Below are 144179 nucleotides of genomic sequence, written 5' to 3' on the forward strand. Positions count from 1 at the left end.
TGTTAAAATATATTTGTAGTAAATTGCTAATATTTACTTGTGGGTTTAGTATTTTAGTATTAAATCTGTTTTATTGACAGAACACAATCAGTGAAATATGAGCAGAACTCCTAAAACCCACCGGGCTGGCTAGCTGCAATTTGGGTATACCAGCAGGGCAACGAACAAAGCGAAACTTCTTAGAGATTAAACACAGCAAGCCGCCAACAACCCATCTAGGCCGGCCGCGTCCACAAAGGAAGAAATAGTAACAGTAAGGCGGTGCCAAGGACAAGCAGGCAGATCAGTTGAGAAGCAATGAGTCCATGGTATCGGGAATGCGACCTGCTGAAGTCCGTAGGCTCTAATAAGTGTTCCATATTTGAACAATAAACATAACCTGGAAATAGAAAACAGTAAAAATAAAAAATATGTAAACCCAGCCTACCCCCACCTCCTCTGTTCCTGAGCACAAAAGAAAATCAAGACATGCGTGTCATTCCGTGAGCCCTAGGTGCTACAGAGAGTCATCATCTCCGGCGGAGGGAAAAATCCGACAATTCAAACACTTATGGGGTGATTGCAGTGGCATCTGGAACTAAGTTCAGGATACAGAGGTATTGCGGGCAGGTAAATTCTCGGAATTCAGTGGAGAAAATAGGCCCAAGTTTTGGCATAATCTTTACCCTTCCCTCCCGCCACCATGGAATGTCTCTCCATCGCTAGAAGATTCCATAATTGGTGTAGCTAGTTTGAGTGATCGGGTACTTTGTCTGATTTCCACCTTGTCAGTATTAGCCTATGAGCAGCGTTCAGTGCAAGTGCCATCTGTTGAGCGCAAAGGAAAAGTTATCGCATTGGGGAGGCCTAAGAGTGTGTAAGCAGGAAGCTGGTGTATGGAAGTGTTGAAGGCCAGGTCTATGTCATCTAGGATCTGTTTCCAGTAGCGGGTTAGTTTGGGGCAATGGCAAAGTAAGTGAAGAAGAGTCCCGGGAATACGGCACCCCTCCACAGAGGCCATTACATTGGGATTGCCATTTGGCTAGCTTTTCGAGGTGTAGTACCATAGGTAGCAATTTTAAAAGCTGTCTCAGTGTGGCTCACGGAGTACGTAGTGTAGCGTGACCGGTAGAAATTGTCTTCCCACTCCTTATCTGACAATGCACGCCCTAGCTCAGTTTCCCAGTGTTTCTGACTGGCAGTGCAGGACCAAGAGAGGGCTAAGGTAAGGAGGGAGTAGATTTTGGAGATACGGCTTTTATCATCTTTTTTTGGTAAGTATCCATTTCTCAAATGGCTTAATTGGCCGGAAAGCTAGGTGACGCGTCCCAGGTTCCGAAATCCAATGTATCATCTGGGAGTGTAAATAATATCAGTGGCGGGTAATTTTTAGCCCGATTGTAGGTTCTTAAAGGGGATATGGCCCTGAAGGTCAAATAAGTGCCCCAATTGTTTACATCCCGTCTCCACCCACCTCCCTACAGCCTTGGCGGACATTCCCGGCGGGAAGGCGGGATTTGAGAAAAGCAGGGTCAGGGGAGAAGGGAATGAGGTCAGGTTGGCTCTCTGAGAGACTCTGTCCCAAGCTAGCATTGTAGATTGTGTGACTGGTGAGGAGTAGAGTCCCCAAGCGCGGCCCGACCTTAGCAACCAGGCATGATGTGGTGGCCCGTGACCGTCTGATCCATGAATACCCAATATTTTTCTGTCATGGGACAGTTCCATTCCACTAAATACCCTAAGAGTGAAGCATGGAAATATCAAGTGATATTAGGGAAGGCTAGTCCCCCATACTTTTTGGGTTGTTGGAATTGGGTTTTGTGTAATCGTGGTGGGATTAGGACCCAAATGAAGGCCTCGATTGCCGCCTGTATTTGTCGTAGGATGTGTGGCAGGGGTTCCAGTGGCAGAGTTTGGAACAAGTATATGGCGCCTGGTAGGGCAATCATTTTAATCGTGGATAATCTCCCAAACCACGTCAGGTGTAGGCGATGACAGTGGTAGATGTCCGTGCCGATTCGGGATAGCGCAGAGTAGTTCACCTCTGCTGTTTTCGCTAGACTCTTGTGGAGAGTCAAGCCAAGGTACGTGAGCCCTCCAGATACTCAGGCACAGGGAAACTGAAGAGCCTGAAGAGCCTCTTCCATGTGTTGGCTAGTGGAAAGATTGAGTACTTTGGATTTCTGTGTGTTTTAAAGCCAGAAAACTGATTGAATGTCTGAAGATTCTGCATGATGGCCGGTAGAGAGGACAAGGGGTGTGCAATTGAAAAGATAATGTTGTCTGTGCATAAGCTAATGAGGTGATGGTCTAAACCAAAGGGGATGCCCTCTGCTTGGGGGTTAGCTCGAAGTCGCTGAGCCAAGGGCTCCATATATAGAGCAAAATGTAGGGGGGAAAGGGGGCACCCCTGTCGCGTTCCACGTCCCACTCCAAATTGCTAAGAGAGTAAGCCGTTTGACTCGAACAGCCACCTGGGGGGCACTGTAGATGCTCGCGATCCAGCATCGGAATCAGGGTCCCATTCCAGAGCGTTCTAGAGTGACAAACAGATACGGCCAGTGTACATGGTAGAAAGCCTTTTCGGCATCGATTGCCAGGAGAAAGGCCTCCTCTTTGGACCGCTGTACCTTATCGATTATATGGCAAAGGCGTTTAGTATTGTCTCCACATTGCCGTCCTGGAATGAAACCAGACTGATCTGGATCGACTAGGCCCGGCATGTGGGGGTTCAACCTATGTGCTAAAATACTGGAAAACAGCTTTGCTTCTATGTTCAACAAGGAGATCGGCCGGTGGGAATTACAAAGTTCAGGGTCCTTACCCAGCTTGAGGATAACCGATATAGATGCCTGTAGCATAGAGGGGGTGAGGGATCCCGAGTACGGGAACGAGTTAAACAGGCGGGTGAGTAGAGGAGCGAGTTCAGCACAGTAGGTTTTGTAAAAAAAGGCACTGAAGCCATCCGGCCTCGGGGCCTTTTGGAGCTTCAGCCGGGTGACTGCAGAGATAACTTCCTCAATGCGAATAGGCGCATCCAGGACGGCAGCATCGCTCTCGGGCAGAGATGTCACTGCAGCATCTCCCAGGTATTCGGTAGGATCGGGCAGCAGGGAGGGATCAGCCACATAGGGGGAGTGGTAAAAGGAACGGAAGGATGAAACTATTTGGGCGTCACCAGTTAGGAGTCGACCAGACCCATCACGCAGCGATTTAACCGAGTGAGCTTCTTGCTGGCTCTACGAACAATGCACTAACATCCGGCCCCCTTTATTGGAGCCAATGACATATTTATGTTTCAGGTGGATCACAGCATGTTCAGCCTGGTCGAGGTCCAAACGGCAGAGCTGAAGGCGCTCCTTTTCTAGCTGTCGCTATATGCGGGGAGCACCCGTGCATTTATGTATGGTCTCTGATTCTTTAAGGGTGGCCTCAAGTTCCGTGTGTTTCTCCCGTCTGGTCTTATTCTCATAGGCGGCTTTAGCAATTAAGGTACCTCGCACTACTAGCTTAAGTGCCTCCCATACCTAAGAGAGTGGTGGGTCAGCCCTGTCATTAGTTGCATCAGTAATGCATCGCCTGACGTCGGTAACCACATCTGGGGACCTGAGCAGGGAATCTCGCAGGCGACAGCGCGGTTTGAAAGCAGGACGCGCAGTGGGGAAGCGCAAAGCTAGGGTAATGTGTGCGTGGTCAGAGAGGGCCCGAGCTTCAATGGTAGACTCTATAACCAGGGCCCAAGCAGCTGGAGTAACTAGGAAGTGGTCGAGATGAGCATAAGTTTTGTGAGCGGCCGAGTAATATAAAAAGTCTAACTCGTTAGGGTGTAGAAAGCGCCAAGCATCTCTAATCCCCACCTCTCACAAACCACTCCCTTACCTTCACTGACAGGGCGCCGGCGCCGCCAGTGCATGAGCCAGAACGATCCTGTTCGCCGTTCATCACGAGAATAAGGTCGCCCACTTACTACTACCGCTGGGTCTGGAGAAGGCAACACCTCAGCACAGGTCTCCAACAAAAACTTCTCTGGTCGATCATTAGGGGAATAGATGGAAGCAATAGTGCAGGAGGAGGAACCGACGTGGAGTCGCAGCGCTAAAAGGCATCCCTTGATTTCTGTGACCGGCCCTACCACCAAGCCCCTACAGTGTTTGTCCAAAAGAATAACCCTTTTTACTGTTGTTAGAGGACCAGAACTGGTGATGGAAGTGACTGTGGTACATTCGTGGGTGTCCAACTGCAATAAGTGGGTTTCTTGAATGAGACAAATGTTCTCCCCGGAATGTTCTAGTAAGGACAAGACCGCCCTCCGCTTTATTGGGTTGTTGAGACTCCGGACATTGAGACTGACTATTTTAAGATCCAGAAGGGAAGGAAGGGGCCAGCAGAGCTATGTGGGACCCTAATGAAGAGTCTTTGAGCTCAATACCTGGAAGCCTACGACCTGCAGGGAAGAGTCTAGGGAATCTGAAGGGATGGACCACTCTAGGCTCCTCCGGCTCCTCAAAACATCCACCATTCCCTTGGTGTAAGTGGAGGCAACTCACGAGGTGCACAGGCGATCTTGAGACTGCGTAAGTTGTCAGAGAACCACGTCTCGCTCTTTCGCCATCTCTTCCGGGCCTGTTTTGGTGGAGGTCGATGGTTTGCCAACTGTCTGCCCCCAGGAAAGTTTACTCCTGACATGCTTGAAGGGACTGTATTTTGGCGCCTGATTCGGCTCAGCAGCAAATGCCAGGAGGTCCGTACCTTCCGTGAGGGAACGTATGTGCTGTAACTTCCCTTGGTGCTTGAAGATGAGGCGAAAGGGATGACCCCAAGAGTACGGAATCCCTTTTTCCCAGAGATGGGATATGACGAAGCGATAATCCCTCCACTTAGCAAGAGTCACAGCGGCCGGGTCTCGAAAGGGAGCTGGTGTGTGCCCCCGGAACTGGATCGGCTGGACAGTCGAAAGCTGAAAGTCATGCACACAGACTAGCATATCGGGCAGGGGGGCTATCCCGCCTCTGGGGAGGCCCACACGGTGGACGCGGTCCATCTGGATTTTTTGCGGACAATCTTCCCCTAGTATTTGCTGGAAGAGGGACATGACAGTCCCGCAAGTCCTTGCCCTCCAGGGCACCGCACGGATGCGGATGTTATTCCTCCTGGACCGGTTTTCAAGATCCTCTGTGTGGGCCTGACGGTCTAGATTTTGTTCCCACAGTCGAAGAACCTTCTGTTGTAGTTGGTGAAGATCATCCTCCCTCGCCAGCTCATGCTCCTCCAGTGCAGCTACCCTCTCTCCCATCTCATCAACATCCTGTCGTCCCTCTTTGAGAACAGATGCAAGCTCCCCTTTCAGCTCCAAGACGTCTTCCTTAATGAACAGTTCCATCATGAAGGTCTTTGTGACCAGGCTATCAGCCTCTTAAACGGGGTCAGTGTGTCCTTGGTCTTTATATGTTCTTTGGGAAGTCTCGGAGCCCCCCGGTTGCTTGAGCAAAAGTTCCTTAAGGAACTCTTTACTTCGCGCTCGAGGTGTGCCCATCTTTGCATACCGATTAGTAGAAGGTGGATGAAGAGCAGGACGCAAGCTAGACGCTTCACTGCCGCCCCCGCTACAGAGGCAGGCCCGCGATCAGGGTTCGGCCTTGAGTTAAAAGAGTGCTGAGAGTGTGGAGGCCATCAAGTCTTGTAATCCCAGGAGAAAGCCGCAGAGCTACCAACGGCAGCTCCTGACGTCAGAGCACCCTCTGCTGAGGGACGAAGCGCCTGATCATGCGGTGCCCAGAGTGATATTAGGGCCCAGCAGAGGTATCCAATGGGCCTATCTCTTCTATCCGGTCAGTGACCCAAGTGTCACCCAGCGAGGAGCACTGGCTAGGGCAGAGGGCACCTTGGTCGCAAAGCAACGTAGAGTGGGTGGGATGGGGAGCGCTGTTTCTTATGAAGCCTTCTTGCCGCGATCTTATGTCTCAGGCTATATGTGTAAGTGTTGCACAGGTGCACCAGTAGTCCCTACACCCAATGCCCCAGGGCAGAGTGACTCAACAGGGAGCGGAAATCCATCAGCCAACGGGCAAGGAGTGATGTTAGAGCCTACCAGCAGCGTTCCAAGGACCCCCCCCATTTATCCAATCAGGGTTTTGAGTGCCACCTAGTGGGGGAACAGACCAGAGCGAAGAGCCCCCCGATCCCACAGCTGCAAAGATTGGGCAGGAGGGAGGCTCTGACCCCCCTAGGGGCTCTCTTTCAGTATTCCGAGGCCTCTGGGAGTAATGCTGGAATGTTGCGTGTGTGAGTGAGGAGGCCCCTCACCTTGCACCTCAGCTCCATGAGACTCAAACGTGAGTAGTCAGCCAATGGCTGCCGGGTGAGGAATCCATCACAATCAGATGTCCTGGGTTCACTGTGGGTCTGGTGAGCCTCTCAGTGAGCTCTACCCTCCCCGGTAGTCAAGTAGGGCCCCCTGACCAGGCTGTGGGCCTCACAGTCTATAGCGGGCAGAAAGCAAAATGGCGGCTCCTGTTTCTCCCCGGACCGGGCCACGGATTCTGCGATTGCAGGATAGAGAACGCACCTGCAGGGCGTTACGGACTGTCACAGTGATCTGCTAGTTTCTTAGGCCCTCAGGAGGTTGTTGCCAGCACCATGCAGGCCAATGCTAGAAGGGCGAGTGGATGCCGATTGCCCGTCCAGCTGTGTCCCGGGAAGACCCACTGCTTCTGGATGCAGGAATCTCCCGGGTCGTGGGGCTTTCAACCTGTGTTGTGGTAGGCGGCCATGGAGTGGTGGGTGCTCAGGTCCATTGTGCGCGTGAGGCAGAGCGTACTTGTGGAGACCTTCCGCCAGGCATGGCCGTCCGCTGGGTGTCTCCCCAGGCAGGAGTCAGTAGCTGCAAAGTAGATGGGGCCAGCCGATGCAAACTCTGGCGACAAGATGGTGGCCGCCCGATAGGTCGTTTCCCGGGCCTGGCCCGCCGCCTCAGGTGGTGGACAACTCCCGGTTCACAGGACCTCCAGATAGTGGTACAGGAGGCAGTCAATGCCCACCAGGCGTTCTGTTGCTCTCAGGGGCTGTGTTGCTTCACCGGTGCCGGGGATCTCGCCAGAGCTGGACTCGCGGCTTCTGCCTCGGCCGCAGGACCTTTAGGGTGCTTCGCCGAGGGATCAGGCAGGTGGGCTCAGGTGATCCAAATACTGCTTCACTGAGGCACCAGGATAAGCAGTAGTCGATGTCGCGAGAGTTCTATGTCGGGGAATGGGGAAAATACAAAGCGGATGATATGGCAGGGCTGGAGGAGAAGAGTCTGGCTTCCTACTGTGCCGCCATCTTGGCCACGCCCCCTGGGTGTAATATTTTGCTATATTTGACTGCTGGATTTGCTAAAATGTGACAGGTATCAAAGAACATGTGTATGTTTAACAGTTAACTAAATGTGGAAATTTACCCATTTTAACTACATTTACTTGCAAACCAATAAATATGGATGAATACTAATAGGAAGGCCCAAAAATAAATCAGGATAAATACAGGCGAAAATGCTTTAAAAAAAATACCATAAAACCAGGAGCCCTAATTATAACAGACTTGAAAACAGGAAAAGGGCTTTGTCATGATGCGCGGCGACCAGGAGTCAACTTTGTAAACAGCACACATCACTGGATGTGTTATCCAATCACCTGCCTCAATCCAAGTATGCAGGTACAGAGTTGCTAAAATGGATACAATGTCTCTCTCACATTGTGTTGATGGTTTAAAAGTTGTATTGCGCTTAAATATGAAACCAAAACAATCTTTTCGTATGCACTGGTTTCTGATTCTTTTGGATCATGTACAAGCTTTATAAACCCTCCTAATAAAATAAACAATTTATTTTTTAGAAAAGATCAGGAAGGAAAGAATTTTTGACACATTCACATCATTGCAAGACACCAAGGGTAGTACTAGACCATTTATTCACATTGGAAGAAACTAAGGGGTTCTATCACTCAGGGGCTCACATTTTATGAGACTGAAAGGTGGGGTACACATTGCTGACATTTCTGATCCCTCTCCATGGCTTCTAAATATAAATCATCTGTTTGATTCTCCTCATTAACCCCCTCCCTCCCCTCCAAGGGTGGCCAGAGAATGTATCCTTTTGGAACAAGGCTCGAGGAGAGAGAAGACCAGCTTTGTCTTTCCCTATTCAGGCAAGCAGATTTATTCATTTGTTTTTTTTCTATTAAGCCGACATAGTCTGAAAGGGCATTGGAGAGCTTTAGAAAGACGATTAACTCTATACACTGTATAGTATAAGATAGTTTCCCGTGTTCAACCATCTAGGATTGCAGTTGGTACTTTCAGTAAATATTTATTTATTACAGATCAGTATGTTAAAAAAAAAAATACATGGAGCAAAAGGAGAAAGAATACAATTGTTGCCTACATGTGATATAGTAGATTGTAATCACTGCTCTAAGCAGAGGCCTTTTATTTGCAGGTTTTTCAGCAAACTGTCCTGCAATGTCTGTACAAATGGTGGCACCTCCTGTCCCACATGAAACCATAAACCGGATACACACATACTTTGGGGCTGCAAATACCTAAAGCCAGTAGCATCTGACTTCTATCTGACCCCAAAACTCCACTGGACTCCCCTGGGTAGTATTGTTTAATGAAAGAAACAAAATGCCAACGATAAACAGCATGAACATAACATCCTAGATAACAAACTCCACAAATGTGCCCAAAACTGTGGATACGAGGCCTAGAAGGCCTTGCAGAGCAAATCTCATAACTGAGTAAATAGGCAGCACCAGGTCTTATCACGAGGTAGCCAGAATAGCCCTTAAACATACAGCAGACTGGGTGTAGGTAAAGAAATGTAGCTGTTGCTTTCTGTCCATTTGCTGCTATCTGGAGATTGCATATTGTCTCCTTTGTAAGATGTCCTGGAACCTTTTCTTGACTAATCCTTCGGCCCCTTTAATGACTGCCACTGTTTTTGTTCCTTTGCTTCACATTGTGCTCAGTTACTTCATCCCCCTATAGCTGTTGTTGTGTAGTTCCTATAAACCTGAACGTGCGGGATTGGTGTCCTGACTAATTCCAGACACCCCCACCGGGTATGTTAACCTGTATACCAGCTAGCTCATAGTGCCACTATAAAACCTTCTTACCAAAGAGAGAATAGTTTTTAGCAACTATTGAACATAACAACTCTGTCCCATCAGGGATTGTGGAAACAGTGCAGTACTTTTCACTGTTAGTCGTGCTCACTTTTGTTTCAGAGTACTACACAGAATAAACGGTGGGGACCTTTTTCAAAAAGCATTTATTGAACCAGCGTCATTCTGCTGTACAATAGGTGTGCTGAAACAACCATAAGACAAACAGATCTAAATGATTATAAGCACCAATAGAGTAAAAGGATGGTAGATTCCTACCATAGTGCTAGAACAATGAATATAGACCAGAATATAAAATACATGACAGTAATAAATGCCTACTCCTACAATTCAACACTATCTTGATGTACCTATGTGTACCTAACATGTATGTAGGTATAGAGCCAAGAATCCCCCTAGGATAAAGCCAACCCCAATACCTGAAATGAGAGACTGTGGGACCCTGTCTTGGTCTGAAGATGGACATACTGCGAGGGATGTTACACCACTGCGATCTGGAGTGTCTGCCTCCAGGAACCTCAACGTCTTGCGTCAGTGTGTCAGTATGAAAGTCCTTCTTCGCCTCCACATGCCTCAGGAAAGATATGGTGTTTATATGCCCAAAGTGGTATCCTCAGGGGATCTACCTTGCTGTGTCATGTCGGACTAGGATGACGGAAGGAATAACCCTTTATACATAGTTATTATGCAGGAGATGGTAGTCTTGCTGAGATTCCAAGAATCCTCATGCATAATGGATGAGGCTAGTTTTTCCGGAAAAAACACGTCCTGTAAGCAGTACCGTAACTAGGTATAATGTCACTACCAAGAACCGTTATGTAGTGTAATGGCAGGGGAGATATAGGTAAAAGCTTCGGTTATTACCTGAGCCTATATTGGGGTATCTGTATGAAACATAACACTGTGAGCAAGTGTGGGTTTTTTAAACAATGCCTTGTCTCAGTAAGTGGTAAGTGCATGCATATGGTTTTACCTCTATGTGGAACTTCTGATGTTATATTGCCCGTGTTCTTCTAATAAATGCCTTGTCATTTTCTTGACATTCATGCGGTTACTTCATTAAGAACACTGTTGCATTTTGTTCATTCATACAGATTTTCCCAGAAGAGACTTTCTGATGTTGTTTTAAATCTCCCTTGCTAATAAATGCCTTGTCAATTCAGTGTAGTCTTAAGTAGGGACGTTTCATATTGTGTTGGCTCTCCATTTCTTATGAATGCACTCTCACGTTAAATACATTTATATAGTTTCTCTTCAGTGTGATAGTGAAAGTCATATTACATTTTGTTTTGTAGCAAATCCCTTGTTGCATTCTGTGCATTAACATGGTTACTCCCTAGTGTAAATTTGTTGATGCTGTATTAGCTTATTCTTCCTATTTAAGACTCTAATACATTCTGTATGTACATAGCATTTCTCTCCATGTGGATTTTCTAATGTCATTTTAGATCGCCATTTGTCATGAATGTTTTGTGAAAGTCAATGTATTGATATGGATTCTCGACTGTGTGATCTTTCCGATGTTAAATAAAATTTAGCTTTCTAAAAAATCCCATGTCACATTCTGTACATTGATATGGTTTCTCTCTAGTGTGGACTTTCGGATGTTGTTTTTTTCTCCCAAATAGTTTTTCTGATGTCGCTTCAGATCTCCATTTATTAACAATGCTTTGTCTCACTCTGTACATTGATATTGTTTCTCCCCAATGTCGCCTTTATGTTGTTTTAACACTCCATTTGTACTTAATGCTTTGCCACACTCTGCACATTGATATGGTTTCTCCCCAGTATGGATTTTCTGATGTTGATTTAGCTGCCACTTTCTTATGAATGCTTTGTCACACTCTGTACATTAAAATGATTTCTCCCTAGTGTGGATTTCTGATGTCATTTTAGCTCTTGATTTCTTATAAATGCTTTGTTGCATTCTGTACATTTATACGGTTTCTCCCCAGCATGGATTTTCTGATGTTGCTTCTGTTCTCCATTGGTTAAAAATGCTTTGCCACACTCTGTACATTGATATGGTTTTCCCCCAATATGGATTTTTTTTATGTCGTTTTAGCTCTCCATTTCTTATGAATGCTTTGTCACTCTCTGTACATTGATATGGTTTCTCCCCAGTATGGATTTTCTGATGTTGTTTTAGCTCCCACTTTATTATGAATGCTTCGTCACACTATGTACATTGATATGGTTTCTCCCCAGTGTGGATTTTCTGATGTTGTGTAAGCTCACGATTAGTTATGAATGCTTTGCCACACTGTGCACATTGATATGGTTTCTCCCCAGTGTGGATTTTCTGATGTTGTTTTAGCTGCCACTTTATTTTGAATGCTGTGTCACACTATGTACATTGATATGGTTTCTCCCCAGTGTGGATTTTCTGATGTTGTTTTAGCTGCCACTTTATCATGAATGCTTTGTCACACAATGTACATTGATATGGTTTCTCCCCAGTGTGGATTGTCTGATGTTTTAGCTCTCCATTTGTTATGAATGCTTTGTCACACTCTGTACATTGATATGGTTTCTCCCTAGTGTGAATTTTCTGATGTCGTTTTAGCACTCCATTAGTTATAAATGCCTTGCCACACTGTGCACATTGATGATTTCTCCCCAGTGTGGATTTTCTGATGTCGTTTTAGCTCTTGATTTCTTATAAATGCTTTGTTGCATTCTGTACTTTCATATGGTTTCTCCCCAGTGTGGATTTTCTGATGTCGTTTTAGCTTTCCATTTTTTATGAATGCTTTGTCACACTCTGTACATTGATATGATTTCTCCCTAGTGTGGATTTCTGATGTCGTTTTAGCTTTTGATTTCTTATAAATGCTTTGTTGCATTCTGTACATTCATACGGTTTCTCCCAAGTGTGGATTTTCTGATGTTGATTTAGCTGCCTCTTTCTTATGAATGCTTTGTCACACTCTGTACATTAAAATGATTTCTCCCCAGTATGAATTTTCTGATGTTGTTTTAGCTCCCACTTTATTATGAATGCTTCGTCACACTATGTACATTGATATGGTTTCTCCCCAGTGTGGATTCTCTGATGTTGTGTTAGCTCACGATTAGTTATGAATGCTTTGCCACACTGTGCACATTGATATGGTTTCTCCCCAGTGTGGATTTTCAGATGTTGTTTTAGCTGCCACTTTATTATGAATGCTGTGTCACACTATGTACATTGATATGGTTTCTCCTCAGTGTGGATTTTCTGATGTTGTTTTAGCTGCCACTTTATTATGAATGCTTTGTCACACAATGTACATTGATATGGTTTCTCCCCAGTGTGGATTGTCTGATGTTTTAGCTCTCCATTTGTTATGAATGCTTTGTCACACTCTGTACATTGATATGGTTTCTCCCTAGTGTGGATTTTCTGATGTAGTTTTAGCTCTCCATTAGTTATAAATGCCTTGCCACACTGTGCACATTGATGATTTCTCCCCAGTGTGGATTTTCTGATGTCGTTTTAGCTCTTGATTTCTTATAAATGCTTTGTTGCATTCTGTACATTCATACGGTTTCTCCCCAGTGTGGATTTTCTGATGTTGATTTAGCTGCCACTTTCTTATAAATGCTTTGTCACACTCTGTACATTCATACGGTTTCTCCCCAGTGTGGATTTTCTGATGTCGTTTTAGCTTTCCAATTTTTATGAATGCTTTGTCACACTCTGTACATTGATATGGATTCTCCCCAGTATGGATTTTCTGATGTTGTGTTAGCTCAGGATTAGTTATGAATGCTTTGCCACACTGTGCACATTGATATGGTTTCTCCCCAGTGTGGATTTTCTGATGTCGTTTTAGCTCTAGATTTCTTATAAATGCTTTGTTGCATTCTGTACATTCATACGGTTTCTCCCGAGTGTGGATTTTCTGATGTTGATTTAGCTGCCACTTTCTTATAAATGCTTTGTCACACTCTGTACATTGATATGGTTTCTCCCCAGCATGGATTTTCTGATGTTGCTTCTGTTCTCCATTGGTTATAAATGCTTTGCCACACTCTGTACATTGATATGGTTTCTCCTCAGTATGGATTTTTTTATGTCGTTTTAGCTCTCCATTTCTTATGAATGCTTTGCCACATTGTGAACATTGATATGGTTTCTCCCCAGTATGGATTTTTGTATGTCGTTTTAGCTCTCCGTTTGTTGTGAATGCTTTGTCACACTCTGTACATTGATATGGTTTCTCCCCAGTATGGATTTTCTGATGTTGTGTTAGCTCAGGATTAGTTATGAATGCTTTGCCACACTGTGCACATTGATATTGTTTCTCCCCAGTATGGATTTTTGTATGTCGTTTTAGCTTTTCATTTGTTATGAATGCTTTGCCACACTGTGCACATTGATATTGTTTCTCCCCAGTATGGATTTTTGTATGTCGTTTTAGCTTTTCATTTGTTATGAATGCTTTGTCACACTCTGTACATTGATATGGTTTCTCCCCAGCATGGATTTTCTGATGTTGTCTTAGCTCAGGATTAGTTATGAATGCTTTGCCACACTGTGCACATGGATATGGTTTCTCCCCAGTGTGGATTTTCTGATGTCGTTTTAGCTCTAGATTTCTTATAAATGCTTTGTTGCATTCTGTACATTCATACGGTTTCTCCCGAGTGTGGATTTTATGATGTTGATTTAGCTGCCACTTTCTTATAAATGCTTTGTCACACTCTGTACATTGATATGGTTTCTCCCCAGCATGGATTTTCTGATGTTGCTTCAGTTCTCCATTGGTTATAAATGCTTTGCCACACTCTGTACATTGATATGGTTTCTCCTCAGTATGGATTTTTTTATGTCGTTTTAGCTCTCCATTTCTTATGAACGCTTTGCCACACTGTGAACATTGATATGCTTTCTCCCCAGTATGGATTATTGTATGTCGTTTTAGCTCTCCATTTCTTATGAACGCTTTGCCACACTGTGAACATTGATATGCTTTCTCCCCAGTATGGATTTTTGTATGTCGTTTTAGCCCTACATTTGTTATGAATGCTTTGTCACACTCTGTACATTGATATGGTTTCTCCCCAGTATGGATTTTCTGATGTTGTGTTAGCTCAGGATTAGTTATGAATGCTTTGCCACACTGTGCACATTGATATGGTTTCTCCCCAGTATGGATTTTTGTATGTCGTTTTAGCTCGCCATTTGTTATGAATGCTTTGTCACACTCTGTACATTGATATGGTTTCTCCCCAGTATGGATTTTCTGATGTTGTGTTAGCTCAGGATTAGTTATGAATGCTTTGCCACACTGTGCACATTGATATGGTTTCTCCCCAGTATGGATTTTCTGATGTCGTTTTAGCTCTAGATTTCTTATAAATGCTTTGTTGCATTCTGTACATTCATACGGTTTCTCCCGCGTGTGAATTTTCAGATGTTGATTTAGCTGCCACTTTCTTATAAATGCTTTGTCACACTCTGTACATTGATATGGTTTCTCCCCAGCATGGATTTTCTGATGTTGCTTCTGTTCTCCATTGGTTATAAATGCTTTGCCACACTCTGTACATTGATATGGTTTCTCCCCAGTATGTATTTTTTTATGCCGTTTTAGCTCTTCATTTCTTATAAATGCCTGTCCACACTGTGCACATTGATATGGTTTCTCTCCAGTGTGGATTTTCTGATGTCGTTTTAGCTCTCGATTTCTTATAAATGCTTTGTTGCATTCTGTACATTCATAAGGTTTCTCCGCAGTGTGGATTTTCTGATGTTGTGTTAGCTCTCCATTAGTTATAAATGCTTTGCCACACTGTGCACATTGATATGGTTTCTCCCCTCTGTGGATTTTCTGATGTAGTTTTAGCTCTCCATTTGTTCTAAATGTTTTTCCACACTCTGTACATTGATAAGATTTCTCCCCAGTGTGGATTTTCTGATGTAGTTTTAGCTTTCCATTAGTTATAAATGCCTTGCCACACTGTGCACATCGATATGGTTTCTCCCCAGTGTGTATTTTCTGATGTCGTTTTAGCTCTCCATTTCTTATAAATGCTTTGTTGCATTCTGTACATTCATACGGTTTCTCCCCAGTGTGGATTTTCTGATGTTGTGTTAGCCCTCCATTAGTTATAAATGCTTTGCCACATTGTGCACATTGAAATGGTTTCTCCCCTGTGTGGATTTTCTGATGTAGTTTTAGCTCTCCATTTGTTCTATATGTTTTGCCACATTGTGTTGTCATCTTCTACATATTCACACGGTTTCTCTTATTTGTTTTCTTTCCTATACTTGTTTAGTTCTTCCTTCGTAATGAGCATCTCATTCGACTTGCTTCAGTTTGTTCAGTGTGTTATATCTTTTATGTATATCAGCTGATACCTAAGTGCCAAGTGCAGACCTCACTGGACAGTACGGGTTTTCAGCTGTAGAAAAAGACTTTGGCACGGCATTAGCCTTTATGGGAAGTGATCTTGAGCCATACTGTTTTTCCATCACTTCCTGAACAAGTAACGTTTACTGCCTTCACCTTTTTCGATCATTAATGCATTTGTTTCACCTATAAGAAAAAGATTTAAAAATATACACTAGTCATCAAATGTACCACCAAAACAATCCTTGATTATCAAGTTTAATATCAAACAATATATGTAATGTAATGTAATGTAACGCATACTTGTAGAGCGCAGACTGTCACCCAGAGGGTATCCTGGCGCTACTAAAACGGTTCAAAGCCGCAGGGTCCTCTGGAAATTTTTAAGACCACACAGGATTTAATCCCCAACACTTAATCACTACACAGTATGAACTCCTTGGGTCTATTACAAAAATCAGAGAGTGTGGTGAACCACTGCTAGATAGTTTGTGAACAAAAACATAAATAATACAGAACCAATGACTATGTGCCACAGAACTAACTGTGTGCACTTCCCTTTTCAGGACGAAATCCCTCCCTCACCAGAGGTGACATACTTCATCATATGGAATTCTCCTCCCAGAGGAAAAACCTAGTTCCTCTGGGGGCTACAACCCCTCTCTGAGAGGGAGGAGCTCAGGGATGTTTTGAATAGCTGGTAGGATACTCTAAATCCACACGTTTTGTATTCTGTCCGAATTTAAAATTTATAAGCTTATTTAAAAACAGCGGCCTCCCTGTCACCGGGTCCTGGTCCAGCTTTTCGATGTCAAAGCTGTACCAGGACCCGGTGACAGGGAGGCCGCTGCTTTTAAATAAGCTTATAAAACTGAAATTCGGACAGAATACAAAATGACATAAGGAAGCAAGCATCAAGACGCTTTCACCTTTTATGAGTACAATAGTCACATGACTCCTCCTTTAACTGACTCCATGATGGGACTACATTCAGCTTTTTATTAAAAGCGAATTTGTACGGGATTTCATTACCCACACGGTGGTCACCCCTGGTACAGCGAATTATCCAGTTAATGTAAAAACTTGGATCCAGGTGGACAATTTTTTTAAAAAATCCACTTGCCAGAGAATAAGCTGCTAAAAGAATAAGAAGCTGTATCGTAAAGGTATATCTTATTACCTAGAATTCCTCAAACCTTGAGTGATTTTAAAAAAAAACGTCCTGAAGAGGGTGTACCTATCCACACAAGACACCGAAACGGCGCGTCGACTTTTAGTTTTTATTGTATTTTGTTGTATGATTATGAAATGTTGGAATTATGTACTGTGAATTTTTTTTTTAAATAAACTGATGATTTTAACTACTTATGTATAATTGTTTGTAATGCTGCATAGTTTTATTTTACACAGAGTTCCTAAAACTGACGTTTAGCTATTATTTAGTGAAGAAATATAGTTGTAACTAGACCGCATGGTTATTCTTTGGGTCGGATACCGCCTTGCTTAATCAGTTCAGGCCGGCTGTATGACCACGTAAGGGATATCCTCAAGCTCAGGGACTTTTTGCTTTTAAACACACAGCTAGGACACATAGCCACAGCGTGGCGATTGTGCTGGAACAAGAGAGAAAGACATCGGAACAGCCAGGTAACCTTACAGGGGTGGTTTCACTGTTTCTAAAACCGAGCAACGCATGGATTGCAGAAGAGGGGAGGAATACATGGGAATGAACACTACATGTCCCACGATTCGCGATTCATCTTGATCATGGAAGAGGAACCTCTTCGTGGGTTAAAGGAGCAATAAGTAAGACATCGAGGCGGTGCAGATTATTCTTGCTAGGATGTTCCTTGATGTGCTGCCAAAATTAGTTGAGTATCGTTTCCCAGTACTGTAAGGGTGCTTGCACCACCTTCAATTTGTTTTTGTGTTAGCAGCTCTGAGAATGAGGGGAACCTCGTGCAGTGCTCTTGTTACCTGACTGGGTGTTTGGAGAGATGTTCTTTTTACCGGTGTGGTGACTACCTGTTGGACTTGGCCCTTTTGGCAGGTTCACCCCTGAACTTTTTGCCTTTTAATATGACCTGATACTAGTAGTTTGTGGCCTCTGTGCCCTTTAGCACTGTGGCCAAGTGTAAAGTGCATGGGGGAGGCCAGAGATAGGCACACACGGTGCCCATTTGGTGAGCGGGCTCCCAGTTGCGGGACGCTCAGACAGCGGGGTATCTATTGGGTTTAGAGCTCGCGTGGCCCTAGTGATGGGCAGGAATATTTCCGGAGCCAGTGCGCTCCATGGGGGCAGATTTATTTTCAGAGCCAGGTAGCTCCACCACCCGCAGAATTTGTTTTAGAGCCCAGATGGCTCCAACCAAGGGGACACATAATTGTTTACAGGGCCAGAGGGGCCTGTGTCCTTTCCCCAGTGCTTGGGGACATGCTTCTTTCCAGAGCCAGATGGCTCCAACGTTGAGCAGTTATTTCAAGGGCCAGTGAGAGACCATGCCTCATTTGATTATTTACAGCTGCGCATCACTTAGTGCCAGCTGCTCCGTTTAGGCCCTCATGTGAGATTCACAGCTGCCAAGCAAGTAGTGGGCAGCTGCTGCATTTACCTTCGCTGCCTAGACAGCAGCCCTGACTTTGAGGACATAGGGATTTGAACCCCCTGTTTGAGATGGCCAGTTGGCCAGGTGTATGGTTACATTTATAGGGTGCCAGGCCCTAATGTCATTCATGTGCTAATGTGATGAGTTGCTAGCAAATGTAATGCATTTAGTATGTTTTAGGCGCCCTGTTTGATACCTTTAAATATGGTTTATGATTATGACGTTGTTTTGTATATCATGGTTAATGCTAGTGAGATTATGTTTCACTCTGTGATTTACACCCCTAATGTAAGTTATACTTAGGAGGTTAGGGTCTAATGCATTTAGACTTCTGTGATACTGTGCATAATGTAGTTTATGTCACAGACTGATGCTAAGTACAGTGATCACCAGTGTTTACTGGTTGTACGTTTATGATCTAGTTTTCTTTAACTAAGTTCACTTTGTGATGGTTTTGACAGTGGTCCATGTGGCCCTGTTAGGTGTACATAACCCCTAATAAATATTGCCCAGAGCCAGTTGGCACAGTGTACATTATGTGTTTACTATTCCAATGTGTTTTGAGAATACAAAGGCTATCTTTGATATAACTGTGTGTGGAGTTCCTTTTGTGGTGTGCCTGCAATGTTGTTGCTGTTGTGTGCGTGCGCAAATGCTTTACACATGGCCTCCGGCATAAGCCTGACTGCTTGTGCCAAGCTACGAAGGGGTTGAGCAGGGGTTATCTTTGGTGTGTAACTTCCAAGCCCTCACTAGAGTGGTGGTCTCTGCCTGGCTTTGGCGCAAGCCTTAGCCAACCAGAGATCCTATTTCTAACACTACCACTACCTAGTTGGGCGCTTTGTAGACCGTGCGATACAATGCGTAATTATTAATCTGAAGGTCATTTTGGATCAGGCGCTATTGAGCAGCTACCAGCTATGTTGTTCTATTAATGTTCTGGCTTCACAGGAGAGAATAGGATTTCCTCATTTCCAACAGAGTTTTCAGAGATATTGGAGACATTGGTCAGTACCGTGATTCCAGTGCATATAATTAACTACGAGACAGTCATTTGAGTGCTTATTGTCAGACCACAAATACTTGGTGATTAAGGACTAAAAGGGGTATGACGGAATCCCCATCATCTAATTATGTTTACAAACACGGCTCTAATGTTTAAGCAGTGTCCTATGTAATTATAACTGATTATGAACTAAAGCAAGGATATATTTTAACTCCCTTACTTTTTCCTTTTATATATGTGATTCACCTAATCAATTTAGTTTAACAATTTCCCAACAAATTGGAAAATGTTAAGTGTCATTCTTTTTTGTATCCCGATGACTTAATCTTATTCGATCTCACTCCAAAGAAATCTAAGTGTTTTATATAAATATACTTTGAAACATTACGCTAAGATGAATGTTCAGAAAAGTAACATCAGATTATTGGACGTAAGTAAGTAAACAAATAAGTATTGCTGTAAATCGGGGAATAATATAATGAATAAGGATAAATATCCCTGTTTCAGTAGAATTTTCTCCCAAAATCTAGATTCAAAATTCCATACTACATATTTAAGCTTGAAGGCTTTAGGCCGCAGGGACGCGACTCATTCATTATATAAAGATATTGGGAAAATGTACTTTAAGCACCTTATGATGATACATGTTGTTGGGAATCCGCATTATCTCATTCCTCTGCAATCTGTCAACTCCTATGGTGGTCTTGGTTTCAAAGTGTGGGTAATAGATACAGGAAGTCAATGAGTGCCATACATATTGTAAGCATTGCCAATGCTTGTTTGCCAGATATATTGTTTTAGCATCGCCAATGCTTGTTTTGGCTACTGAGGTGTTGTCACTACTGCTTGTTTGTTGAAAGGTAACCTCCTGCACATTTCCTGCTGGCTCCTTCCTCCTGTTGCTAGGCAACCCCCACCTGTGAGTGTGGCAGACTGTTGTCCACTGCTGCCCAACGGCCCCTCTGACAAGCTAGTGGTACTTGGCTTTGTTTTGGTTCCTTCCTTGTCAAACAGCTGACTCCAAGCAATGCTCTCAAGGGAATCCCTCAGCTTCCTTCATGCAGAGTCTGGTGCTGATCAGCTCCTTTTCCTGGAAACGCCCACAGGGAGTTCCTCTGCTTCACTCCTTGCAGCCTCCTGCAGCAGCCAGAACAGATTGCAGTATAAGGCCTCTCTGGTCAACAGCTAAGTGTGCTCACATAGACTTGTTGTGTGTTTGAACTTTGTGCTCATGGAGTCAGTGGAGCCAATTCCATTGTGGTTTGGAAGGTCTCCTAACAGCATTTGCTCCGTCAGATTCGGATTGGGAATGTGTCTTTCCGACCGAATCGGAAAGGTTCTCTACCGACCGAGTACGATGCATGTTAGGCGTAAGGAAGATCCCAATCCGAACCGGATGCCATTCGGAATGACCAAGCCGTACGGAGCAGAATCATACGTCTGTACGGGCAGCGTTTCCGACCGACCGATTAAGATGCTGGATTTGGACAGCCTTTCTGAATTGTGCTGTCTGACAAATCAGCAGTCGGAATCAGACTTTGGGGGCCTGTAGCGGGCCCCCCTGCACTCTGAGCCTTCCAAATCGGGTCTGTGGGGGTACCCATGGGTCCCCCCTTACCAGCCATGTATAGTGTGGCAGGCACCAGGGGGTGTCCGCCACAGGGTGCCCGATGTTGGCCCAGCCACCCCTTTATTCAATGGGAGCCTAAGCATTTGGTCGGAACATAAGCTCCCATTGAAGTCAATGTGAGTACAACCAAATTGTATCTGGAAGGATCCAAATGCATTGTACTCGGTCGGTTGGACTCTCCTGATTCGAGTCGGTCAGAAACCAATTCCAAACCGCATCGGAACTAGTAGATTTTGACCAGTGCTCAGCAAGACAAGTTGTGTGCTTTGAAGTGCGCACTAACGCTTCAGTAATCACAAATGTAAACAGAGCAAAGCAGTCTGTTTGGCAATAGCAGAGACCTTTGGACCTTTCTCTTTTTGGGACAATCTCTTCCCTACTGTGTTGTGAACGCACATCTAGCATACTCATTTGTTGCTTTTTTTGTTATTGTTGTTTGGGGTGTACGCCTCCTGTTAAGGGCTGAGGGCCTTTCCTGTTACTTTCTGTTATGGTTATATTATTATTTTACAGTGTGTAATGACTTGTAATGAGAAACTACTACTTTGAAAGCACAAGGATAGTGTGAGAGCCCCTAGAGGCAGTGATTGTGTGTACTAATTACCCTGCAAGACTTAACTCAGTGAAGAGAGTGCACATATGAAAGACTGTTTGCGTGACAGGTGATTATTATATGAATGTATGTAGCATGTTGGTCACTGTGTAAGCGCTTATGCGTCACTGATGCCTGTTCTCTTCCCCCATGTAGCATTGTCTCTCCCCCCATGTAGGAGTGAGAACATGGCCATAATGAGGGACTAACAAACCTCATAATCAATCAGATGGAATCATTTATGAAAGAAAATGACACAAGCCAATTAAAAACATGAGCGGAGAGTGGGCCGAGCTTCCACTCCATACTCCATTACTGCATGCCTCGAAAAGTAAGTAGCGCATGCGCGATGCCGCTATAGGCTCAACCTAAAAAAGGCTTGATGATGGAACCAAAACTAGTGGACCAGTGAAAGCATCATTCCACTAATGCGTGAATGAGTGCTTGTGCATGCACAAACGGAATTACACAGGCACCATTTCTGAAATGTACTGATCCAAGACAATAGACACATTGTATTGTAATTGCATTTATATTGCGCTTACTACCCCTGACGAATGGTCAAAGTCTTTTACGGCAAGTAGCACCCTACTCTGGTCCCTTGTAGGATTAGTGTTGAATTAATATAGTGAAAAATGAAAGTAATTAAAGTGGTGGATAGGTTAGTCAGTTATTTGGATTTTGAAGGATAGTGGAGGGGGATAGAAGAGGATAAAAGGTTTGTATTTAAATAGCGCTTGTTACCCCTGATGGGGTGTTGAAGCGCACATGGCTCTACAAGTAATTTTTTGTGCAAAAGTGACAATAATAAAAAGGACAGTGCATGCTGGGGGAAAGTACAGGAGGAGTGGGTAGAGTCGGAGGGTTCAGGGGAAAGGAGAATCAGGCCAAAAAAAGTGCAAAAGCGAGGAGCATGGGGTTTAGGAATCATATAAGGAGCGAGCAACAGAGCATGAGTTGGGGGAAGAAGTATATGAGAGACACCAGCACACAAGTGAAAGAGCAACAAGGAGTAAACTGGCCTACCCATTTATAGGGAAGACGAAGGAGAGATCTAAACACAAGATCGACAAGGAAAGCCATCAAATAAGTGAGTGAGACAATAAAGGCAGCCAAAGGAAAACAATGGGCAGGTGTAGAACCATGTTTGTTCTTGTTAAGCCCATATAATCAAGTCACACTAAATTAACATACACAATGCACTTACTTACTGAACATAGTGAGCCCAATGTATTAATTGCACATAATGCATTGTTCTTTGGTGGTGAAGGGACAGGGTAGGAGATATCCAGGGGGTTAACATCACAATGTATAACTAAAAAAACAGGATTCAAATTTCAGCTTTCCAACCTGGTCAATTTTTGGGACCCTATGAAAATATGTAAACAATATACATACCTAGACGCAGCTATTGTGCATTAATGTATTACATGATAACTTTTAATGGATGTCTTGCAACAATCACTACAAATATATTGTTTTACACAGTATCTTGAATTCTGGTACATTTTTACAAGCTTGTAATAATGGGAACGAACCTCCTTACTTGTGTCTAATATATTTTTAAACACAAATGAACACTGCAAGCAGAACATCTTTGAAAGTATTAGTAACAATTGTACTACAAGACTGGTGTTGATGAAGAATGGTAATGAAATTGTCAGATGAAAGATTACTACTTCAAGACTGTAAGAAAGAAGAAAAGAAGATAATCTAATGCCACAGTCAGAATATAACACCCCGCTCTTTAGAATCCTCAGTCAGTGTACAGTTTCACACTCTGGGTGCTTTACTGTCCCTTAGGATAAACCTATTAGCGCCGGAGGAAGCTGAGGAGGCGCTGTTGAGCTGTTGTCAACCGAGAGCGGGTGTCGTAGAGGGAGCCAGAGCCACAAGCCGGGAGCCGTAACCGGCGTGCTGTGGCATCAAAGCATTCCGAAGCATCCCAAAAGGCTCCGAGACACGTTGTAGTGTAGTTCCTATTTTCCCTATAGGCTCTGCTCATTGGAATAACATAAACAGCAGTTTAGACGTAGGACTGAGGTCTTCTAGGTCTCTACTGACTATGTTAGACTTAATTTAGGTTTGCGCCAGCTAGCTCAGAGGTCACTGGAAACTTTCTTGAATGAATAGGAAGGGATCGGCTTCCCTGGCTCAGACAAGAAGGGATTCAGCTTCCAACAACCGCATAAACATGACAACTTTGCTCCCTCAGAATAAGAGTAAATCTCTAGAGTTGTGTGAAAACAATAGACAGCTATTTCACTCAGTCAGATGTGCGTTCTTAGTTTCATCGGAGTGCAGAGAAGAGAGAGAGACGGGCGTTTTCAATAAAAGGTATTATTTATTGAGCCGTCTTCCTTCTCATGCAAGAGAAATGAATTGCCACAGTTGCAATACTTAATATAAAGTAAAGTACGTACAGTAAAAGGAGCATTATGAAATAATACTGTAAAAGCATTGATATGGTTTCTTAGCCATAAGACACTTTAAAATGGATAAAATATATACATACGTATATACATAGGCTAACGTGCTCAACTGGTGCTTCTAAAATACGCCTACCCCGGTGTACCTGACCTAAGCCTAATACGTGGGAAGGAGTAAGTAAGTAAGTTTAAGTTAAGTAGGTTTTGCCAAGAATCTGATACAAGAATTCTCTCTAAGGGTTTAGTCAGCACTGTACCTTGGGAATAGATTGTAGGAGGTCTGGTATCTCTCTTTGGACTCGATATCCCAGTCACCCGCAAGGGTAGGCTGGAAACGCCGGAGCTGGATTTTCTCGGCAGGAGAAAAGACAGCGTCTTTCTCATCGCGTCAAAGAGGAGGGGCAGCGTCCGTGGGCTCTCGCATCAGCTGGGCTCTTGGCAAGTAGATTAGCTGCTCTGTCCAAAACCACCACCGTGTTCTCGCTTAAGGCAACGTTGGTATATTTATACCTGAAAGGTGCTGAGTTTGACGTAAGGTTTGGACATAAGACGTCAATAAAGATGTCACTAAGAACTGGCCGTTCTTACAGTGCTTGCAGGAGTTCTATTACAAATCAAAACAAAGCGAGTGGGGATTTTCCAGGTTGCTGGAGGTTTGGTGTGTCAAAAGAACTCGTTGTGCTATCTAGAATCCAAGGAAGTAGCTTTTGCCGTGCCTTGGACTGCAAGGGCTATTTACTGAAACATGGATCTGATTCTTATGCCATTATAGGGATATTATTGATTATAGCCGTACAAGGGCATAAAATAGCAATATTGATTCGGGTTCCTAGATAAAACACATCACCCACTCCACGATCTAATGTCCATCATTACTTAAAACTAAGCAATAGTAAATATTTAAATGTGCATGTGTATTTCAACCCACCCCAAAATACATTTTTTTTTTGCATTTGAAATGGTGTATGCGAAATACACGAAAGATTATTGGTACTGTACGTTTATCAAGCAGTGTAATCATTCAGTAAAAAAAAAGGATGCATATATATTTAACTGAACGATTTGCGAAAATTACACATGAAATGTCTCTTAATACAGAAGAGAAGGTCGAGACTATTTCATCACATATAAATGTAATTGCTTGCGCTCGTGCTAGAGTTTAAGGTAATATTTTGTCTCTAGATCTACTAAAAATAGAAGCTCTGTTCTTTATGAATAGTTCTACTTTAAGCAGAGTACATGTGCCAGAAAAAAGGTAAATATTTTGGGATTTGGAAAAAAATATTTTCGTTTCCAGGGGAAAAAATAGTTCCAAATGTTTTTCAGTAGCTCTTGTTTATCAAAGCTGATGGCCGAATTCAGAGTTCTGGGGAACGCTGTGTGCCGGTTTGTTTAAAAAGTTATTCTTTCTGTTTAGGGGAGAACATAATTTCAGACAGATGTGCAAAAAAACAGTCTACAGCTTCAGGTGAAAGTTCGACCAAGTTTGAAAATGCTGCAACGGTGCAGTCGTGAGAATGATTGCTATCATCGATGTCAGGATCAGCAATGCTCACAGAAGGTCGTACCTGGGTGATGTTGCTCTCATTTCTTGCTTCACTCCCACCTAATCGTAGTGGTGAAGTTTTAACGAATGCCTTCATCAGGATTGGTAACCGCTGGGGACAACACGATGCATGAGCCGTTACAGGACTTAGCAAAGTATCAACATCCATTGGTACTGCTGATTGTAGTGTAAGACAGGTGTCCAACACGCATTCTTCTCCGCATAGCATACATCGAAGCACAGGTAAGATGCAGTTCTGCCATATAGGTCTGAATGAAAAAAACCAGGTCATATTCAGATCTCTTAGCCGGGCTAATCCAAGGACTTTAGTTATGCGGTCCCGATAGCGTATAGCTAGGATCGTTTCATCCATCGTTGCTGTAATCATGTCTGCGTTTTGGCTTGCCATATCGCAGCAGAAGAGTCAAAAATAAAATTCCTGCTACGAGTCCCAAAAGTAGTGGTCGGCCACCCAAGACCGAATGGACAAAATTGGGAAAGATGCCCATGACTGCTTCGAAGGCAGTTAACAGTCCCGAAAAAATTGTCCTAAATACATGTGCGATACCACTGGCATCAGACATATTTAGGATCTGGTTTAGCATTTCTACGAAATGCACGGGGCAATTAGTTGATAAAAGTGTATGTATCTCTGCTGTTGTCCTTGCAACTTGAAGATCATACGTTTCTTTTGATGACGTTATAGGCACTTTTGTCTGCAAAAGAACAGACTTCATTCTGCTTAAAGTATCAATTTGTATAGAAGAGATATTCAAGGACGGCCAAATCGTCGCCTCTGTATCAGGAGGGCCGTTTGGATACAATGCTTGCATACAGCAAGTGACCATGGAACTAACTGTTACGAGATATGCTTTCTCTGGCACCATGCCACAACAGCTGTGGTCCGTTATTAGAACGTAACTCCCGTTAGAAAGTTGTCTAAAGAATGGCTCTATTTGTGTTGCAGGTGTGCCGTGCTGGTGGCATGAAAGGTTATTTGAAGTCCCCTCACAGGCCCCATGCAAATTAATACCTTGGCACAGAAGTATACCGCTTAGTGATCTTTTACAATTATTACCACTAAGAAATACACTCTTGTTTTTGTCACTATAACATGTGTGTATAAGGTAATTTCCATGATGACTTAATGTACCCTTTACCCAACCTTTCATACTGGCCTGCTGGTATATACTCTTGGCAATTTTTAAATTGGAAAGTTGTTATCGGAATTGTGATTATTCCGTGTATTATCCATTCAATGACAGGTCTTTCTGACATTGTCAATGGTAATCTCTCAAGTTTTTCAATGCTCAGAATCGTATAGTCTGCTCCTTTCTGTGCCAAACTGATTTGTTTATCAGTAAGGTTAAAGATAGAGAACAATGACGTTGTGTTGATTAAACGCCATGGCACATAGCCTGAAAGCAGGTTTTGCAACGTCCAGCCTAGCTGTACAATAGAACGTAATTGGGAATGGCCATGTTGTAACATTAGGAAGTCCTGGTCTATTATATCGATAGCAGATGATACAATATTGTCCAGTGAATATATTCTGGAGGACAGAGTCATTAACCCATTGTCCACAACAGAAAGCGATTTTTCCAAATTAATACGATCAATTTCTCGTATTTTCTCTGCTGTCTCAATTTGAGTCACTTTCCAAGCTTCGTTACGCAGCGTATATAATGGCCGCTTTGAAACGTTTTTGACGCGGTTTGCGTGGTCCAATTATGAAATCGCGCAAGTCAGCACCGTCTTTAAGTAATGTCAAGTGTTGCTTAATTTCTGCCAGTGTGGATGTCTGTAGCCATTCAAGGCATACTTTCCTACACTGTATGTTGTTACTATCCCTGGATGTTGTCTCTGGGAGTATTTAGGGTTTGGTCTGGTCATTTTTAACCCCTGTATTTTGTTCAGGAATCTATCTTGACAGTTATTTGTGTCTGTTGGCCAGATTAACCACTTTTTCCAATCAGGATGTGTTCTGTTTTGGTGTAAAATTTGTGATACGTCTATCTCAATATCTGTGGTTGTATTATCAGGTATTGGCTTTGGAATAGACGGTTTGTTAAAGTCTTTAATCTTAGCTAGGCCAAGACAAGTAGTCTGTTGAATGGGGTCATTCAAGAACATTATTTGTTCTGGGATCATGCAGGTGCGGAATAATGCTTCCGATCCTTGGACCTGCCATTCTTTTGTACCCCAGATGGTTTTTGTTTCAATGTTGTTCTTCCAGAAATCAAAACCAAATGTAACCATTTTTTCATAAAATGTTTCTGAATAAATCAATTTAGTATTTGTCAGCATAGTTTTTGTCCCTGTTTTATCTAATAGTTTGTAATAAAATGCTTCTGCATCACTTGTGTTAAACCCTGCAAAATATGGAAATTTCTCATAAAATGTTTTCGAACTGCTTTTAGGTGGAGTAGCACAATGTTCCCATTGATTATATTTAAAAACATTTCTAGGTTGAGTAGATTTATGCAAATAGTGCGTGCATAGTGGTTATAGCAATACATCTGTTCATAGTTTGATGAACCCTGTAAATAATCATGTTCTGTACATTTTGCTGACATTACTAAATCTGACATCATATTATTTATGCTTTCAAAGGCCCAATCACCAGAGAATGTACTTGGTTTTACAAAGTCACTTAATGAAACCTTAAACTGATGAGGATATTTCAGGATTTCGACCGGGCCATAGATTTCGTAATTCGTTTTGTCCCAAACTGCCCCGCCGGGTATTGGAATGGCTGTGACATTCACTGATGATAGATCTCTTTTCTCGATGTGAGATGACTTGTGTGGCTTTAGAACTAAGTTGATGTTCTGACTTGCTGTGTCCATTGTACTGTAATACGTTTTCCTTAAATTAAAACTAAAATTAGACAAAGAAGGAGTATAAGTACGCCTAATATAATCCAAATTTCAATCAATGGCGCATTCAGATAGGTTTCTTTGAGTTGATGATAGAGTTCTGTTGCTTTGTCTTTAAAAGTTTTTGTTTTTGGCTGTTCTTCAGGTTCGCTTGGATCTTCAGAAAAGTTATCGAAATTGATGAAGTAGCCAGATGCAGTTCTGTCAATTGTTGGAATTGCTTTTTCAAGTTTTCTTTCATTAGCATAGTCTGAGGCTACATCGTTGTAGACTGGTGTTTAATTGAGGAACTGTTTCAATTTGGGTTTCAAGAGGCACAAGTTCCATGGCATTGTTGCATAGTCCTTTTTTATTCACTGAAGGGTATTAAATGTGATTAGTCTCTCAGTTTGAAACTCGTGGATTTTGTAACAAATTTTGGTATTCTGCTATTTCTTGGGAGTCCACTGGGCCTACTACTTATTATTGGCCACATGATTGTGGTTTTACCAGGTCGATGAATACAACTCGGTTCTCCTTTTTACCAGCAAGTAGCGGTAGTACAACTGATCTTGTTCCGCTGACTGCTAAGACAGGTACTGCTTTTCTGTAAGAAGGCCCAAATTCCTTCTTCACCGCGATCTTCTCTCTGACCAGATCCCCACTCTTTGGAATCTAGACAGGTCTTGCTGGGACAGGTGTTGTATCTTCAGTGGTTGTTGGCTGTTGTTTTAACTTTATGTTGCTCAGGGCTTTTCTTGTTTCATTTAAGTCCTGTAAAACAGCCAAACGATCTTTGATGTCAAAGCATTTTTTCTTATCTTCTACCACGGAAGTTTGACTATCTAAATCCTGAATATACATTCTAGTTCCGAACAATAGTTCGTACGGGTTGAAACCTTTTAGAGAATTTCTTGGCAAATTGTTAGGACTACGTTGGACACTTGTTAAATGTTGGACCCACCCGTCACCCGAACCGAATACCTTTGCCGTTATAGATTGCTTTATGTCTCGTTTTTTCTTTCCACAATCCTGTTTCCCTCAGGATGGAAGGGACAAGAGTACCGCAATTCAATGCCCATGCAGGTCATGGCCTCCTTATAAGCTCGAGAGCTAAAAGCAGGACCCTGGTCAGAATGTAGCATGGCAATTGCGTATGTGCCGATAAAGACTCGCAAATCTTTTATAACAGTTCTGGCATCAGCCGAGCGCTGGTGTCTAAATTTTTAAGTGTATCTAGTCTTAAAAGGAATTTTTAATGGGACGCTGGATTTTACGTATAGATAGCCTTATGCTAACTATAAAAATGGCCATGGCATTACTCCGGTCGGTTCACTGCTGCGATCTCTGTTGCAGTTTGGACAGCTCTTTACAAATTTGTAATGTTGTAGGCTCATCCCCGGCCACCAGCATTCTGATTGTAATTCCGTCAGAGATTCCTTGATCTGGTTGTGCCTTGGACCTTCACCCATATGTGCGTCTGCTATTAATAAGACTCTCCTGTTCATGTTTGGAATCATTCTATCCCCCACTCCAGGGATTCGAGCAAAAGGAACAGAGTTTGCGTCAATTACGTATGTATAATTGAGTAAATAGTTCACGGGCAGTGCTGCACAGTTGCCTTTTGAAGACATTTTTACTGCCAGCATGGTTTCCCCGTCTATGTATTTTTCTGAACGCTTTTTTGTGGCTACGGAAGCCCGTTGAGTTGCTTCCGCTAAAGCTGTATTAGCCAATGAATTCCCTGCAACTTGAACGGCATCACGTCGATGACTCCGTGTGTGTATCACGTGAGTCTTTTGTAGTTCTTTATGTAAAAGAACTACCAGTTCCCAAAGCTTCTTATGCTTTATTGTGGCACCTGTGTCATCTTTGTAATCGTTTTGAAACCAGTTCTGCAAGTCATTATTGTAAGATTTTACGCAGAAATGCGAATCGCACACTATTAGTGTTGGGAATTCACGATCTGCATTTTCAAGCGCCATCTTTAAAGAACTGATTTCAGCTCGCTGAGCCGAACAGTTTCTCAGTGATTCAGTTTTTGTTATTTTTGGTCTGAATTTACCACAGCGCCATCGACCTTTAACAATCGCTCACGCTGCATTATAGGATTTTTTATCCACATCGTAATGTTGTACAAATCTGTCTGTATAGATTATACAAGAGTACTGTTGGAGAGGCAGAATTTCGATTGGCTGAGGATATTCTTCATATTTCAAATCATTCAGTTTTTTCATGTTCGGGACATAATAGTATGTCACTTCTTCTGCAGCAAGAGAATTTTCCCACTGTATCCATTTTGGATCTAGTGCCACTGTTTTTAGATTAACTGGGCTGAATAACGCCTCAAAGGCTGATTCCGCTGTGAAAACAGTTATTCCTTTACCTTGTGCTTGGGCTCTTTCTATTGCTACAGCTGTCTGAACTGCCTTTACAGTATTTTCTGTAAGACTGAATGTTTTTTCTGCTTGTGTGTACAAATGTGATTTGTAAGCTATTGGTACAGTTTCTCCCTCATTAGAGGTCAGGTACGTGAATCCGTATCTTCCTGGGATGACTCGGATTACAAGGTTGCGTGTATTGTCACGAGTTTCTAATTTTGTTTTAGCTAACATGTCTGTTTGCAATGATCTTAAAATTTCTGTGTGTTTCTGAGTCCAGTTGATTGGTTTAAAATCAGGTTTTATTAATTCGTAGAGAGGTTTAACCCTCTCTGCATAATTAAGAAAGTAAGTTCTTCCGAAATTCAGGAAGCCTAGTATCGATTGTAAATTCTTCAGCGTTTTTGGTGCTTGGAGTACAGCGCACTTCTCTAAGACGTTGTCTGATAGGCTTTTGCCTTCACTTGATAATTCGTATCCTAAAAATAGGACAGTTAGATGGGCAATTCGGGACTTTTTAAAGTTGAATTTGTAACCCTCTTCTGCGAACCCAAGTATTATGGTGTTCACTCTTTTCAAGTGAGTATCCAGGTCATCATCTGTGAGATAGATGTCATCGACATAAGATAATGCCTCATCATCATACATTTGTAGTAACTCTGTTACTCTGGCTGAGAATAATCCTGGGCTATACTTGAATCCCTGTGGGAGTCAACAGAAATTTTTCTGTGACCCCATTATTGAGAAAGCGGTTAAATACCTGCTTTCTGGTGCGATATTTTGACAAAAGAATCCATTAGAAATGTCTAATGTTGTTTTGTATTTTTTGCGAACTATGTTATTCATTAGTGCCGCACTGTGCGAATTTTGTACCGCAAATGTCTTGCAACATGAGTTAAGGTGTCTGTAGTCCAAGACTAGGCGATATGAATCGTCTGGTTTGGAGACAGGAAACAAAGAATTGTTCATTTGAGAGGTGCATGTTTCAATCACCCCTTGGTATTCAAGTTGATCTAAGATCTCCCTGACCTGTTTTGTAGCTTCTTGCTTAATTGGGTACTGTCTTTGTGCAGTTGGTTGACTTTTTAACTGGATTTTGTGAGGAGGAGAGTCCTCATCCCATCCTACATGATTTTTATATAATGCAGGTGCTTCAGCTACTGCCCATTTTCTTGCATATATGTATTTTCTGTGTATTGGAATATGATTTGAGAAGGCGGGCATAATCATTTATTCGCCATGAGGGCACTGCCTGACAAACTCTGGTGGCCAGTCTTTCTCAGCTAGAAGGATGTCATAGCCTGTTGAAAGGTTATCCCAAAACAGACCCCTTACTTCCCTAGTCTTATCTCCCTCTATACGCAATGTTATTTCGTATATTTTATGAGGTTCGCTAACTCTGGTATCTGCAGTTTCCACTTGAATGTATTCATTCGTGTCCACTGTCTCCAGATGATTCATCAGGATCTTGCGAGCTATGGTCACTTCTGCTGAGCTGTCTAGCATTGTCTGTGCCCACTCTCCGTTTTTCAGCTGTGTCCTCAGTATCCTCGGCATGTTTGATTATTTTAATACTTGCTACCTTCTTTCTTGGAAATTGTAATTTTTTACTTTGAGCAGGTTCTTTGTCTTTGGACTTGACGTGCTCTTCCCTGTGTTCTGACCGTCCTCTTCTTTCCGATTTCTGTGAGGAAGTCTGAAAAGATCGAGAGGGACATGTATCAATATCTTGATATCTATCAGGCTTCTTCAAATTATCCCTATTTCTAAGGTTGTACCTTTTTTCAGAGGGCTCCCTTTGGGGAGACTGGTGTTCTCGGTTCGGAGTTCTTTCTCTCCGCCGAGGAGACCTTCCTCTGGACTGGAATCTTTTTTCTTTGGGAGTGGATTGTTTATTTCCATCCCAGCTCTTTTTTGGAGTGTTTAGATTATTTTTAATAAATATCTTTTCAGGATTTTCAAGTAGTTGGGGTTTTACCGGTTTCCCACCCAAACTATCTCTATCTAGTTCTTCATAGGATTTTTCTATGATTCTGGCAAGTTCAATTGGTTGATCTGTTATATCTGTTTCTTTCAATTTTTGGCGGATCGCCACAGACGCTGCTTCTCCTTTTATGTTGGCTAATAATATAGCCGAGACCTGCTTGAAGTCTTTCAGTAATTTCATACCAAGAGTTGAAGCAGGTTCTGGACCGTATTCATTTTGAATCCGTCTTAGTACATCTGGTATCACCGCTAGAGACCGAACACCATGTGTTTTTGTGTAGATGGAAGGAAAGACTGTGCCCCAAGTGTCACAGTCCTCCACATGTGGTGCGACCCCCATTGGAAGGCAGATAGTCAGAATTCTGTGTTTCTCACTAGGGGTAGTATTGGGGAATACTGCCTGAGTTATCTTTTGTGCTAGCCAGAATGGAATTTGTTCCCGTTTTGCGGGTGTTTTACCAAGACAGGTGGAGTAGTGTGGCTCACTGGTTAGAGGCTCACTGGTTAGAGGCGGCAGGCCTGAGAGCAGAAGTCAGCCTGGGACCAGGGTTCAATTCCCGACGCGGCAGGGTCGTGGACCTTGGTCAGCGGACTTGATAAGTCTCGCTTCAGTGCTTACTCTAATCAGGGGTTCCACTCGGCAACTCTGGGCATTAGCTTGCCTAATCTCCACAACGGCCCCACCAATTCCGGGGATGCCTGGCTCCACCTTGGGGACTCCCAGCAAGGGACCATCCCACAGGGAAAGCCAGGACGGGTTCCCCAGAGTTATACAGCGCCGGGACGCCCCGTTGCTGGGGCAGCTGTGCGCTTTACAAGTATACTACATTTACATTTACATTTACATGATTGCTGGTGAGACCGTATCGAGACTGCAGATTTGTAACTGCTTTTATTTAGTTAATTTACCTCGCGCTGTTGTTTATTTATTTAACTTGACTCGCGCTGTGATTTAATTATTTATTTTGACTCGCGCTGTGATTTAATTATTTATTTTGACTCGCGCTGGGATTTATTTATTTAATTCGACTCGCGCTGTAATTTATTTATTTAATTTTGCATCACGCTGGGAACTGGTTTGTGCCCCCGGTGCCGTGGTGCATCTGCTGCCCCTGCCTTACTCTCCCTTTGACCCTCCATCTTGTTTACTTGTTCCCTGGCCCGCCCCTCCTCCCTGCTACCGCCTCACAGCTGCTGCCCCTCCTACGCTCCGCCCCCTCCTCTCTCCATTTATGACAGATGTCCGCACGCGCAGCGTCCACGCGCTACGGCCGCGCCGAAGGTGCGCCAAAGGTAAGCCCGTCTACGCCCGTCCGCGCCTGGACCGCGCCCAGCGCCAGTCCCCCTGGTCCCCGTAATGCCCGGCCAACTCGCATCACTTACGATGCCACCACCCTCCTAGCCCTTAACCCCGGCCGCACCCCCAACTGCATCCAAGCCGCCCCTGGACAAACCCATGAACCCTTCTCTTGCAACTCCTGCAAGTTCGACGGCACCAAGAACAACTCCTCATCCACTAACACCAACAAGATATCTGACACCAACCACCTTAAATGCATCCTGCTCAACACCCGATTGGTCCACAGGCACGCCATCGACCTCTGGAATCTACTAGACACCATCTCTCCAGACATCGCCTTCCTAACAGAAACATGGATGAATGCCTCTTCAGCCCCAGACATCACCATTGCCATTCCGGAAGGATACAAGATCATCCGAAAGGACCGCATCAAGCATACAGGAGGAGGCATCGCTATCGTCCATAAGAACTCCATCCGCATCTCAACCAGCTCAGACGTCAACCTCGCTAGCGCCGAACACCTTCACTTCCAGATCCACACCGACCCCAAGACCACACTCAGAGGCACCCTCCTCTACCGGCCTCCAGGACCCCGTGCACAATTCAGTGACGACATCACTGACTTTATCACCCCACACGCCCTCCCCTCCGAGGACTACATTCTATTGGGAGACCTCAATTTTCACCTGGAAAAGAGCAACGACAGCAGCACCACCACCCTTCTGGACAACCTCGGACTCAAACAACTTGTCTCTACGTCCACCCACATCGCAGGTCACACACTCGACCCTATCTTCACCTCCAGCAAACATATCTCATTCAGTCACACCACAACTCTTCACTGGACGGACCACAGCTGCGTTCACTTTACCTACAATAAGACCACAATCCACAACCATCCTCAACCCACCCTGCGAAGAAACTGGAACAAAATCACCAGCGACCAGATCTCCTCCTCGCTTCTACTCAACCCCCCCTCCCACTCCTCAAACCCCGACCAAGCAGCCATTAACCTCACCCAATGGCTATCCAACAGCGCCGACATCCTAGCACCGTTGAAAAAACGCCAAATCAAGATAGGCAGCAAAAACGCATCCTGGTTCAACGATGATCTTAAGAAATCGAAGAAACACTGTCGCTCCCTCGAAAAGGCCTGGAAAAAAGATCCTAACACCAGCACCAGGGACGCCTTCAAAAACGCCACCCGCATACACCACCAACTAATCCGGTCTGCCAAGAAAGCCGCATTCAAAGACTGTCTAGATAACAATGCCCACAACAGCAAGGAATTATTCAACATCGTCAAAGAATTTACCAACCCATCAGCCAACTCCAACGACATCACCCCCTCCCAAGCCCTCTGCGACTCCCTAGCTTCCTTCTTCCACAACAAAATCGCAGACATCCACAACAGCTTCGACAACCGACCCAAAGACCAACCCACCCAATCTTCTGCAGGACCCTCACCCCCCTTGAACATCCTTAACGACTGGAACCCAATCTCCACTGAGGACACCATCCGCCTGATGAACTCCATCCACTCAGGATCCCCAACTGACCCATGCCCTCATCACATCTTCAACAAAGCAGACTCCATCATAGCACCACACCTCCGAGATGTCATCAACTGCTCCCTCAACTCCGCCACCTTCCCGGAAAGCTGGAAACACGCAGAACTCAGCGCCCTTCTGAAAAAACCCACAGCTGACCCCACCGAACTCAAAAACTACCGCCCCATCTCGCTTCTTCCATTCCCGGCCAAAGTCATTGAGAAAGCTGTCAACAACCAGCTCGCCGCCTTCCTCGAAACCAACAAATCCCTCGACTCCTCACAGTCCGGCTTCCGAGCCAAACACAGCACTGAAACCGCCCTCATCGCAGCAACAGACGACATTCGAACTCTACTGGACAATAGAGACACAGTCGCCCTCATCCTCCTCGACCTCTCCGCTGCCTTCGACACAGTCTGTCACGGCACCCTTCTACAGCGCCTCAGAGACGTAGGAATCCAAGGAAAAGCACTGGAATGGATCACCTCGTTCCTCACCGGAAGAACACAGAGAGTCCGCCTCCCACCATTCAAGTCAGAGGCCTCTGAAGTCATCTGCGGCGTGCCACAAGGATCGTCACTCAGCCCCACCCTCTTCAACGTATACATGAGCCCCCTTGCGGCCATCGCTCGCCAACACAATCTCAACCTCATCTCCTACGCGGATGACACTCAACTGATCCTATCACTCACCAAAGACCCTAACACCGCCAAAACCAACTTACACGAAGGAATGAAAGAAGTAGCCGAGTGGATGAAGCACAGCCGTCTGAAACTAAACTCAGACAAAACAGAAGTCCTCATCTTAGGCACCTCCCCCTCAGCCTGGGATGACTCTTGGTGGCCAGAAGCCCTTGGAAAAGCCCCCATCCCGACGGACCACGCACGAAACCTAGGCGTCATCCTGGACTCCTCACTCTCGATGACCAGACAAGTCAACGCCGTTTCATCATCTTGCTTCAACATTCTTCGCATGCTCAAAAAAACATTTCGCTGGATCCCCACCGAAACTAGAAAAACGGTCACCCACGCACTGGTCACGAGCCGCCTGGACTATGGTAACACACTATACGCCGGTTCCACCGCAAAACTCCAGAAAAAACTCCAACGCATCCAGAACGCTTCAGCCAGGCTCATACTAGACATCCCGCGCAAAGAACACATCTCTGGTCACCTGAAAAACCTCCACTGGCTCCCCGTAAATAAGAGGATTACTTTCCGCCTCCTAACCCACGCACACAAAGCACTTTACGAACTTGGGCCCGAATGCCTCAACACACGATTGTCCTTCTACACCCCCTCCCGTCAGCTGTGATCCTCCAACCAAGCCCTTGCCACTGTACCTCGCATCAACAAAACCACCATGGGAGGTAGATCCTTCTCCTACCTGGCAGCTAAAACCTGGAACTCACTTCCCACTCACCTTCGCCTTACTCAGAACCACCTAGCATTCAGAAAGCAACTTAAAACTTGGATATTCGACAAGTAATTCCCCACCCTCCCTCCAGCGCCTTGAGACCCTATGGGTATGTAGCGCGCTATATTAATCTCTTGACTTGACTTGACTATGTTCTGTAGTGTAATTTTATTTGTGTTCCCCTGATGAGGGGCAGCTGTGGAATGTTAATAGCTGGTTGGACTGTTGCAGTCCGCATTACATATTGGACTAACTGTCTGTGAATTTTAATTAGTAATTTTAGCTGGGCTAAAAGTTCTTTGTCTGACATTTTTTCGATGTCTGGATGTGGTGTGTAGTTGGCTAGAACCGGTCACGTTGCTCCTGGTCTACCTAGTGGACCGAGCCTGGTGATGTGATCATTATGTTTTAGGGCGCCTTTAAACCAGAGCAGGTGCTCTTGGTAATTTAGTGGAATTTCCACATCCTCGAAAGGAGTGTATTCTTCCGGGCGTTCCTCTATTTTGTAATAGTGGAACTCATGTGTTGTAGCGTTTGCCCCTGGAAAGTTTATCCATGAATAGAATACCTCTGTCTGACGATATTCGTGTGCCTCTATCACAAAAATGACTGTACCACCTCGTGCTGTCAGTTCATTTTCTATAAGTTTAAGAGTTATAGTTTTTCTTATATTGACCGGAATAAGGATAGCATTCCGGTCATTCTGTAGGAGACTTGTGTCTTCCTCTATTAGTTGAGCTGCTATTCTAGCTGCCTCCCTATCGTCTTCACTTTCCACCATTTTTACATCAGAAAGTTTTTGTTGCAGATCAAGTTTCAAGGAAACAAAAGATTGGGTGCACAATATTTTGGAACACTGTATCCTTCAACGTTGACTAAACCAAAAACTTTACATAGGAATCTCTTCCTACTAAGTTTCGGCGGATTTTAACCTTTCACCCACTCCAGACGTCTATTGGAGTATTTACGGGAAAAGGGTCTGTGTGAAAAAGCACGACTGAGTTACTCTAACGTCTTGCGTTAGTTTTATCGCCTTACCAAGCATTGGGCGCCATGTAGTGTAGTTCCTATTTTCCCAATAGGCTCTGCGCATTGGAATAACATAAACAGCAGTGTAGACGTAGGACTGAGGTCTTCTAGGTCTCTACTGACTATGTTAGACTTAATTTAGGTTTGCGCCAGCTAGTTCAGAGGTCACTGGAAACTTTCTTGAATGAATAGGAAGGGATCAGCTTCCCTGGCTCAGACAAGAAGGGATTCAGCTTCTGACAACCGCATAAACATGACAACTTTGCTACCTCAGAATAAGAGTAAATCTCTAGAGTCGTGTAAAAACAATAGACAGCTATTTCACTCAGTCAGATGTGCGCTCCTAGTTTCACCCGAGTGCAGAGAAGAGATAGAGACGGGCGTTTTCAATAAAAGATATTATTTATTGAGCAGTCTTCCTTCTCATGCAAGAGAAATGAATTGCCACAATTGCAATACTTAATATAAAGTAAAGTACGTACAGTAAAAGGAGTATTATGAAATAATACTGTAAAAGCATTGATATGGTTTCTTAGCCATAAGACACTTTAAAATGGATAAAATATATACATACATAGGCTAACGTGCTCAACTGGTGCTTCTAAAATACGCCTACCCCGGTGTACCTGACCTAAGCCTAATACGTGGGAAGGAGTAAGTAAGTAAGTTTAAGTTAAGTAGGTTTTGCCAAGAATCTGATACAAGAATTCTCTCTAAGGGTTTAGTCAGCACTGTACCTTGGGAATAGAATGTAGGAGGTCTGGTATCTCTCTCTCAGGACTCGATATCCCAGTCACCCGCAAGGGTAGGCTGGAAACGCCGGAGCTGGATTTTCTCGGCAGGAGAAAAGACAGCGTCTTTCTCAGCTCGTCAAAGAGGAGGGGCAGCGTCCGTGGGCTCTCGCATCAGCGGTGCTCTCGGCAAGTAGATTAGCTGATCTGCTCCAAAACCACCACCGTGTGCTTGCTTAAGGCAACATTGGTATATTTATACCTGAAAGGTGCCGAGTTTGATGTAAGGTTTAGACATAAGATGTCAATAAAGATGTCACTAAGAAGTGGCCGTTCTTACAGTGCTTGCAGGAGTTCTATTACAAATCAAAACAAGGCAAGTGGGGATTTCCCAGGTTGCTGGAGGTTTGGTGTGTCGAAAGAACTCGTTGTGCTTTCTAGGAATCCAAGGAAGTAGCTTTTGCCGTGCCTTGGACTGCAAGGGCGATTTACTGAAATATGGATCTGATTCTTATTCCATTATAGGGATATTATTGATTATAGCCTTACAAGGGCATAAAATAGCAATATTGATTCGGGTTCCTAGATAAAACACATCAACGTCGCGCCGCACCGCACTGGAGAAGTGGAAGCGGGTGCTGGGCACGGGCCGAGAGCGTTCGTGGTCTGATTTGCCCAGAGGCATTAAGGCACTTCGCACCGCGCCGCACCGCTCGGTTCTGCTCTGCACCAGAGAAGTAGAAGCAGAGGCAGAAGCAGAAGCGGGAGCGAGTGAAACACCGGTGGTTTGAAGTGCTGTGCCTTAGCGCCGTAGCACTACACAGTGCCCATAGTGAACATATCGCCCATAGCGCCCATAGTGCCCATAGTGCCTTAAGCCTCGAGGGGCCGAACACAAACTCGCTAGGAGGGGAGGCGAGGCGGCACTGGGCAGGCGCCCGTGGTACCTGAGGTGCCCAAAAGCACATTGAAAAGCACATTGTGAAGCGTTTAAAGTGCCAGACATACAGCTTGGAGCAGAGAAGAGAGGCTGGGACCAAGGAGAGCCAGTGCCGGGTGAGTCACGCACTGGCAACGATACTGACAGCAGCACAGTCAGCAATTAAAGCCTGCAAGGAGCAGCAGCATTTTGTGAGTGAGCAGCTGATCCGGTGAGGAGTAGTGGAGGGGGTTGAGTGGCGGAGGTGACAGAGGTGCCAGTGGGGGTGTACAGTAGTAAAATTAGCCACCGTCGGAAGAGGAGTTTGGAGTGGTGTGCGGAGGGGGAGTTCAGGATAGGTCAGCCCATCGTTAACCAGCACCTGCGTAATTACTGAATACCACGCAAGTTAAACGCCTCTTGTGGTCCCAGTGCACAGGCCCCTAAGGGCAGTGAGAAGCCTCGTAAAGCCCGGGTGTCAAGCCGGCAGGAACAATGAGGTCCGAGAGGACACAAAGGAACCCCCCACAGACCACGAAACGGAAATCCAAAACGAAAGCACCCACAAGTCCCTCCAAAGACATCATAGCCAATCCCCCTACTACCTCACTAATACCACCAGTCTACTCAATCTTTGGCACAATGAAGTCTAATGGAAAATTCACATTTCTGAAAGATCCAGCAACAGCAATATACTCAATGCCAATTACCTCAAATGGATTACAAAAACCTATGACCCCGAGCAAGGCATCTATGGAGTCAGCTATTCCACAGTCGTCCCAGCCCTGTGTAAACGTCACTTCAGCAAAGGGCATTGGGATAGTTGAACTAGACAAGTACTCACAAGTAGCCCAGGGAAACAATAAGCACAAGATACAAATACGAGCCCAAGTGCATACGGAACAGACGTTATGACTCGGCCCAAGAAAAAATGAACCACACAATGTTGTCAGGTGTCATTGAATGGATAATGGACAGCCCAAGCGAAAATGCTACCGAAGAGAATATACCAAATACACAGCTTCAAAGAACCACCACGATACCTATTTTGTTAGTCCTATTAACAAATGGCATATATCCAGATGCACCAAGGCCCAGTAATCCACCAGTCATTGATGATGATGAAGGAAATAAAAACGCTAGCAATACAGATGCCGCAAATAAGGAACAACCAAATAACCATTCGACCCCTAGACTGGACTCACGTCTAAACCAAACAAAGCAAAAAGCCAGCAAGGACACTGAGGGGTGTAACCACTGATTGGTTTCCCAAATCTTTTCGGACAAGAATACAAGCAAAATGCTCTGTAACGCAAAACAAGATAAGCAAACAAATGCAACTGGCTCTAAGCAAATGAAATTATACAATAAATTATACAATAAGGCTGTAGGTCATACAACAGAGGTACAAAGAGAAATCGCATGCGAACAGCACCGAAGTAATCTACCAACCCAGGAGCTAGTAAATAATAATTTAATTGAGATATCAAGTGGGTCAAATCAGGACGCAGAAATCCAAGAACATTCAGCCTCGGTCATCTGCCCCGAAGTTGTATGTCGTCAGGAACCATCAATAATAGAAATTCCTAGTCTGTCAGCATTAAGTGAACCATCATCTGCAAAAAGATCACCATACAAAGGCCGTCCGTACAAACAAAAGGATGATTACCGAATTCTATCGGCTCTTGATGAACACCCACACAACAAACCTACGTCAAACCAGCAAGCGGGAACGCACGGTCTCAACCAAAATCTGGAATCCATAATCAATTTATACAGTGCACTGGGCAAAATTTTGGAAACCTCGATCAAAACTCTGAACTTGCAGTCAGACAAATTGGATATCCAAATCCACTTAATGAGTACAATAGCTGAACATACTTCTAGTATAAACAAAAAACTGGACACTATTGAACACTTGTTTGACATTTCTCCGGAAAGGTCCCATCCCTGGTCTCAGCTCCCAAATTGTTCCTGTAGCCCAATATTGGACAAGCTAAAGGACTTATCATACATACTCAAAGACATCCTACAGGAATGCAAGTATGCAAACCAAGGCCCCAATGGAGACTCCATTGCTCAACAAAAAGACGCGCTCAAAGAAGAAATAGGAAATTGTGTAAAAAGAAAGGTAGATCCGACAATATTAGTAGTACAACAAACAACAGATAAAGAGCTGAAACAAAACATGTCAATAAAAACAAGACCTGATGAACCACAGGAAGAGAAAAATGTCACAGGGACAAAACCAGGAGCCTGGAATAGCATCAGTCGCGAATCACCAGAAAAAGAACAGCTCGAACAGCACAGTGAAAAACATTCGAACACCAAACAACCTCTTACAAAAAGACAGAAAAACGTATGCCTGCTACCAAGCAGGCCCAGGTCAACTTTCCAATCTTTAATTGCCCAAAACCATTAGCAAAAACTAAAGCTGGCAATGAAGAGGGGCCATATCTGTTAACAAAAACACCAAAACCCCGGGGCAGTCTCCGGAAGCGTAGCTCTAAAGCAGAAGCGGAACAGCCCACTGTTAAAGAGGAACGTCGTAACAACCAAGCCCAAATAAAAAGATCAACAACATCAGAGGAGATCACCTACGTAACAAGCTCGGATATAGATGACCCAAACAAGGACGAAAATGCATTCCTAGCCACAACATCAAGTAGTGTGGACTGGAGTCTGGAAAGCATCGACTATGACTGCTCGCAATTGAATAGAACATTAGGGAATCCCAAGGAAGAGCTAAATAACAACGGGAACAAACTACGGCAAAAAACCTGGGCCATGCAGCAAGGAACCAACCATCAAAAAAGGAAACAAGAGTACAGTAGGCATGAGTCCAACAAGCACGGATGCCAAAGGGTAGTGACCAAAGGCGTTGATAATAAACAGAAAGTTTTTCCAAACCCTAGTATAACTATGACCACCAATATTACCTCAAAAAGGGACAAAGCCAGCACCAGACTAGTCACAGCAAAAGTTGACAAGAGTAAGCACGACAGGCTAGAAGTAAAGATCATTACAGAACAGCACGACCAACAAGAAAGCATAGGACCTGAAAAAACGACCACCGACAGCAATCGTAGGCCAATTACAGAACCATGCGGAAAACCAAGAAAAATTGATAAAGTAAAAACCAAGGCAAGCACGCTATCAGAGCGACTTTGGAACGATGACCGCAGCCATCAGGTCAAAAACATAAGGGATGAGGCAAAGGACAACGGAAGCAATAAAATAATGAGAACTTGGCTGCATTGCAACATGTATGGCATAAAATCAACAACTAATCACAACAAAAAGTATACAGGAGTCACAACCATGTTTCTCTCTTAAACAAACCGCTACACGACACAAGGCAAATTGTGAGTTGAATACAGTTGTACATAAACACCATTTTAACACACATACATGCAACAAGCAGTCAGGGTAGGAATTTTAGATTGTGGTGGAGAATCTACACCTGACAAACAGGTGACATAATTCCTTTTATTCCCTTTTCTTCACGGTAATGTACAGCAGTAGCAACATCTAGGTCCTGATGAATGCATAGGATCAACTCCATATATATGCAGAAACATGTCGACCACTTGCTGAGTAGATATTATGTTAAATCTACTTTTGTTTCACCTTTCACTTGTTTTTAAGCTTAGGGGTCTGAGAGAAAATATTAAAAATACCTATTCTACTCAGTTCCACCTAATTTTATTCACTTCACTTACTTTCACTTGCACTGCTTTTTTTCAGTTGTAAACATCACACCGACACCTTACTAACACCACCCAGTGAAACAACTAACGTCAGTCTCCTTACTCACACAGTCTCTTTTTTCCAACTAGTGTGACTGTTTGTGCACTAACTCCTGGGTAAGGAGAACCCAAATGATGTAACAGTGGCGGTACAGAGAGACAACTGATGGGAAGAATTCCTACCCAGACTGCTTGTTGCATGTATGTGTGTTTAAATGGTGTTTATGTACAACTGTATTCAACTCACAATTTGCCTTGTGTCGTGTAGCGGTTTGTTTAAGAGAGAAACATGGTTGTGACTCCTGGTTGTGATTAGTTCTTTAGTTAGGGGCATGTATCCAGTACAGAGTTGTTAAAGTAGCCCTTAGACCCTCATTTAAATAGTATGTGTTTCAGGATTGAGTACAGCCGCGGTTGTGGGTCTATGTGAAATCAACAGACAAAACCTTTTTGCCTGTTTCCCTCTGTTTTGACTTTCACTCGGTTGTGGAGCATTCCCCCCTTTTTTTATGCCTTGGCAAGACTCTCGAAATCATTCATTTTGTGCAACTGTGACCTAACTACTATTCACAATGGCTTCAAATTGCGGCCTAGCCTTTGAGGACGCTGAGATACAGAATATTCTTGAGGAGAATCCCAGTCTACTAGATAGTGCCCCCCTTGTAGTGAGTACTACTGATGAAGGTTGAGTAAAATCTTGATTTTAAAGAAATCCCACTCCAGGACTACAGTGCATGGTACTACTATGGCACAATACTTACACGGTAACTGTGCACCGTCAGGACTGATCATGACCAACGCACCAAGGCTTTTCTTGGATGACAAAGAATTCCTCAAAGATTGGTCAATGATTGCCTGGCGGTGCACAAGGGACTGGTTAGTCCTTATCATTAAAACTGCGAAACGTGTCGCAGATAAAATCTTGGTCGAAATACAACTACTTGAAGGGAAAATAAAAACCACCTTAAAAACACCGACCTTTAAATCTGGACAAGATGACTGCAATAAGAAAAACACCGAATTCAAGGAATCCATCCTTTTCTCAAAACTAGAGAAATTCAAGAAGGATTTAGCTAAATTCTCCACGGAAAAAGTGTATCCCTACACTAGTGACTCTTATGTGGCCCAATCATTCAATCAGAATGGACGTTGAGGAGGTTCCAGCTATGCCACCTCAAGTTCCGATGATAACTCAAGTGACTCTGAGACGTCACAACGTGGCAATGGACACCTTTTCAAGGGACGTGGCAACAGAAGAGGACAAAGAGGAAACTTTAACAACTTTGGTCAGAACCAATTCCAACCCTTTTGGCAACCAGGTCCATGGATGTATGGTGCAAATTTCCCACAGATGGGCCCAGCCTTCTTTCCTCATCAAATGCAACAAGCACAAGGACCGCAGCCTTTTTTAGGGTTTGGCCCCAGGACCAACAGGGGCAGGAGAAGACAGGGACAAGGATCCCAGGTCCGATGGTCAACACCAGTACAACAACCTACAATGGACCTGAGGAACGGCAAAAAGATTCCACAAGACGGAGCGGGGACGAGCGGGACAACCAACCAACCAGCCTCGTGATCAATCTGAGCTCCTATCCCCTGTCGCAAGATGAAGAAAACCTTCTCAATCGCTGACTAGGCTTTGTAGCCACACATGAAGGCGATCAATTTACAACACAAGTGGAATTAGCTAAACTCTTCAGGAAGGTTAGACTACACTATTTTTTTGCCAAACAGAACCTTGATGACAATGAACAACCAGTCGTGAATACTGGTTTGAAGAGACCATCGACCTTCAATCCAATGACCATTGGATTACCCACACGTGTCCAAACCTTTGAGGAGGCAGTGGAGACTGATATTGACATACTTTTCAATACTAAATCATCTAAGTCCTTCGTCAATCTACCAAATAGAGAGAGATCAGCTCTGCGTGCTTTAACAACAAACGAAGCTATTACAATAAAGCCTGCAGACAAGGGTGGTGCAATCGTTATCCTTGATACAGAGACTTACAGAACAGAATGTTTCAGGCAGTTACAAGATCGGAAGTCTTACCTACCTTTGAAAGATGACCCTACTGAAAGATTAAAGACCAAGATCTGTCAACTGGTAGAGGAGGCTACTTAGGAAGGATGGATTACACCACAAGAGGGTCAATACTTGTGTACGTTCCATCCTTCGGTTCCCTATTTTTACTGCCTTCCCAAGGTACATAAACAACAGAGACCACCCCCAGGGAGACCAATAATCTCCGGCATAGGGTCAGTTTTAGAACCACTATCCATATTTGTGGATTTTTTTATGAACCCTATAGTCAAAGAGATGCCAACGTATCTTAAAGATACGAAAGATATGCTACGGCTACTACCTGACATCGATTTTGACATCTCTACTGATCTACTCGTCTCATTTGATGTAGAATCTTTATATACATCAATTCCCCAGACAGAGACTCTGGAGGTGGTGGGCACTTTACTACAAGAGAGGGATCTCCAATCTATAACTCCAGCCGCCTTTATCATGAACCTAGCCGAACTAGCTATGAAAGAAAACAATTTCAAATTCGAAGACACTACCTATCTCCAGATATCTGGTACTAGTATGGGTAGTGTCTTCGCTCCTAGTTTAGCGAGTCTATATGTTCATGTTCTAGAACAGACTAAGGTACCCAACCAGGACAACCCCCACTATGTATCGCTTAGAGTTTGGAAGCGATACATAGATGACATCTTCGTTGTGTGGAGAGGCTCTGAGGCCAGTCTGCTGGAATTTCATAACTGGTTAAACTCCTGTAATGACTTTCTAAAATTTACAGTGGAATTCAGCAAGACCGAGTTACCTTTCTTGGACCTCTTGATATCGGCAACAAATGAAGGACTCACAACAGAACTTTATAGAAAGCCGATGGCACGGAATGCGCTCCTCAATTACGAGAGTTGTCACCCTAGAGCTCTCAGCGATAATTTGCCCTTTGGGCAATTTCTCAGGCTCAAGAGAAATTGCTCAACAAAGGAAGCTTTTGAGAAACATTCGGAGAAACTGTCTGAACATCTACGTGAGAAGAATTACCCCACTAAAATTATCCGTCAATCAAAGAAAAGAGCGTCGAACAATAACAGGGACGCCCTGTTAGACATTGCAATCCCTAAAGAGAGAACTGACAGGATGACATTTGTGAACACTTTTCACACAAAATCCAACCAAGTACGTAAAATCATATCAAAGCACTGGTCAATTCTCAATACGAGTGGGGACACTCTACCTGTCCCTCTTTTCGCTTTTAAGAGAGGGCCTAATATAAAAGATCAACTGGTCCACACCAGACCTAAAAATAAATTGATCAGACAAGTTGGAACTCTGTGGGATCTTCTGCCTGTACAAGGGCATCATCCCTGCGGAAGTTGTTCCGTATGTCCCCAGACATCAAAGTCAACCACGGTAGACATAGGAACAATGCGTCCCTGGCAACAGCGTAAATTCACCAATTGCAATAGTGAAAACACCATTTACCTCATCACCTGTCCATGCCCAAAAAGATATGTCGGCATGACGACTAGGAAGACAAAAATTCGCATTGGTGAACATAAAAGCACTGTTCGCTGCCGCAAACAGGCAACCCGTCTAACAGCTCACTTTCTGGAAAAGGGACATGGCCCTTATGATTTCACATGGACCATACTGGAACAGCCCAACATACCGGACCACTGTCCAGATAAAGGCAAATTTTTGTTTAAAATTGAACAGAAGTGAGTCTATACGTTGAACAGCGATAAAGAGGGTCTCAACGAGCCCATCCCTTGGATGTCACTATAAGGTCACCAAGACAATATCTAATTGTGATCCAAGTGAGCCCACTTTATATATCTGCATAAGAACATCTGGATTGTATATCTTTTAACACCCCCATAGTTCCATCATTCTACTATGAGACATAACATTGTCTAATGCAATACAAAGGTTTCATTCACACACTTAGACTTTAACTTCAGGTCCATTAAATAACATTGGGCTGTAAATGGGAATTTTTTCTGAATTTTTTCGGGATCCTCAGCGTCCAAAATTGTTTAGTCATTTAATATTGCTGGCTTTTTTTCATCATATCATGGATTTAGTAACCCCCCTTTTTCTGGCTTCACTTGATATAAATTATTCCGTAATAAACAAATGGGTTTTTGATAAAAAAGCGGCAGAACCTGTGCAAACAACTAATCGTAAATAGACTACAACATTGGGGCGCTCTGTAGACACAGCCTTTTCCACACGCGACGTGAGGAAACTATATTTCCCAGTCATGCTAGCGCGCTCTGATCGGCGTCTGAAATAGTCGCTTCCTCTTCCGTTCGGTGCCTCCCCAGTATAGCCCAGAGGGACGTTGGGAGACACCGACGGAGAGGTAAGCGGTCGAGGGGATTCCTTTTTCCTCCGTTGCACGCACCGGTGCATGTACGAGCGGCGCATTTTCACGCGAGTCGACTAGCAGTAAAAGGGTGCATCTATCGACAGTAGTTGAGATCGAACAGAGGAATAGTCAATCTTTGCCAGAACTTAGACACGGAAGTTTAGGTCATTTCGCGTTTCTTTACGAACACTAGAGACGCCACAGGCTCTGTGCAATTCAGCCGACTACGGCCCCCAAGCGCTCGTGTTGCAAAATTTTTTTGGGGTTAACGGAGCTTGACCATTTTCTTTGTGAAATATTTCCTTGTGGAACATAGCTTTGACACAGTGCATTCTCTGATTTTTATATCAGAAGAAGGGTATTTGAAAAGATAAATAATGACACAGAAAGCGACCAAATACACAGGTGGTGTTCGTCTTTGGCAGTAGAAAAGATTGGTGTCTCTGGGGTCCACCTAATCTGCATATGTGCATCTTAAACCCAGAAAATTAATGTACAAAATCTGTAAATTTGATACACAATGTTATACACGTACATCTGTTGTATTGTGATGAATGATACTGAGGTCATTATTTTTGCATTAAAATAGATGAAACCAAGAACATCACATGTTTTTTTCTTCATCTTGCCTTGAGATAAGTTAGTGGAATGTTTTTACGATTGTGTGTTTTGCTAAACAGAGCGGTGCTCCTTATTTACCTGAGCTGCAGCCAGGTGAGGTGAGGCGCCATCCCCACAGAAATTGGGTGAGTGATATCATGTCAATCGAATTGTTAAAAACATGAACACAAGAATATCACTACTATAGAGTGCATTCTGTGACGAATATGTTTGTTTTTCTCTTTTTCTTTCCTTGTCTGCATAACCATTTTAGATTGTGGTGGAGAATCTACACCTGACAAACAGGTGACATAATTCCTTTTATTCCCTTTTCTTCACGGTAATGTACAGCAGTAGCAACATCTAGGTCCTGATGAATGCATAGGATCAACTCCATATATGTGCAGAAACATGTCGACCACTTGCTGAGTAGATATTATGTTAAATCTACTTTTTTTCACCTTTCACTTGTTTTTAAAGCTTAGGGGTCTGAGAGAAAATATTAAAAATACCTATTCTACTCAGTTCCACCTAATTTTATTCACTTCACTTACTTTCACTTGCACTGCTTTTTTTCAGTTGTAAACATCACACCGACACCTTACTGACACCACCCAGTGAAACAACTAACGTCAGTCTCCTTACTCATACAGTCTCTTTTTTCCAACTAGTGTGACTGTTTGTGCACTAACTCCTGGGTAAGGAGAACCCAAATGATGTAACAGTGGCAGTACAGAGAGACAACTGATGGGAAACATTCCTACCCTGGCTGCTTGTTGCATGTATGTGTGTTTAAATGGTGTTTATGTACAACTGTATTCAACTCACAATTTGCCTTGTGTCGTGTAGCGGTTTGTTTAAGAGAGAAACATGGTTGTGACTCCTAGATACTTTTTGTTGTGATTAGTTCTTTAGTTAGGGGCATGTATCCAGTACAGAGTCGTTAAAGTAGCCCTTAGACCCTCAATTAAATAGTGTGTGTTTCATAAAATCAACAACAACTGGAAGGTTACTTTTTATACCTAATTACAAAATGCAAGGCACACAAGACTATCTAAACCGAGGAAACATCTTACATCTGACATCGGCCATCCCGAGCCTTAACCATATATCATCTGCAGACTTATTGACAATCAAATGTCAATCTTGGGAACACCGCTGCCAAGGAAGGCTCCCTTACAACTTGGAGGAGTGATGAAATTGTTAAGCAGCTACTAAAGGAATCGACGAAATTTGAAGAATGGGGGATCTCGCTTAAGGAGGAGGCAACAACACGTTACCCCTCGCCCCTGTTAAGAGAGTGCACCGAAGGAGAAGTTCATACCGGGGTAAGTCGACATACATACTCCGTTCTGCAGGGTGCCAGGGGTGCAGAATTTTCTAAAACTGAGCAACAGAACAGACAACTGTTAGGCCCAATGGAAAACTGAACTAATATCGGGGCGTGCAACACCGGCCGAGGCACAGTAAAAGTCCTTTCCTGGAACATCGCCGGTGCTAAAGAAATGTTAAATAGGGCTCCTGGTTTTCCGTTTAAACAGATTTTTACATATAAATACAGACGGAAAACAAGTTTTCCTTTATCTGTATTTATATTTAAAAACGGGAAAATACTAGTATACTTTGTCATTTACATCAATACCATCTGGTGTCTCCCCCCTCCTTCGAGGGTTAAGAGGTGTCAGCCTGGCTGAGACAGCTTGGGCGTGCACAGCCACACCCATACTTCACAGGTCATTGCAAGACCTTTTACTTGTTAATGAGGCTTTGTTTGTCTTTCACCCCTCCCTCTTCAATCTGTCGATTGCCCACGCTGCGAACTGCTTCAGCAGTGCTTGTTTCTATTCTTCCCAGTCTGAACATTTCTCACTCTCGTGTCCTTTTCCCCAACCCATCGCCCTCCTTAGGTGTCTACTCCCCGGGGAGCCCCCCCTTGCCCGCGCTGTCCAAAACATCTGCAGCATGTTATGGAAAATACTCGGGGTGGGGGCTGGAGGGGTACTGCTTGTTAACCTGTTGTTTGAAAACCCGCATACTTTTATCAGTTCCCATAATTGCTAATGCTGCATTTACTGTTGAACACCGAGAAGCTCTTTACCACCTAGGATCACACAGATAGCTGCCAGATTTGATTTCTCTGTGGCAGCAGCCTTTACGTCAAGTTATTGTTCTATTTGTCCTCCTGTTTCTCTGCAGAAGACAGCGGGGGGAAAGAGGAGCGGAATTCCCCCCTCCCCTGCCACAATTACCCTGGCTCTTACCAGGCTGCAGCTGAACATACAGGCACTGGCTCGCCCGGTGCCCCTCAGTGCCAGGCCTCTGTTGGGGGCAGAGGAGATTTTCAACCAGTGAGGGGCAATTTGTGCCCACAGGAGATGCAGCGTACGGCTGTCGACATATAAGCAACATGTCATTTTCAAATGATAGACAGGGACAGTCGTGGCCGTGTGTACATATTTATTTTCAGGATAACTGGGTGCCCTCCAGTGGCGCTTTGCACATCTTTCTCCGGGGGGGAAGAAGGACTGCTTCCTTGCAGCAAACAAAAACAGTGTAAGGGTCCCAAATATAACAGACATTAAAGATGGGAAGCTGTTCAAGAGGGTATTTTTTCCGAGCAATGCCACAGATAGGCCATTGACAAAACTAGGAAGTCATTGGACACTCATTGGTAGAAAACTGTGGCACGGAGGACAGCTAACCACCCACACTGCTATATCGATAAATTATACAGCACATGGAGTGTGAATTGTGAAAGTGTGAAGTGTGAAAGTGAATTGCCTTCAGTGCGTTCATAATTAGTGTTCTTATGATCACCTAACCCAGTTATCAACCTTAGAATGATGAAAGGAGGAGACAGAAATGGTCGGATTCAAACCCAATATCAAAAAGTTACTTAGTTGAGTAGGAAAGTTATTTCAGAGGGTCCCCCAAGAATGAAGGGGCTAATTGCTTGCATTAATCTTCCTAGCGCGCACACACACACACACACACACACATCCATGCGCACACACACAGCGCTGTGTGTAGAATAGCAAAGGTGGTGCTTTCCTGGTCATCTGCTTGGAATGGTAGAGGCACACTGCATTACTTGAAATAAAAAGCATTTGTAATGCAACCAGGTCTCCCATTTATGAGAGCTTGTGCTCTTGGCAATGTAAATGACCATGCCTTTTTATTTATGTTTTGGTTTTTGAAACATAAATAAAACACATTGACATTTACAATGCCAATAGCTTAAACTCACATAAATGCAGCATATTACTGTAGTCAAGTGTATAATTTGAATTGAATTGCTTCCAGGCGTATATAGCGGGGCACAATTGGGTTGCAGCTGAAGGCAGTGGTATTTCTCTTAGTGGGGCACGATGGTGTTCAGTGGCAGGGGGGATGTGGCAATCTGCCGATGACAGAAACTGCAAGGCTCTGAGGCAAATGGCTTGTGATAGCACTTTTAAGCATATTTGGGACATTCTGCAAATGGCAAAGTTCTCAGATGAATGTATAGTGTTGACCAATAACAGCCGAGCGCATGTGTGCAGCGTCACTTTAAATAAATGTGGAAAAATACTAACTGTAGCGTCGTCTTTTGCTTGTGGCAAAAATAAATGTGGATAAATACAGAAAAAATGCCCAAAAAATAAATATGGATAAATACAGACGGAAATGGCAAAAAATAAATACCATAAAACCGGGAGCCCTAATCTTAAAAAATGAACGGAAAATGGTCACTTGGGCCGCCTATGACATCATCGCCCTGCAAGAAACATGTCTGATAGAGCCAATTGATGTTCCAGGCAGAATCTATCATGTTAGTGCAACTCGCACTCAGTGGTATGGTCGAGCGAAGGGTGGTCTGTCGGTCTACATAAACACCGCATTAAAGACCAAGGCCTCCCAACTGGCCTCTTCCACGGCAGATATGCAAATAATCAAAATAGAGAGGTTATCCAAGGCTGGCATCGGAACCATAATCCTAATAAACATATACGCCCATCCCAAAATGAAGGTAAAAAAGGAGCTATTCAAATGTATTAACAATGTAATATCTGGCTTCCGTCTTGATCAACCAACATGGAAGATAATCCTCACGGGCGATTTCAACGCCAACCTTATTCAGCTCCCAGAAGAGGAGGACAATATCATTGCTGCGAATGAATTCTGGGCGGTTGAAACACAGGAGATCCAGCCCTCCAAGAAGATCGACCAAGTGGGAAAACACCTGATGTGAGCCCTGGAAAATCACGGATTGCGAGTACTCAATGGAAGAATCAAACAGGATAAACCCCCTTCTAACACCTATATAGGCCCCTCCACAATTCAACTTTGGATTATACCATTGTCTCGCTCCCTCTACTGGTGTTAATTAAAAACTTCCAAATTCTATGTTCGGCTGATAGTGACCATCTAATGCAACACATCGAAATCAACCTGGCACCACCCAAACATTTAAAAGCCCGATCATTAGCCGGGGAATTATCAACAATCAACTTGAAAAGAATAAGGCGGACGAGTAAATCAATATCGCAAATAGCACAGGAGGCAAGGCACTTATCAATCAATCAATCATCGCATTTATATAGCGCACTACTCACCCAGAGGGTCTCAAAGCGCTGTGGGAGGGGGGTCTGCTACTGATCGAACAGCCAGGTCTTGAGTTGCTTCCTGAAGGCGAGGTGCTCCTGGGTCAGGCGGAGGTGGGTGGGGAGGGAGTTCCATGTCTTGGCGGCGAGGTAGGAGAAGGACCGTCCCCCTGTGGTGGCTCTTCGGATGCGGGGGACGGCGGCGGGGGCGTGGCTGGTCGATCGAAGCTGGCGTTTGGGAGCGTAGAAGTTGAGGCGGCTGTTGAGGTATCCTGGGCCTTGGTTGTGTAGGGCTTTGTGTGCGTGGGTGAGGAGACGAAAGGTGATTCTCTTGTTGACCGGGAGCCAGTGCAGGTCTCTCAGGTGTCTGGAGATGTGGCTGTGACGGGGGATGTCCAGGATGAGTCGTGCTGAGGCGTTCTGGATCCTGAGGTAATATGAATTATTATGGTCAAATTGTGTCCCCTATCGTAGACCCCAACGGCTCCATGTACATGCTTCTAGTACATGTAAGTTCCCTCCACAACCAGTTATGAAGACGCAAATACATTTGCGTCCAACGTTAACATGTCCTCTTTCAGATCCACCATGAATGGGTCCGATATTCAGTTCCTAAGTGTGCCTTGCCAACGTCTTTACATGGTGCACTTTCACGTTTTTCTGGCCCTGGCGAGTTCGGCCTCGTTTTCTGCCATTCAAGTTTTCTCCTGCCTTCTGCCTCTGGAAGCTGCAGCCTGAACCTGCATCTGTATCCATGACCTTTCACTCACTCCCTGCGCGGCTAGCGGTGCCTGGCTCAGCCTGCCGGCCTGCCAAGACTGTATTCAGCCTTCGAGTTATCTGCTCCGCTCCTCGAAAAATACATTCCTGTCTAGTAGTTTAGGTAAACATCCTTCCCAGCTGCAGAGCAAAGGGCCCGGCCTTTCTGTCTCCATGCAAGTAATTCATAGCTTCCGTTACCATGGTAGGCCCATGGCCCCTCACATCTCACGTAGACACGCAGTCGCATATGCACGCGCTAGCAGTCAGTATAGAATAGCCTCTGCCCGAGAGACCTTTCCATCTAGATAATACAGTTCCTCAAACATAAGATATTAGATATGATTTGGGATTAGGTTGTTCTGACACTCCAGACTTCTGTCTCCACATGTAGGGCTAAATGTCAAGTCCCCTTCACCCTCCAGTTCCACGTCAATCACACGTCATGCTGCTGCGCGCGCATCTCTGCCACATGTTCTTGCTGACTCGACAGGATCTTTCTTGGGATCCACCCACTTATGACACCTTTATGTGACGTTTCTAGCACACACCTCCTTGTACGCCCTAGTGCACGCCTCCTGTTACGTATTTCTGCTCTTATCTCGTTTCTCTCAGCTGTTACGCCTTCTGCATTCAATGTTACTGTATGAAATGACTATATATATGATTACTTGTTAATAAATCATTGTACATGTCCATTGCAATTCCCACTCAGAACCCTCGTGGCGATGAGTCATGCTACCTTGGTTCGAACCAATTCCTTTTTAAGGAATAAAACCCCCTTTAAACCTCAGATACCACGGATTCTGCCTCTTCATTTTGACTGAGTTATTCTTATTGAACTTTACCGCATAAATTCCGTATAGGTAATTAAGATTTACCACATAATTTGGCGCCCGAACAGGTACCCCTCCCCCACCCCACGCGCCGGCGGTGCGTTGCAGGCCCGGTCCCCTGCCACAGCGCTGACGGACAACTACGCGTACCCGCAGGATTTCCTGTATCTCCCTCAGGCCAACGGAGGTGACTGAGGCTGCGATCGACACCCAGACGAGGCGGTGAGGAGTGCGGAGGATCCCGACCAGAGCCTAGCTGAGAGAGCAAAGTCCGAGGTATCCGGAGGCCCACCAGTTCCGAAGTTCCGAAGTGCTTACGTCACGAGTCCAGTCCAGTCCAGTGTCGAGTTTCCGAGGCCTTCTGTTCCGTGCTTCCCGGTGAGTACCGTTGCTGGGGACGCATCTAGACGAGCGCATTAATTTGTGCCGGTCAAGACGGGTTTGGGTACGCAGACCCGGTCTGCACTGTTTAGCGGTGTATCTGTACTGTTTAGCAGTATATCCAGTATGAAATTAGCTAGTTTTATTCTAATCATTATTGTTCACTCTGAAATGTTTTAGTATGTTTTATGTCGTGGTATGAGTGATTGTTCGATCTGCATTATTGTGTTTACTGTATTAGTTGTGTCCAAGTTCGAGTAAAGTATCAAGCCCAGAGTAGCACGACTGAAATATGCCGCTGTTCTCTAAACTAAGACAGATAGGAACTAGAAAAGGGATTCCAGGGCACTTTATGTACCACAAACACGGCCTAGATGCTGTATTATATCTCGATTTGTGGGTAGACTATACTAAAGATTTAGCAGAGAATCAAAGATGGCCCGCTACTGGGACATGGGATGCCAAGTGCATCATGAGAGTAGAGGAAGCGTTATGGAAAAAGAAAGCCAGACAGTCACAGAAAGACGCCATTGAACTATGGCGTAAAGAATCGCACAGACGCACAGAGAAAGCACTCAGAAAAGCAGAGAAACATAAAGAGGATTCAGACAAAGCCCAAGAAAACGTATTAGTTGAGGAGGGGATACGAGTAAAAGCAGAACAAGTAGACCGACAACGAAACACTCTTATGAATGGTATGTATCCTTTGCTGGCCGAGGGTTTACCTAAGGCCACTCCGGAAATACCGAAGGATCTGCCCCCTCCCTTGCTCCCGACTAAAGTACATCACAAGACCACAAAGGACATATTCCTTTCTTCCTATCTAGATGACGTAGCTCCCGCATATACAAATCCACATGCTCAACCACTACCCGCTGATGGTACTCCACCCCGAAATCATCTACTCCCACCTCCGCAACGAACTCCCTCTCCCGTTCTACCCCCTGCACCTGTTCCCCCGACCCATCCTGCACCTATTCTTCCGATCATTAACCCATTAAATCCTTTTGGTCCTGGCACCTCGGGAGGTGCGATAGGTTTTCAAACACCGCCACCAGCACTCCGATTGACTTATAGGGATCTAGCGCAACAACGTACACCTAAATCAGCCGATTATGACATATTTAAAGAACGTCTCTCAGACTGTAGATATGATCCAGTACCCGGTAAAGACGACAGAATGATTCTCGCATCAGTACGATTACGACGAGTTTCAAACTTTTTATTGTTACTACCAGGAATGGTTGATCATCTAGACAGAATATATCATTTTGTTCAAACGGGGGAAGGCCCTGAAAGCATTGGCGAGGCCATGGCTTACCAAAAGGTTGACACTCAAGGCAAGATATTACGGTTTTTCATAAACTGCCTAATAAGAGAACAAGATAGGCCGGGTGTAGACCCGGATGAAATGAAAGCACTTAACAAATGGGGTCAGAATATAGCAGACGGGAAACATGATAAACAGAGTTGTATAGAAAACATGTACCGAAGGATCAGAAATGCAGTAATAAAAATACATGAAAGAAGACAGCAAGAACCAGAAATAGATTCAGACAAGGTCGAATCCTCAGGGGAGGAGGAAACACCAGAAACAGCAACAGGACAATCACAATTACCAGCTAGAGAAATGATAGCATATGTAGGTAAGGGAAGACCCTATAATAATTCAATGCGTCCGGTACGTCCGGAAAGTAAAAGAATCTTTCAAGCTGCCATGTTAAATCCAACGACCCCCGAACATCTATTCCAGGCCGCTGATAGAATACTTCAAGAACGAATGGGGTACCATGTACTCAATTCCATGGATGAACAAGAATTGGCCAGGTCAGCCGTACAATGGACTGACGATCCTGATAAATATAGTGTTGATGGTTTAGTGCAGACCTTTTTAAACCTTTCCCCTGATGAACAGAAATTAGCTGGCATATATATGGTTCAGCATCTCATTACATTATTCAAAGGCCAACATTCTGATCCAGGTCCCTTACCTGATATATTAATAGAACTACTCTCGCCACAATGGAGAGGTCTAGGTACTGACTTGATTAAAGTAATTCTAGAACATCGACACAGGTATAATACTTTCCTGAATACACGGTTTGTTCCAGCTCCACCCGTAGACAGAAAAACGTATTACATAGACAGACAGAACCCCTTGCGAGAAGTGCAAGTGCAAGTGCAAGTGGAGTGGTGTGGCTCACTGGTTAGAGGCGGCAGACCTGTAAGCAGAGGACGGCCCGGGACCAGGGTTCGATTCCCGACGCGGCAGGGTCGTGGACCAGGGTCAGCTGGCTCGATAATTCTCGCCTCGGTGCCTACTCCAGTCAGGGACCACACTCGGCAACTCTGGGCATTAGCTTGCCTCATCTTCACAACGGCCCCCCAGACCGCCGGGGATGCTTGGTCGCACCTTAGAGATACCCATTAGGGACCATCTCTCAGGGTGAGCCAGGACGGGTTCCCCAGCGGTCGAAGCGCGGAGATACTCCTCCAGGAGTTGATTCTAGCGCTATATAAACCCACAATTAATTAATTAATTAATTAATCCAGTCCAGAATGCTGATAATACCCTTAGACGCGTGTTTGTGTACACGCCCATAACGAAAATGGAACTGTTAGAAATGAAGAAATTAGTGCCCTGTCATGATAAAGACCCAGCAGGTTTTCACCGCGAAATCAAAGACATGTTACTCATGGGGGATTATACCTACCCCGACATTATGAAAATATTGAAAGTGTTAATGCCTGCCGGTATTTACGAGAAACTCAAAGAAAAGGATTGGGAGGTAGGAGACCAAAAGATTGATTGGGCTGCATTAGAAGACGAAGAAAAGATTCGTACCCCAGGAACAGGGCAAGGGGACAAATCTAAAGCATTACCAGGATTGTTAGTGCAAGTATTGCCACGTTTATTAGCAACTAAAAAGGAGGACTGGGATGCAATCTCAGCCTGTAAACAGAAACCCGATGAAGACACTAGGGACTTTTATTCCCGATTTAAGAAATGTTTTGGTATTAATAGTGGCCTGAAAGCAAGTAGCGAGTCATATCCACATCTTTTCGTAACAAAGCTAGTCGAAAATTCCCTGCCCCAAGTCAAGAATCGTGTACAGAAAGTTGAGAGCACATGGCAAGCAAATACACCTTCACAAATGTTACAAATGTTACAGTACCACCAGAATAGAATTAGAGAGGAACACGAACACGAACAGAGACGCATGAAAGACACGAAAATGAAAATGTTAGTTGCTCAGTCAGTTCCAGCTGACGGTCAGAAAAAGGGCACTATACAGTCAAATAATTCAACAGCTCCTGTTAAAGGGACATGCAACTATTGTAAACAGCCAGGTCACTATATAAACGATTGTGCAGTTTTAAAACATAATATACTTACTGGAAAAACTAAAGAGAGACCGCGTCCTCCTAGACAGGACCAGGTCCAACAACAAGTACCACAGAATATCCAGCCTATGCAAGCCTCACAACAGACAGTACAGACAGTAGCAGTGCCACAACCCCAACCGATTGCTGCAACTCAACATGCATCACAGCAGATGTACCAGTATGCCCAGACTGATTATCCCGATTATCAGCGATACACATGAAACAGCCTAGAGAGGGAAGTTGGCTTGCCTCTTATTGAGGTTCCTGTAGATCAAGAGGGTCCTTATGTACACAGTCAAGTATTAGGGAAAGACAGAAAGTTTTTAATTGATACAGGGGCAAGCCGTACAACGATAAGTCATGACGAGGTCCCAGGGGCACCCCTCTCAGGCTCACAGAATGTTTCCCTTGGTTTTTCAGGCAAGCCTATTATTAATGAAGTATCGCAACCACTTCCCCTTGCAGTTGGTCCATTAACACGTACTACAGATTTACTGCTCACAAAGTCATGTCCAGAAAACTTGTTAGGTATCAAGACTCTGAAAGCTCTAGGAGCTGTTATTTGCTGTTCTCCGGAAGGAGTACGGTTGTTTCTACGTGACTTTAAAGGTCACTATGTGTTGAGAGATATTGATCCCCGATTACAGAATGTACCTGCACATTTATGGGCGCAAGGCCCCACTGATGTAGGTTGTATGCACATTACACCGTATCGAGTCACACTCAAGCCAGGTGTTGTTTTACCACGAATTCGACAATACAAGTTACCCCCCGATGCTGTAGTGGCTTTACTGAAAATCATTGAAGAGCTCATTGCACAAGGAGTGGTTGTAGAAACCAACTCGAATTTATGTAATTCTCCTATCATTCCAATTCTTAAACGTACAGATCCCAATGCACCACCAGTTTACCGATTGGTTATTGATTTGCGCGAATTGAATAAATGCATTGTACCGCAGTACCCTGTGGTCCCAGATATCTCATCTCTATTGACAGCTATTGATTCTGAAGCAACGTTCTTTTCTGTTATTGATCTTAAGAACGCCTTCTTTAGTGTCCCTATTGATCCGGAAAGCCAATACCTTTTCGGATTCTGTTTAAATGGACGAAGCTTCAAATTTGCACGCGCACCTCAAGGATTCACAGAAAGCCCCAGCATCTATAGCCAAGCACTGAAAAGACAACTCGACAGTATACACATGCCTGAAAATACTGCCCTACTGCAGTATGTCGATGATCTACTGATCACCGCCCGAAGCGAACCTGAATGTGAACTAGCGTCACTGACGGTTTTACATTTCCTGGCTGACAAGGGGCACAAGGTATCCCCTTCGAAGCTGCAATTCTGTGTTCAGCAAGTTGTTTACTTAGGCCACTTGCTGTCCAAATGGGGGAGACAGCTAACGCCCGATCGCATCCAGTTAATTGCAGGTATGTTACCACCCAGGACACAAAAGGAGGTGCGGGCTTTTATAGGCCTCACTTCTTACTGCAGACAATGGATCCCTCAGTACGCATTTCTAGCAAAGCCACTCATTCAGTTAACAACTCAGGAGGCAGCGTCTTCGACTGTCCTCCCTTGGACTCAGGAACATACACAAGCTTTTGACGACTTAAAGAAAGCCTTATGTCAAGCACCAGTTTTAGCGACACCATGCTACAGTAAGCCTTTTACACTTTTTGTCACAGAACGTGAAGGTACTGCATTGTCGGTACTCACGCAGGATCAAGCAGGTTCACACAAACCGTGTGCTTACTTCTCTAGTACATTGGATCCAGTAGCCCAGGCTCTGCCTGCGTGCTTGAAATCAGTTGCAGCAACAGCTCTGGCAATCAGACAAAGTGATTCAATAGTGTTAGGACATCCATTGACAGTACAAGTTCCACACTCTGTGGAAGTTCTTTTAAATCGAACACAGACTCAACACTTGACTATAGCAAGATTGACAGGTTATGAATTGACATTATTTCAGCCACACATAGAAATTAGACGTTGTAATACATTGAATCCTGCTACACTTTTGCCATTAACTGAAACAGACCCATTGGCACATGATTGCATTGAAGTCATTACTATCACGACGAAACCCAGACAAGACTTGACAGACACTCCATTACCAGATCCAGACCTGACACTTTACGTGGATGGTTCATGCATGAGAACAAGTACAGGAGAATTAGTGGCCGCCTACGCAGTCACAACAGAAACTGAAGTCATAGAAACGAATTGTATTGACACCCTTTCAGCACAAGCAGCAGAGCTCATCGCTCTGACACAAGTCTGTATTCAAGCCAAGAACAAGAAAGTTAACATATACACAGATTCCCGTTATGCATTCGGAGTTGTCCACGACTTCGGTGTCCTCTGGCGAGAGAGAGGTTTTTTGACTTCTCACGGTGCCAAAATTCAACACGGTCCCCTCATTCAAACTCTATTAGATGCAATACATCTGCCTACAGCAATATCCATCATGAAGTGCAAGGCACATACAAAACTTACAGATACTATTTCCCAGGGTAATGACCTGGCAGATCGAACCGCAAAACATACAGCTCAGAATCAGATTCACGCCACTGACCCGACAAAGACAATAGTCGCGACACCGACACATTGCATGACAGTTAAGGATCCCGCCCTAGATGTAATTGACATACAGACACATGCTACACCAGATGAAATTAAGAAATGGATTGAACTAGGAGGGACCCAGACAGATCAAGGATGGATGACGAAGGGAAAATCCACATGGTTTCTCCCCGACTCTAAGGTTCAAGTTATCATTAATACCGTACACAGTCCAGCACATTTAGGAGAAAAAGCCATGTTAGACAGTATTCAACATCTCTGGTTCAATAAACACTTACGAGCAGCAGCCAAACAGAAAGTGCGTACTTGCATGATTTGTTGTCAGTTCAACCCAGGTAAAGGCGTTCCCGTAGAGCAAGGTGGTTTTCATCCTCCCGATCACCCTTTTGAAGTCCTCCAGATGGATTATATCCAGATGGAACGTTGTCGAGGTTTTAAATATGTCCTCGTAGTTGTATGTGCACTTTCCCGTTGGACAGAAGCATATCCAGTCCCAAATTACACTGCTCCGACCACTGCCAAGCAGCTGGTTCGTGAATTCTTCCCTCGATATGGTTTGCCCCGTGTCGTGTACTCAGACAACGGTCAGCCATTCTCGTCCGAGCTTATGAAGCAGGTATCACTCCTGCTAGGCTACCAATGGAAGTTCCACTGTGTCCGACATCCTGAAGCAGCAGGTCTCGTAGAGAGACACAATCAGACCCTGAAAACTCGTCTTGCTAAAATCTGTAAGGAGAAGGGTGTCGACTGGATCGTAGCTTTGCCGGTCGCCCTTTTTTACATGAGAATGGTCGCCCACTCCAGAACAGGGCTATCCCCGTATGAGGTGGTCTTTGGTAGACCACCGAATATGTGGGGGACGCCTTTGCCTAGAAAGATTACTGATGTCGATTGTAATATGTTGACAGATTACCTTGCCTCCTTGATGTCTGCACTACAATCATGTCGTTCACAGGTCGCTGCCGCCTTTCCCGACAACACCGAGGCGAAGCCGCATGATGTTGTTCCAGGAGACATCGTACTTGTAAGAAATTTCGACAGGAAAAGTCCGCTGGAGCCCAGGTGGCAGGCGCCGAAGTTGGTACTTCTCACCACGAGGACTGCAATCAAGGTCGAGGGCCGCAAAGGGTGGCTGCACTCGAGTCACGTGAAGAAATTTCGTGCATTGCCAGAGACTGACTCACCCTCCCCCTCTAAGGACTGTCCATATTCTAGTGACTCTAAACTTCCCCTGATAGAGAAAACTCCACAGCAGGAGTATAAAGAAAAATTGAGGTCTAGCAAGTCAGACAGTTTAATTGCTTAAGTCCTCCCCTAGGTGAATCGGTTAGACGTGTTTTCTGACATGTATCCCCTAGACCCCAACAGAGAGAGAGATAGACAGAAACAGCTCAAGAAACGTGAATATTGCAAATCTCTTCGCAGCCACTGTATTGTGACTTTATTGATTATGTTTTTTCTGAGTCTTATGATTATTGCTGCAAGTGTGCTTCTCCACATATACTATCCTATATTCAAGCGTGAAAATTCTACCTTCAACGTCACTGCCGAGCATTCTTTTAGTGAACTGCCCCCACATGAACTCTCTTACAGACTTGCGCTGCGCAACAATACATTCATTAGTATGTTACATCATTCCCATCAGACCAGCAATGCTACTAATTGTTGGATATGTGGCCGACTCCCTCCCTATCAGAAATACAAAGGAGTTCTGCCTCTTTTTCCGTACCCGTTCACACATAATGGGTCCTGTGGCGCATGGTTTAGTTTAATAAACTCTCTAGATTCCGATTCCGTAGTCTACCAGGGTAACTGGGTATGGGGAAACCTGAACGTCGTTTTGCATAAAGTCTGTTTCCCTGACAAGGAGGGTCTCCCCAAAAGGACAGGAACTGATCTAGAAAATGAAGTATATGGATTAGGTAACTTTACACTTAAACTCATGATTCTCAGTGTTGAATCCGAAACAGAACCAGTCTTGCCCGCCATGTCCGTACTTCCAGTCAAGGGTGAATTATGTGTCAGAAAGAATGGTTCAGTACACCTGGGTCATAGTAGATGTACTACTGTGATCGAATTCAGTGATAAGGGCAAGTCTACCTTCAAAGCTTCACGTCATTCCTACTTCATTTGTGGTCATACCGCCTATATACGCTTACCTCTAGATTGGGATGGCACCTGTTACATTGCATTCCTTCTGCCACCTGTTTTCCTAGCCCCTCCTGATTACCATAGAAACACCCATCTAGTACATAATAGACCCCAGAGAGATCTCCCGATTGTCGACTATACTGAAACGGCATGGGAACAATACACAGATTTCAATAAAGGTTTCTTTCCCTACTTAGGTGCTGTCTTTAATAGTAAACTGATACGACAATTTACTAGAACCCTTGAAGCTGTAGTGAATGAAACTACTTCCGCTCTAGGTAACTTAACAGAGGAGCAGTCTGCTATGCGGATTGTTGTTCTTCAAAATCGTCTCGTCCTTGACGTCATCCTGGCCGATAGGGGCGGAGCCTGTAAGGTCATCGGGTCGAGCTGCTGTGTTTTCATTCCAGAAAACGCGCCATCGGTATATAGTGCCATAACTCGCCTTCATAAGATTGCAAGTCTGATACACCAGAATCCAGGCGCCTGGACTTGGTCCGGTTGGTTCTGGACAACGTTGTCAGCCTGGGGATGGAAAGTCCTATCCTTCCTAGGTATTGGCCTTCTCATAGTATTCAGTTGTTGCCTATGTCTGCAATGTGGGCCAGCGATTTGCGGCTTGTGCGCCACATCCTGTATTCCTCATTCAAGTCCTCATTCAAAACGCCATAAGAAGAAAGAAGAGCAAATGATGTTACATGAACAGATTGATAGATTAATGAGGATTGATATATCATGAAGGGTCCGTAGGGGACAAGGAGGGAATGAGGTAATATGAATTATTATGGTCAAATTGTGTCCCCTATCGTAGACCCCAACGGCTCCATGTACATGCTTCTAGTACATGTAAGTTCCCTCCACAACCAGTTATGAAGACGCAAATACATTTGCGTCCAACGTTAACATGTCCTCTTTCAGATCCACCATGAATGGGTCCGATATTCAGTTCCTAAGTGTGCCTTGCCAACGTCTTTACATGGTGCACTTTCACGTTTTTCTGGCCCTGGCGAGTTGGGCCTTGTTTTCTGCCATTCAAGTTTTCTCCTGCCTTCTGCCTCTGGAAGCTGCAGCCTGAACCTGCATCTGTATCCATGACCTTTCACTCACTCCCTGCGCGGCTAGCGGTGCCTGGCTCAGCCTGCCGGCCTGCCAAGACTGTATTCAGCCTTCGAGTTATCTGCTCCGCTCCTCGAAAAATACATTCCTGTCTAGTAGTTTAGGTAAACATCCTTCCCAGCTGCAGAGCAAAGGGCCCGGCCTTTCTGCCTCCATGCAAGTAATTCATAGCTTCCGTTACCATGGTAGGCCCATGGCCCCTCACATCTCACGTAGACACGCAACCGCATATGCACGCGCTAGCAGTCAGTATAGAATAGCCTCTGCCCGAGAGACCTTTCCTTCTAGATAATACAGTTCCTCAAACATAAGATATTAGATATGATTTGGGATTAGGTTGTTCTGACACTCCAGACTTCTGTCTCCACATGTAGGGCTAAATGTCAAGTCCCCTTCACCCTCCAGTTCCACGTCAATCACACGTCATGCTGCTGCGCGCGCATCTCTGCCACATGTTCTTGCTGACTCGACAGGATCTTTCTAGGGATCCACCCACTTATGACACCTTTATGTGACGTTTCTAGCACACACCTCCGTGTACGCCCTAGTGCATGCCTCCGGTTACGTATTTCTGCTCTTATCTCGTTTCTCTCAGCTGTTACGCCTTCTGCATTCAATGTTACTGTATGAAATGACTATATATATGATTACTTGTTAATAAATCATTGTACATGTCCATTGCAATTCCCACTCAGAACCCTCGTGGCGATGAGTCATGCTACCTTGGTTCGAACCAATTCCTTTTTAAGGAATAAAACCCCCTTTAAACCTCAGATACCACGGATTCTGCCTCTTCATTTTGACTGAGTTATTCTTATTGAACTTTACCGCATAAATTCCGTATAGGTAATTAAGATTTACCACAATCCGCTGGAGTCTCTTCTGGAGTTTGGCAGTGGTTCCGGCGTAGAGGGAGTTGCCGTAGTCCAGACGGCTGGTGACGAGGGCCTGGGTGACTGTCTTCCTGGTCTCGGTGGGGATCCACCGGAAGATCTTACGTAGCATGCGCAGGATGTTGAAGCACGACGAGGAGACGGCGTTGACTTGTCTGGTCATGGAGAGGGAGGAGTCCAGGATGAAGCCCAGGTTGCGTGCGTGGTCTGTCGGTTTGGGTGCGCTGCCTAGGGCGGGGGGCCACCAGGAGTCGTCCCAAGCGGCGGGTGAGGATCCCAGGATGAGGACTTCCGTCTTGTCCGAGTTCAGTTTCAGGCGGCTGTTCTTCATCCATTCGGCTACCTCTTTCATCCCTTCGTGAAGGTTGGCTCTGGCGGTGGCGGGGTCGTTGGTAAGGGAGAGGATCAGCTGGGTGTCGTCGGCTTAGGAGATGATGTTGAGGTTGTGCTGGCGTGCGATGTCTGCGAGGGGGCTCATGTAGACGTTGAAGAGGGTAGGGCTGAGCGAGGAGCCTTGAGGAACGCCGCAGATGACTTCGGTGGCTTCAGATCTGAACGGAGGGAGGCGGACTCTCTGTGTCCTTCCGGTGAGGAAGGAGATGATCCACTCCAGTGCCTTCTCCTGGACTCCGACGTTGCTGAGGCGTTCTACTAGGGTACGGTGGCAGACAGTGTCGAAGGCCGCGTAAAGGTCGAGGAGAATGAGAGCCGCTGTTTCTCCATTGTCGAGCAGAGCTCGGATGTCATCGGTGGCTGCGATCAGGGCGGTCTCGGTGCTGTGGTTGGCCCGGAAGCCAGACTGCGAGGGGTTGAGGGATCCGTACGTCTCGAGGAAGGCGGCCAGCTGCTTGTTGACGGTCTTCTCGATGACTTTTGCAGGAAACGGGAGCAGCGAGATGGGGCGGTAGTTCTTGAGGTCGGTGGGGTCGGCCGATGGCTTCTTGAGTAGGGCGCTGAGTTCGACGTGCTTCCAGCTCTCCGGGAAGGTATCGGTGTCGAAGGAGGTGTTGATGATGTCGCGCAGGTGGGGTGCGATGATAGCGTCGGCCTTGTTGAAGACGTGGTGAGGGCAGGGGTCGGTCGGAGATCCGGAGTGGATGGAGTTCATCGTGCGGACGGTGTCTTCGGTGCTGGTCGGAGTCCAGGCGCGGAGGATGGTGGTGGGGGGCAGTGGTTCGGTCGTGGCGTTCGTCGGTTGAGTGCTGAAGCTGTTGTGTATGTCCGCGATCTTGTTGTGGAAGTAGGAGGCGAGGGAGTTGCAGAGGTCTTGCGAAGGGGTGATGTCGTTGTTTCCGGCGTTGGGGTTGAAGAGCTCTTTCACGATGTTGAAGAGTTCCTTGCTGTTGTGTGCGTTGTTGTCCAGTCATTCCTTGGATGCAGTTTTCTTGGTGGCGTGGATGAGTTAGTGGTGTTTTCGGGTGGCGAGCTTGAGGGCAGTCATGTTGTCCGGTGTTGGGTCTCTGCGCCATGTTCTCTCGAGGGCTCGGCAGTTCTTCTTGGAGCTCTTGAGTTCGTCGGTGAACCATGGGGCTTTCTTTCTACCGGGTCTGCTAGGCGGGGTCCTCAGGGGGGCGAGCTCGTCTGCGCAGTCGCTGATCCACTTCGTGAGGTTGGTGGCCGCTTGGCTGGGGTTTGTTGCGCTGGTGGGTGGGTTCTTGCTCAGGGAAGTCGCGAGCTGGTCGGCTGTGATCTTGTTCCAGCTTCTGCGTGCAACCTGTTGCTGGTGGTGGTGGATCGTGGTCCTTCTGAAGCTGAAGTGGACGCAGCTGTGGTCCGTCCAATGGAGTCCGGTGGCGTGGCTGAAGGTGATGTCCTTGCTGGATGAGAAGACGGGGTCGAGTTGTGTCCGGCGTAGTGGGTGGGGGTGGTCACCAGCTGCTTGAGTCCCAGGTTGGCGAGGTTGTCCAGCAGGGTGGTGGTGTTGCGGTCGTTTTTGTTCTCCAGGTGGAAGTTGAGGTCTCCTAGGAGGATGTGGTGTGGCTCACTGGTTAGAGGCGGCAGACCCGTAAGCAGAGGACGGCCCGGGACCAGGGTTCGATTCCTGAAGCGGCAGGGTAGTGGACCAGGGTCAGCGGGCTCGATAATTCTCGCCTCGGTGCCTCCTTCAGTCAGGGACCACACTCGGCAACTCTGGGCATTAGCTTGTCTCATCTTCACAACGGCCCCCCCAGACCGCCGGGGATGCTTGGTCGCACCTTAGAGATACCCATTAGGGACCATCTCTCAGGGTGAGCCAGGACAGGTTCCCCAGCGGTCGAAGCGCGGAGATACTCCTCCGGGAGTCGATCCTAGCGCTATATAAATCCGCAATTAAATTAAATTATGTAGTCAGCGGAGCAGAGGGCGTGCGGGCTGATGAAGTCGGCGATGTCTTCGCTGAATTGTGTGCGTTGTCCCGGGGGTCTGTAGATGAGGGTGCCTCTGAGGGTGGTCTTGGGGTTGATGTGGACCTGAAAGTGCAGGTGCTCGGCGGTTGCGAGGGTGTCGTCGGTGTTGGTCGTGATGCGGATGGTGTTCCTGTGGACGATGGCGATGCCTCCTCCGGTGTGGTTGATGCGGTCCCTTCGGATGATCTTGTAGCCGTCTGGGATGGCGATGGCGATGTCGGGCGCTGAAGAGGCGTTCATCCAGGTTTCCGTGAGGAAGGCAACGTCTGGTGAAGTAGTGTCGAGCAGGTTCCAGAGCTCGACGGCGTGTCTGTGGATGGAGCGGGTGTTGAGCAGGATGCACTTTAGGTGGCTGCTGCTGTTGCTCGTCGAGGTCTTGAGCACTGCTGGAGTGGTGCAGGTCCGGATGCAGGTGAACTTGCAGGCGTTGCAGCAGAAGGGTCCGTGGGTGCGTCTCGGGGAGGCTCGGTAGCACCCCGGGATTCTTCCGGCGTTGAGTGCATAGAGTTCGGTGCCGGCGTAGATCCGGCGGGTGGGCTGGGGTTTGCGGGGACCAGGGGTCCTGGCACTGGGCGCGTTCCAGGCGCGGACGGGCGCAGACGGGCTTACCTTACTGCAAACAATAACCAACGATAATGAACTGTGTGCAGAAACATGGACAGCCTTTTTAAACAAATTACCAAAGACCAGAGTCAACCTAGACAAGAATTTCAACCAAAAGATACACGGTAAGCCCAGTAAGATCATACTGTCCTTAAGAAGGTGCCTGCGGCAGTTAATGAGGCAAGCAAAGGGTCATAGTACAAAATCGTGCATTTGGCAAACTATCCGATCTGTAAGGAAACAATACAAGAAACAAATCTGGACTGAAAAAAAAACAGAGTTACCAACTTCTGGACCAAACTGCTATATAATATAAAGAAATCTGATACCAAAGCATTCTGGTCACAGGTAAATGCTTTAAATAGACCAGCACAAACGATAAACACAACCTGTGTTACGGAACAGGCATGGGTCAAACATTTATTTGATACATTTTCAGTAAGCTCTCTGTCGTCGCCCACAACAACAGCTCACAACTCATTAAACGCAGTGAACTCGAAGACCCCCGTCTTGGCACAATTAAACAGTCTGAGCAGCTATCAGCAATGTAAAGACAAAACATCCAGTTCACATGCGGAAATAGAAACATTACAAATAATTAAGAGAAGCAGGCAAGATAGTGCTCCAGGACCGAATGGTGTCCCCCAGGCTATCTACAAGGAGGACCCCCAATATTGGGCGTGCAAATTAAACAACTTATTTAAATCAATAAGTAATACAAGACGGCTCCCAGAAAGCTGGAGAGGGGCGATAATAAATCCTATCTATAAAGGAGGAGACCGCAAAAACCCAGCCAATTACCGTCTGATAGCACTTATCGACGCCGAAGCAAAATACTATGCATCTCTGGTGTTGATTGACCGTATAAAATGGTCTGAAGACAATAAGAAGATTCCTGTAAACCAGACAGGGTTTCGCAGGGGCATCGGCACCCTGGCCAATGCCACGGCAATAAGTTTAATCGCCGAAAAGAGCATGCAAAACCATCAAGCATTGTACTCCTGCTTTGTTGGCTCCAAGGCGGCCTACTACTCTGGTCCAAATTAAAGCAACAGGCCCTGCCGGATACAATTCTAAATCCTATAATGGACTTATACACAGACACCTGAATGCAGGTAAAGATTGCCAATGGGCAACGGCTAACACGCAAGATCCGTACACATAACGGATTTAAACAAGGCTGCGTACTGGCCCCCCATCTCTTTAATCTGTTCATGGCAGACTTAACCACAAGGCTGCTCGGGATTAACGCCCACCCACCGCGGCTAGGAACCCTAAGGCTAACACATCTCTCCTATGCCGACGACGTGGTGCTTCTCAGTCAGACAAAAATAGGTCTGCAACGCCTCCTGCACGAACTGGGTGAATACACAAGGCTGAACCTTCTTGAAATAAATACTCAAAAAACAAAGATCATGATAATAACTTGCCTACGCAAAGCACAACCACTTTTTGTCCTAGATAGCAAGAAACTGGAAGTAGTGGATAGCTATAAGTACTTGGGAATACAATTGGTCAGCACATCGACGTCATCGAAAAAAAGGGAATGGCCCTGTTACACGCATTCAACAGTATTTCCAAGCAGCTAAAAGGCCCCCTGTTTAATCCACTTCTGACAGTCATCAAAGCCAAACTACTCCCTACCATAGCCTATGGCAGTGTGTTACATCATGGGAGAAGTGCACAGCTTCTAGACAAAAAATGTTCTAGAGTCTATAAGTCGGTATTCAGTTTACTGGGTAATGCTTCTCCAGCACAGGTCCGACTTGAGTTTGGTCTACAATCTCAAGAACTACAAATAAAATACGAGACCATTAAGTTCTGGTACAACATCTGGATGCACAGGGAAACAGAAATCAACTCTGCCACGTGGGAGGCCATGCATAATAGTCCCAATTCTCAGTACACCAAGTTTCTAAAATTGTCCCTCATCACAACCGAACTTGCTTTGTTATGACAAACCAAACTCCCGGTATCTTCATTCAAGCAAGTAGTCAAAAAGGCGGCAAACAGGCATTCGCTGATCAACGACAAGTCAATCCTCAGTCACCGTTCGCATGCCTGGATGATAATTCAATCGTATAACACGTCCAAATCCGCAGCCTATCTCGGATTCCCCTTTTCATCATATCTCAAACTGAAATACCTCAGCTTAAGGATGGGTAACTTGCCAACAAATGCAGATCAACCGGATAGGAGTTAATCAGACTCCAAGGAGTGTGAATTATGCGGGGCCGCAAAACAAGACCTCTTCCACTTATTTTGCATCTGTCCTGCACTGGACCAGGAACGTCGGCACTGGTTAAAGGCGAAGTATAATGAACATGGAACACGCACCTGCGGCTCAGCCATTATACAAGCCTGTGCACAACGGACCCACAATTAATCTGCAGATCAGTGAAGTTTGTTTTGAAGTTCGAAAAAAAAAAAAGAGGTGCCACGGCAAAGAGTCGTTAAAAATCCTGAACACGTTTTACATAAAGAACCCATAAGAACTCTGTATTTGCAACCATGTAAGAAGTTCACGTTGTAACATAAAGAACTAATAAGAACTCTGTAACCGCAATCATCCAAGAAGCCGTATTGCCAACCTCTCCCTGTCGAAAGTCTCAGATAAACACGCAGTAGATTGAACTAAACTTTCCTCAATCTTGAGATAAGTAGAGTTGCATCTGCCGTTTTTCACTAGTTAAGGGATCTACCCAAATTGAGACTAAGTTTGTGAAAAAAGGGCATTCTCTGTATAGAAATAACACAATATCGGATAATGTAGTTCAGTATAAATTTCCCTAACATGTAACATATATTTTATCAATGTTTTTAAATTTGAATCTCGCACGCATATTGACCAATTTTATATTGATGTACTTTTTACTTTTGTAATGGTTTTTATTAACTACACAATAAAAGTCTGATTACCTACCACTCTGGGTGCTGTTGTGAGGCTGTCAATAGGGTTTGCTCCAGCAGAAGGAAAAACTGGTAAAAATGTCAGAAGTCTTGTTATTGCTGCCCATCTTCGCGCAAAACCTCAGCAGCAAAACCTAGGGTGGACACCCATCGATAGTGGAAGCGATGCGCCATCCTTGTACAGATTTTCTGATTAATCCAAGGATTTACAATTTGCATTTCACACCTTGCCAACTCTAGTATGTCTCAATGTTTGGCACATTTTTGTACCCATGCAGCGACAGGACAGAACATTAATCCTAAAGCAACCTGAGAACATAGTATCCATGTATTTGTAGCAGATATTTCTAGGTAATCTTTCGTCCAATACACACGGTTATCTTACAGCTTTTCGTTTTCAGTTGCTCGTTTATGGCAGCTGTGGTTGGACTATCAACACTGATTATGGATTAACAGCAAAGATGTCAGCATTACTGTAATTGTTATGTTATGTTAAGCTTTATTTGTAGAGTGCACGTACACTAGGTTGGTTTCTTGTCGCTGCTCTGAAGGTGTTAGAATAAGGTGTTACTAGTATGCCTGTTGAAATAGCCATGTTTTCAGAAGTTCATGAAAGCTCATGAGGTCTGTGCAGGATCTGATCTCCAGAAGCAGGGAGTTCCAGTATTTGGGGCCCAGGGTGGCGAACCTTGTCCCTCCAGCGCGTTTTATCCTGAAAGGAGGTGTGGTCAGGAGATGCAGATGGGCAGATCGCAGGTTGCGGGTGGGGATGTACCTATTGATCAAGCTGTTGATGAATTTTGAGTTTTTGTTATGCAGGGATTTGAAGATGATGCATCCCACCTTGAAGGCGCATCTCTGGGTTATTGGGAGCCAGTGTAACTTCTTCAGCAGAGGGGTATTATGTTAGTGCCTGTTTTCTTGAAGGATAAGCCTGGCCGCCTGGTTTTGAACCACTGGAAGGCGGTTGATGTGGTAGGCCAAAATGCCAAAGTAAAGGGACATGGCATAGTTGATGTGGGATACTCCCATAGTGAGAACGGCCTGTATTTTTGTTTCCTAATTAAGGAACCTGCTGATTTTCCTTATTTTTCTTAGCTGGAAATAGCATGTTGAGATCACAGATCCAATTTGATTTTTCATGGTCAGGTCATTGTTGATTAGGACTCCCAAGGGTTTTGCAGATGTAGAGGGGACAGGGCTTTGTCCTAGTTCTTTAGGCCAGAAGTGGGAGCTCCAGGAGTTTGATGGGCCTCCTGGGAGTATGACTTTCATTTTGTCCGGATTTAATTTGAGGTGGTTGCTGTTCATCCTGTCACGGATAAACAGCATTATCGTCTGGAATTCGTGGACAGTGGTAGGGGAGTTATTGATCAGGAATATTAGTTGAAGGTTTGGACTTTCTTTTCTTTTCTTTTAATGCATGGATCAGTGGGAGAAGGTATAGACTGAATAAGTGAGGGGAGAGTGAGAAGCCCTGGGGAACAATGCAAGTGTTTTTAATCTTGGGGGTTATGAAGTTTCACTTCTCGTACAGCTTGGTAACGGTTTCTTAAGGAGCTTATTCATTTGAGGACTGGTCCTTGGATTCCTGCATCCATGACGCGGTCGACCAGGGTGTTGTGGTCGACAGTGTCAAAAGTGGCAAGGAGATCCAGTAGCACTAGTGCTTGGGCGAGTCCTCCGTCCGCTTTCTCTCGCAGGGAATCCAGGACTGACAGTATCACTGATTCTGTGGAGTGAGCTGGGCGGAACCCTGCCTGGTGAGGGTCCAGGTAGTCTGACTGCTCCAGAAAGGCAGATAAGCTTTTGGCTGCGTGGGCTTCGAGTATTTTGGCCAAATAAGGAAGCAGTGAGATGGATCAGTAATTAGTGAAAGTTCCTGGATCAGCTCCTGGTTTTTTCAAGAGGGGGATGACAGATGCCTTTTTGAAGGTATCAGGTACATAGCCCTGGGACAGTGATTTATTTAAGAGGCCATGGCTGGGTCTGGGCAGACCGTGAAGGCTTCCTTTAGGATCCAAGTGGGGCAGCAGTCACTAGGAGAGCCAGATTTTACTTTGGTCATAAGGTCTGTGAAAACTTCTTGGCTTAACATTGGGAACTGTTCTAGCCTTTGTGTGTTTTTAGGTTTCGTTTGGCAAGTGGGCTTTGTGCATATGGGGATGCTTGCTTTGATCATTATAAATTTGGCAATGAAGAAGTTATTCAGGGAGTTGCATAGGGATTACGAAGGTGTGATTTTTAAAACCACTTTGTCAGGGTTTGATAGATCATTGATTATTGAGAAGATGTCCTTTGATCGGTTTTTGGAGTTGAGGATTTTAAGTGAGAAGTATTCGCCCATTGCAGTGAGAATCGTTTTTTTGTAGGTTCTAAGGGCTGTTAAATACGTGTTATTGTCATCAGGTGAGTATTTGCTGCGTTTCCTTTCTGCTTGGCGCAGAGCAAGTTTTAATTCTTTTCAGTCAGTGGAAAACCATTTCTGGACTTCGTGGCGACTTGCTCGTTGGATGTTCCTAAGATGGGCATGTTTATTGCTGGCTGTCAAGAGCCAGTCCGACAAGTTTTTCTCACTCTCATCTATAGAGGATTGGGTGATGGGCATTGTATTGGCAAGGGTTTTGAGAAATTGACATTTGTCGATGGTGTTCCAGCTCCTAAAGTATCTAGGGTCAGTTTGGGGAATTTTAAGATTGGCCAGATTATATATGGAGAATTTAATTAGATGGTGATCTGACCAGATACAAGGAGTTACACCTAAATTTGTCATAGTCAGGTTTGTGGACCATACCTGGTCTAATATATGCCCTTTAATGTGTGTAGCGGAGGTGATGTGCTGGCTGAGGTTTAGCCCCATAAGTAGGTCAATTAATTCAGCTGCGTGAGGTCCACCTGCTGGGTCATTGTCCCAGTAGTTGAGATCACCAATGAGTAGTATTTTCGCATGATTTGTTATGAGATGTGTCATCTCTTCGCTCAGGGACTATGGCAACTGTGGCATGCTCTGAGGTGGGCTACAGAGTATGACACAGACTAGAGGGGCAGAATCGGACTCTAGTTTAATCACTAGGTTATCTACTTGTGGTAGGTCCACGGGGGTTAATACTGAAAATTTTAAGTCTTCAACCCCCCTCCTATTTTTCACTGGTGGCGGTTAGCTTGGAGGATGAAATAATTGCTAGGTAGTGCTGCTAGGATATCAGGGGAGGAGTCCTGTGTTAGCCAGGTTTCTGTTAGCAATAGGATGTCTGGTTCTTCGGTCGCCAGTAGGTTGTGTATTTCAAGTTGGTGACTGACCAATAAACAGGTATTTAGATAAATAACTGTTAGGAGTTTTACTTTGTTTATAGCATTGAGGTTCGTGCTTTTACTTGGATATGTATATTCACTGACATCTGGGAATGAGAATCTTTTTACCCTTATCCCATTTACGGCTAGGATTTGTAATGCGCGTAGCTGCCTCAGCGACGAAGCTTCCCAGCGCAACCAGAAACCCCATGAGACCAGGACTGACAGTGAAACAGCAACAGTTAGACTACCTGGGGGGGAAAGAGCCAGGTCTTTAAGGATTTTCGAAATGCCAGATGGTTCGGCATTGCTCTCATGGTGAGAGAGAGCGAGTTCCAGAGTTTCGCTGCCAGATAACCGAAGGAGTGACCACCAGCCCTCGCTGTCCAGACGCGTGGAACACGGACCAGGGCAAGGTCAGCAGATCGAAGCAGGCGCCCCAGCACATAGTACTCCAAAAAGTGGAGTAGCCCTGGTGGGGCCTGTAGTGTCAAGATCTTATGTGAATAACAAAGTGCCTTAAACTCAATATGCCGGTCAACAGGCAGCCAATGGAGCCTAGGAAGCACATGTGCAACCGAGAGAGATATAGGCAATGCAACCAAAAGCCGAGCCGCTCCATTCTGAACCCTCTGAAGGTGTTTAATACTCGCCTTGTTGGCACCCAGGTAAAGACAGTTGGCGTAGTCCAATCTGGACATGATGGACGCCTGAAAGATAGTCTGACGCACATTAGGGGGAAAGAAGCTAAGAAATGGTCTGAGGCCACACAATAGCCCAAAGCAGGTCCCAGAGACGGCTTTCGTCTGTTTATCAAAAGTCAGGTCACTGTCGAACCACACGCCCAGATTTTTCACTGCCTCATTCGGGCGGGGGGTGGGCTATGTTAGCCCAACAGCGCTGGTCGATTGCTAGATTGTTGGAGTGGAGTGATGCGAGTTGGGTCACGGAGTAAGTAGTGATTTGGGCAGAGTGGCTTGCCCTTTGCCTGGGTTGTCCGCGGACGGGCGCAGACGGGCTTGCCTTTGGTGCGCCTTTGCGACACACCCGCTGCACTCCTGTGTTGTTGTCGCCATTTGTATCCCTTGTCAGTCCCAGCCCCTCCCCCTCTTCTCTGATTGGCACTCGGGTGGCGACTCCACCATGAAGAGAGTCGAGCTGGTGTGTTGGGTTTTGGCGCAGTGAGTTAGTTTTTTTTAAAATAAGCAGTGCATCAACTATATTTGTAAGTTTCAAATTCAAAGCAAGTACAATTTTTAAAAACAAAGCGATGGTAGCGCTTCACGCAGGCAGCAGCACCTTTAGAGTGGTTGTTCCCGTGCGGCTATCAGTTTTTGTATCCCTTGGCAGCCCCCACCCCTCCCCCTCTTCTCTGATTGGCGCTCGGGTGGCGACTCCACCAGGAAGAGAATCGAGCTGGTGCGGAGGCGGGCCTTGGCGCGGTGAGTTAGATTTTAAAAAAAAGCAGTGCATCAATTATACATGTGACTTTCAAATTCAAAGCAAGTACAATTTTTTAAAAATAAAGCAGTGGTAGCGCTTCACGCCGGCAGCTGCACCTATCTAAGGAAATGCAACGATTAGGCCAAGCGTGCATAAAATATATCAAGGGTGCCACTCATAACACCAGCGGAAACACGATTAAACCATGTGTGCCTAAAATAATACAGGATGGATCACCCGTTATGGCAGGATCACTGTTCTGTGAGGAGTTGAAATTATGTCCAAGAGTGCCATCAGTCTTGAACATAATTTTCAAGATGCATCCCTCACAGCAGCTGCAAGTCATCTCCATGAGATATAGGACTTGATGTCATGTACATATGCTAATTCTTGGCAGTTCACTCCGAGTTGATCTGAGTGCTACAGTATGTTGCTGCACCAGTAAATCAATGAGGATTCCAATGAAACAGTTTTTAACAAGAGCAATACGACACTGGTTCTGCAAAAAAAAAAAAAGATTTAATTATCTCTTCTCTCCAATCTCACGAGTGTGAATTTTCTTGTGCAGCTTTAAGTACCCGCTGGTACTAAAAGCCTTCTTGCACTCAGTACATTTATATGGTTTTACCCCTGTGTGGCATCGATGGTGCATTTTTAGATGGGACTTTGTTGTGAAAGCTTTGTGGCATTCAGTACATGGATATGGCTTCTCACCAGTATGAGTTCTCTTATGCTCTATTAATGCTCTCTTTTTAATAAAAGCTTTGTCACACTCGAACATTTATATGGTTTCTCACCAGTATGGATTCTCTGGTGTATCAATAGATATGTTTTATCAATGAAAGCCTTTTTACGTTCTGAGCATTTATGTGGTTTTACCCCAGAGTGTAATTTCTGGTGTTGTGTTAGCTGTCCCTGTGATCTATAAGCCCGGACTTCACATTGCATACACTCATATGGTTATTCCCCAGTGTGTATTCTGCAGTGTACTATTAGCTGCTGCTTTCTAAAAAAAACCTTGTCACACTCCGTGAATTTATAAAACAATCATCTGGTGCCACGTTAGTTGTACTTTCTCACTGAAGGCTTTGTCGCACTGCGAGCATTTAAATGACCTTAATGCTGTGTGGCGTGCTTGGTGATTCTTTAGAATGGATTTTGTACTGAAGGCTTTGCTGCACTCGGGACATTTATAACGTTTTTCCCCAGTGTGGGTGTTGTGATGCTGCCAGAGTTGGTGTTTTGTGAGAAAAGCCTTCTTACATTCAGTACATGTGTGTGGTCTTAACCCTGTGTGGTGTGCTTGGTGCATCTGTAGAAGATCATTTACATGGAAAGCTTTGTCACACTCAGTACATTTGTAGTGTATTTCCCTAGTGTGGACTTTCTGATGGTCCATGAAGGTTCCTTTTACAGTTAAAGACTTGTTACATTCAGTACATTTATGTGGTCTCTCCCCAGATTGGACTCTGTGATGGTCCAATAAAGATTTCAAGAAAAAGAAATCTTTGTCGCATTCAGAACATTGTTGTGTTTTTACCTTGGAATGGTATTTTTCATGTTGTGAGAGATGTTGTTTTGAAATGAAGGTTTTGCCACATTTTTAACATATATAGGGTCTTAGCCCCGAGTGACTTGCTTCGTGTTGCCTCAGAGATTCACTACTATTAAACGATTTGTCACATGTAGTGCATGTGTATGGTTTCTCCCCAGAGTGAATTAACTGGTGTCTCATAAGACCTAATTTAAAGGAAAAGGTTTTGTTGCACTGAATACATTTATTTGGCCTTCGCTCACTGTGTTTCTTTTCAGGACTCATTAGTAAAGTTTCCTAACATATATTCATTGTTTGGACTAAATCGATGTGAAATCTCCTAAGAGTAGTGTTACTAAGTTGGAGTTGCTACGGTAAGTCACTCTACTGTCTCATTAAAGCTGAGTTAGCATGGAAGACGTTGTCAAATTCACAATATCTGCGTGGTCTCTCCTGTGTTACTCTTCTGATATTCTGTATTCCCTGTAGCCAGCTTCAGTACTTTAGTGTGGTATGGCTCCTGTATGTTTCTTCTTTACACGTGCTGTGTTATGTTCAGTACATTTGCGTGGCATGCCTCTCGTGTGACTTATGAGGACTAAAAGTTCTCTTTATTGATGATAAAGTTACATATTTGGTGGATATTGATTGCCTAGCAGGTGTAAGACTGGGCGTACAAAAATTAATATTTGCTCTGGAATTCCTCTTTACAGTAATCACACTGATGGACAATCTGTAATGGGTTAAGGTTTCCAAGTTTTAGTTCATAATTTTTAACATAAAATTCACCAAATTAGTTTGCATTACCTGGTGCCTGGGAAGAAGCTTCTTGGATCACAACAAGAAGGTGTCCAAACTTCTGAATGAATTATACACAAGTTGTTTATCGGTTTCCTGTAGGACTGCTCTTTTGTGACCTGTTAGATAGACAGAAATGTAGAACAAGTGTTTCATGAGACAAATTAAATACAAATCATTTGAAATAATCTATATAAAATACCTATTTCTTCAACAGAAGTAATCTATGCTGAAGATTGGAAATTATTTGCACACATCAAAGGGTGAATAAACAGGATTATCATTGATTATAGCTCCTCCGCAAAGTACAGTTTATCCTACGACAATGTACACAACACGAATTAAGACTTCCCCCTGTACGAGCCTTACTTTTATTTTTACACAATCCTCATTTGTTTACTCTAAAAACATTCTAAATATAACAACAAGCAATATTAGCAATTATGGAAGCAAATAAATCTACATGAAAAGTGGTAAACCAGGGACAAACATCATGAAGTGCTGCTTAATGGAGAAAATACCAACAACAGTGATATTTTCCTACTTGTCTATTTAACCCATTGGCTGCTGCCGTTGGCCGTTGGCAGCACTACCTCGCTGGTGCTGCCGTCGGCCAATGGCCAAAGCGACCGCGCCCATTTTTTAAAATGGCCGCACTGCCGCAAAAAAGTGGAAGCAGCCAACGGGTTAAAGTCACCCCATGACGATGAGATGCACTAATGCCTTCAATGTAGCTTTTCGATATGAACAACAAACTATTTAAAGATTTTTCTATCTGGCGTGGAAAAACCATCATGCAAATGCACAGAAAGATGTTATGGATCTACACGCTTCCGCCATTGGCTTGTTTCTGGAAGCCGCCAAAAATGAATGCTTGCTTTGAAGTATGCTTAATATTTAGGATCAGTTGTTTTGTTCATTTCATTCTCTTCTTGTTTCTGGTGTCACGTACAAGGATTCATGGTTTGCATTGTTTCAGCGTGTCCTGAGGAGTGCTCCTTTGCAATTAATACATTTAAGACCAGCCTTAAATTGTCCTTGCTCTAGTTTTGAGAGGAACATTGTTGTGCTTATTATAGTCATACGGGACAATAGCCTGCTGCCCCTTTCTTGTCGTTCCTCATCAGCATGCAGTGTCAAGGTTTCTAAAATAAAAAAAATGTATTGGGGTGGCGGAAGTTTTATCTACTGTACAGCAAAAAGATGGACCTCCATACCTTTATCACTTAACACCTATACAAGCCTTTATGCTTTCAGAAAAGGCATGAAAACATTTAATCAATTATCTCTTTTTGGGACTGGTTTCTCTGCTTGGCACTGTAGTCTCTTCATTTATCTCCTCTACAGCAAGCATCACATAGATGTCCTAAGGCAACAGTTGTGCATTATAAATATTTATTTCATTTATTTTCAAAGCCCTAGCACCAGATACCAAGGCAAACTTCTTAATTTGCATGGCTATGCGAATGCAATAGCAATTTGTATCTAATTTTCCAGAAACCATTAGGAGAGCTATTAAGAAAAGACACTGTTTGAATGGATTACTGAACAACAGAAAGATTTCGATGTCATAAAAGCTCACATTGCTGCTGCACCAACACTTTGCCCTTTCTGCATAGGAAAAACGAGTAATTACAACAGAGGCTTGTTTGTATAGTGTCGGAGTTGGGGTATCGCAAACATAAGGCAATAAAGAGTGGACTGTTGTATTTGTAAACCACACACTGCATATCTGTCTCCAAGAGAAGACAGGTAATGACAGAAAGGGAGTTACTATGGTGTGCATGGACTGCGGAACATATATGGATTAAAGTGTGGTGCACTCAAAATATACTAAGAAGAGACCAAAAGTCTCTAGTAATTGTCCTTTCTTCAAGTGGAGGTTGAGATGCTACTGCCCACACTGCCAGACTGGTTACCAAGATGCAGGAGTACAGTTTTACAATTGAATATGTGTCTGGGAAGGGTAGCTAAATCTGACAACAGTTGCTGGCCCAGGTAACCTGTAGCGAGCGGGGAAACGAATAACACAGGTGATATGGAGGATGTATGGACAGTAAGTGATTACATTCTTTAGGGAGGTGTTCTTTAAGGAAGGTTTTCCAAATTGCCCTTTAAAAGACAATGGTCTGCAACTCATTTTGGAAGATATGAAGGACCTTCTTAAGAATAGTGTTAGAAATGGGATTTCTGGTTAGCTAAGGCTTGCGCCAAAGTCAGGCAGAAACCACCATTCTAAGTCAGGGCAAGGAAGTCACCCACCAAGATAACCCTGCTCACCCTCTTGGTAGCTTGGCACGAGCAGTCAGGCTTATCTCAGAGGCGATGTAAAGCATTTGTGCACGTACCCACCAGCAACAACATCCAAGGCCCCCCACAAAAGGAACTCCACACAAGGTTATATAAAAATAGCATTTGTATTATCAAAACACATCAGAATCAGAATCACAGGATGTACATTGTGCCAACAGACAAGGGCAAGATTTACAAGGGATTATATGTACACAGGACTGGGCCACACGGACCACTCTCAGGAATAAGCACTTGATAGAACTAGAACATAGAACATAGAACAAGCAGAAGCTTCACACATGATGCATAGAAACACATTCAGAGGTATAGGCTAGAAGCTTTGCACATGATGCATAAGAACACATTCAGCGGTGTAGAAAAGTGTAGTGAATGAAATGATGAATGGTCAAGTAGTTTCTTGAAGCTCTTTATTTGAAGTAAGATGTACAGGAGGAAAACCCCACCAGGAACAGGATGGTCACTGCTCAGCCCTCTCTCATCAACTGTCATTCCACATCCACACCAGGCACACTAACATTCCATTCACTCTGTCATCCAGCATTCAACATTCCACAGAGACATCACATACATACTGGCTGAGCAGCAGGCAAGGAGATAACACAAGGCACAACATATCCCCTTTTCTTCAATGGAAATAAAACACAATAACAAAATACACAGCAATAAAGCAACAGGTAAAACTTGCAATATATATGTATTTAAAAATAAGAGCAGAATAACAAAGATAAAGAAAGGGAGACAGAGTAAGGATAAGCAGCAAGAAAAGAACAGCCAAGGAAGAGTGCAAAGGAGAAATTGAGAGAATAGACTAAGCAAATATAGCTAAACACATCCCCTTCCCTTGGGAACAATAAAATAGTAAAATGCAATAGTACCAATGTATGTATAGAATAACTGCAAAGAAGGCACAACTGAGGCTAAGTACAAAGATTACGTAGGGCAAAAACAGTAGAAAGGGCGTGCGCACACCCGCACTGAATATGTATAGAGACCAGCTCTGAACAACCCTACGAAAAAAAAAAAAACCTTAAACTTAAGTACCAGCAATCACAAAAAGCACCAATCATGAAGCTAAATTTGCACCACTAAATTCGTACCATGTAAATAACAACAATTAATTAAAGCATAAAGGCAATACAGACCCATTACTGTATAAAGCACTGAAAGTAATACAGACTTACTGGAATTGCTGTACCAAGCATTGAAAGTAATACAGGCTTGAATCGCTGTATAAAGCATTGAAAGTAACACAGGCATACTGTAAGAAGCATAAACGTATAACAGACATATGAATTATTGTAAAAAGCATTGAAAGTAACGCAGACTTGAATTACTGTAAAAAGCATTGAAAGTAACACAGACTTGAAATACTGTATGAAGCATCAAATGTAATACGGACTATTTGAATTACTGAACTAGCATCGGAAGTAACACAGACTTAAATGAATAGCTGTATAAAACACTGAAACGAAACAGCCTTGCATAAAAATTTATAAAATAATAATAAATGCAGAACAGCAGACTTACTAGATTGCTGTAAGAATTACTTAAAAAAAAAACACCTACATAAATTGCTGTATAAATTATTTAAACATCACTGCAACCTTACTAACTGAAAAGCAGCCCAAAATGAATTGCTGTATAAATAATATAACATTGCAGTCTTAGTGATATAACTGCATCAGTTACTAAAGTCTTACAGTCTTATGTAAATTGCTGAAATACCTATAACATAACCTATAAGTAGTAAGAAAATGAGCCCCACATATAAATATGAGCTCCATGAAACAATGACAAATAGAGTACCAATTCAATCCAGAAGATGGCAGTAAGACCATAACTAAAGTAACCAAAAACTAAACAGATGGCACGAAGAAGGAGGTACCAGAACACAAGGTGCGCAAAACATACAACACACAGTACATTTCCTAGCACCCTAAGAAGCACATAAACCAGCATTTAACGCACAAATCACATTTAGGTCATAACGCACATTAAGGTCCAGGTTGCGCCACTGCGCCAGAACCTAAACGTAGCAGCTGCCCACTACTTGCTGGGCAGCTGAGGACAAGAACAGGGCCTAAACGCTGCAGCTGGCACTAAGCGCTGCGCAGCTGGGGAAGGCCAAGTAGGGGCGAAGGAGTGCGCCTCACTCCTGAGTCCAGAGAACACATGTCCCTAGGAAGGAAAACCTAAACGGTGCAGCTGCCCACTACTTGCTGGGCAGCTGTGACAAATTGCGGCAGGGGCTCTCACTAGCCCTAGGAAAAAACTGGGCCAACTGTTGGAGCCCTCTAGGCTCAGGAAACACTACTGCAGCACAGGTTGGAGCCATCTGGCTCTGAGAATCACTGGGGCTTGCCCCTGCCCCGGGAAATCATTATTAAACCGTTGTGGCGGCCCACTGCCATCCAGGTTTGTCGTCATGTTTAAGCTTTTGAATTGTCCAGTTTTTTATGTGTTTATTAACATTTATTCATGAGGAATGTAAAATGAATGAAATGTGTATTCTTTTCATGCCTTAAAAAAAATGAAAGGATGTTTGAAATTAAGTTGAATCAATACAACTGTAAAAGTAAAATACAATGACGTGATGCGTTGTATTTCCAAATCTGCATGAGTAACTAGCAGTTCCAAAACTGGTGGCCAGGTAATCCTTTTTGAAAAAAAAACAAAAAAAACTGAAGGCACCTCTGAGCATTGCGGAGCGCACGGACTCCGACAATCATTATGCCCCCACAGAGCCCTCGAGGCTCTAAGAATATATATTGTGCCCTTTCTGGAGCCCTCCAGGCTCTGTACAAAACGGTGGGGCGGGCCACTGCCATCTGGGGCCGCCCTAGCTCTGTGCTCCCCGTGGGAGCGGAAATTACTTGCGCCCTCTCCCCCCTCCCCTCCAGGCAGCCCTACTCACTGGCTGCTTCCCGGAGGCGGCGGGGACAATGTCCTCTTTACCCGGTCCCGCATCTCGGGACCGGGGCTTCCGGTAGGGGCTACTCGAGGCTCCGGGCAATTTCCCTCTTTCCGGGGCTCCCTCCAGGCCATGGGAGACCCGTATCATCGGTGCAGGGTGCTGCTAGCGGCCCCGGGGCTCTCCCCAGCTCATGGGAGCCTCCGACTGCGGGAGACCTCCACCCGTCCAGCTTCCTTTTTTTTTGGCGGCGGGGCGGGAAGCCAATCGCGCCGCTGCGGCAGGTGGGACTTCCTCGAAGCAAGCGGAAGTCCCACCCCGCTCCAAACGCCCGGCCGCCTGACTTCCTGTGTTGCCGCGGCGGCGGCGCCATCACTGCTTTGGGGGAAACAACGAGGGGTAGGCACCCTCGAAAAATACAATAAAGGTAGAAACGAGGTGGGCACCCGTGATTAGTCAATAAAAAACGGGCAGAACGCAGGGTAGGCACCTGCTAATTAAAATAATGATAATCTGGCATAATGCAGGGTGGGCACCTGCGAGGAGCCCAAGGCAGGGAGAATCCCCAGCACACAATGCAGCCCAGCGCTGCAGGGCGGAAACAAAGCGCTCCTTTAGGAAAAATAAAGCACCCACTAGGTTCTGGGGCACAGCAACCATCAAGCCCCCCAGGAAAGACTCCCAGAGCAAAGGGGTCCCAGCATCAAGCAGGGGGTCCCAGAAAAAGGTCTCCAGGGCAAGGGGAAAGTCTCCCAGCCATCCTCAGGCCAGGCAGAAGGGTCCAAAAGAAGTCCTCCAGCAATCCAGGGGCTGGGCAGTGCCCAGGGAGGCAAGCCTTCCCCTGGGCCCCAGCAGCAGCACGCCCCTGGTAGATTCAAGTCAGAAACAAGAACATTTTACAAGAGGTCACACACAATTCCTTTGTCTAAAGGTGCAGGCAAGGGGCAAACCAGATACAACTGGTTCCTCAGCACTTTGTTTTGCTCAGCCCCTCTGCCTATTCACAGGATGGGTCAGGGGCATCAAACACACCACAGGGGATGGAGCCAGCATTGTGGGGGAAAAGCCCATCCCTATTCAGGTCCCGGGTGCACTCCTCCCCAGCCATCAACATGCAGATCTCCCATTCACCACCGGGGCAGCCCCATCCTGACTCCAGGAGCCTGGCACACCAGCCAGCCCCAGCCAATCACAAGCCAGCACATTCACTACATAGACAGGCCAACTTCTAGAAGTGGCACTTCCACACTAGACACAATAATGCCGCACACATCATCGCGCAGCATTTATTCACACGAGTCTGCACAAACCAAACTCGCATGTGCACTCCTCACGCATCAGGAACTACCAGGGACACACACATTCCCCATGCATTCCATTGGGAGGGCAGGCAATTCTCACACACACACACAGAGAGCGCACGCACTTTACACTGCGCCACAGTGCTAACGTGCGCAAAGACCATAAATCATTATAATTATGTAACACTAAAAGGCAAAAAGTTCAGGGATGAACCTGCCAGAAGGGCCAAGTCCAACAAATAGTAGTGTGGACCACATCACAAAGGCACTTTATGTAATGAGAGGTTTGTGAGGTTTAATAGAGTTCCGAAAAAATACACCAGAGAGGTGAGGAGTTGCTGCAGTGATTGGAAATATTATATTCAGGAAGATTATAGAGTTATCACATTACTCCGCATAGTGATCGATGGGTGAGTTTTGAAACTGCTTTGAGGACGTGAACCTGCTTCTGACTTGCATTCATGGTTGCTTTAAAGGCATAAAAGGTTTGGAGCATAAGAGAGAGGAAGATGAACTGAGGGCTTTTAGTGAGTAATACAAAATGAAGGAGAAATATGATAAGGAAAAGAAAGTGTGATTGTCTACTTTCAAAGAAGGCGATTGAGATTGTATTTGCAAACCAGGGTTTACTTCCCAGAGTGTGGTGACACAGGATGGCAAGGTATGGAATGTCCAAAATGTGGCAGATTACAGTAATGGTAGTAAAGATGTATGGTTAGGATATTGGAAACTTCATAGTTAAATTGAAGAAAAACTGAAGTGGAGAATAATTTTGATATGCAGATATGAATATGAAACCAATTTAATGGGAGTGGGGATATGACATTTGTATGAAAAGTGGTTATTAGTTGTAGAGGATGGGAGTCCTTCATGAGTAAAATATCGACAATTGTCTCTAACAAAGGGCCAAGTGGCCCACTGTAGCACTCCACTCTCTCAGGGTAGCGAAGCACAGCAGTCCAAGGCCTACTCAAGGATGGCGGTGTAGGCTAGTAATCCCAATTTGCTGTTATGCAACAACACTATTCAAATTATTATCCAGTCAGTGATTTTTTTTTTTTAAAGAGGAAATGTTATTCTATTACATAACATTACTAAATACAATGCATTATTTTACAAACAAACGTATTCAGGTACATGAAAATACCATTGGTGACACCCTCATACCTTATTACATTCCTACTGGCTCTGGCCCCCTCCCCCCCCCCAAGTACTACCAGATGCAAGATCACAATATAATGGGCTGTTGTTTATAATGAACTCGCTGGCTTAGTCAGGGTGTCCCCACATTAGCAAAAGCAATCAAGTTATGAGTCTACATTGTTCCACCTAAAAACCATTAGGGATAGTATCCCATGTAATGCATTCAGTTCAGTTCAAAAGCTTTATTTGGTTTGTGATAACAACCATATAAGCAAACATAAAGAAAAAAGTACATAATCACAGCCCCCGTAATATTCTTTAAATTGTTAATACTTAGTATGAGGAACTATTTGTGCAATATAGGCATTATACAGGTGTGCAAATTTTGCAAAATAAAGTGGCTGGTGCTTACATTTTACGTAACAAACAATAGTTATAACCAGAGTTACAAATATTAACAATGTAAGTTGTGTGCAAATTACGTTATAAAGTGTCACGTGCCAGCAAAAATTCCTTTCTGTGCAAATTATCCATAAAGTGCAAAATACCTTGAATACAAGATTAATTGTGCCATATCATATTATAAATAGACTTTAAAAAATAATAGATTTCCTAGCAGCAATGCATTTTAAAATATAGGATGCCACATAAAAGCAAACATCCGGACTTTCCAGTGTGGATACTAGCCTCATAGCATTTTGAGTGGATCGAACATGATATTTTAAAAACAAAGGTTTCAGATAAAATTTCCTTAGAAAATAACAACATTTACAAAACATTAAAAAATGGCAGCAACTTTTCTTTGTTACATCAACCAAGTATGCCTGAAAAACAGCCTTAAGGTTTAATTGTTGGTAGAATACAAGAGTAGGTTGTTGCCAAATTAATCTATCTTGTATCTCCCTTTTATAGGCTAAAAATGTTTCTTTAAGCTCTTTTTGTGTGATTAAGGCTACATACTCGGGTTCTATAAAGATGTTACAGTTAAGCAAAAGGCTAAACCAATAATGAATAAAGCTTAACCAAGGGATACGTAAGCAATGGTCAAGCTTCAGACAATCTTTAATAATACCTTGTGTAAATGCAGTTTCCTCTTTTGACCAAATAGAACGCCATAATAAAAGGGGTCGTAATGCGGCTAGGTCTGAGATATAATGTAGTCCCACTTCCTGGTGTATTAGATCTGTGGAAGCACAAGGTGCAACACTCAACAAGCGTTTAAGAAAAGTATTTTCATCTTGTTGTAATGACTTTTCAGAGTGGTGGCCCCAGATTCCTGCACCATAAAGTGCGGAGGATACACATCTGCCATTATATATGGTCACCATATCTTTAACTCTTTGGCCTCCCACTTTTGCTGAAAATCTAAAAATACTATTGGTGTTACTACTCATTTTGTGTCGTATATTATCATGTTCGCATAACCATTTCCCATTTGCTGCGAATATTACACCAAGATAGCAAAATGATTTGACCGATTGCATTTTTGTTCTCTCCAGGAAAAAAGCCTTACTGGGTTTAGATGTTGTTTTTCCACATGTCATAACAAATATCTTAGATTTATTCATTAAAAGTTTCCTGCCATTAATAAAAAAAGTAAAAACGCTGGAGGCCAATTGGGGTATGTGATAATAAAACTGCATAATCTGCATATAATAAAATTGGAACAGCCTGGGCCTTAATCAGGGGGGCATCCGCGGGTATCTGTTTTAGGGTTGTGTCAACTTGGTTAATAAATAATAAAAACAAAAGTGGAGCCAGGACGCAACCCTGCCGGATGCCCCTTTTAACATTGAACAAGGGAGCACATTCGCCTGCGGGCCCATAGCGCACTTTGCTAGATAATCTCTCGTAGACTCTTGCCAAAACATTTACTATTTCTTTTGGGGCACCAGTATCCAATAATATATGCCACAATATGGAATGGTCCACAAGATCAAAAGCGAGGCTAAGGTCCGCAAAGCATAAACAGGTTACCCCCTTTGGCCAATGTATAGTTGCTGATAAGAAGATCAAGGTTGACACACTGTTCCAATGTACCTAAACATTTCCTAAACCCATATTGCGCTGGTGATAGGATTTTATTGTCTAGGGCCCACGTTTCGAGTCTTTTCAGCATAACCCTACTCATTGCCTTGATAGACGAATCCAGCAATGATATGGGTCGGTAGTTACAAGCTTCTGATTTGTAGCCTTTTTTAAAAGGGGAATAATTATTGACGGACCCCAGGATGGCGAAAGGTGACCTTTTACAGCGGCATTAAAAATCCTTGCTAAAATCAGGGCCCATAGATTCATTTCGCTCTTATATAGGTCAATAGACACCCCATCCGGCCCCAGGGCCTTACCCCCTTTACTGGCCACTGGCCCTTCATAAACTTCTTCAATATTTATCAATAGGGGTAGTATGGGCCAAGTAGAGTCGGAAAACAAATTAGTATTAATCCTACCTGGGTTAAAAAAAAATGTAAAATGTTCGATCCAGGGATTGCAATTTACATGAGAGGTTAGCTCTGGTCGACAATCATCCTTTAAAAAGGGGCAATTAAATGTCTCCCAGAACAGTTTGCTATTGTTGGTGGCTGCTGCTATACTGAGTTTATCCCATGCTTCACCTTGCGATTCTCTTTTGCGGTCCTCAATAGTTAGTTTATCGTTAAAACGTAGTTCTTGTATATACACTTTGTTACGTGGCTTAATTCCTAATGCTAACTTCAAATTATGTAAAGCCCGAGTGCAGCTCCTATTGAACCATCCAACATGTGCTTGTTTTTAAAACTATGGTTCTTAACAAAGAGCCCCTCCATAATGTTGTTATTCCTAAGGAATTTAGAAATCAGGGACATTGGGTTTACATCTTCACTAAGGCAATAATCTATTTCCTGTCTGCATTTGACTACCACTTCCTTTTGTATTTTTTGTGGGTCAACACCTGCCCATTTTAACCTCATGCCATTTGTTCTTATAGGGGTAATATCAGTAATATGGTTGGGGTTATTTAGTTGTCAATTCCCCCAGCATAGCAATGATAACGAAATACTATTATGGTCACTGACAACCTGTTCTGTGATCCATAAGTTATCATAGTCACTATTACACGAGATTAAAACATGATCAGTAGTAGTGGGAGCATTCCTGCCAGTGAAAGTTGGGCAAATAATGTTGTCCAGAGCCATAGTACATCTCAACAGTTCCAGGTCATAATTCGCTATTGCGGAATTTAAAACGGTGCCATATTCACCATGGGAAAAATGCATAAAATCAACATTATCCTCTGTGGTGTGACCCTTTGTAAAGCCACAACTTTTAGTGTGGGCTAATGGGCACGCTTGAATGTTAAAATCGCCAACCCAGAGGATAATAACTTGTCTGTTTGGCACTGCCAATGCCCTATCAATTTCTATTTCCAAATTATATACTCCCCTATTGTTGTTAAAAATGTTATTGTAATAATTGATAAGTAGCAAATCTTTGCCCTTATGAAATCGGAGCCTCATTAACTGGCAATGAGAATCTATTGTAATACAGCTTACAATTTTACATTCCACTAGTTTGTTGGAAACAAGAATCAGGAGACCACCCTCAGCCCTTCTTGACTTAGAGTCAATAGATTTGGTACAGTTTGAAGTGTATCCCTCTACAAAGATTGTATCTCTATGTCAGGTCTCCTGCAGGCAGATTATGTCACAATATGATGTAATAAAATCTTTCCAGAATGGTTTATTTAATTTCCTGTTAAGGCCTCCTATGTTCCATGTCATAATTGTATAACCTTCTTTTACATTGGCTGTGACAGGCATACTAATAGGATGCAAATTGATTTGGCTCGCGTTAGTTGTAGACACTGACGTTACATCACTAGGCAGTATCTGGGTTTCTAATAATCCACCTAAGTTTTATTGCATCAATGTACTAACTGGAATTGTAACCGATTTGAAGTTAGGGTTACTAGAATCCTGGTATCCAATAGGTAAAAAGGATGACAGACTGACCTCTGGTACTCCTCTTTGAACTTCATTAGCCCGACTCCATGTTACTTTAGGCTTCTGTAATGTTCCAACATCTCGCATAAGTCAGTCATTATCTTACATGGAACTCAGTACCTGACATCTGTTAGATAAAGGGACAATTGTGCAGGGTGGTGGTAGTGCTGATAATGGTGCCTGTTTGTTAGAATTAAAATTGTAGATTGAACTGCCCTGGTTTGTATTCAACATTAGGTGTCTATAGAAGTATCCTAGTGGCATAAGAGTCATATTATACTCCCATTGGGATGGTGGGGGAGCATTAGCTAGAGTATTCTGTGCCCAGGCCAGGGATTTAAAATTGATAATAACACAATCTCCCTCAAACTTTTTCTTGAGTGGGCCAATCCATCCCACCCGTTGCGTTAGCAATATCTGGTTAGTCCCCGTCATCGGGAAGCCACAATTGTTAGACAGCCAGTGTAGGGTTTTGTTTTTAAGTGCAGCGTGATTTTCCCACTGTTCTTTCCCTAGTTTAGGCGCATTTACTAAGACTGCCACATAAGCCCCACATTCAAGGGGCAGATCAATAGATAGGGGTGCTTTATTTATATTAGAAAATGTGGGATTTAAGTTGCCTACTCCAGGTGTATCTAATACAGGGGGATTACTAGCCCCTACATTTATTTTCTCCCTTTGATTCTTATTACACTTGGCAATGGCATCTTGTTTAGCTTTATTCTGCAAAACGTTTTCCTTTACTACTTCGTTATCGTTTAGATTTCCTTAAGGTATCCTCTCTATGTGTTGGTTAGTTGAACTGGATATTGGTGGGCTGCTCCAATGGTGACCAAAGGGGAATTTTGGGTAACAATAATGCATCGGGCTTCTCAACTCATGCTAGAGGGGTTATGACATGGGTTAATCCCAGATCTGACTACACGATACAACAGGTGACGGCGGACAGGGAGGGTCGATTAGTGGTCTCCACAGGAAAGGTTAAGGGATTGGAATTGCTTATAGTGAATATCTATGGCCCAAACTTTGACTGCCTGGAGTTCTTTACAACTATGGCTAACACGATGGGGGGAAATGGGAGGATATCAATTCTCTGGGGTGGCGACTTCAACCCAGATAGGAACCCTGAGATAGATAGATCGGGAGGCCCAGTGAGACAGCCGGTAGCAGCAGCCAGGACTATTGAAAGCATCATGATTAGCAAGGATCTAATGGACATGTGGAGAGAGATGCACCCACATGATGGTGGCTACACACATTACTTTGCATACCATAACCTACACACACGTATAGCTTATTGGCTGGCGTCGTCGTCTCTCGTGTCTGGGATTCGCGCTTGTTGGGTCTTACCGTGCACTTTGTCTGACCATTCTCCGCTTTTATTGGTTTTGTACATACCCAAGAAAACAATACCACCGTTTACGTGGCGATTCCCACCCTATTCGCTTCTGGATCCGGTCTTTAAAGAAGAGATGGCAGAAGCTATTGACGCATACTTCGCCACGAATATTGGCTCTGTGGATAGTTTCCAGGCGATGTGGGAAGCTTTAAGGTGTACATTAGGGGGGTGGCCATGACTAAAAATTCGGGGGTGCTCTGCTCCATTCGACAGAGGTTAACGACCTTGGAAAGTGGAATAGGGGATCTGGAGGCACGACAGTTGGCAGGGAAGGAAGAGGAGGTAGCAGATGCAATGAAGGGCTTGCTGAAGGAGTATCAGGAAGCGGCGGATAGCGAAGTGAAGTATATGGGGAAATATGCCAAGGCGCACACATATGGGGAGGGTGACAGGCCGGGATTGGTGCTAGCCAATATGTTAAAAGCTACGGAAGAAGGGGACATTGCACAAAGGTTCAAACAATATTATTCGGAGCTGTACACATCCCACTCGTCGAACATGGATGACGAAATCTTAGATCATCTGGAGCACATTAAGTTGCCCTTCCTCTCCGATACACATAGAGAGTTCTTCATGCTCCCCATCGAAAGGGATGAGATCATGGATGCACTTGCGGGGATGCGGTCGGCCAATGCCCCGGGGAAGGATGGTCATACGGTCGGCTTTTACAAGGCTTTCATTGACATACTGCTCCCCCATATAACTACGTTGTTTGGCAACCTTTGTGTGACAAGTATGATGCCTCAAACCATGAGAGAAGTGATACTAGTGGCTATTCCGAAGCCGGGTAAGCCCCTGGAGGAGTGCGGCTCTTATCGGCCGCTGTCTCTGCTAAATGTAGACACCAAGTTGTTCGCCAAAGTACTAGCCAACCGCCTGGCCCTGCTAGCCCCGTAGCTGGCTGCTCCAGAACGGATGTATGTCGTTACCACGCATACTTTTACAACGCATGCCTTTACCACGCAACTTTTACAACGCAAGTCGTTACAACGACTTGCGTTGGGCGGCGCTGAATAGTGAATACTTTAATTTACTATTTCAACTCCAGTCCCCGTGGATAGTAGGGAAGGTTTTGGATAGTAAATTAAACTATTACCTATCCTAGAGTGCCCTCCAGCGCAAGTCGTTGTAACGATTTGCGTTGTAAAAGTTGCGTGGTAAAGGTAGTGCGTGGTAAAAGTTGCGTTGTAAACGCTGTTCACCCACCGGAACAGGCAAGGTTTATCCTGGACAGAAACCTTACCTACAACTTGTGGACGGTATTCGGCACTATACAGCATGTCCGACGGGACACGAAGGCCATCACGATATTCTTAGATATGGAGAAGGCTTTTGACTCTGTGGAGTGGCCTTTCATGCGGCAAGTGCTGACAAGAATGGGACTAGGTCCCGTTTTTTGCAGTTGATAGGAGTGTTGTACAATGCACCATCTGCCCGCATACGGCTGGGGAATCTGGTTACGGGAACCATCCCTATCTCCAAAGGGAACCCGGCTGGGATGCCCATTGCCGCCGACACTGTACGCCTTAGTCACTGAACCTCTGGCATGTGCGTTACGTGAATATCACGGTCATAGAGGTGGTCAATTTCCGACCTATAGCATCGTAATCTCTACGTATGCAGATGACACATTGCTATAGGTGAGGGACCCAGAAAGTAATTTGTCCCCGGTCCTCAGAGAGGTGGTACACTTCGGAGCATTGTCGGGGTTAAAGGTCAATTGGTCTAAAATCAATAGCCTTTCCGCTCACCATAGCCACTACGCAATTCGAGATGGAATACGCTCTACAATGGACTGATGACTCTGTGAGATACCTGGGCATCAGGTTACACACTGATTAGGACGTAGTGTTCCGTAGCCAAACTAGAGGATGACGTCGGAACCTGGATCGGCCTGCCGCTATTCCTCATGGGCAGGGTCTGGATCATGAAAATGGTGGTGTTGCCCAGATCCTTATCTCTGTTTGTAAATATCCCGATAGTGTTGCCACGCTCCTTTTTCGTCAGACTTAACAAATCATTGATAAGACTGGTTTGGGCAGGCAGGCGGGTGCAGGTGCAATGGCGTGTGCGTACCCTTCTGTACCACTTGGGAGGGCTTGGCGCGCCTGATTTGGAGCTCTACTAGAGAGCCGCACAGGGAGCGCAGGTGCACAGCTGGATACATGGAGCAGAAGACGTTCCATACCTCCCGCTTGAGAGGTTATTCGCTGACCCTCTGCCACTACCAGCTGTTATCTTGGAACCGGTAGATCGTAGAACAGGCATACTTGATTTCCTCAACGCAACAAGGCACGAGTGGCATTGGATATTACGCAGCAAGCGGGGGCATTATTGTACTCCCCGGAAATGCCAATACAATGGATGATCTGGCTAGCCCCCTGTAGAGACAGGGGGGTCACGTGAGCATTGCACACGTTAGCTATACATAAAGCAAGTGACTTGTTCTTGGGTGGTATTGCAAAGAAGTGGGACGAGGTCTCAGCCACAGTGGAAGCCCCTACAATATTGCTTCCAGTTTAACAGAGTGCGCAAGGAGCTGCATCAATAATTAGGGGATGATATGGACGAACCCCCAGAAGTGCAGGAACTGACGTACCTCATTAAAACCGAATCCCCTCGGAAACTTGTCTCCAATATTTATAAGTTGGCAATGTCCCACAGAGCAAACCAACATACGAAGGCGAGACTAGCCTAGCAGTGCGAACTGGACGTGACGATAGACAACGCCATTTAGTCCTATTGCTATAACAACACGAAACGTATCTCATTACACAGCAGAAACAGACTTATACACTTCAAATTTATCAACAGAGTGTATTACACACCGGAAAGGCTGCACAGATACGGACTGAGAGACGAGGCGAAGTGTGATCGATGTCACTCTCCGGCAGCAGATTTCCTGTACTTGGCGTGGATTTGCCCGGGAGTGGCTCGATTCTGGGGAAAGGTATTTTTCGAATTGAGCGCAATAGTGGGTTTGGAGGTTCCCATCGACCCGGCCGTGTCACTATTGGAATATTCCAAAGTACTGCCGAAGGCAATTCGCAGACTGGTGGACATGAGCTTATTGATGGCAAAACGCATAGTAGCTATGTGCTGGATGAGGGTCCCCCGACCCACGATGTCCCAGTGGTCACAAGATATTCTTTATTGCTGCGCGCAGTCAGAAACCTTCAGCGAACTGCTTCCCCCCAGGAGTAGTTACAATTGAAGGGTTTACCCAATGATACTGGGACCTGGGTATCAAGTAGTACATAGATAAGGGTCCCACACTAGGGTTGGAAGATAAGGATATTTCTCGAAAGGGCCGGCAGGCTCCTCTTGGGGGTGAGCATGGGGAAGTACCTATACACGGCCCGTCAGTGGCAGTGTCCACATGATAAAGCGTGGTGATCCCCAAGATTTCGTCAATTCATGTATCCATTACGGAGACTGTTAACTCATCCAGGCGGCCCGATCAGAGAAATATCCTTAACTTCCAACCCTTTTTTGGTGCCCCTTCTCACACCACGTCCTGATGAAGACCCCACTGTAAGGTGCAACCAACCTACACACAACAGGGGTCGAAACGTCGACTGTCTTACATGTGACCTACCCATTTTCCAACAATGTATTAATACTGTGTTACAAAACACATGGGATAGGATTGAACGGATGTTCATCAATGTATGGGGTGACTGACTGTAGCACCCATGTGATTTAAACCAATTGAATGTTGTTCTAGCACATGCAACTTCTATAACTGTTCACTCACTACCTTCACCTTCACGAAACCTTCCTCCCCCACCCCCCTTTTTTCTTACTCTATGGGCACAAATGCAAATGTTGATTATGCATTGTACATAAGATGTATGATTAAGAGGATGTGAATAAACAACATCCCTCTTAAAATCAGGGTACGAGTAATATGTATCTAAAAATTGTGAATTTATTGTGCGCATAAATTCTACATAGTCTGGGACCCTTATCTATGTCCCCCCCAGGAGTAGGCCGAAGAGCTTCTGGGGACTATACACAACATACTTGAACAGTAAGGGGGGATACCACAATAGAGACAACAACAGCAATTGAAGATGGGACTGTTTTTCCTATCTCTCAGTAGATGGTGCCCTCTTTCGACACTGGGTACACATACCTTGCGGGGCGACGAGAGGTGATTGGATTGACGGACGGCACAGGTGACTTCGATGGTAATTAGACGATAGCGGGGGAAACTACTAGGAGGGAAGAGGTTTAGCGGGCCACGATGTATAGGCTCCATGGTCATTGGCTGAAGAACGAAGTGGGAGTACTGATAGTGGTTGGCAGAGTTGACAGCTCTTTGTTTGTTATAAAATTTGAGTAATGTTTCCGATTACTGGTGCACAGTGTACGCTCCTGAAACGAAAGATGGGAGCTACGATTCTTAATTGTGACGCTGCCCTGCCTCTTGGGTGTGGGATAAGAAGCTGTGTAGAACGCTAAACATTAACGAGCTGCCGGCTTTAGAGTTGTGGGCGTAAAGCTGTGTATACCGGTGACAACTTCTGAAATAAAAATCTCAAAAATAAAAATCTTAAAAATAAAAAAATGTCACTGCAATCATAACATAACAGGTGTATTTGTAAAGTGCAGAAATACCCGTAGGGGTCTTGGTGCTGAATAACAGATGTTTATTTTTACCCAACTCAATGGTACTCATTTTATCGACCTCAGATGGATGAAAGGCTGAGTGGACCCGCCGGGATTTGAACTTGTGAACATGAGGTCAAACACAGGCCCCTGCAGTTGCTGCTTTAGTCCACTGAGCCACCAAACCCGGTTGGTCATGGGACCAACTACAAGAGAGCTCCACACTCTAGAGCCTGAGCACAAACGCACAAGCTCAAGGAGTGCTTACAATCAAGGTAACCCTCTCCTGGGATCCTGGGCACACGGCCCCAGGAGACTTTAAGAGGCATCAATTTCTCAAAACATCTGAGAGTCTGCTGCCACCACTGAAGGCCCCCCACAACATTTCTGAAACACGTTGGTCGTGCCTCCTAATGCTCCTCCAGGGTACAAGGGCCCTAGGACTCCTCACATGCCCCTCTAGGGTACATGGCTCCTCACATGCTTCTCCAGGGTACAAGGGCCTCAGGCCTTCTCACATGCTACTCCAGGGCACAAGGGCCCCAGGCCTCCTCACATGCCCCTACAGGGTACAAAAGCCCCAGGCCTCCTCACATGCCACTCCAGGGAACAAGGGCACCAGGCCTCCTAGCATGCCCCTCCAGGGTACAAGGGCCCCAGGCCTCCTCACATGCCCCTCCAGGGCACAAGGGCCCAGGCCTCCTCACGTGCAAGTATTGACTATGGCAACGCCATCCTCAACGGAATCCCCAAGGCCCACCTTGCTCCAATTAAAGATGTGCTCAACCTTGCAGCCAGGCTCATCACAGACAGCAAACGCTTCGATCATATCTCCCCAGCTCTCAAATCTCTTAAATGGCTCCCTATCGAAGGGAGATCAGCTTACAAAACGGCAGGCATCACTCATAAAGCACTCCACCAAGACACTCCGCAGTACCTATCCAAGAAACTCCTCATTGCTGGTACCACTCGTTCTCTGAGAAGCACCAACGCCCTCCTCCTTATCTCTCCTCTGCATAAAAAGAAAACTACACAATCTCGCTCCTTCTCTGGCAATGCCCCTACTGTCTGGAATACCCTCCCTAAAAACCGGCGCTGTAACCCCTCGTACGCCAGCTTCAAAAAAGCCCTCAAAACCCACCTCCTTAACTACTACTGGGGATCCTAACCTGTGCCCGACTCCTGATCTCTTTTCACCATACCGTATTTTTCTCAGTAATATATTTCTTTCTTCCTGTACCCCACTCTACCTATAATACCTGCATTGTATCGCTCCAGCTCCTGTTTCAATCCTTCTTCATTTGTAATCATGTTGTTTTTTAGTTTGTTATTATGCTTTTTATACCGTGTTTGCCTTATACTGTCCTGATCATTTAAAGCGCTCCGATACCTCTGGGTCTAGCCAGCGCTATATAAAACCTTTAAAATAAATAAAATATAAATGCCCCTCCAGGGTACAAGCCCCCCCGCCCCCAGCTGCCTGCAGAGGGGGGGGCTCCTTGACTACAAGATCATGGGAGGGGGGACAGGACCGTCTCTGCTAGGGTGACCAACCGTCCGTAAATTTCACGGACAGTCCGTAATTTCGGCCGTCTGTCCGTTGTCCATGAAGGATCCTTTAACGGACGCCATTTGTCCGTAATTTTAACCAGGCACAGCTTCCACCCACCTCCCGTCTTAACTCCGAGGCTTTTTCCAAAGCTCAGATACCCAGCAGCATTGGAGAGGCACAGCGGGATGGCCTCACGCCTCCAGCCCTTGATGAGCTGTTAAGAGGTGCTCGAAGGTGGCAGAGGGAGGGCTGTGGCTTCAGGAGCAGGGGCTCCTATTCAGATGCAAACAGCCCTGAATGCGTCTATGCAATTTAGAGGGGCCGCTGCCTCACACATTCCCTTTCTGCCAGGGCCCCAAACATCGTAGAACCGGCCCTGATTGCAGCACTGGTTCTCTTCACAGAGCGGGTCTTCAAACATGCAGCCTATAATGTAATAAAGTAAAGAAATGGCACAATCGCACCCACACTGATTAACAAAGTATAGAGAACAATCAGTTAAATCAGTTCTCTTGGAGTATCTCCGTAACGTACTGTACATCACAGTGGGGGCTGGCAAAACTAACATTTTGGACAGGGAGCCTGTCTTTGCGTTGTCTTGTCCAGGAGGGGGTGAGGAGCCCTACCCCACCCAGGAAGAGACCAAGATGATACTAGAATACTGCATGCCCACCCCTGTGCCCACTCTGGTGGATCCTGTTTCCCCTCCTGTGATCGCTCCTGCCCCCCCCCCCAGTGATGGCTCCTGTGCCCCCCATGTGATGGCTCCTATCCCCTCCCCCGCCTGTGATGGCTCCTGTCCCCCCTGTGGTGGCTCCTGTCCCCCTCCTGTGGTGAATCCTGTCTCTGCCCTGGGTGACTTCTGTCTCACTCCTGGAATGGCTCCTGCAGCGAGGGTGAAGTTCTTGATGGGCTTCTTCTCAGAAAGGCTCAGCTCAAAATTAATATGAAAAGGTGGGCGAGTGAGTAAGTGAAGGGATGGGTGGATAGCTGGATGAATTAGTGAAAGGGTGAGTGGATGAATGAAAGATTGAATTGAAAGATAATGAGAGAGGATGGATGGATTGATGGAGTGGAAGGATGGAGGAGAGAAAAGGTAAATAGCTGGATGTATGGGTGGGAGGGTAGCTGGATGGGTAAAAGGGTGGATGGATGAGTGAAAGCGTGGATGATGAGTGAGTTGATGGATGAGTGAAATGATAGATGATTGATGAACTGATAAGTGCAAGGGTGAATGGATGGACAGATGAGCGAAAGGGTGGATGCATGGACGGATGAGTGAGTGAAAGGGAGGGTAGATGGACAAAAGGATGAATAGATGAGTGAAGGAGTGAAAGGAGTAAAAGGATAAATGGATGAGAGAAAGGATGGATGCGTGATAGGGTTAATGGATGGATTCATGAGTGGATGAATAGATGGGTGGGTGGATGGATGGAAGAAAGATTGCTAAGTGAAAGGGTCGATGGAGAGAGAAATGGAGGATGGATGGATGACTGAAAGGATGGATGTTTGGAAGGATGAGTGACTGGGTGGATGGATAGTAAGTGAAAGGATGGCTGGATGGGTGAAAGGGTAAATGGCTGGATGGATGAGTGAATGAATGGATGATGGGTAGAAGAGAGGATGGATGAGTGTACAGATGGATAGGGTGAAAGGGTGGATGGATGGATGATGGATGAGTGAAAGGATGAATGAAGGGATGGATGAGTGAAATGATAGATGGACGGATACATGATGAATAGGTTTGCAAATGGTTTGACCTCTGATGTGTCTTTAAAACTTATCCAATTGTCCTGAATTTGTGTCCTGAATTTTGACCTACTGTCCTGAATTTGTGTCCTGAATTTTGACCCTTTGTCCTGAATTTGCACCCATAACAGTTGGTTACCCTAGTCTCTGCCCCTACCGACCACACTCCTATGCACACACCTGATGCCCACGCACGTGCCCGGGTGCCCCGCCCCCTCCTCCACACCCTTTATACTGACGTCATCAGCCGCCTCCAGGCGCTCCCCACTCGCTCTCAGCATCCAAAGCACCTGAAGCCATCGACTTAGCTCTGCTTTCTTTGATACAGCGCTTCATATCCACCTGAGTGTGTGTCATCGGCAGCTCTTCAGCGCCTGCCCGCGTTTGAACAGCCTTCGAAGCGCTCTGCAGCCGGGGAGCCTTACTCGGAGTTCACAATGACAAGACTGAGCATGCGCAGCTCGGAGATCGCTCCCGTATCTCCGAGCATATCTCTATCTTGTACCTGTGTCGCGGTATCATAGCGTTGACGCTGTGCAGAGCCTAACAATTGAGCATGCGCAATCAAATGTCACTGTCTTGTATCAGTGTTTCAATACGTACGCATGCGCAGTCGGATATCCACGTCTCGCACCTGCCTACCTATGAAGTCGGGCATCATGAGCATCCTTGTATCATGATCTGCACATGCGCAGTCAGATAGGAACACCTGATTCCTTTCTCTATCTACGCGTGCGCAGTTAAGTATGTGTAGTGTCTCAGTGTCTGAGCGTGCGCAGCTGGTGATCGAGGCGGTGCCGTGGGCGTTAGATGCGGCCGCTTCCCCGAGACCGGTCCCGGTGCGGGTAGAGCGGGTGCGAGGGCCGCACAGGGGCCCAGAGCAGAGACAGCAAAGCCACCGAGGGTACAGACTCCCTGGGCGTGATTTATTTATTTATGCGTTTTTCTCTCGCGCGGACTTTACCCGAAGGTGTCAGAGGCGTCACAACAGGAACAGAAATGAAGACATGAGAAGAAGATTACAATTGAACAAATTACAAAAGCAAATGTAAAGTTTCATGAGGTAAAGGTAACCATTGTGAGCAAACAACATACAAGAGGAGCAAACGGTGCAATACAGGAGGAAAAATTGACAAGTGTGCAGGTTACAAAGGCACAATTAGAGGTATAATACTGCAATACATGGCAGGCACTCAAGCACAAGAACACACTGGGAAGGCACTTCCATAGTCATGGAGAATTGAATTTTCAACAACGGGAGGTCTTCCTTCAGACAATAGAGAGGGCGTGAATTAACTTTGGAAGTGTCTTTGAAGGAGGAGAACTTTGAGGTCAGTTTTGAAAGCCTGGGAGGAGGTGGTCCGGAGCTGAGGCGGGAGTGAGTTCCAGATGCTCACTGCATTGCCTGAAAAGGATTGGGCCATCGATCTTTCCTTCTTAAAAATGGTTGGTACAGCAGTAAATTTTCCACATTATGTGATGGTCTAGAGCCTCCAGAGAGTTTCAGTTTATTCGCCAGTTAGCGAGGAGAGGAGGAGTGTAAGGCTTTGTGGGTGATGCAGGCAGAATTGTAGGTACAGTCTGCTGCCACATGCGTGACACTTCAGAGCCCTATGAGTGACAGTCTGTTGCCACATGCGTGACACTTCAAGGTTCTATGAGTGACATTCTGCTACAAATGCGTGACACTTCAAGGTCCTATGAGTGACTGTCTGCTGACAAATGCGTGACACTTCACAGTACTAGGAGTGACTGTCTGCTGACAAATATATGACACTTTCCCGCATGTAAAACCAAGCCATAAAGTCAAAGAAGTCACCACTACACAGCTCTGTGTAGGGGAGAGGATGTGGTCTGTCGGCTAGATTGCTGACTTTGGTGCTGGAAACCAGGGTTCGAGCCTCAGGGTCATGTCCACATCCTGTGATTTCGGTCCAATCACTTAATCTTCCTGTGCCTGAATGTGCAATGTAAAAACGGTGCTCTTGTAAAGCATTCCAATACCTTCGGGTCGAGTTTGCGCTATATAAGATCTGCAAAAAACAAAATTGTCAGTTACAGGCAGCACAACATCACTTTCTCGTGTATGTGTTGCGGTACTTAAGCGTCCATTAGGCTAACATTAGAGCTGCCATCGGGCCTATGCTGTAATTACAAACGCAGGCATACACACAGATCAACCTGCAACCAATCACCTAGGAAGAAACAATACCAAAGTGGGGGAAGTGCTGCAGCTGTCACAGACCTCACGTGCATTGCTCTGCAATGGCTGTGCTTAATCATTGCAGTCATGTTCCTGCTGCTGGGGTTCTGCTGGGAGGCTGTCTCTCGTCTTAGGCCAGGGGCTTCTGTTCTTTAAGTAAGTTCTGTCCAACTGCAACGGCAGGGTCCTCTGCCAGAAGTGTGTCACAACTGAAAAACAGAAAAGAAGGAACTACCGGCCTCATGGCAAGGGCACAGTCTCTGAGGCCGCTGTGGCGGGGTCTCAGCTATTTACAATACAGTCAGCTACACCGAGCCCGGCACCTGGGTGAGAGCAGTCTGTGCTGCAGGCTGCTAAAATTAATTATGTTAATGTTTATTCCATGGGCCAGCCAATTTATTAACAGGCTTGATTGAGCCTTGAATCTTGAATCACCATCTGCACAGCACTCGCCGGGGCTACTGTAAATGCAGCTCCAACGGTTGCAGTCTACCAGTTTCACCCTCCAAGCACGTAGGTGGTGTCAAGTTAATAAAAATGCATTGATTAATTAATTTTAGTGCAGTGATAAGGACCACCACACTAAAATGTGTTAGTCTAATGCCTGATGTACTTTCGCGGCTGGAGAGTCGTACCAAACTGTGTTGTGCATTACTCCGTTAAAGGGGATGTGAGACTCGGGCGGAATTTTTAAATGTGATTGAGAGCCTGGGTAAGTCCTGTAAAAAGTTGTGAGTTTTGGGGTGGTTAAGGGCTCCAGGGTTTGCTTGACTGACTTTAGGGCCAAGCTCGGCTTGTTGGCCTGTCGAGCCACTTGCTGCTGCTATCCCGAGCCTGAGAGTCTGTGTGTGCCGGGTCATTTCCAAGGGACAAAAACAACGCTGAGATAACTCTGATGGTTAATTATCTTGCTTGAGAGATCAATGCTTTTTCTAGTCACAGTTTTACCTGTCGTAAAGTAGCATAGGTAATGTGGCTGCCGCAAAACACAACTTGAAGGGTTGCCACTTTTCCCATGGAAAAATGTTCCTTTTAAGGTTCTACACAGGCCCAGGTGTGACAGTCAAATAGAACTTTACACAAATAGTTCCCCTGTACTCATTTTTAACATGGCTTTTCTGTCCGTTATATACTAAATATTAGTCATGGATCGTTAAGAGAGCTTTACAACACATTTTAAAGTGCTTCCTTGTAATATTTACTGTGTAAAGTTTGTATGGAAGGGGGGTGCTAGGTTGCGTGCGATCAAGATGGCCGCACACCAGTAAGGCTCTTGCCAGCCGGGTAGAAAAATATCCTTTAAACTCATCCTGCTATGTCATAAGAGCCCTAATTTCACTTAAACCGCTGCCGGAATTCCTGATGATCCTAACGGTGTGTTGAGCCCCGTGCTGGTGCCGAGAATTGAGAGACCAGGAGACGTGCAGCCCCGTGCCTGATTCTGCGCTTGGGGCCTAGAGAAGGACGGCAGCAAGAGATAAGCGAGCCCACGGTCGGAAGCGGGACTGCAGGCCTGAGCTCAGAAGCGGCTGAGGCGCGGGATGCTGCTGGCAGAGCCGCTGTGATCAGGAGGCCCATGAAGACACACCGCTGAACCCCCAAGGAGAGCCATAAAGGAGGGGGAAGTATTGTGTGCCTGCCGCCTGTATCTGTTTGGGTGACTGCCTCGGAGAGGCTGCAGATTTGAGCCGAGAATTTCTAGGGCTAGAAGATGCTCCCTCTTGGGGCCCATCCACCCGCTAACGGCAAGAGATGGGACAGAGAGGCACTTGCTGCTGTGGGGGTACTGGAGGCCCGATACAGAGGAACAAGCCACTCTGACAAGCGAACTGGGGCCTAAGAACACTCAGCCTTACCTGTTACTGCACCCAGCGAAGCGACGTGGCCGGAGCGTCAATTTACCAATTTAGCAGGACCAGCAACGTACAATGGATCCGGGACCGGCACGGAGAGCAAGCACAGACCTTGCTGCTCAACCCCACATGGTCATACCCAATGATTGTGAAATCTAAATACCCGCTCCGAAGCAGACGTTGAGGATAGTCTCTGGGCACTCCCCGGGTACCACGATGAGGTCGTGTGGGTGAAATCAGTGATGGCCATTTTGCAGCATGTGGTTCTGAAATTCTGGACCCTGCTGTAATACCGGTACCGAGGTCCAACACTCGTGTCACAAAATATCATCGTACCATGACAAATTTGGTATCGGCAGACCGGTAATGATTAGGACATTATCCCTATGCATTTGCGTCGTGATTGAGCGATGCTAACACCCTTAAATCATGGTTTCCGTTCTGAACCCTCGGACTCCATTTTGTGAACGGCATCCATCTTATGGATTGCCCTCATATAGTCAATTGATTGAGGCCGAGCTTGATCTGAAAGGACACGTCCACCTTAGCTGACTTCCCCATGACCTGGCCAAACTGACTCCACTGCCTCCAGCCAAACCTGTTTGGGCAGCTCCTCGCCCAGTGGCCGAATAAGATAGCATCAATGCATAACATGCCATAAACCATTCACTACATACAGACCATGTTTTCTACACACATACACCTGTCCATGTTCCTTGTTTATGGCCAGTTTTACGACGAGGAGGTGCCCTGTTTTATTGGGGTTTCATCGATTTCTGATGGTAATTCTGGGCCGGGCTGGGCCATCTATCACAAACTGGACATCTAAAATATGGGTTGGCCGACATGACTGTGCTTTTTGCTCTATTATGGAAATATGTCCATGACCGTATTGTAAACTAAAGAATTCTTGCCTGCAGCTGTTATTTTTGTATAAAAGGAGAAGGCTGGTTCTGTAAAAACGAACAGTCTCCTGAGAACTTACGACCCGTGCTGTTGTAATTCTAGGACACATGTTACTTGGTTGCAGCCAATAAAACTCGATCTCTGACTTCACCTAGAAGACTCTTGGTTTCTGTGGTCCGGAACAGGGAGAACTCAGAGGTCTTCGGGTGTTATCCCCTGGCACCACCGGGTTCCTAAAAACCCAGCACCTCAAACACACCTCAGACATTTCCGCGCTCAAAAAGGTCAGCAGCACACCCTAACTCTGCCCAGAAGGAGCCTACTTACCATCAGTGGGCGCAATGGGAAGAACTGATGCAAAACAGACAAAAATACCTTTTGAATCATGCAAGGCGCCCAACACTGGCTCCTCAGAACATGCAGACTCGGACACAGTGGAAAGCCAGGAAGAAGACTGGAAGACACTGCTGCTAAGCATGAAGCACAGCCTGACATCCATAGATGCGAAAATGGACGCCATGAATGCGAGATTGGATTCTGTGGTGCACAAACTAGGCCAGCATGACCAACGGCTCAAGGATACGGAAACCAGAATCTCAGGCCTGGAGTATGGGGCCGCGGCAAATAAGTAGAGAGCCTCGCATATGGACAGGCTCCTCAAGATCATAGTAGACAAAAATGAGGATTTGGAGGCCCTCTCAAGAAGGAACAACGTCCGCATCCTAGGCCTGGCCGAGACGACCAACACCAGTCATACGGAGGACTTTATTGAGCGGCTCCTCGCTGACCTGTTTGGGAGGGACTCCTTCTCAGCTCATTTGACAGTAGAAAGGGCGTATAGAACCCTGACTAGGCGCCCAACTCTGGGTGCACCACCATTTTATTTATTTATTTATTTATTTAAGTTTTGTATAGCGCTAGCTGGACCCGAGGGTATCAGAGCGCCTCACAGAAAATACAAATAAGCACCAAAAAGACAGTGTGGATGGTAAACAAGAACAGGGAGCACTGGGGGGAAGTAAAAGTCTGCACAATAACAACATGAGCGCACTACAGAGCGGAGATCGGGAGCGAATCATCAGGCTCTGAGATCATAGAGATAGTGGTCTTTCAAAGTCAAACGCTGGGTTCTCGTTACAATCCAAAGCGCTCAAGGAAGAGGGCTTTAAGTAGCATCTTGAATTTCGGGAAGGAGGCGGTCATTCTGATATGGGGGGAATGGAGTTCCATATCTTGGGAGCATTACCCGCAAAGGATTTATTAGAGGTTTTGTTTTTCTGTGATTTCAGAGGGATGAGTAGGAGCGTGTTGGAGCTTCTGAGGTTCCTAGACTGACCGGCCCTTTTGAGCTTGGTGGCCAGCTATTCTGGTTTGCGTGTATGCAGGGCTTTGTGTGTGAGGCAAGTTGTACGGAAGCTGGCTCGTTGGTCAATAGGGAGCCACTTCAGATCCTTGAGTGCCGGGGAGATGTGCTCGTATTTCTTTGTTCCCGTGACCATTCTTGCAGCGGCGTTGAGGGTAGTGATCAGAGGTCCCAGGTGAGATTTGTCTGTTCCAGTCAGAGCTGCAATGCCATAGTAAATTCTGGAGAGCACCAGTGCCTGACTGGCCTGTATCAGATCTTTCGAGGGGAGGAAGGGTTTTATTTGGTAGAGAAGTTTAAGGTTAAGGAAAGCACTTTTGGCAGTTTTTGAGATGTGTTCTTTCATGTCCAGTTTGGGGTCAAGAGTGACCCCTAGGGATTTTACAGAGTCTGTAGGCACAAGAGGAACATTAAGGGCGTTTAAGGCTTTGAGCCATTCTACTCTTTGGGGGTTTTCATCTTTATTCGAGATGAGGAGCACTTCTGTTTTTTCTTCATTGAGTTTGAGGTGGTTGGATGAGAGTCAGTGTTGAACCTCTGTGAGTGTGCCATTCAGTCTGTGAATGTCTGCGATCGATGTGGTTTCCAGATAGAGTTGTGTGTCGTCAGCGTGAAGGTGGAAGGGGATGTTGGAGTTCCTTAGAATTGATGTGAGGGGCTCCATGTAGATGTTGAAAAGTTGCGGGGAGAGAACTGACCCTTGTGGGGCTCCTCTACTTATGGAGAGGGGGTCAGATTCAAAGCTTATTCTTTGTGTGCGGTTGTTGAGAAAGGAGGAGAACCATTTTAGAACAGTCTTTTCCATGCCCGCTCTCTCCTGGAGGACATTGAGTAGCAGGGTATGATCAACTGTGTCAAACGCAGCCGAGAGGTCTAAGAGGATGAGAAGGCTACATTGGTTGGAGTCGAGTGACATGTGTAGATTATCCAGGACATTTAGGATTGCGGTATTAGTGCTGCAGCCCTTTCTGAACCCTGATTGGTGTGGGTCGAGTAGATTAGTCTTCTCTAGGTGTTGGGTTAGCTGTGATAGCACACATCTTTCAAGAATTTTAGATAAGAGCGGAAGGTTCGAAACCGGTCTGAAGTTGTTCATGTCCTTGGGGTCAAGGCAGTTTTCTTTTTAGGAGTGGCGTGACTTGACCTAGTTTGAGGCAGTCAGGAATGGAGCCCTTGCTCAAAGAGCTGTTGATGATCTTGGCCCAGATTGGGGCTAGAGTAAGCTTCAGGTCTTTGGTTAGTCTCGAGGGTAGCTGATCAAGGGAGTGTGACGAGGGTTTAGCGGTGGCTATGAGATTGCTTATCCCTTCATCCTGGATAGGCCGGAAGGATGACCAGCGAATAGCTGCGGTTGCTGGCCTGATGTGGTTAGTTGCAGGGGGGCGGGACTCTGTGCGGGAGGAGGGCATAGCGCTGAATGATCGATCAATTTTGGCAATTGTTTCGTTGAAAAAGCTAGTAAAGTCGTCACAGTGGGATTTGGCTGCCGCCATGCTGGCTATCACTGGATTGGAGGTTTGCTTCCTGATGATGTTGAAGAGTACTTTGGGGCGGTTTTTAGCATTGTCTAAAGCAGAACAGAAGAAGGATGACCTTTTGCTCTTGATATGATTATAGTAGATTTTGCATGCTGCCTTGAGTTGGTCCCGGTTGAGGGAGGAGGGGTTGTTCCTCCAGGTTCTTTCCATGGATCTAAGGTGTCTTCTTTCCTCATTAATGTCAGTGGAGAACTAAGACCTGGAGGGGATGCTTCTGGGTTTTTTTAGTTTCAGAGGTGCCAGCTAATCCAGGATGAGCTCCCGGTTGGAATGATAGAGCGAGGTGAGTTCCGTGATTTAGAGGAGCTCCGTCGAGTTCGGGAGGAGTGAGCTAAATCCTTCTTCTAGCTTGTCTGGGAGGACTCTCAATGTGTTTCTGACCCACTTGGGGGAGGTTTGAGTAGGTGGGAGAGATAGGGCCAAATGGTTGATTTGAAAGAGAATGACGTGATGATCTGACCAGTCCACCGGGATGATGTGATCAATCGTGATTGCATTTATGTCCGCAATGATTGCATCCAGGATCGCTTCTCTATGGTGTGTTTCCTCTGAACAGTGCTGAATCATATCGTAGTCTTGCAGAAGGGTGGTGATAGATTGGATGAGCGGGTTTTTGGTTTCATTCCATCTTAGGTTGAGGTCGCCCAGAATTATTCTGAAGTCGCAATTGAGTGCGGCTTGAGTGATCAGATCCGACAACTGAGCGCCAAATTCGATAGAGTTGCCTTGAGGATGGTAAAGGAGAAGGCATTGAAGTGGACTGTGGTTAGGTGAATTGAGGTTAACCGAAAGGCATTCGAAGGAGTTATACAGGTAGGAGGGGGATTCAGTGATAGAGGTCACTTTTGTGAATAATTGCTATTCCGCCACCTTTGTGTATGGGCCTGTCTTTGTGGATAATTGAGAAACTGGGCGGCACCAGCATGTCCATGATGGGGAGGGATAGAGTGTTTAGCCATGTTTCCGTGATGAAGGCTACATCCAGGTAATAAGAGAGGATGGCTTCGGCTATTTCAGTTGCATATTTGACGGCGGATCGGCTATTCATAAGCATGCAGTTAATGGGAGGGTCTTCATTTGATTTCAGATTGTCAGGTTTAACTCTGGGTATGGAGGATAGATATGTTGGGGGTCTAGAGGCTTTTCGGGGGTGCGGATCCCTACCCACTCCAGTGATGACTTGAATCGAGGCGAAGAGAGAAGAATTAAGGGGTTGGGCTTGGGCTGGCTGGTTAGAAGGGGGTTTGTAAGATGAGACGAGAGCGTTCACTTCCTGGGGGGAAAGGGTGGGAATAGTTTAGTGAGTGGAGGACGGGAACCTGGGGGGGCAAGGACCCGATAGAGGGCAGAGAGTCATTCCTAATGGGAGGCAGAGAGATGTGGGGTGGTGCGACGTGAGAGAAGGGCAGCTGGAGTTTCTCTAGAGAGGGTAAGGTTTCCTTCAGGCCATAAATAAGGCTTGCGATCTGCGCTTCTAGAAGGTCAAGGCATTGCGTCAGCTTTAGTGTTGGGGAGGAGAGCGGAGGAGAGGGAGGGTGGAACTGAGACCTGAGCGAGAGGGGCTTTAGGGCAAGTCGATATTGGGGGGGATAGTAGGAGGGAGAGGATCAGGTTCAGGTTTAGAGTTCGATTGTGAGAGGGCTAGAGAGGGAGAGGGGCTTTGGGATGGGTTACTGTTAGGGGGGATAACAGGAGGGGGGAGGATCTGATTCAGGTTTTGAGTTTGATTGTGAGAGGGCTGGAGAGGGAAGGGGGTTGCGGTCCCTTTGGAGGTGATAGTTGTCTTCACTGAGGGGGACGATGTGAACTAATGGATTGGGGGTTGACGAAGGGGGCTGTGACTCGGAGTTGCTAGGTGGTCTGGGATCTCTAAGGGTGGGTGACTGAGAACTAGGAGTGCTTTGGGAGATGTGGGGTGGAGGGTTGGGAGTCGGTTGGGTAGGAGGGGGGCAAAGTTCTGAGGGGTTGGGTAAAAAGGGTGGAGGCCGGGGGTTGGAAGGTAGGGGGGCTAGGGCTGGGGGAGACGTACGACTGGCGGAGTGACTTTGCACGGGGGGATGGGATCGTTGAGGTGATGGAAGCAAGCTCCGAGGACTTGGAGTTTGTAAGGAGCCAATGGGGGGGAGGTGAACGGCTGGTGAGGGTAGTGAGCAGTAGCCGTCTTTAGTGTGGGGAAGAGGGAGTCGAAGAACTCTATGTTCTCGTCTTTTGCCTGAAATAGAGTGGTGCCATTCACGAAAATGGAGATGGAGGTGTCTCCAGACAGGGACTGTTGGTTTAAGGGGGAGGTTGTTAGTTTACGGTTGTGTTCTGTGAAGGTGGTTTAGAGACAAGGCGGAATGAGTTAAAGATGGTGACCCACAGGTCAGGCCTGATGGTATAGAAAAGTAAGTCAATTTTCCTCTGCCCTCTAGATGAGCAATGGTAGGTGTCAACAATTTGTGTTTCGGGGTGTTGCCTAATTAAATTCTGTTTAAAGCATTTTCTTGCTTTGAAGGAGAGACTGTGTGGGAATGTTATAGCAAAGGTGTTCTTTCCAAGTGGGGACAAGTGGTTGAGTGCCGGGCAGGGATGCGTGTCAATTTGCACGGCCGGAGGCATCCTAGTTGGACTAGGGGGGACGTGGGACCTCAGAAGGGGTGGTCTGGAGGTGGGAGGGGAGGAGGGCGGCCGAATGCCTAGGCAGTGGGGGAGGAATAGGAGGAGCGGTCATGGGGCCTCTCTGAGGGCGAGCCTTGAGCTCCAGCAGGAAGAAGCCCTCAGCTTAAATGGGTAGCTTAAGTGGGCAGCACAGAGATCGGGTAACCCCTTTGAGAGGGTGGGAGCTGGGGCTGAGTGACCTGCTCCTGACCTTACTGGTCGCATGGGGTGGGGTCGAATTGTTGGCGCAGGGGTTGGCGATCATGAGTTAGAGGGGGAAAGGGACGGGCTTCTAGCTCCTTGGACGGACACTTGGAGTCTAAACAGGTCGACTCTTTACAGTCGAGCGACCTACCTGCCTAGAGAGCTTGAGGACGACGGGCGTGGTGGTGCGTTAGATGTAAGGACCGGTGGCCCTTGGGGAGTGAAGCCACTTGGTAATTGGAGTGTCCGGCGTTGTCAGTAGGGGGGGTCTTTGCTGCAAAATCAGGAGAGAGGAGCTCAGCCTGAGACCACCATTGCACCTTCATTGCGAGAGGATATTTCGCCTCTGAGTTAAAGCCCTTTGTTTTGAGGAATCGGGCAACATGTCCGAAGTGGTGGCCATTTTAGGGACAGGCCTCCCTTAAAGTGTGAGGTCAGACAGGATCACGGGAGGCCAGCGTTTCCCTTCGGTGGGAACTCTGCAACCTAATCCAGAGTAGGAGTTGCTCCCTTAGTTAGGAGAAATGACTATGTTGAGGTTGAAGCAAAGAGACACTTGAAATTGGGCAGAACAAGTCCGCTTTCCATGTCGATGGGATGTCCGAGGTGGCGGCCATATTGAGGCCAATCGGCCCTTATCAGGTGAAGAGTGAGCTAGTACTTGCGTGGGGGGAAGGGAAAGGCGCCCCTGAAGATCGGCGCTGGGATCCTCTGGTCGCGACGTCAGGCTGGCGATGCGGGGGCCCAATCGGTGGAATTAGTGCTCGGATTTGCCTCACCAGCCTTAAGCTTTAAAGGCGGGCGGCCATCTTAGAATCAGGCAGCCCCGGCGGTATGGAGCGCCACAACGGGACCGGCGTGGAGCCCACTTCCTCTCAACTATGGACTTCCCTCCAGCAATCGCAGCGAGAACAAGCATCCCTCAGCTGCAGCTCCCAACCCTCTTCCAGGCTCGGAGCTCACTGCCGCTCCAGCGGAGTCGCAAGCCCGTCCAATCCGCTACCGGGCGCCTCACCGTCACCTCTCACACTGGTAAGTGGAGACTTCTCAAACCGGAGGGAGGCTGCTGCTGGTAGGGGAGCGGAGAAGAGCTCCGGTGCAAGGACCAGGTGGGGGCGGAAGTCTCTGGCGCATACCTCTTTCCTCGGCAGTGTTGACCCTACGGGCGGTTCCTGGACGCAGGACGGCAGCCGGGTTAGGGTTCTTTCGTGGGAAACGTTGCTCCTCGTGCCTTTGTCAAGAGGGGGTTTCGGTGGGGTCGCTCCGGTCGGGATTTGCACAGAAAGTGATCCATTGACCGGAGCTCATCCCAGTCACTCCCTCCTTGCGGCCTGTGTTAAACGTATGTTCACTGTTCTGTGGTAGGTTTGAATACAATAACAATACTCACAGGAAGGCACTCAACTATCAGGACCGGGATACAGCCCTACGCTTCGCCCGGGAGAAGAAGCAGGTCCACTATGAAAACACCCCCCTTGCCTTCTACCCGGACTTTACACAAAATGTACAAGAGGCAAGATGGAAGTATGCAGCCATCAAGAAAAAGCCCAAGATATCCCATACGTAATGATGTACCCAGTGAAACTTCACATAACGCACCTAGGAAAACAACACTTCTTCCAAAATCCACAGCAAGCAGAATATTACCTTAAGCATTGCCGCCATAAGACTCCTACAGAGACAGCTGCCCCCTCACGTTCCAAGTCCCAATCACCAACGACGGCTCCGGACGGATAATGTGCTCATCACCTTTGTGTTTTAATGGCTTGCTCTAACGGGCCCTCTACCGTCAATTGATAAGAACTAGTGATCTATTGCATCCAAAATGGCTTTAATTAATGGTCCGCCCTGCCACTCACCTCCCTCCCACACAGGCTGCTAGTCTGACAAAGGCTCAGTGGCTTGTAGGTGTGATAAAGGAGGGGAGAGGGCAGTTTGTGGGCCCTAGTGTTTATCCCCGAGAGGGTGATACCCCATTTTTCTTATTCTAAGCCTTATTGTATGTTTTTGCCCTATGTTTAGGTCTGAATGGGGTGGGTAATGATGCCTGAGGAGTTGGGGATGTGGGTGTGGGAGGGGGGAGGCTGTCCTAGCCCTGAAATGTCATATTTCAGGGCTAAGACACCAGCTTTTACAACACAAGAGTCACACCAACCTGTTTGAATTGGGGAAATGACGGACACTACAGATACCAATAACAAAATGCTTATATTGTCATGGAATATCCGGGGTTCGAATAACCCACAGAAGAAGAGGCAGGTTATAGGATATTTAAAGAGACACCACATTAACATAGCCCTACTACAGGAAATTCATCTTGACCCCGTGACCAAGCCCTAGTTTGCTGCAAGATGGGCTTCACACCGTTGCATCTCGTCATACTCCACATATTCCAGAGGGGTTGCTAGCCTCATTAGACATAATGTTGCTTTTGTGATGGAGGGTCTGAAACGGATTCACAGGGGAGGTATTGCTTGGTCTGGTGGCATTTAGCCTCGCACAATGTTACGATTGCTTATTATTATGGCCCAAACGTTGATGATTCACAAGTATGCTATGGAGCAAGATCCAGACTCCAAGCCAAGTATGGCTAACATGGATGTGCAATCTCTGCACCATGCAAATTATAAACAGCCATGTATGGGCAGACCAGAAAGGCTGGCTCTGCACTGTGTAAGCAACTTGCACAACCAGATTAAGAAATATCATGTAGTCAGGACAAGCAAGGTGACCTCTAAGGGGGAACAGAATAGCTTGTTGAAGCTTGTCCAGTTAAGGTCAGATGGGAAGCCCCTTTGAGCTCCACACCTCATGTTAATGTGATTGATCTAAGCATGATATCTTTTGAAGTGCATACACATGAATTTGTATGGCTATTCATATATATTTTGCAACAATCCTCTCTTTTGGATAGACCTATCAAACATTAGTGTAACACCGAAATATATATATTTATATATATATATATATATATATATATATATATATTCACTGAAAAAACCATAGGTTATAGACCATATATAGTTAGGAATTAGCATTTAAAAAACCTTATTTTACTCACACAAAACCATTGAAATTCCATATATAGTTAGTTGCACTAACTATATATCGCGCACCTGCAATCCACTGCTGATGATGTCACATATTACATCATTCATGACATGGTCAGTGACATCACTGATGACATCACTGATGACATCTCAAATGACATCACTGATGACATCACTGATGACATCTCATTTGACATCAATGACCACATCACTGATGATATCATTCATGTGACAATACAATGCATCTCCTCACATTTTAATATAACCTCTGTTTCACCCAGTGTTAAATACAGAATATAATTTTTGAAACCATTGACACACCAATACTAGTTACTACATACGCACTCACTGATTCCTACGTCTACACACACCTTCACTCATTCACCCATACTATCATTCATACATACAATCACTCATCTTTACAACACTATCATATGCACTCATACACCTATACAGACACTCACAGTCTGCCACTCATCCATGGAGTTACTCACACACCTAGTCAGTCCTGTAAAGAATCAATGACACTTCCATTTTCTTGTCTATACAGTTAAACATAGAGCACCTTACATTTTCAAACATATACTAACACATACTTACCTTGTTATACAATCATTGATACAAGTACACATTGATCTGCACAGAGTCACACACCTCCCAGCCAGCCACACACACACTCAGTCTCCCATACAAATACTTGGACAATCAATCAGTAACCCATATAGTTAATCATATAGCTACTGATCAAAACATGCAGCAGTTTACAGAACAACAGACATAATGATGCACAAATTAAGACACTTTAGTCACTAACCCATGCACTCAGTGAGACACATTTAATCACTCACTCATGCATTCAGTCATGCACCTACTAAATCCTTTGTCCAGACACTTATACTTCCACTCATTCTTCAATATGTAAGACACATTTTAACTTTACAGAAACATACAGTCACTGGATGTTGTCATCAGTGATGTCATCAGTGATGTCATTTGAGATGTCATCAGTGATGTCATCAGTGATGTCACTGACCATGTCATGAATGATGTAATATGTGACATCATCAGCAGTGGATTGCAGGTGCGCGATATATAGTTAGTGCAACTAACTATATATGGAATTTCAATGGTTTTGTGTGAGTAAAATAAGGTTTTTTAAATGCTAATTCCTAACTATATATGGTCTATAACCTATGGTTTTTTCAGTGAATTTTCAAGGTTTTGTAAATGCTAATTCCTAACTATATATGGTCTATAACCTATGGTTTTTTCAGTGAATTTCAATGGTTTTTTAATAGCAAATATCATAAGCTGTCGAATGTCAAGTACGTGGTAAGTGAAAACATTTTCGTGTTTATGCACACTGATCTGCTTTGAATGGTGCCCCCCCCCCCTCATTTCTATTAGGAGTACTCTCTCTTTGCAGATAGTGAAAGGTAGTTAACGCAGGTCTTTGCCCCCATTGTAATCCGTCGTGCCTGCTTCTCTCTCCATTTGATTCATTGTTATCCAAGTATTTACTGTTTTAGAATTAGTTCTCTTTGGTTCATTCTCTATTTACAAACAAACACAGAGTCGCAATACTCTGTTTAGTCTTTGCAGATAACGAAAAATCGTGTAAAAAAAAGAAAAGGAATCGAGCAAAATCAGTAGGCCACTAATGGGATCTCTTTTTGACCTCGCTAAAATAGAAACATTAGGAACAACCCCTCATGACAAATACAAAACTAGTGAGATGAACTGAACTCCACACAATGATGGCTGCAAAACAGCTCGGCTCCGCCACCCACCCCGCCCAAAATAACGATAAAGAACGGCTGCCATGATTGGTTGCGGAATGACCACGACGGAGCTACGAAATGGTGCTGCTCTCATGCTAACCCCAGCTTCAGTCTGAAACATCCAGAAACACTGTAGACTACCAATTCGATCAGTTCCGGTAGCGCCCCAATGTAACCCGATAGAGAAGAACTAGCCCTCCCCTCTTTGACTGATGGTTCTTGTTGCCTGTCCCTTCTGTTGTCATTTAACAGAACTATTTAGCCTGCTGAAAGGGGTTGTGTTCCGACCGCTGGTTGGTGGAGACATTTTGACTATATTCTGTACCTGCGTTGTCGCGTAATGCGTCATATGACGCGCCGCGTTAGCGCATCCGGAAGTCATCCGGGGCGCGCAGCGCGTAACGTAAGCATAACAAGTCATGTGACTTGTTAATAAAACTTTTCATTGGTTCATTTTACTTTTCTTATTGTAATGATGAAAGGCTTGGTCATATGACCTAAAAATTACGCTTTTCATTACTTCCGAACATTATTTTTTCTTAAATATATGTTATAATGTTCCAGGCTAATGTACTTTCCCGGAAATTTTACAACTGTCCTGCAAGTAAAATATATTCTTTTTTCGAGAAAAAGAGCGTTTCTTCGTCCCATGACGGAGCCGTTGAGCAAAAGAGGGTCGACCTGCTGTCTTAGTCGCCGATACGCCTGAATATGAGATTCTTATCGATCACTTTATGTTGCAGGAATAGAAAACACAACAGCCCTTGACCATTTATCTTTACTGCGTTCCTTCGTATTATACCTTTTACCCTTCATGTTATTGGTCTGCTTTATTTCACTTGCCTTTTAATGATTCTAAAACAGTGACTATTATTAAAAACTTTACCAATGTATATACTACTACCATATTTTCTTTTAAAAACCTTTATTGTGAAAATTTCATTATACAAATACGAGCCTATAACCACGTGGGCCGGCCACGGAGCAAACTGTAATCGTATATGATGAATAGACATTTACACTGTAGAGGAACGTAACGGGCGGGCCATTAGGTTGCAAGAACTAAGGTGTCTAACAGTTACGGAATCGGTGGACGTACATTTTATAATTAAAATACGACAGGGCCAGTTACAATAAAATTATCTAGATATACATTTGCGGGCAAGTACCATGGGTGACGTTAATTCGAACTTTCAACAGTACAGTAATCAATAACACATCAGAACTTAATATCAATAGGGATGTCGAAATATTCAATCAATTCTCGTCCCCGCCCGCCATGTGCTTCAAAACTGCATACGTATCTCGTGATTTCAAGGTTCTGCAACCAGTACACAACAAGGAGTTACGAGTCCCATTTATTCTGGCGCCATTTTGGGCGAGGACGGGCAGGTCCAGGATATAGTCAAAATGTCTCTACCAACCATCGACTATGATGATGTTCATATGCTGTATTTATTAGAGTAACACTCATCTGTCCACATGAAATTAATTTGCCACAATCTAAACATGTCATTTTAATCTTTCCAAAGTTCTTCTAAATATTTGGGACCGTTTCCCTTGCCTCTGAAGCTCTCAGTGCCACTTCTTTGATGAATGTACTAGCAGGTCAGGGGTTCTCCTCCAAATCTCTCTTTTATGCAGCACTATAATTAATTGGTGCCACCTCTCCATATGACGATGCATGGTATAGTTACCACAACTATATTTTTTTTCGGTTCCTCTGGAGAGTTCATCGTGGCAGATGAAGCGTGTAACGTACCGGGCATTTACCTTTTTTTGCATGTACAGGAAAGGAAAAAAAAATCGAGCGTCCGAGTTCTAAGGTGTCCCAGGGCCATTTTAGTGGACCAGGCCCAAATCCAAAGAACAGGCCGCCATTTTGAGAGTCCTGTTGCAGCCGCCTGTCGCTGTAGCATCAAGAGCAGCCGAAACTCAGCTGAATGGCAACTGAAACGGTAAAGGGGCGCCCCACTACAGCAGACGAGCCAGGCCCAAATCCAAAGAACAGCTATCTCACAGGCTAATGGGGCGACCCACGCCGAGTTTCAGCATTGTAGGATGACCACACAAGTACAGCAACTTGCTAGACATCACCTCGGTGCCATCCGGATCTCGGCGCCCCACTGCAGATGAAGTGCCTCTCAACTATGAAACCACCACGGTGACATCCGGATCTTGGCGCGTTGTGCTGCCTTCGGCCTATTCGCACATCGGTCCGCTACTGACGCCATCTCACAGGCTAATGGGGCGACCCACGCCGAGTTTCAGCATTGTAGGATGACCACACCAGTACAGCAACTTGCTAGACATCACCTCGGTGCCATCCGGATCTCGGCGCCCCACTGCAGATGAAGTGCCTCTCAACTATGAAACCACCACGGTGACATCCGGATCTTGGCGCGTTGTGCTGCCTTCGGCCTATTCGCACATCGGTCCGTTACTGACGCCATCTCACAGGCTAATGGGGCGACCCACGCCGAGTTTCAGCATTGTAGGATGACCACACCAGTACAGCAACTTGCTAGACATCACCTCGGTGCCATCCGGATCTCGGCGCCCCACTGCAGATGAAGTGCCTCTCAACTATGAAACCACCACGGTGACATCCGGATCTTGGCGCGTTGTGCTGCCTTCGGCCTATTCGCACATCGGTCCGCTACTGACGCCATCTCACAGGCTAATGGGGTGACCCACGCCGAGTTTCAGCATTGTAGGATGACCACACCAACTTGCTAGACATCACCTCAGTGCCATCCGAATCTTGGCATCTCAACGCCTAGTGGTATCTTCCATACAAAAAATATTGTTACGCTGCCTTTGGCCCCATTCGCACATCAGTCCGCAACTTAGATATCACCTCGGTGCCATCCGGATCTTGGCATCTCAGCGCCTTGTGGTGTCAGTCAGAAAATATTGTTGTGCTGCCTTCGGCCTATTCGCACATCGGTCCGCTACTGACGCCATCTCACAGGCCAACGGGGCGCCCCACGCCGACTTTCAGCATTGTAGGATGGCCACACCAGTGCGGCAACTTGCTACACACCACCTCGGTGCCATCCGGATCTTGGCATCTCAGCGCCTTGTGGTGTCTTCTACACCGGAAATATAGTAGAAAATATTGTTGCGCTGCCTTTGGCCCCATTCACACATCAGTCCGCTACTGACACCATCTCACAGGCCAACGGGGCGCCCCACGCCGACTTTCAACATTGTAGGATGGCCACAGAAGTGCGACAACTTACTAGACACCACCTCGGTGCCATCCGGATCTTGGCGCGTTGTGCTGCCTTCGGCCTATTCGCACATCGGTCCGCTACTGACGCAAACTCACAGGCCAACGGGGCGCCCCACGCCGACTTTCAGCATTGTAGGATGGCCACACCAGTGCGGCAACTTCCTACACACCACCTCGGTGCCATCCGGATCTTGGCGCGTAGTGAAGCTGCAGCAGCTGCAAATAAGCTTCAGACAGTGTTACAACCGCTGCTCAGAACTCTCAACTATGACACCACCTCGGTGCCATCCGGATCTTGGCGCGTTGTATTGCCTTCGGCCTATTCGCACATCGGTCCGCTACTGACGCCGCCTCACGTGCCAACGTATTTTCTCCGCATTTTATACCCTATGCCGCATAACAGGTCATGTGACTTGTTTATAAAACTTTTCATTGGTTCATTTTACTTTTGGTTTCCTAATGATGGAAGGCTTGATCATATGACCTAAAAACAACACTTTTCATTGGATGAAAACTTTTTTTTTCCCCCAAACGATGAAAGCCCCACCTTGTTTCTGGATGTTTCAGACTGAAGCTGGCGTCAGCATGAAAGCACCACCATCTCGTAGCTCAGTCGTGGTCATTCCGCGAGCAATCATGGCAGCCGCTCCCCACCAGAAGCCTGCAGGAGTCGGAGCCCCCAAAACTTTTGATGAATTCTCAAGGCGGAGGGGACGCTTTCGAGAATGGGGTCCAAGACCTAGCAGACAAGCGTCCGATTTCCAAGGTGTCCCAGGGCCATTTCAGTGGACCAGGCCCAAAAAGGAAACAGCCTGCCGCCATTTTGAGAGTCCTGTGACAGCCGCCTATCGCTGCACCGCAAGAGTGGGCGCAACTCAGCTGAATGGCGGATTTTGACACAGTGGACCAAAAGCGGACGGAATGGCAACTGAAACGGTAAAGGGGCGCCCCACTAAAACAGATGAGACTCCACCTGGAGAGGCCCGTTCACGCCGCCTCCCCCGGGGCGCTCCACGCCGTTATTCGGAGCAGCATTGTAGGATACCAAAACCAGTGCGGCAACTTACTGGACATCACCTTGGTGCCATCGTTCTGCTGCCTTGGAACTATTCGCACAACAGTTTGCTACTGATGACCCACCCCCCGCGACGCCCCACGCCGTTATTTGCTGGGTGGCAACTTACTAGACATCACTTTCGTGTCATCTAGATTTCGGCGCGTTCTGCTGCCTTGGAACTATTCGCACAACAGTTTGCTACTGATGACCCACCCCCCGCGACGCCCCACGCCGGAAATCTGGACGTTGTGCTGCGTTGGGACTATTCGCACAGCCGACCGCTACTTCGTTGTTTTTCTCTAAAAATGTTTATATGTTATTACTATTTTTGTTTTCTTGTATATATTTATAAATTATTAAAGTTTTATAATCTTACTACTTTGTCGGAGTGCTATATATTTTTAATGTGACACATAATTGTAAAAACTTTGATGTACAAAGAGTCATCCCTGGAATCTTCCGCTTCACGCTCGGTCCCCTCCCCAATCACAATACAGGATGGTTTTCAGATAATAGCAACGCTTCTGCTGTGACGGATCTCATCGAGTGTGGGCCTTGATCTACTATAACTCCTTTGAAGACGGGTGATTCTTTACAGCTGTGGCCATAAACTACATCTGCAGGGCTAGCTGATAGCCTAGGACCGGCCTGGACAATCGGACACAGAGGAAAAGGAGTGTCAGAGGGTGCGGTAGTGAATAGGGCGAAAGGGAGGTGTTGGGCGGGCACAGGGTGTGATTCTCAGGGAAGAACAGCGCAGATGGGGGGAGGTTTATTACCCATGCATAAAACAGAGAGCGGGGGTGACCACTGCCTGGGGGAGATGCTTGCGAGGGTGTGGAGCCATGCTAAGGATCGACAGCGTGCACAGAGTGGATCTGGTCAAGGCATCTAAAATGGCTGCCGTGCACGACAAAAGTGTGGCATTTGAAAAAAGACAAGATGGCGCACACAATGTTTTTCAACAATTCCTGATTTCCTTCGAATCGAACGTTAACAGACGTTGGGGCATATTACCAAAGTTAAGCGATATTTATCCCTAACGATGCATTGCAAAGATTTTTTTACCGTCAGAAATTATCGCAGATAAACCTTGCTATTATCAAGGTTTATCGCAAATACGATAAAAAACGAGCGCAATGCATTAATATCGCTGAAAACTCCGCGATATTCATGCATTACCGAGCTAATGCTCTTAGCCATGTTATCCACCTCCCATTGGATAACATGGCTAAGAACTGCTCAGGGCAGCTGTTACTTTTTGGAGATATTCGCGCTTATCTCGAATATTTCCAAAAGTTGATAATAGGAGATAGCGATGTTAGCGACTGTTTCCAGTCGCTAACATCTTGGCATGCCCACTTTGCATGTCATTAGTGATAAATATCACTCACATGCAAAGTGGGACCCAAGATGGTCGCTATCTCCTACTAGCCGTCGCTAACTGGTGTTAGCAACAGCTAGGTAATACACATATAATTTTATCTCCGCGAAGCGGAGCGCTGTTACAGATATATATCTTGTTTTTGAACGTTAATTTCTCAAAATGCACTGAAGCACATATATTGAGACATAGCAAAGGCACATCGGGCTACCAGTCCCTAATATTTTACCAAGTTTCGTGCAAATCCATTCAGCCGTTCGATTATTATTATTATTTTTTTTTTTTGCCCCGCGGGGCCCTTTTAAAACCTCCACATCAAACCTAGGGGGTCAGCGAGGATCTACTATGCCCCCTTATGGTCATCAGCCGTTCGATTATTATTATTATTTTTTTTTTTTGCCCCGCGGGGCCCTTTTAAAACCTCCACATCAAACCTAGGGGGTCAGCGAGGATCTACTATGCCCCCTTACGGTCATTTGCCCCTTCGCTTTGGCCTCCTCTTGTCTCTCGATCCTACCGAGAGACAAGATGGCGGCCGCTACGTACTGTTTGGAATGTTTACAGACACCGGAGAGCCAATCAGCTTCGCTTCGCAAAGCTCCGTAACGCGAAAAGTACGCGAAGCGGTGCGCTGTTACAGATATATATCTTTTTTTGAACGTTAATTTCTCAAAATCCACTGAAGCACATATATTGAGACCTAGCAAAGGCACATCGGGCTACCAGTCCCTACAATTTTGCCAAGTTTCGTGCAAATCCATTCAGCCGTTCGATTATTATTATTATTATTTTTTTTTGCCCCGCGGGGCCCTTTTAAAACCTCCACATCAAACCTAGGGGGTCAGCGAGGATCTACTATGCCCCCTTATAGTTATTTCCCCCTTTGTTTTGACCTCCTCTTGTCTCTCGATCCTACCGAGAGACAAGATGGCGGCCGCTACGGACTGTTTGGAATGTTGACAGACGCCGGAGAACCAATCAGCTTCGCTTCACAAAGCTCCGTTGCGCGAAAAGTCCGCGAACCAGAGCGCTAACCGGTCCGCTGTTACAGATATATATCTTTTTTTAAACGTTAATTTCTCAAAATCCACTGGAGCACATATATTGAGACCTACAAAAGGCACATCGGGCTACCAGTCCCTACAATTTTGCCAAGTTTCGTGCAAATCCATTCAGCCGTTCGGGCTAAAAGTGAGGCCAACCGCCCTATGGAAAACTCAATGTTAAAAACACGTTTTGGGACCCCCCTTTTTTCTCGGCCCCCACTGGACGAACCCCCCCCAAATTTTCAAGGGCTGCTCAGAAACAAAATGTGCCATTTTCCTGAAAATTTCAGCCGATTCCGTCCACAAACGCCAAAGTTATTAGACATAGAATTTTAAAAAAACCCATAGAGAAAAAATCCTAACTATATATACCTACTGGCGACCGCCAGTAGGTAATATATATATATATATATATATATATATATATATATATATATATATATATATATATATATATATATATATATATATATATATATATATATATATATATATATATATATATATATATATATATATATATATATTCACTGAAAAAACCATAGGTTATAGACCATATATAGTTAGGAATTAGCATTTAAAAAACCTTATTTTACTCACACAAAACCATTGAAATTCCATATATAGTTAGTTGCACTAACTATATATCGCGCACCCGCAATCCACTGCTGATGATGTCACATATTACATCATTCATGACATGGTCAGTGACATCACTGATGACATCACTGATGACATCTCAAATGACATCACTGATGACATCACTGATGACAACATCCAGTGACTGTATGTTTCTGTAAAGTTAAAATGTGTCTTACATATTGAAGAATGAGTGGAAGTATAAGTGTCTGGACAAAGGATTTAGTAGGTGCATGACTGAATGTATGAGTGAGTGATTAAATGTGTCTCACTGAGTGCATGGGTTAGTGACTAAACTGTCTTAATTTGTGCATCATTATGTCTGTTGTTCTGTAAACTGCTGCATGTGTTGATCAGTAGCTATATGATTAACTATATGGGTTACTGATTGATTGTCCAAGTATTTGTATGGGAGACTGAGTGTGTGTGTGGCTGGCTGGGAGGTGTGTGACTCTGTGCAGATCAATGTGTACTTGTATCAATGATTGTATAAGAAAGTAAGTATGTGTTAGTATATGTTTGAAAATGTAAGGTGCTCTATGTTTAACTGTATAGACAAGAAAATGGAAGTGTGATTGATTCTTTACAGGACTGACTAGGTGTGTGAGTAACTCCATGGATGAGTGGCAGAGTGTGAGTGTCTGTATAGGTGTATGAGTGCATATGATAGTGTTGTAAAGATGAGTGATTGTATGTATGAATGATTGTATGGGTGAATGAGTGAATGTGTGTGTAGACGTAGGAATCAGTGAGTGCGTATGTAGTAACTAGTATTGGTGTGTCAATGGTTTCAAAAATTATACTCTGTATTTAACACTGGGTGAAACAGAGGTTATATTAAAATGTGAGGAGATGCATTGTATTGTCACATGAATGATATCATCAGTGATGTGGTCATTGATGTCAAATGAGATGTCATCAGTGATGTCATCAGTGATGTCATGTGAGATGTCATCAGTGATGTCATCAGTGATGTCACTGACCATGTCATGAATGATGTAATATGTGACATCATCAGCAGTGGATTGCGGGTGCGCGATATATAGTTAGTGCAACTAACTATATATGGAATTTCAATGGTTTTGTGTGAGTAAAATAAGGTTTTTAAATGCTAATTCCTAACTATATATGGTCTATAACCTATGGTTTTTTCAGTGAATTTTCTAGGTTTTGTAAATGCTAATTCCTAACTATATATGGTCTATAACCTATGGTTTTTTCAGTGAATTTCAATGTTTTTTTAATAGCAAATATCATAAGCTGTCGAATGTCAAGTACGTGGTAAGTGAAAACATTTTCGTGTTTATGCACACTGATCTGCTTTGAATGGTGCCCCCCCCCTCATTTCTATTAGGAGTACTCTCTCTTTGCAGATAGTGAAAGGTAGTTAACGCAGGCCTTTGCCCCCGTTGTAATACGTCGTGCCTGCTTCTCTCTCCATTTGATTGATTGTTATCGAAGCATTTACTGTTTTAGAATTGGTTCTCTTTGGTTCATTCTCTATTTACAAACAAACACAGAGTCGCAATACTCTGTTTAGTCTTTGCAGATAACGAAAAATCGTGTAAAAAAAAGAAAAGGAATCGAGCAAAATCAGTAGGCCACTAATGGGATCTCTTTTTGACCTCGCTAAAATATAAACATTAGGAACAACCCCTCATGACAAATACAAAACTAGTGAGATGAACTGAACTCCACACAATGATGGCTGCAAAACAGCTCGGCTCCGCCACCCACCCCGCCCAAAATAACGATAAAGAGCGGCTGCCATGATTGGTTGCGGAATGGCCACGACGGAGCTACGAAATGGTGGTGCTCTCATGCTAACCCCAGCTTGAGTCTGAAACATCCAGAAACACTGTAGACTACCAATTCGATCAGTTCCGGTAGCGCCCCAATGTAACCCGGTAGAGAAGAACTAGCCCTCCCCTCTTTGACTGATGGTTCTTGTTGCCTGTCCCTTCTGTTGTCATTTAACAGAACTATTTAGCCTGCTGAAAGGGGTTGTGTTCCGACCGCTGGTTGGTGGAGACATTTCGACTATATTCTGGACCTGCGTTGTCGCGTAATGCGTCATATGACGCGCCGCGTTAGCGCATCCGGAAGTCATCCGGGGCGCAACGCGCAGCGCGTAACGTAAGCATAACAAGTCATGTGACTTGTTAATAAAACTTTTCATTGGTTCATTTTACTTTTCTTATTCTAATGATGAAAGGCTTGGTCATATGACCTAAAAATTACGCTTTTTATTACTTCCGAACATTATTTTTTCTAAAATATATGTTATAATGTTCCAGGCTAATGTACTTTCCCGGAAAATTTACAACTGTCCTGCAAGTAAAATATATTCTTTTTTCGAGAAAAAGAGCGTTTCTTCGTCCCATGACGGAACCGTTGAGCAAAAGAGGGTCGACCTGCTGTCTTAGTCGCCGATACGCCTGAATATGAGATTCTTATCGATCAGTTTATGTTGCAGGAGTAGAAAACACAACAGCCCTTGACCATTTATCTTTACTGCGTTCCTGCGTATTATACCTTTTACCCTTCATGTAATTGGTCTGCTTTATTTCACTTGCCTTTTAATGATTCTAAAACAGTGACTATTATTAAAAACTTTACCAATGTATATACTACTACCATGTTTTCTTTTAAAAACCTTTATTGTGAAAATTTCATTATACAAATACGAGCCTATAACCACGTGGGCCGGCCAAGGAGCAAACTGTAATCGTATATGATGAGTAGACATTTACACTGTAGAGGAACGTAACGGGCGGGCCATTAGGTTGCAAGAACTAAGGTGTCTAACAGTTGCGGAATCGGTGGACGTACATTTTATAATTAAAATACGACAGGGCCAGTTACAATAAAATTATCTAGATATACATTTGCGGGCAAGTACCATGGGTGACGTTAATTCGAACTTTCAATAGTACAGTAATCAATAACACATCAGAACTTAATATCAATAGGGATGTCGAAATATTCAATCAATTCTCGTCCCCGCCCGCCATATGCTTCAAAACTGCATACGTATCTCGTGATTTCAAGGTTCTGCAACCAGTACACAACAAGGAGTTACGAGTCCCATTTATTCCGGCGCCATTTTGGGCGAGGACGGGCAGGTCCAGGATATAGTCAAAATGTCTCTACCAACCATCGACTATGATGATGTTCATATGCTGTATTTATTAGAGTAACACTCATCTGTCCACATGAAATTAATTTGCCACAATCTAAACATGTAATTTTAATCTTTCCAAAGTTCTAAATATTTAGGACCATTTCCCTTGCCTCTGATGCTGTCAGTGCCACTTCTTTGATGAATGTACTGGCAGGTCGGGGGTTCTCCTCCAAATCTCTCTTTTATGCAGCACTATAATTAATTGGTGCCACCTCTCCATATGACGATGCATGATATAGTTACCATAACTATATTTTTTTCCGGTTCCTCTGGAGAGTACATCGTGGCAGATGAAGCGTGTAACGTACCGGGAATTTACCTTTTTTTGCATGTACAGGAAAGGAAAAAAAAAAAATCGAGCGTCCGAGTTCTAAAGTGTCCCAGGGCCATTTTAGTAGACCAGGCCCAAATCCAAAGAACAGGCCGCCATTTTGAGAGTCCTGTTGCAGCCGCCTGTCGCTGTAGCATCAAGAGCGGCCGAAACTCAGCTGAATGGCAACTGAAACGGTAAAGGGGCGCCCCACTACAGCAGACGAGCCTCCACCTAGGAAGGCCCGGTCACGCCGCCTCCCCCCCCCCCCTTCGGGCACCCCACGCCGTTATTCGGAGCAGTATTGTAGGATGGCCACACCAGTGCGGCAACTTGCTAGACATCACCTCGGTGGTAACCGAATCTCAGCGCCTTGTGGTGTCTTCTCTTCAGAAAATATTCTTGCGCTACCTTTGCCCCATTCGCACATCGGTCCGCTACTGACGCCATCTCACAGGCTAATGGGGCGCCCCACGCCGAGTTTCAGCATTGTAGGATGACCACACCAGTACAGCAACTTGCTAGACATCACCTCGGTGCCATCCGGATCTCGGCGCCCCACTGCAGATGAAGTGCCTCTCAACTATGAAACCACCACGGTGCCATCCGGATCTTGGCGCCTTGTGCTGGTTCCGGCCTATTCACACATCGGTCCGCTACTGACGCCACCTCACAGGCCAACGCCGAGTTTCAGCATTGTAGGATGGCCACACCAGTACAGCAACTTGCTAGACATCACCTCGGTGCCATCCGGATCTTGGCATCTCAACGCCTAGTGGTATCTTCCATACAGAAAATATTGTTGCGCTGCCTTTGGCCCCATTCGCACATCGGTCCGCTACTGACACCATCTCACAGGCCAACAGGGCGCCCCACGCCGACTTTTACCATTGTAGGATGGCCACACCAGTGCCACAACTTGCTAGACACCACCTCGGTGCCATCCGGATCTTGGCATCTCAGCGCCTTGTGGTGTCTTCTATTCAGAAAATATTGTTGCGCTGCCTTTGGCCCCATTCGCACATCGGTCCGCTACTGACGCCATCTCACAGGCCAACGGGGCGCCCCACGCCGACTTTCAACATTGTAGGATGGCCACACCAGTGCTGCAACTTGCTGGACACCACCTCGGTGCCATCCGGATCTTGGCGCGTTGTGTTGCCTTCGGCCTATTCGCACATCGGTCCGCTACTGACGCCGCCTCATGTGCCAACGTATTTTCTCCGCATTTTATACCCTATGCCGCATAACAGGTCATGTGACTTGTTTATAAAACTTTTCATTGGTTCATTTTACTTTTGGTTTCCTAATGATGGAAGGCTTGATCATATGACCTAAAAACAACACTTTTCATTGGATGAAAACTTTTTTTTTCCCCAAACGATGAAAGCCCCACCTTGTTTCTGGATGTTTCAGACTGAAGCTGGCGTCACCATGAAAGCACCACCATCTCGTGGCTCCGTCGTAGTCATTCCGCGAGCAATCATGGCAGCCGCTCCCCACCAGAAGCCTGCAGGAGTCGGGGGCCCCCAAAACTTTTGATGAATCCTCAAGGCGGAGGGGACGCTTTCGAGAATGGGGTCCAAGACCTAGCAGACGAGCGTCCGATTTCCAAGGTGTCCCAGGGCCATTTCAGTGGACCAGGCCCAAAAAGGAAACAGCCTGCCGCCATTTTGAGAGTCCTGTGACAGCCGCCTATCGCTGCACCGCAAGAGTGGGCGCAACTCAGCTGAATTGCGGCTTTTGACACAGTGGACCAAAAGCGGACGGAATGGCAACTGAAACGGTAAAGGGGCGCCCCACTACAACAGACGAGAATCCACCTGGAGAGGCCCGTTCACGCCGCCTCCCCCGGGGCGCCCCACGCCGTTATTCGGAGCAGCATTGTAGGATACCAAAACCAGTGCGGCAACTTACTGGACATCACCTTGGTGCCATCGTTCTGCTGCCTTGGAACTATTCGCACAACAGTTTGCTACTGATGACCCACCCCCCGCGACGCCCCACGCCGGATGCCGAAATCAGTGATATCTGGACGTTGTGCTGCGTTGGGACTATTCGCACAGCCGACCGCTACTTCGTTGTTTTTCCCTAAAAATGTTTATATGTTATTACTGTTTTTGTTTTCTTGTATATATTTATAAGTTATTAAAGTTTTATAATCTTACTACTTTGTTGGAGTGCTATATATTTTTAACGTGACACATAATTGTAAAAACTTTGATGTACAAAGAGTCATCCCTGCAATCTTCCGCTTCAGGCTCGGTCCCCTCCCCAATCACAATACAGGATGGTTTTCAGATAATAGGAACGCGTCTGCTGTGACGGATCTCATCGAGTGTGGGCCTTGATCTACTATAACTCCTTTGAAGAGGGGTGATTCTTTACTGCTGGGGCCATAAACTACATCTGCAGGGCTAGCTGATACCCTAGGACCGGCCTGGACAATCGGACACAGAGGAAAAGGAGTGTCAGAGGGTGCGGTAGTGAATAGGGCGAAAGGGAGGTGTCGGGCGGGCACAGGGTGTGATTCTCAGTGAAGAGCAGCGCAGATGGGGGGTGGTTTATTACCCATGCATAAGACAGAGAGGGGGGGTGACCACTGCCTGGGGGAGATGCTTGCGAGGGTGGGGAGCCATGGTAAGGATCGACAGCGTGCAGAGAGTGGGTCTGGTCAAGGCATCTAAAATGACTGCCGTGCACGACAAAAGTGTGGCATTTGAAAAAAGGCAAGATGGCGCAGACAATGTTTTTCGACACTTCCTGATTTCCTTCGAATCGAACGTTAACAGACGTTGGGGCATATTACCAAAGTTAAGCGATATTTATCCCTAACGATGCTTAGCAACGAATTTTTTACCGCTAAGCATCTTCAGAAATTATCGCAGATAAACCTTGCTATTATCAAGGTTTATCGCAAATACGATAAAAAACGACCGCAATGCATTAATATCGCTGAAAACTCGGCGATATTCATGCATTACCGAGCTAATGCTCTTAGCCATGTTATCCATCTCCCATTGGATAACATGGCTAAGAACTGCTCAGGGCAGGTGGTAGCTTTTGGAGATATTCGCGCTTATCGCGAATATTTCCAAAAGTTGTTAATAGGAGATAGCGATGTTAGCGACTGTTTCCAGTCGCTAACATCTTGGCATGCCCACTTTGCATGTCATTAGTGATAAATATCACTCGCATGCAAAGTGGGGCCCAAGATGGTCGCTATCTCCTACTAGCCGTCGCTAACTGGTGTTAGCAACAGCTAGGTAATACAGAGATAATTTTATCTCCGTGAAGCGGAGCGCTGTTACAGATATATATCTTGTTTTTGAACGTTAATTTCTCAAAATCCACTGAAGCACATATATTGAGACCTAGCAAAGGCACATCGAGCTACCAGTCCCTACAATTTTGCCAAGTTTCGTGCAAATCCATTCAGCCGTTCGATTATTATTATTATTTTTTTTTTTGCCCCGCGGGGCCCTTTTAAAACCTCCACATCAAACCTAAGAGGTCAAGGAGGATCTACTATGCCCCCTTATGGTCATTTGCCCCTTCGCTTTGGCCTCCTCTTGTCTCTCGATCCTACCGAGAGACAAGATGGCGGCCGCTACGGACTGTTTGCAATGTTTACAGACGCCGGAGAACCAATCAGCTTTGCAAACCTCCTTTACGCGAAGCGGAGCGCTGTTACAGATATATATCTTTTTTTGAACGTTAATTTCTCAAAATCCACTGGAGCACATATATTGAGACCTAGCAAAGGCACATCGGGCTACCAGTCCCTAATATTTTACCAAGTTTCGTGCAAATCCATTCAGCCGTTCGATTATTATTATTATTATTTTTTTTTGCCCCGCGGGGCCCTTTTAAAACCTCCACATCAAACCTAGAGGGTCAGGGAGGATCTACTATGCCCCCTTATGGTCATTTGCCCCTTCGGTTTGGCCTCCGCTTGTCTCTCGATCCTACCGAGAGACAAGATGGCGGCCGCTACGGACTGTTTGGAATGTTTACAGATGCCGGAGAACCAATCAGCTTCGCTTCACAAAGCTCCGTACCGCGTAAAGTCCGCGAACCGGAGCGCTACCCGGTCCGCTGTTACAGATATATATCTTTTTTTGAACGTTAATTTCTCAAAATCCACTGAAGCACATATATTGAGACCTACAAAAGGCACATCGGGCTACCAGTCCCTACAATTTTGCCAAGTTTCGTGCAAATCCATTCAGCCGTTCGGGCTAAAAGTGAGGCCAACCGCCCTATGGAAAGCTCAATGTTAAAAACACGTTTTGGGACCCCCCTTTTTTCTCGGCCCCCCCTTGACGAACCCCCCCCCAAATTTTCAAGGGCTGCTCAGAAACAAAATGTGCCATTTTCCTGAAAATTTCAGCCAATTCCGTCCACAAACGCCAAAGTTATTAGACATAGAATTTTCAAAAATCCCATAGAGAAAAAATCCTAACTATATATACCTACTGGCGACCGCCAGTAGGTAATATATATATATATATATCCTAACTATATATACCTACTGGCGACAAATGTCATTTGAGATGTCATCAGTGATGTCATCAGTGATGTCACTGACCATGTCATGAATGATGTAATATGTGACATCATCAGCAGTGGATTGCAGGTGCGCGATATATAGTTAGTGCAACTAACTATATATGGAATTTCAATGGTTTTGTGTGAGTAAAATAAGGTTTTCTAAATGCTATTTCCTAACTATATATGGTCTATAACCTATGGGTTTTTCAGTGAATTTTCAAGGTTTTGTAAATGCTAATTCCTAACTATATATGGTCTATAACCTATGGTTTTTTCTGTGAATATATATATATATATATATATATATATGAAGGAAACATTAGTTACATATCTTTGGAAGACATTACACAGTGTTTGCATAAAATGCATATATTGTCACATTGATACATCCTGATGAGATCATTATTATATCAGCAGGCTGTTGTGATACCAGCAGTAAGTGTCCAACAAATATTTTTCTCTGTGCAATGCATTGTGCTACAGTGTCACTTTAGTCATTCAGTTCCTGAGCACTTTCAGCAAGTGTCAGTAATTTAAAGGCATGCAGTGAGCGGTCATCTGCTTCTCCTCCTGGTGCGCTGTCGTCTTGTTCAGGGGTGATTTCAAGGATCTGCCCTGCGTTGTCCTCTTCAGTGTTTGTTTTTTTTTGCAGGTGCAGACCATCACCTTTCTTTGAGACTGCGTCGTGTACTTCACTCAACAGAATAAGTAGATGTCGCGCTCCTCTGACACTTTATGATGGGCCCCCATGAATCATAGAAATTATCTGGTCTGTCCTCTTCTTGACTGCTGTGTTGCTCAGGTCCTCTGGTGACAGATGTTAATCAATTTCTGGTATCATCCTCTCAGGCATTGGCGCGCTGCCTTGCATCTTCTCCCCTCAATCCATTCATGGCGTTGGTTCACCTTCTGTGGTCCAGTCCACCTAGAACTAAAAGAAACAGCTTTATTTTTTTCACAATTACCATGTCTCCATAATCACTTTAGAAGTCTTTTCCACATTGCAGGCAGTACTAAAGTCAGAGCATCCGGCCATTTCAGGTCTGTTCCATAAGTTGCTTATATTAATAATTAGGGCTCCCGGTTTTCCATTTAAACGGATTTTTACATATAAATACAGACGGAAAACAGTTTTTCCTTTGTCTGTATTTATATGTAAAAACAGCAAAATGCTAGTAAATGTTGCTTCGCTGCTGTGCTCGAAATCGGTTATCTCGCCACGTCTCTCTTTCTGATGTAGGGGAGATTGTTTCTAATCCTTCCAATCAGAGTCTTTAGGTGACATACTGCCGTCCCCCTGAACCAATCCTGGTCAGATTTAAGCTCACTGAGTGGGCATGTGAACACCTCCGGCCCTTCTCTCAAAACATTTGCCCCGCTACTTCCTCCTTTTGCCTGCACTACGACAGGCACCGTGCCACGGTGTTGCCACAGTCAGCGTTTGTTGCTGCCCCGGCCCTTCGGAATTAACCATCTCCAGGGCTATGCCTCTTAAGTCAGCTCCCTGCCAGCCCTCGGCCATTTCAACTAGAAAGGCACCTGCATTTTCCCTGTGTATGTGCCTTCAGGGGACAGATACGTGGCGACTTCACAGTGTCCCTATAAACAGCAGAGAGCTAGAAGCCTGGACACTAACCCGAGAAAGCCACTCCTCACACAGTCTGTCCCGTTGCAGCCTTGGGCTCGTCCCCCTCTGATTTGTATTGGCAGCACTGATCCAGCGGCCTATAGGAAATATGCCATAACCAACGCTACCCAACTCTATAACCTGTTATCTAAAATTCTACTCTAACTCATGGACCCATTAATCAAACATGACATATTTGACCTACTGAATCAGGTGATCAAATTAAATCTATATACACCTTATTCACAACCTATATACATATTATATACAACCGCGGTAATTGTTGACGTCATTTGAACAAAACTCAACTATTTAAATGACCACCATGGCGATGGCATCTAGCTAATAGTAACCTACGCTTCTGAATAACCAAGACCAGCTTGTTTCAAAAGTAAGATTTTATTAACTAATTGTAGATAAATCAAAATATAGTTTTTAAAAATGCAATTTTATTAGCAATATAGTAAGCATGTTTGCAAAGTATCATGAGAAAATATAGTTTTAAGCAAGGAAATATAAGTTTAGCATTTCTAAAAACCTAGTTCCTAACTGAGCTAAATAAAATGGAAATAAAGTAAAGTTCTTTGAGGATTCTTACGTGCTCCACGCAATGTCCATCAGCACGACACCCTCATCGGAAAGTCAGAAAGCAGCAGCCAGCCCATCCCCAGGGCATGGACTTTTTATACCTTTCTATGCTAGCTAATCTAAGTAAAGGAAAATTTTCTGCAAATGACGAGATCTTATTGGACGAAGGGTGACAAGTGACATGTCACCTACATTTCAAAACTTCCATTCGGTCATATTCTTTGGGACCATTGTCTTTCTTGTACGTGTTCCCAAGCTTCCTTGGTTTGCAACAAATTAGAACAAGAGTTCATACTGACTCCATTGCACTTCCGCGGATGCCAATATAGCAAAGTTCTTTTCTACCGGTTTCTGACCTTGGCCACGTCCGCCAGAATAATGACAGCACATCATCTTTGCTGAATGAATGCAACTTTGATGGAAAGCTTTTTCTTTCTCAGAGACATCTCGTGCTCCTTGCAGAATTAAATTCATCGTTTAGCAAACTCGAGCAAACTAGGCCCAAAAGCAGGCAACTTATTTTTCTAGTATAAAACAAACACAAGGAAAGTATTAATGTAAGAACTGTCATTTATTCTGTATCCACCCTTCATTTACTAATTGATTAACCCACCCAATTAGTCTAACGTTACCTAGCACCAAGCAACATATAAGCAGCATTATATATCTACCAGTCTTCATGAATCCATGAAACCTTATGTGCACCTAGAATAGTGGAAATGACATCACATAGACAAGGAAAGCAAAATAAGCACATGCTCTTTAAAATCTGCTGCAGTTTAGTAATGACAAAACGAAAACGACAAATTAATTTATTATTTTGCACAAACAAAAGATGCAACATTTATGCAAGTTTATGAGCACACGTGTTACCAACCCCATGTGTAAAGTTTAATCTAGGTTGTGTTAGCAAAACACACCACAAACGTTAATATTATTATTTATGTTATGGAAATGTGACTTCACGAGTTTAAACAGAATTCTGTTTTCTATCTCGCTCCATCAGCACCAGAGTCGGAAATCCGATCCTCTGTCCGCCTCCCTCGTGTGTGTGTGTGTGTGTGGGGGGGGGGCTGGGCTTTCTTTTCACTTCGAGATTGGTGTGTTTTAATTTGCCAGTGTCATTGCTCCCTCGGCTCTTTACAGGTCCCTTGATGTATAACTTTACAGCTCCGTGTAGAAACACTGGCGGAGTTTGTGCAATTGCACATGTGTTTTTGGGGCATGTTTGTTGGAAGGGTGTTGTTACCCAGCTTGCGTGCACAAGCCAGGAATGGTGCACGAGGTAACAGTTGTGTGTAGTTGCAGCGCATAATTGTTCATCCACCAAGAGCGCATATTAAATTAGATTATTTACATGCCATGAATGTTTGTGCAACCACAGTAACCGCAGTAGTAACTTTCACAAGCCGAAGGGCATTACGTTTCGATTACCATGGCTTGGACGCTTACACCTGGCAAGGAAAGGAGGCATAACGACTGAAAAAGTGCAAGCACATCTTTTATACATGAGGGCCCCGGGGGTGTTCAGTTTTAGCAAAAGCGAACTTCTTCATTGATTTCTAAGCAGTTCGGTATACATCAAATTAGGACAATAACAGCATAGTGGCACAACTAGAGCCAAATTGTTTTTGGGGGTGGGGGGGCTAATTCTTCCAGCAGTAGGTAGCATGGAGAACAGGGGCTCTAAGAAGAGGTGAAAACACAACAAAGCCTCATTAACAGGCAAATGGTCTTTTAAAGACCAGTGAAGTACTGAGGTGCGGCTGTGTGTGTGGCGGGAAGCTGCCTCAGCCCAGCTGAAACACACCAATGAAATCAGGAACTTCAGTCTTACCACCCCATTCTCCAACTGATCTATGTGATTGAAGAGCGCTCTCCATATACCAATGTACTGTTTATTGATGCATACAAAAAAATATAGACTTTAAATTTGGAAGCCTAAAACACCTCCCATTGTCAATTTAAATAAATGTGGAAAAATACTAGTTGTAGCGTCAGCTTTTGCTTGTGGCAAAATAAATGTGGATAAATACAGAAAAAACGGCAAAAAAATAAATATGGATAAATACAGACGGAAATGTCAAAAAAATAAATACCATAAAACCGGGAGCCCTATTAATAATCTATTTTTTTTATTTTTATTTTGGCGCTCATTTACTCCTCCTGGCCTCAAGTTGGAGGGTGGTATGGGGAATGCATGTTATACTTTATTCTCAAAAACAACCTCTTCAGCATAAATGTAGTCACTAAGTGATCTCCTTTTATCGCTATTTATGCCCTGGTGGGTCCTAACCTTGGGGAGATGGCTTTACTGAAGTACTGTGCCCCAGTTGCTGCATTATTCTTCCCTTTTGAATACACCTCCATTCATTTTGAAAACATATCCACCCACACCAGCAAATATTTAAATCCATTCACTGGGAAGCAACATGCATCTGCGCATTCATCCTCCCTTGTGCAATATCAGAGGGTCCCTGTTCCAGTTTTGTAAGGGAAAAAGAAAATACTGCATGGGGACACAGGCATCTCATCCCTGTAGGCCCATACTCTCTTCATTATTAGGCTCACATCCATCATCAATCCTTCCTCTATGTTCATCTGGTGTTGCAGACCATTGTGCTTCCTTTACATTAGCTTACAACAATTGTCTCTGAATGAGCTGTATTTTTGGAATGCTTTGTTCATTAGTCCCATCTGCACTGGCTGTAACATGCTTTCATTTAATGCTGTGTCAGCAATGGGATCACCTTTGGCTTAACTTAGTATTAGCTCCTGTGTAGGCTTCACATTTTATTACCGCTATTCTGGTGTATAATAGTATTGCTTTTAACACGATCCTTACTAAAGGACCCTTTTTAATCCGTGATACTTCCACAGCTGGGCACAAATAAGAACTGCAAAGCATAATGCGAGTCAGTGTAAATGTTAACAGTTTTACCCTTGACTAGTATTCATGCTTTTGTTACAGCACACAGCTCATCTTATTGGGTAGATGTTCCAAGTGGCAGAGCTGCACTTCAGCTAGTACTATAGCATACCCTGCTCTGTAATCATTGTCTATCAGTCTGCTAGAGGAACTGTGAGAAGTTACCCAGGCATATGATGTCCACTAGTTCTAGTGGGCACCTTGCACCAGTCTAATCGACCCTTATTGATGGTGGTTGTAAAGTCGACCTTATAGAAAGCTATCCTAGGGGTAGCAGTGACAAGCAGCCTTCAGGGTAAGACTTCAGAGAGTGAATTAAGCGAGTTTTTTTTACCAATTATAATCCCTTGAGTACCAAATGAAAGCACACCACACACGGTATATATCAAATATATATGTATTTATTCTAAACACAACCCATTTGCACTCTTTATGAGGTCAGAGGTAAAAGTACAATACAAGTTAGGCATACGATAAGTTGCACAGTATACGTTTTGCCCTGGAGGCTTCACAAACCATATACTAAAATAGTGGTATATGAACCACATGAGAATTACAAAGCAGGCCTTGGGCCTGTGGAATCGCTGGGACTACTCTAAACAACCAAAGGTTAGGATGTAGGAGGCCCACGGGAGACGCGTGCAGTGACTAAACACATCCGCGGGTTACCATTGACTTTCTATGGGAAACGAACAAGTTACAACTTTACAATTTAAGGACACGTCTAAATAAACTACGATGGAACCCTTTTGGACTTAGACACTAGGAGGGCCAATACCCTCGAGACTACCAGAGTACTCGTGTTACCTCACCCACGGAAGTCGGGTGCATAGGTCTCTTTTGGTGTCGGGTTTCGTCGTCAATTTCAATGGAGATCTGCAAAGAAGTGCTGCAGGCGACCAGAGGAAAAGTGTCCGGGTGGATCCAAGGGTGGATTGAAGATCTGTAGAACTTGAAAGCAGAAGGGACAGAGTCTGGGTCACTTGCCAGTGACCAGGGCGGCGATAAGAAGAGGCCACCAGATGTCGGGTGATTTCAGGTGAGGAGGTGAAGCTTGTCTCTTCAGCCATGAGGACCAGGAGGCGTCGATGACAACCAGGAGCTGGATTCGAGCTGTCCCGTAAAGGATCTAGTTGACTGCAGTGTCGGTATCCAGATTGGACCCAACAAGCCTTGGCAAACGCAACCCATGCAGGAAGTCGAGATGGGCTTCGGTGCAGACCAGCAAGGTCTGAGGAACTTCTCCTTTGCAGGAAAGTTGGAGCAAGCCTGGAGCAACTAGGAAAGCAAGTTAGATTCAAAGAAAAGTCTTCGGGGGACTCACTAGCCAACGGGCAAAACAACACAAGACGCGTTGAGCTGAAATGCAAAAGTGGGGCCCACAGGACACTCGTTAAGTGGGGGCCTCTGAGCTTCAGTGCAAATGGTGCTCGGGTCTGGGGCTTTAAGCACCCCAATGCACAACTTAAAGATACCTCATGAAGTAGGTGCAGCTTGCAAAATGCAGGATGTCCAGGAGCTCCAGTCCCACGTCTCTCGTGTCCGCCATGGGTCTCAGCTTTGCTGTGAGCGAAGGTCAGGATCAGAGATGTCTGGAAGTCTGTGTCCTGTGTTACAGATTCTTCGGGATCCGGTAGGAGCCTCCAAAATGCAGACTGGCAAAGTTGCTGTTGGTGCCTGTTTGAACAGGGTGGTCACTCCTTGACCACAAGGGAGATATCTTCCGTCTTCCATTCAAAATGGAATGTCGAAGGTCCAGGATATATGTTTCAGAGTTTCGTCCAGGGTAATCTAAAGTCCTAGGGACTGGGATCCTATACGTATACTAAGTTTAGGGGTTGGACTAACTTTAAGGTCCCTCCTATGGGTGGACCTGGGATGGGGGTGGTTACACCCCTTCCCCTTTGTTCAGTTTCATGCCAGAGCTGGGGCTGAGTGCCCCAGCAACCGGTTTGAACTGGGAAATGCATGGAGCACCTAGTGTGCCCCAGGCAGTGTCTGGAAAGCATTCACTGAATGCAGCCCTCCCTGCCCCAATACACTAAAGCCTGTTTGGGGAGGTGCCAGCACATCCCTGGAAAGGAAACCTATTGTCCAGGTCTCCCCTGCTGGAGTTTCATCCAGCATCAGGAGGGCAGACTCGTGTCTGTGGCAGCAGCATCCATTTTGTGATGCTGAGGCTCTGTTTAACTTTAACCGGGTTTACCAGTAACTACATGTCTTCTCCCTCTAGAAGGGTGAAATGCTACCCCCGCCGCCAGGACTGATCGGGGGTAGTATTCCAAAGTGTTTGACACCTTATACGACATGTTTTGATAAAGCCAAACCAAAGTTAGCATTAACCGCAAGGATTATAATACACTTAAGACTATATGGTATGGCTATGTCATAGAACAGCTATAAGGTGAGGGTTCCGAAAGTGGCAGAGGGGCTCAGCTCATACTAGGGCACCCTCTCACATAAAACCAAGGACTCTACCTCCAGGATTGTCGAGGTCTGCCTTAGGAGTGGCTTATAGGTGTACATTTGTCTGTATAGGTATATAGATATAGGTATACTATATCTAAGTAAGAGGTGATTACACCACCTTACCCAGGCTGTGTGAAAAGACCTGTGGTGTCAGTTTGGAAGGCAAACCAGGGGTGGAACAGTAGATGCTGCAACCCTGGTAGGCCTAGGGTGCACCTATGCCCTGGGTACCTAGGGTACACTAGAAAGGGGCTCCCAAGGGTGACCCAGTAACCAATCTGGTATGTACCTAAAGTACATGGTATCAATTTAGAGAGAGAACAGCTAGGCTGTGGGCCTGATTAGCAGGGCCACAGCCAGACTAAAGTAAAAAAAACAGAGAATCACAGCAAAAAGTGGGGGTAACCATAGGAAGCAGACCCTACTATTCGACAGGAACCATCAGTGTACCACTCATAGTCTGTCTTTACGAATAGTGTCTAATCTTGGCGTGGTGTTGTTTTCTACAATCTCAACACAAACTTACTTAGGGTCTCATCTGTTTTTTAAGAGAATAGATCGCATAAAAATAACTTATTGCTGGTAATACTTTTGACATATTAACAGGTGGGCATCTTATTATGATATTACAATTAGAGAACATGGTGCCATTATAACCTATGTGCCTGCCATCAGAAAAATGTTGTGTCGATCCAGACAGTGTATCAAAAAGGGGGGTAGAGGAGTCAGATCAAGAGTTGATCCTAAGGCTCAATTTACCATTCCAAGAAATTAGAATGGAAGGTCCAACATGAGTCGGAGCCCCATGTAGCAATGATTAACAAGAAAGGGACTCAGTTGTTCCTAGATGAAGAGTAATAATAATAATACTACTACGGTCAAGAGGGGAGGAAAATTGATGGGGGGGTAGTGCTCAGTGGAGTGCTCCCCTGGGCATCCCATTAGTTGGAATGAATGGCCTCACACACTCTTGCGAGTGTCATGCTTCATCATCGGCCGTTGCTCCTCGTTGGGCAGGCGGTGCAATGTCCAACGGGCTCACCTCTAGGAGGGGCTCTTTATCGGAGATCTTTTTTCCAACAGCCTGTGGGTGAAGTGCAAGTGAGGGGCCAGGTAAGAGGTGGATAGTGTGGGTGGGTGTGTTAAAATATAGCAAGGGATACCGGAGAGCAATTTATTCTGGTGGTTCCCCTACTATAAGTAAAACCAGTGGGTGGCCTACGATCGCCAGAAATTAGGTTCTGTATCACGATCTAGGACTACACAGCGTTACGTGAGGTCAACATGTTTCTCGCTTCTGCGGTTATGCTGCGATTCAGCCTGCCCAACGAGGAGCAACGGCCGATGATGAAGCATGACACTCGCAAGAGTGTGTGAGGCCATTCATTCCAACTAATGGGATGCCCAGGGGAGCACTCCACTGAGCACTACCCCCCCATCAATTTTCCTCCCCTCTTGACCGTAGTAGTATTATTATTATTACTCTTCATCTAGGAACAACTGAGTCCCTTTCTTGTTAATCGATCCAGACAGTAACAACTGCACCAAATATGGCACCTAGACAATACAGGTATAGTCCAATACAACGAGAGCCGTCCTCTCCACCATCACAGCTGCTGACCCCTAATCAGTTCAGAAAGCAAAGTCACATAGTTGTGTCCCACAGGCCTTTCTTTTCCAGCTGTGTCAGCACCCCATTGGCAGCATCACTTCATTTGCAATGTTATTTTGCTCTGAAACAGAGATGGAAAGGCAGTTTGTAGTCAGGCAGTCCCCATGATGGCGCAGTACACAATGTCTCTTTCTATGTCTTGGAACAGTTTGCAAGTTCATTAGTCATAGCATCTGTATTCATGGACCCATTGATGCCAGCAGTTCATCATTCCTTTCTTGGTGGGCAGGAGCTGAATGCCCAGAAACATTTTTATCCCCTCAGGTGATATGCGGCGTGTACCTTGGAATATCACGAAACCCAGGTAAGACACCTCTTTTTGGCAGCACTGGCATCTTCTCTAATAAAAGAGAGGGACCCCAACAACCAAAGGGGTAGGGTTCCAAAAGACTGTAAGTCAAATAAAGTGTCCCCTTTGAATAAAAATACAAACCAAATACTACACTTGCAAACTCATCATTACAAACAGAATTGATTCAATCCATACAGCCTAGCAACAGCAAAGATGATGCAGATGGTCAAAATTAAAAACGTGTACAATTTATGACAACATTCATGAAAGAAGAAAAAACAGTAAAATAGTTGTGTATATGTCCCAACACAATAATATAATTACATTAAAAATCATAACACAGTGGGAATGAAAACATAGAACATGATTCTAATTTAAAAAGAAAGGGACACAATAGTCAGACATAATTAAATCAAACTCCAAATTGTGCAAATATCTTAAATGGAGAAGTTATTTGGTCCAATGACTTTGTGTGTCACAATTCGAGAATAGCATCGATGCGTTTCCGTTTTGGCAACTTCGTTAAAAGCCAGCACCATCCTCAGGATTAAAATATAAATTCCTACAATTTACAGTATATCTGCGAATAAAAAATGTAAGTGCCCTGTTCTCACCTATCCTTAGGTATTTGTGAGTAAATTCCATTTATTAAAAAAATATATATATACTACTGCAAAAATTATATTTATTTATATTAAAATTGTGAAATGTACCCCTTTATTCCCACCTTAGTGGAAACATGATATTCTCCTTGGGCATGTCTGATATCTTCATCCTGAAAAACTGGGCACAATAGCACTGATACCATACTCTTATCTACTCGCTGGTATATATGCTGCACCTCTTGATAATGTTATTCAGTGGGATAAGCCCACCCTGCATATCTCCTACAAAGGTATTATTTCTCAAGAAAACAGTGATATCCTAAACAGATCTGTGGTGTCCAATCTAGTTCCAGGAAGGCTTAGTCAAGGCCATAATTTCATTGTAACAACTAGGTAAATTGTTTCATTCATTAAATGTAGTTAAATGACTAATATTATTACCATGAAGTGAGAATTAATTTTGACCCTAATTTCCCTAGGTACATTCTAGATTCTGACATCATCAGAGCAAAATTTACATTTACCTGTAGTGTTGTACCCTCCAATGGTAGAATCAGGATACTTCATTAATACAAAGGAATTAAATTGTTTAAACGACTCTTCAACATTACAAGCTTTCATAGTGTAATGTAGAAATCACATACTGTCACAGTGGCTCCCTGTGCGGAGATTTTTACATGCAGTAAGGCTGGTCGGTTATAAATAAGGAACTTGGCCTTTTGACCCTTAAACCTGTTGCCCACTGTCTGAGGGACGTTACCCCATGTGGCTTATTTGTTCAAAGAAACTTCTCAAGAAGCATGACTGAGGGTGTGTGCCTCCATGGTGATATTATAAAAGGTACGATCATATTTGAAAGTATCTCTCAAGAAGCATAACTGAAAAGCCCTGCTGCTCCGTGCCTGTCCTAATATTTGAAAGGTAGGATCTAACTTCTGCTGTTTTTTTTTATAATTATTTTTATTTGTATGCAGTGTGCTTCCTAGCACCTAAAGACTGGCATAATGCGCCCAGAACTATTGTGTATTAAGGCGTGCAATGTAATTCAGGTCTCCAGAGCAACCCTTTGCATTACTTTTGATAGCCTTTGTATTTGACACTGCAGCTATTAGGCCATACTACATTTTAAGTGTGTCACTAAGAGACAGTAATATTGGTGTTGTTAGATAAACTAGTATTCACACTTTTTAGGTGGTGCAACAACATATTTTTAACCAGTTGGAGATAAATCTTAATCTGCACATTGAAATGTGAATATATACTCTGCGCAGGATAATTTTCAGCAGTGCTAAAAATTCCAAACCAGTCTAAATCTATTGTTGGCAGTTTTTTATTGTACAGCAGCTCATCCGTTGAGAAGTCACCAATTACTCATATAATGTGAATGCCTTTTAATATTTAATATCATTTGTCTATGGAGAGTCAAATCTACATCACATCAATGATAAATTCAGCTTACACGACCAACATTTTGATTTTTCTTGAAATGTCATTATAAAGTTCTATGCTATAAGAGTGCTGCAACATTTTGCATCTATTTTTAATGTTTGTTATGTCCTAGTTTTGTAAAAACACACAAATTCGTTTTTCTCTGTGAGGCCTACCTTTTTAGGTCTCGGCCTAGCGTTACACTGCGCAGCAGTGTTCGCGGAGCCGAGATTTTATGTTTCCTAGAGTGGGACATGAACCCGCCCCTCTTCTCCATTGGCTGGCTTCCTAAACGGAGGCCAGCCATTGGAGGAGAGGGGCGTCACTCCGTTCAATTGAGGGGTGTGTTTTTTCGTTTCCTTCTGTTTACTTTCTCTCCTTTTCCCATTGGCTGGAATTTAATATTCCAGCCAATGGGAAGAGGAGAGAACGAAAACACGCCCCTCAATCCCAAAAATAATGCTGGTTTCTCCGAGGCATTCCTGCCTCGCCTCGGAGAAAGATGGTGGTGTGCATGGCGTCCCCCGAGTCGGTACGTTTTCTTGCTTCTGCCTCCTGGCTGCGTTCGTCTTTTTCTTGCCTTTTTCCCTAGCTGCGCTCGTCTTTTTCTTGCCTTTTTCCCTAGCTGCGCTCGTCTTTTTAGAGCAGTGTGCGGCCCAACGTTAGGCGCTTGAACGCCTCGTCAGTGGTAGTAAGCGCTTAACAGTGTTTGGGGTTGCATTTTAGGGCACAGGGCGAAAAGGTCACGGAATTCCGTTTTTGTTTTGATATAGTGGATGATGGATGCAGAACGTCAGAGAAAGGCAGGAATCTTCATAGACGGCACAAGCTCCCATGGACGGAAGCTAGAGATGGACTGTAGAACACAAGAGGAAGCCCCCTCTCGCCCCGCTGTCTGGCGCCCCAGGTCACTGACACCAGACAGGGAGCACACCAGACAGGGAGCACAACACATTATCATAGACCAGCCCACCGCTTCCCATGCCCCCTCAGAGCATCCAGCCCCTGCTCACAGCTGCCAGCCCCCACTCACAGCAGCCATCCCCCACTCACAGCAGCCAGCCCCCACTCACCACCCTGACCTTAAAATGAGAGCAGGCAGCTACCTCGCAGAGCATCCAGGCATCACCCCATCTCCAGCTCGGGGGAGGGGGGACATGTGACTCCACCGCACTGATGTCCGAGGCTGGTCCAGGAGCAGCAGCAACAGCCCCAGCCTGCGCCGGGCGCACTCCGCCTGCAAGCAGCAGAGATGGAGCAGAGGCGAGCCGTGGAGAGCGGGGACGGGCAGCGGGGCTCTCGGGGACGAGCTGGCCCTTTAGGATGCACTAAGAGCCGGTGCCGTGGAGACAGCCACGCCGCAGAGGTTGCACTGAACGCCGGTGTCTCGAGGAGGACACCGCCCGCTGCCTCTGCGGCCCCGGAGGATGCGTGGGGAGCGGGGGGGGGTCAGCATGTGTGCAGGGACCCCGGGGGGCCACGGAGGCCCAGGACACGGACAGAGTCTAAGCCAGCGCCCCTCCCGTGGGACCGCCATGAGCGAGGCAGGTATGAGCACTCACCCTTTTCAGAGGCCTCCTATCAAGGCAGGTGTGTTAGCCCCTCCCTCTAATATCACCCTTATTAAAGGAGGTAGCTCCGACATCGCCCCCCTCCCCCCGCAGTTTCTAGTGGGACCCAATACCCATCCTAACATCTCGTTTATAGGCGACCCCCTAAGACGTGCCCGCCATCCCAGCGGTGTCAGCTGTCCCTGGGATTCGCTGGAATATTTTGTGGGCTGCAACGGTATCCAAGAGCAATCCCTGCCAGCAAGTGTCCTCGCAGCATTCTCCATCAATCCCCGCTCTCCCCATCCTTCCGCCGCTTCCCGCATAGACATCACTGCGCATCAGTGAACATCACTTCACATCTGTGGACATCATTGCACATCTGTGGAGCCTGACCTCTTCTACAAAATAACATGGGACTGTGCCCAGATGAAATTGTTAATGAAAGTTGCATGTGTGTACACGTATGTGTGAGTGTGTGCCTAAGAATGAGTGTGTGTATGTGTGTGTTCATATATATGTGTGTGTGTGTGCACATGTGCATATATGTGTGTGTGTGTGTGTGCATGCATGTGCAATGCAATCTGTTTTAATATGTTTAGCAATAACATTTTCTCTCAGCTATGTCGTGGCATATAAATGTAATTATATTGACTCCTACAAAATATTTCATAAGCTTTATACATGGAAAGCCCATATGTTTCTCATAGGTACCTGATTTCTGTTAATGACGCTTCACTGCACTGAATTAATATATAAAGGAGACGTGCATGGTGTTACCTACCAACCATGCCCTTTGTGAGTGATGCGTGGTGCAACACCATTTACTCTTTGCATATATGGTGGAAAAACAATGTAATGTATTGATCGTTGTATTAGGGCACCCGTCACCTTCTTTAATACCATTGAATGGGCAGGCTGTGCCCTGGCATAAAGATCTCCCACTGGGCCTTGAATTCATCGTGTAGCCAAAGAATGTAGCACCGCCTACATCTTTAAGAGGGGGGGGTGGCTGTCTGCCTACATCTTTATGAGGGGTGGGTTGCTGTCCGCCTACATGTTTAAGAGGGGTGGGAGGCTGTCCGCCTACATGTTTAAGAGGTAGTGGGTGGCTGTCTGTCTACATGTTTAAGAGGTGTGGATGGCTGTCCACCTACATGTTTAAGAGGGTTGGGTAGCTTAGAGGTCGTGTTGCGTTGTACCCTTGCAGGGTAAAGGTGGTGCGGGTCCAAAGATCAGG

At 45.1% G+C, this 144179-nt stretch overlaps 1 protein-coding gene and 1 long non-coding RNA gene across 3 annotated transcripts; both read right to left on the reverse strand.

Moving 5' to 3' along the window:
* Positions 1–12405: 12405 nt before the first annotated feature.
* LOC144762079 (uncharacterized) lies at positions 12406–15450 on the reverse strand. Of its 2 annotated transcripts, XM_078647211.1 has the most exons (2): positions 14626–15450; positions 12406–14457 (listed from the first exon to the last, which is right to left on the reverse strand). In XM_078647211.1, exons 1-2 carry the CDS (start codon positions 15347–15349, stop codon positions 12545–12547), a joined length of 2637 nt encoding a protein of 878 aa, XP_078503337.1. In that variant the 5' UTR covers positions 15350–15450; the 3' UTR covers positions 12406–12544. The 2 variants fall into 2 exon arrangements, with proteins under 2 accessions (XP_078503337.1, XP_078503336.1); XM_078647210.1 differs by having other exon boundaries at positions 12406–15450.
* Positions 15451–15490: 40 nt separating this feature from the next.
* LOC144762080 (uncharacterized) lies at positions 15491–99256 on the reverse strand. The gene is made up of 3 exons (XR_013596044.1): positions 99172–99256; positions 77874–77983; positions 15491–15664 (listed from the first exon to the last, which is right to left on the reverse strand). It is a non-coding gene; the product is annotated as an uncharacterized LOC144762080 (long non-coding RNA).
* Between the last annotated feature and the right edge of the window lie 44923 nt (positions 99257–144179).

Source organism: Lissotriton helveticus, chromosome 6 (genome assembly GCF_964261635.1).
Source record: "Lissotriton helveticus chromosome 6, aLisHel1.1, whole genome shotgun sequence".
In the NCBI taxonomy this organism is placed as follows: domain Eukaryota; kingdom Metazoa; phylum Chordata; class Amphibia; order Caudata; family Salamandridae; genus Lissotriton; species Lissotriton helveticus.

Coding starts and splice junctions, on each gene's coding strand:
- LOC144762079 (XM_078647210.1), bottom strand. CDS start 15,349: ATGACAACACAATGTGGCAAAACATATAGAACAAATGGAGAGCTAAAA.